Here is a 144,179-nt window from a genome sequence, read left to right as displayed (position 1 = left end):
GTTACAATCATTTAAAGAAGAAAAAATGGCTTTGTTTTTGGCCATGTGATAAGAAGCTCCAGAATCAATGAGCCACTCATGAGAATGAGAAGAAGAAGATACATTTAGTTCATAGCCGAACCGAGATGCTTGACAACCACATGCAGAAAGTGCCATTCCTGAAGATGAAGTTGAAGTTGAAGATTGCTCCAAATGGATGTTATGCTTCTTCATTGCTGCTTCCAAGGTTTCCATCTTCTTAAAGCATTTGGATTCTAAGTGGCCATCTCGATTACAAAAGTTGCAATGTCTACCAGTCTTCTTCCCTTTGTTTTTATTTGTCTTATCATTTTGTTGAAATGATTTTTCATTTTGAGGCTGAAATTGCTTAGGACCCTTGTTTGGTTTAGGACCATTCTTTTTAGGATACAACTTCTTAGGATTCTTTGGATTTGGTTGCTGCTAGGCAGCTAATGCTTTCTTAGAAGAGTTTCCAAGATGAAGAAGACCAAGGTGTAAGAGTTTTTCTTGTTCTCTTATTAAAGAATCACAAAAGGAATCAAAGGAAGGGGACTTGTAGGTTTGTCCTTGAGAAATGAAGGCTTCTCTTGTAGAATGGAAGGTGGAAACAAACACAGAACAGGCTGGTCCCAACTTAGTAAGAATGGAGTAGATAAGGCTATTATCTTCTTTCTTAACCTTAACACCTTCCAAGAGAAGTCTAAGGGTCTTGAACTTGGACAAAAAATCTTCAATGCAAGAAAAATTATTGGGGTCCAATGTAAGCAATTCATTTTCAATTTGATGGGCTTTAAGTTCATTTTTAATTCCAAAGACTTTAGTAATTTGTTGCAGTGCTTCATCAGGAGTATCAAGTTCTGCAATATGGAATCTAAGATCTGGAGAAATAGACATCCCTATCAACCCACGTGCTTGGTCTTGCCTATTTTCCCATTTAGCTGCCTTATCTTCATCTTTCGGTTTGGTCTCTTGGCCTGTGGCTATTCTGTAAAGACCTTTACTTCTAAGTAAATCCACAATGTAGGACCACCATCGGAAGTAGTTAGTGCTATCAAGAATGACTTGGCATGGAATTTCCATTTTTAACAGAAACTGATGCTGTAGATGCTGAAACTAAATGTACCAATGAAAAGATCTCGAAAAATTAGGCCGTTTCAAAAAAAACGGTTCTGAAAACGGCTTCCGGATGAAGAAGTTATGGCTTTTTGAAAAAAATTGACGAAGTCGCCGACGAAGTGTGGGAATGTGCGAAAATGAAAAAATCCGCCCCCACAAAATGGAGACTTGAACCCAAGACCTCTACTCTCATAAATTAGCTTTGCACCAAGTGAGCTATACAAAAAGTTTGAGAGAGAGAGAGAGAGAGAGGGGGTTGATGCTTTGGGTTGCGTGCTTGCTTTGAGAAAGCTCTTTTTCCCTACAAAACAAAAAACAAAAAACCCAACACGGACATACAAAAAAAAACGAACCTTGTAGCTCGAAGTTAGCTTTAGCCGGAAACTAAATATTTTCAAAAACGAACCTTGCGGCTCGAAGTTAGCTTTAGCCGGAAACTAAATATTTTCCTCAATGTTTCTGATTTTCCGAGATCACACTAAGGCGCAGCGGAAAAGAGCATACGCATGAGAAAAATCCTTCCTTTCTGTTTCTGATTTGCCCAGATTGCACAGAGTCGCAGGGCAAAGAGCATACGCAGAAATGAAAGGTATAGATCCGGTAATAAAAAAAGCTAAATAAATCAAAACCGAAATAAACAGAGAGAAAATAACTGTAAACTGCAAATAAACACTGTATACCTCCAGATCTTAAAAATGACACAGCTAGGGCTACCGGAAACCTTTTCGCGTGAAACAAAAGGGGTTCCTCACTGGAACAGATGCTCCCAACACAACAGAGCAGTCCTCTCGGCCCGAAAGCAGTCAGAAACAGGAGATCTAGGAAACGACAGTCGGATGCAGTTCTACTGGCTTCAGATTTGGATCACCAACGGACGCGGCCCTCAACCTGGCTCTGATACCATGTAGGAATATACAGGGTAAGTTCCTCAGACAGAACACCAAAGGACACCGCTCACAAACAGATCACAGATCAATACACCAGTATTTTGACGTGGTTAAAACCCTCAAAGAGGGAAACAGTCCACGGCCTGAGCCAACGCGGCCACTTCAGGCAATTTATTAATAAAAGAATGAAAATTTACATATGCTTCTCTCATAGACGGATTACCCTACAAATGACCCTCCATGCTCTTTAAATAGAAATCATGGACCAATCAGGTGTTAAGCCACGGATCAAGTGTCGGTAATACCGAGGAGAAAATGAACCGTCGGATCACTACATATCGTGACCGTCGGATTGTAAGTTACAAAATTTACAAGGTAAAGAAACACAATTTACCTAACTCTATACTAGACCAAGTTGTACTTAACTATTTCCTATGTGTCGGAATATCCTAACATAAAAAGATAGAAAAAAATAGATCAAAACCTTAGAATTCAGCCTCTTCGAGGGGGCAACCTCCTTTACATTACACAAATGAATGATTCTTTTATGATTCAAATGACAAAACCTCCTTTCTATATATAGGAGTCTAAGGAGTCAGAATATAACCAGCCGACCTAACAATAATAATATAAAGGCACAAAAATAACAATAGAGGGATTCTATGGGGCACAGTAATAACAATATGGGGACAATAGGGGCACAATACTATTAATAAGGGATACAACTACAATAGTAGTGGGGTAATCACTAGTATTGTAGGGACCTAACATGGAAGGAGCACTATAGGGGGATGTTTTAGTTTGGGATTCCCCACGGTCTCATGGATGAGAAGAAAGCAAGATTCAATTTCTTTGAGCAGCGCTGAGGCTAAATATATTGCAGCCCGTGGAGTAAGCAGAGAAGTTGTTTGGTTGAGGAAGCTACTATCTGACTTGTTTGAAGGATCAATGGACCTTACAGCCATACATTGTGACAACACCGAGTGTATAAGATTTTTTGAAGACCAAATATCAGGGAAAGACAAAGAATATAAACAACAAGTATAACTACATCCAAAAGCTAGTACATGATGGTGTGTTGCAGCTACATTATATCTCCACTGATGAGCAAGTAGTTGACATATTGGAAAAATCTCTTCTTATTAATAAGCTTGTGTACTTAAGAGACAAGCTTAGTCTGATTGATATATCCTCCCTAGTTGAGAGGGAGAGATAGAGACATCATTTTTGTCTTCACTTAGGAAGACATAATGAAGGATTGGGTAAACATATGGCATCTGATACTCTTTGAGGATGAGGTGGGGCATCCAAGATAAGAGTAGTCGAGGATCGTTATTCATTGAGGACTAACTATCCAACATAATAATAGTCCAGGAAGGACATACTTTGTGAACACCCGAGTGGGGTATATGCCTTGAGAAGCAATGATGATGGTGTTTATAAATCATTAGTCTCGCCAACATTGTGCTATGTTATTATGGAGAGATAGAGTTGTTAGTCAAGGCCTTGATATGTGACAATGTTGTTTGTTATGATGCCAAACATATGGGTTACCAATATGACTCTTCTTATGAGATCTCTTCAGATTGATAATGTCCATGTACCATTTATGAATACCTCCCTAGTTAAGAGGGAGTGTTGAAAAATGTGTAACTAGGTAAATAAATATCAAATGTACTTTTCATTCTTGTATATTGTAAAATGAAAGATACATTTTTATTTTTATTTTTGAAGCATGGGTTTCATGCTCAAGGTATTTTATTTTAGAGGTCAAGCACCCATTGAGTGCTTCTAGGGTTTATCCTAGGTCAAAAAGTCAAAAGAGTCATTGTCATATGTTGAAGACCCCTTCGGGCACATTGTAACTTGTAAAACGTATTATCCTTGTATTTTCATGTGTCAAGAAACCCTCCAAGACCAAGTCGGCCTACCAACAAAGAAGTTAGCCTAATTTGAGGAACTTCGTCCATCTTGGAAGCCTGTATATAGGAGGGAACTCGACCTCTTAGACATACAATTCATTCTCTCGTCAAGTGAGTGAAGAAGAAGATTAAAGAAGCTAGTGAAGCAAGAATGAGGACGAAGATCAAGTGTTTGGGCTATTTTTTGTCCCTCTCCTCACACGTGCGAAGGAAGGAAGCTAGGGTTTCTGCTGATGGGTTAGGTTTTTCCAACTGTAGGATCGAACTTGGAAGAAATGTACAAAGAAGATCAAAGGAGGGCTCATTAGGTCATCCTCAAGTCCTAAAAGAGAAAGAAAGTCAAGCGAAGGGCTAAAGAAGTCTTAGAAGGCCGAAATAAGCTCACATGTGTGGAAGCAACTGTTGTTGGGAGGCCTGAAATTTTTAGACCTGCAGTAGAGGTCGAAATTCTATTGCTGGGGGTCGAAGTTGTGTTGTTGGAAGAGATTTGACTGGGTTTGGACTTGAACAAAGGAAGCACATCATCAAGAGAGGTCAGACTTGGTATTGGAAGGGTATTGGTCTTGGTCTAGAGGTCTTGGAACTCATCAATTGAAGAATCTATAAGAAGAGAAGATATATGTGGGTTTTCCTCTCAAGTGGAGAGGTTTTGGCCCTGACTTGCAGCCTATATCATGTGTACTATTGTTCTTCTTGTTCTTGGTAGTTGTTGGATGATAAACAAACATAATAATAAGAGAAGAAATCAATAAGTAAGAAAAAGTAAAAAGATATCACAAGCAGTTGTCATAGAAAGAAAAATCATCCTAACTACTTCCCTATAAATTTCTCAACACAGGGGGATTGGATGGTTGCCACACAAGTCGACTTGTCTAAGGAGGGCCGACTTGGTCTTGTGTTGACTTTTTGACTCAAATTAAAATTATTTTTATTTTCTTTACAAAAGGTCCAATTGACACTTGACTCAAATACATTTCTTTTGACCCATAATAATTTTTTTTTTACTCAATTGACTCTATAAGCATGAATAACATGCTTTTTACTAAAAATAAAAATAATAATAATGAATATAATAACCATGATAAAAATTATATCTTATTACATTATGAAGACTGGCACTAGTTAAATTTTTCAACAAAACGAAGGATAATTATTAATAAAACTTGAAATGTACATAATATTCTATTAAAAAAGGAGTTGTGTAAAGTGTAGACTATGAGCATAAACAAACGAAGTTGATTATTCTAGTAATTGAGTATGTGAGGCACTTAGTTTTGTTACACGAATTATTTAAAAAGCAATAAACACAACCCTTAAATGTGACATATGTAGGTTCTAACCCTGTACATAAATGACCTACAAACGAATTCTTAAAACATAAAATAAACAATGGCAAGAACATAAAACATATATACACAGATTTTCCCCTGGATCCCAAAACTTAGACTAGTAGATTGATTTTTCATTATTTTCTTTTCAATGTTACAATACATATATATATATATATATATATATATATATATATGTCGAAGCATTCATAAACCCCAATCCATTAACCCTGGATTAGAACATAACTGTAGTTCCCTTGACCGAATCTACAAAACACCATGGGAAAAAAACCATCATGCCCAAAACCATTGCAAAACCCATTAACAAAACCATGGGTAGGTTCGCTCACCATCTTTGAGTCTGGCCCCCATCCTTAGGTTCGCTCACCATCTTTGAGTCTGGCCCCCATCCTTAGGTCCGCCCAACTGTTATTGGGTCCACATAATAAAAATAATTCTCGGGGCGTTGCCTCAAACCCCGTGCAGGGGGGCCATCGCCCCCCTACAAACTCCCAAACAAGGGAGTTTGATGCCCCCCCACTGGCCCAACACAACGTACATTGTCTGCTTCTAATCGTGGAAAGAATATAACGCATACCCAACAACATAAACATAATGAGAACAATTTAATAAAAAATGATTAACTAACCAACGTGAAACACAAGATCGTGTAGCAATGAATAAGACTTTGACATTGTTGGGGGGGATCATCAATATACTTTAGTATTGGTCATAATAATTCAACACAACATGCAAAATTCTATCCTATCCATTATTTACCTAATGCACAAGTTCAAGACTCATTTTCTGATTTGAAATAACTAGGGTCAATCACAAGTAATCGTCTTTCTTACCAATGAAGCTTCTTTCAATGCTCATTCATTATTCAATCAACTTGATGGTGAGAATATACCTCAAATTGCCAATATTGGTTTATTGCAAGGTACCCTTGATCATAATGGATGATCCTAGTAGCTTACTCATTCATTCAAATGGATCACTTTCATCTTCGTCAGATGGTTGTGACCTTGAACCTACACCTAAAAGTTGACATGTATTAGAATCGCTTCATCCTAGATAAGTGTGCACACACACACACACAATGAAAACCATTTAAAAGAAAGGATCGTGGCTAAGCTAGAAAGTTAGAATGCATTCAAGAAATTTAGGAAGAGGCTTATACAAAATGACAAAAACAAGTGGGTTCTTCATTATTCACATGAAATCCCAAGACAAGTTTTGGTCCCCTACTCTTGCTTATCAAATTACAAGTTAATTTATTGGTGTATGGTCCAATTGAAGTCCTTGTCCATCATCAAAGAGATGTTAGTTGCATAAATACATCTCCATCGTGTCTTAGTAAAAGGAAAACTTATGTTAGGATGGCTCTAATGGTCCAATGGTTTTGAGTAAAATGAGCATCTTGAAGAGATAATGATGCCCTTAACTTTTTCACTTCTTAAAATGGTAAATCTCTACTTGAAGGCATTTAAAATTACTCACCATCATTAGTTGTTGGGGATTTGACTCCACTGAACCTTGAAGATAATACACAATAGAGAACAAGCACAATCTTTTCATCTAAGGAGAATGAAGGACAACATAAGCATACCAAGTGTGTCCTACCTTCCACTTTAAGCTCCACAACACTAGTTGAAGATATTGTGAAATACAATTCACAAGGAGGGAGATTAACCCTTTGAGTGTGATGTGTATTGTTGGGTGACAAGGGAAAATTTACTAGAGAGGCACAAGTGATGGGAAACAGGGGAGGTGAGGATCTTGCTGGGTATCTCTTCCCATACACACCTTGTTTTGATATTTCAATACTATTGCTATTAAAGGATTTATCAAGCTTGTGAGCTAAAGAAGGTTTCCATGTTAAAGAGGCAATCAAGAATCCACATGCTTTAAGGAGGAGTTTCCCCTCTATAGTGAAAGTTCCTTGATTTGCTTGGTGATTGAACCATTTATTAAATCCATTGAATATGTATCAAAAAATAACACTAACAAAGGAAAAACATGACACATGAGGTATAAAAGAAAGAATCAAGGAGTAAATAAATAAATATATATATATATATATATAACCTAAAAGAGTAGGAGATATGTATTAATCTGGGCCCGTACGCTGCCAAAAACTTGGAGATTTACAAAATAGTGCATAAACACCTGAGGGCCTCAAAATTTACATTATGTTCTACCCAACCCATAATTTTCTTTCCCAAAATTACAAAATTCTCCCTTACTACTTGTCTATGGCTATAAATCCTGCAGAACTAGTTCAACAAATATTTACATATGTAATTTGATAATAAAATAAACAGGAAAAAAGAAAGATGGGTGGTACTGGTTACTCCATTGGCGCGAGGCTGTTAAGATATATTCCAGTGTTTTCTTCTTCCGACCTCGGGCTTTTCTCAACCAACTTGAGTTGCAAGTGCTCAATTTGCAGACACGGAGTGTCAACTTCGTCTTCCAATTGACGAATACTCTCATTTTTCTCTAGATGTTGCTCCTACATTTCTAGAGTCTCCTTTTGTTGTTGATGGATGCACCTCTATATTATTTCCAGCCCTTCCTTAATTTCCACATGTTATTTGTCATAGAGACCGCAAGTTTGGTGGAGCCTCCCACAATTAATCACATTGTGCCTAGGCATTCTGCTCGACCAAGGTCAACGTCGACCCCATGAACTAGACACTAAGCTCTCCTCCTCTGAAATGCTCACCACGTCCATAATGATAGCGGGGGGAGACCAAGACAACTGCCCATAGAGAGAAAGAGAACAACATACCCGAATTTGAACCCACTACACTTCTGAAAGACAACACTTTCAAACTCTAATACACCACCGACCGTGAGTTTCAAATTAGCAAACTCTTTCTTGCCTATATCGTCGGTGATTCCACCCTCTGCAACAATCAGATCCTTCATGTGATTACCCTCTAAAACCACCGTGCAAATTACACTGACTCTGCCACTAGCCAAACTATCTAGAATTCCTTGACCCGACCACTGGGCCCTTAAGATGGAAACCCCCAAGAGAGAAGCAAACCAGTTCTTATGACAAGAGATTTTACCATTAATGCTCGTTATATAGAGGATGATGGACCAAATTTTGATGCAGAGCTGATGCGAGGTACTCATTTTGCTGAAATCCCAATGCTCTTCCATAATTCCTCTGCTCAACAAAACAACCACCAACTTGTCCCACACCAGCTTCCCTCGCATGAACTAACCAACCCAGATTAGAAGGATTAATTTCTCCTCACACTCCCCATTATTTCATATGGTTTCACCTTGGTTTCGTCGGTTGTCGCGACTGGTACGAGGAGCAAATGCCAGGGTTCTCATACCGAGACTTCTCCAATATCCAAGTGTAGTATGAGTCCAATGACAACAGCCAGGCTGCATCATATGCCCAACGACAGGGGTGCCATGAGTCGAGAGGATGGGCCAAGAGAAATGAATGGCGATGGGACAAGGACGAGGAGAGAAGGGATGAGGGGGATGGGGAGGTGGTAGTCAAGGTGTCCAGGGCATAGGGTGAAGGGAGAAAAGGAGGATGAGGTGGAAGGGAGGGAGATTGAGGGGGAGGGGAAGGGAGGGAGATTGAGGGGGAGGGGAAGGGAGGAGAGGCAGAAGGGAAGAAGGGGGGAGCAGGGGGGAAATGAGACAAGCTAGGGGAGGAGGGGCAATAAAATTTGGAACAATCCCTCCTATTATAAATATTGATCCTTCCATAACCACACACAGGTATCAATAGATTGAGATTCATAACAACTATTAGGGAATGATGACCGATCCCACAATGCCATTCACCTTGTTGCTTTCCTCATTCATCCTACAGGCCAAATTGGCTTGCTTTTCAGCTTCCTTATTATTACCTCTTAAAATATGGAAAAACTTAACTTGATTAAAGAGAGGGACCATTCCTTGGGTTCTCTTGATGATCTGGTTCAGTTTGATTCTTTGAGCGACTGAGTTGTAGTTCATATGTTTTTAATCAACATGGAATCCCCTAGAATTTTCATAGCCTTGATGCCCTTTTTTTGGGTCAGAGAGAGCCCGAGGAACAACCCATAAGCCTCAACTTGATTATTTGTCGAGAAAATAAACATATTGACATGACATGTATTTTTATATCCTATTCATCACAATTGCGTGGTAGCTGCTCTCGACATTTCCTAAACTTGTTGCTTTCGTTTTGATGTTTTTGGGAGCTTGGGAACAAGAACGAAATGTCCCCAAATGGATGATAATCATTTTGGGAGCTTCAACTTCAAGGAAATGGGAGCTTAGGAACAAGTTTTTGGTACTAGAAGCTTTAAATTTAAATGCTATTTTGGTGTTAATAATTACTATTTTCCAATATTCTTAAATTAAAATATGTGTGTGTACACACACATTATTATTACAAACGTATACTTTATTAAAAATATATTTATTCAAAATCTTGCTATAACATAAAGATTAAGCACCACATCAATGATTTTTTATTCTTGAGGTATTGCTCACAATCAACAAAGAAACCATTACAAAAAAGCTCATAATCATGTCACTTATGAAAATCAAACCTAAGTGGCGAGTGTAATAATCATTCCTCCCAACCAACCAAGATAAATCCAATTGACAACTTAAAATTGATACTTAATAATATTGAAAATAAAACTAAATATATTAATATATTAGAATCTAGTGTACTATAATATAAATACTATATAGTAATTCTAGCACATAATAGGAGCATAATTGTCTTCTTGGGTTGACTTCCATTTTGTTTCGAAATAATTTTTAAATTGTATGATAATTTAGATACATTATAATCTTTTATATATAGATGTAACTCTTTACTATTATTATTGGGCACTTGTATCCATGTACTTGTATCCATGTCTCCAACATTCCTTAATGGCGAAACTCATGGGTATGTTGCATTTGATTGATATAATTAAAAATTTGAAGTGAGAAATAATAATGACAAATTACACCAATCATTCATCCAAACCAATAAAGGTAAATCTAATTGACAAGTTGAAATTCATATTTATTAATAATGAAAACACAGTGGAGTATATTAATGCAATAAAATTTAATTTACTATAATATAAATACTATGTAGCAATTTATGTAGGAATACAACTCTTGAATTAACTTCCAATTTGTTTTGAAATTTGAAATTGTATAATTATTTTAATACATTGAAATCTAAAATATTAAGTATATTATTTTAATATACAATATTGCCATTCCAATTTGATGTTTCTTGAAAAATGGGCAAAAACTTATAAGTGTTATGAAGATTGGTATGCATGCTTTGTCATTTGGATTAACTTCTAATTTTTTTTAAAAGAATTTTTAAGATGTAATATAATTGGGATATATTGTAATTTAAAATATTCTTTTAACCTATAATATTGCTATTTTAATTTTAGGTTTTTGGTAAATTTGGATAAAATTTTTAATTATATGAGACACTATTATCCATTCTATGGTTCCAGAAATGGCTAAACCCATGAGTAGTAAAGCTTTTAATTATATGAGACACTACTATCCATTCTATGGTTCTAGAAATGGCCAAACCCACTAGTAAAACTTTTAATTATATGGGACACTACTATCCATTTTATGGTTTCAGAAATGGCCAAACCCATGAGTATGTTCAATTTGATTGGCAAAACTTGTATAACAAAAAGTTTGAAGCAAGAAACAAAAATGATAAATTATAGTAATTATTCCTCCGACCAACCAAGATAAATCCAATTGAGAACACATAACATGAGTAGAGTCATCTTTGAATTGACCTCCAATTTGTTTTGATTTATTTTTTCTAAAATGTATGATTATTTGGATACATTGTAATCTAATATATATATATATATATATAATATTGCAATTCCAATTTTATTTTTCTTGTAAATTTGGGTGAAACTTTTAACCGTTCCATACATTAGTATTCATGTTTCCAACATTCCCTCCCTTTAAAAATGGGCGAACCCATGAGTATGTTTGATTTGATTGGTCAACACTTATATAACGAGAAGTTTGAAATGAGAAACAATAATGACAAATCATAGAAATCATTCCTCCTAACCTACCAAGATAAATGAAATTCACAACCTAAAATTAATATATATTAATATTGAAAATAAAATCGAGTATACTAACACAAGGTTTAATATACTATAATATAAATATCATATAATAATTATAATATTTATTTATACTTTTCTAAATTTTAATTATTTTTTTATAATATATATATATATATATATAGATTTATGGTCAACTTATATTATGATTTTTCTCTAGTTCTTTTTCTAATGATGGGCTGAGATACATACCTTGAAATGTTGAGGAAAAATAAACCCACATAGGATCTACATTTACAAAATAAATTCATTTAACTGAGAGAAAAATCAAATTGACAAAACCTAAATTTGATGAGTATTTACCCGTACATTACTTATTTAAACCTCAAATACTAACCATTTTAAAATTTGCATGTCACTAATGACTATTACCTAAATTTTTAAACCATCATTTGATGGGTGACTTTCTTTATATATATATATATATATATATAGATACCCCAAAGAAAAATCGTAATTTTCGTTATATGAAATATTGAAAATTACATGCTGAAGATGCTTGATAGCATATCAAAAATTGATTGTTGTTATCCAACAATCATTTGTTAAAAATTAAGCTATCCAGAAAACTATCAAAGAAAGTCCAAATCTACCTGATATACATACAAAAAGAGTGCCTCGTTTGTGCTAGAAAACTATCATAAGTTCGTTCTATCAAAAATACATCAGTTGTATAAATATGTAAATATATGCAACAAAATTATCCCGTAACGACAATATTTGCAATGATGTCAATGAAGGATCGGTGATAATATTGATAAAAGTATGTCCCATTTTGTTCTGTTATCAACCAAGTACCACGGTCCTAGAGCACGTCCTCTTTGGATAACTAGTTGAAAAGTGTATTCTTTTCCCTATAAATGTCTTAACAATAAATATGATCAAAAATGTGCTTTTACTATCCATTCTATGGTTCCATAAATGGCCAATGATGAGCCTCATCATTGGGTAATTATATGGGACTTAATTCACCTCCTAGCTTAGTCAAACCAACTATTCTCACAACTTATTGCATACTTTTGATCATATTTTGTTTATGAGATGAGTTAGAGTTGGATATTTTGCTTTGTGGTCTAATGTGCATTTAATGCAGGAATAAAGGATAAAAGCAAGGAAAAATGCAGGAATAAAGGATAAAAACAAGGAACTATGGCAAAGACCTTGGTAAAAACTCAAATGGGACAAGGGAGAGGAATTATAGGAGGTAAATCCTCCTCATTTACTACCCCTCCATTCGAATATTCCTCCATCAGCTCAGAGTGCAAACAACGAAATCATGAGGACTAGAAGGCAGCCGAGCAAGTGAAAGTGACAGAAACCAGTTTATCTTGAGTTGGGAGCCGAGCCTCCCTAATTTGAAGGAAGTCGTTGGAGACTTCAGATGTATAAGTAGAGAGGCTTAGGACCTCAGTAGGATTCATATTTTTATTGTAAAACTCTACTTTATTTCTGAGCTGCAAGACTTGTGACAGTTTGTTATGTAATCCATGGTTTTGATAATAAGAATGAGTTTCGTTTTGAGCCAGCACTGAGTTAACTCAGAGGGCTGAAGCTCTTGGGTTAGGGCCCAACCCGAGCAACCAAAGCTCCTCTTTATTGTACATGTATGCTAGCATAGATTCCTGGTTTTATGTTCATTTGCTTAAGTAGCTGCATTTCCATTACAACAGTATAGAGTAGATGATTCATGGTTTAATTGTTCATTTGCTTAAGTAGTTGCATTTTCATTACAACAGTATAGCATAGATTTATGGTTTAACTATTCATTTGCTTAAGTAGCTGCATTCCCATTACAGTAGTGTAGAGTAGATCAGTTGTGCTTTAGTTTACTTCCATTTGTGCCTTCTTTCAATTAGTAGGGTAGCTAGGAGAAAAAGATCACCATAAGGTTGTCCACAGGTGTCTCGGCCTCACCTCCTCCCTTTGAGACCATGACTTGACGAAGATACCCTTCAACAACAGCAAAAACACAGGTTTCTAATTCTCGCATGACCTTTGGAGTTCCTTGTTTGATGTAGTTACTTGTTTCATTTCACTGTCGTCTTTTTCCATCACTCTCAGTCCACCCTCACCCTCACCGGTTTCTGTTGTTTTCATTGAAATCTCCTTCAGCACTTTCTTCATGCATAATTTCCTTACCATCCGATCCACAACAAACCTGACCAATCACCGTCCGATTCATTAGTTTATCCAACGGCTATCGTGTCACCTCAATACTTTATGCGCTCCAATCTCCACCATCGATCTGTCTACCCTGATCTGACAGCTATTGCACAATCTCGCACAGATTCGCGCATGACCGTTATCTGCCCGAGAGCACGCGAGAAAAATGGTTTTTTCGTGCTACCTGTCACTCACTTAGGCTAATCGCGTGAAATTTAGAAATACATCTTACCGCTTTGAGGGCGTGCGAGAAACTACTTACCGCCTACGAAACTCGCTCCATCATTCCGCACATTTTTATCTCTGCCACTCATCATTCGATTAATCATGTTCGTCCATCTATTAACGTAAGTCTTCGTGATAAGATCTTCGTCGTTCATCTTGTTCGATAACCCTGTTCGTTCATCTATTCACTAAACCACCCGCGATAAGATCTCCACCGTTCATTCTGTTCGTTAACCCTGTTCGTTCATCTATTCACTAAACCGCCCGCGATAATATCTCTGCCACTCATCCTGTTTGTTAATCATGTTCACCCATCTATCTACGTAATCTCCTACGATAAGATCTTCGTCGCTCATCTTTCATTACGTCCTCCTTTCACTGATTTCGTCCTCCGACTGCTCTTCCGCTTGACTCCTTCCCGAACTTTGTTCTGCGTATTAGTTAAACACTACCACTAGATTAGTTTAGTTTCCTTGCTTACACATTCTTAGGGTTGATGCTCTTTACTTCTGCAACTTAGATAGCAACATTAGATTAGTGTTGATTTAGCAATTCTGCTTAGCATAGTTGTTTAAATGGTTAATTAGGTTATGGTGTAAGTTAGCATTACATGTTGTTTTCTTCACTACTGTTGTAGAGTAGCTCTCTCTTAGAATATATTTGCTCTTCTTCCAACAAAGAATCAAGCTTCTTCTGACCTTATAGAAGTTTGGCTTAGAACCCCTGGGGTCTCTTGCCAGATGAATAGTGACAACAGGCAGGACCTTCAATTTTACTTGTGCATATGGCACTGTCACCTCCAAGTTTGTACGAACCCTGGGTTGATAAGTAAAGCTGGTAGCCCTGGGAGTTGCAGCATTCTTGTGGAATACCTAGGCTCATCACTTTTTGGCGTCGTTGTCGAGGAGGTGTCAAAGTAGAATGTGATTACTGCTTTCTTCTATTTCTAGTCTCCAACTTTCTTTTCTTCTACTTCTTATCCTCAATTTTCTTCCATTAGTTTATTTCTGCAAAAGTAATCTAGTAGCTTCCTTTCTTTCATTTGCCATTCTCTGCTTTCCTTTTCATTCGACAAGTATAATTTCAATTCAGCAAGTAGTGTTTTTTTTTTTTTTTGTTGGTGTTAGTAGTTTTCATTCAAATCAACAATTTCATTTCTGCAAAGTACTTTCCTGCTAAAAAAATCTTCCAAAAACCAACCCAAAAACATTTCCTTTCATGCCTCATAGGAATAGGGACAATTTAGGGAAATTCTTGCCAAATACCCCCACTGCATCCAATAGTCAACCTTCTCTCTTCTTCGGTGACTGTGAACTAGAAGAACCTTTAGGTGAGCAACCTTACATATTTGAAGAACCTACAGGGGAAGAAGAAGAGGAAGAACCCATTCCTACTGAACCAATGGCTAAAAACCGAAATGACAGAGGAAATGGGGAGAGAATTGAGGTTTCCTTCCCCATAAGGGAGACCAATGGGGACACTAAGATGAAGAATATAAGCCCCGTTGTTCTACCTCATTTACGTGGCCTGACCACAGAGGACCCTGACACTTTCCTATTTGAGTTTATTGTTATATGCCGAACCTATGACTACACAGATGATGAGCAAAAGTTAAAATTGTTTCCATCTACCCTCAAGGATGCAGCATTGTGTTGATTCATGGGTTTACCTGGAGATAGCATCACAACTTGGGCTCAGATGTAGCAGGCTTTCAACAACAAACGTAGGGACTACTGTAGGTCAAAGGATACTAAAGAAGAGATTTTCATGATGACCATAAGCCAGGATGAATCCTTAGAAGACTACGAAGAAAGATTCCAACTCAGTTACAAAAGGGCCAGGTGTGCACTTGACCTTGAGTCACTAAAGTTGGTCCTGCTTAGAGGAGTAAGGGAAGATCTTTTGGATACCTTACATATGTTAACAAGAGTAGATATCTACCAATTACCCTATGAGGACATCAAGACTATCTTTAGAAACCATTACATGGCAGCCAAGAAAAAGGGTAGGGGTAATCAACCTATGGCCAGTACATCATCCTCCAACTCATCCATCAAGGGTGAAATTGGAAATATGCTGGAAGATTTCAAAAGTGATATGCTACAAACCCTTGCCTTGCAATTGGACACCATGAACATCAAAAGGAAGCAAGAGGAAGTAGAGATAGCCTTGGCCATCTTTTGTCCTAGATGCACCAGGAGGCATCCTAGGAACGAATGTCCATTGAACTGCATTGAGATTTGCTCAGTCTGTGAAGAAAACCACTCCACAAACAAGTGCCCTTCTTTACCTGGACTCAAAGTTGTATATCAAGGAGCTGAAGGGGTCACTGAGCAGCTTTGCTACATCAACCAAAGGAGACCTCTTGGGCCTAGACCATACCAGCAGGGTATGCAAGGGTCATCCCATGCATATTACAACCCCAACCAAACCACAACTATACCTTCTTGGGGACCCCCTACTCATCCTTCCTGGTCTACACCCCCTCCTTGGTCCTATGCATCTCAGTATCATTCCCAGCCAGCCAGCCAGTCATTTCAACCTTATGTTCAACCACAACATTAGTGGAATACCCCACTCTAGGGGTGGAGGCCCCAATTCAACAATGTTCCATCCCTATTGCCTCCACCACCTACCCAACCACAACTCCTGCACTCTGCTCCACCCAAGCAACCCCAGATGCCTGCCCAGCCAAATCCGAACCCGAACAATAGGCAGGCTCAACAAGTATACAGTGGAGAGACATCATACCCAGCTTATGTTGTAGAAATCTAGGAGATCAACCTAAGATCTGGGAGAATTCTCCCTAAGAGACAACCTCCCTCTCCACATAGGGAGGTTGAGGAAGAAAGAGAGGAAAGCAACCTTAAAGTAAATCCACCCTTTCCTGAGAGATTAGCCCAACCACTCCAGCCTACCCCAAAAGAAATTGAACTTCTGGGAGAATTGAAAAATCTATGTGTAAAGATCCCCCTTCTCCAGGCAATCAAAGATGTTCCCATTTACAATAAGTTGATTAAGGAGAAGTGCTTCAAGCATCTAGGAAGAAGAAAAAGGGATGCCCCTACCATTAATGTCATTGGGCAGCTATTTGACTTAATGTTGGGGCAAGTAATATGTCCAAAATATTTGGACCCTGGAAGCCCTGTAGTAAATGTGCACATCAATGGCACCATATTCCGACACACTCTGATTGATCTTGGGGCTGCCATTAATGTGATGACCAAGGACACCATGCTCAAGCTCAACCTCCAAGGGTCATTGAGGAAGACCACAATAGTTCTGCAACTTGCAGACCGTTCCACAGTCACCCCTGAGGGAATTTTGGAGGATGTGATGGTCTCCATTGACTCTTGGGAGTACCCTGCAGATTTTCTAGTTCTCCGGCCTAAGGCTAAGCTTACTGGTTACCCTCTCATCCTTGGGAGGCCATGGTTGGCCACAGCTGATTCTTACTTTAGCTGCAGAGTTGGGAATATGACCATCAAGAATGGGCATATATCCAAACAATTAGTCCTATACCCTACTGCTCAACCTTCCCTAGAGCATGATTTACCTCTATGGTTGGAGGAGGAGGAAGAAGATGAGGTTTATTCTACCCAACATTATGCTTTGGAAGCATCCATAGGAGGAGGATAGCAAGATGAGGATGACTTAATATGACGCCTGCTCCAAAGTCCAACTCCTAGTTCATTACCATTAGAAGAAGAAGTAAGGGAAACCCTGAACAATCATCCAATTGACTTATGCTTGGCCAATTCCAACCCACTCTGTGTCAAAACCATATAATTTGGCCCAAATAAAACTTTGAAAATTATTCCATCTCTTTTTGCTCTTGAAGAGGAAAAGCTATGCAACATGTTGAGAGAAAACCTAGAAGCCTTCGCTTGGAGTTACAAGGAAATGAAGGGGGTACACCCCTCAGTGTGTACTCACCACATATACATCAAAAAAGGTTGCAAGCTAGTCAGGAAACCACAAAGGAGGATGAATCCAACTCTTAAAGATGTAGTCAAAGAAGAGATGCAAAATCTGCTAGATGCAGAAATAATTTACCCTATCTCAGACATTGAGTGGGTCTCTCCTTTAGTGTAAGTTCCCAAGAAAAATGGTAAGTGGAGGATTTGTGTCAATTATAGGGAGTTGAACAAAGCCACGAAGAAGGGTCATTTTCCCCTACCCTTCATTGATCAAGTGCTAGATGGCCTTGCAGGGAAGAAGTTTTTTTCATTCCTAGATGGATTCAGTGGGTACAACCAAATCCAAAACTGCCTAAAAGACTAGGATAAGACCACATTCACCTGTCCTTGGGGTACTTTTGCCTATAAGGTCCTTCCTTTTGGCCTATGCAATGCTCCTGCCACCTTCCAGAGAGCAGTATTGAGTATTTTTGTTGAATTATGATTCGGTGGAAATTTATATGGATGATTTTACACCTTATGGCTGTGATTTTCAAGAAGCCCTAACTAATCTAGGCAAAGTATTGCACAAATGCATTGAAATGAATCTGTCTCTTAGTCCAGAAAAAATGTGAATTCTTAATGACTGAAGGGATTGTGCTAGGTCATTCAATATCTCAGCAAAGACTGCAGGTGGACCCAAACAAAATAGCAATCATCCAAAGGGTCCCACCTCCACAAAAGCAGAGAGATGTCAAGAGTTTCTTAGGGTTAGCTGGATACTACCGAAGGTTCATAAAGGACTTCAACAAGTTGGCCTCTCCTTTGGTTGGGTTGTTGGCCAAAGATTCTGAGTTTATATGGTCAAAGAGTTTTCAAGAGGCCTTAGACATTCTAAAGGGTAAGTTAACCACTACACCAATTCTTTGAGGCCCAAACTGGGCCCTCCCTTTTCATATTCATGCTAATGCCTCACACAAAGCCATAGGAGCAGCCTTAGGTTAGGAAGAGGAGAAATTGCCCTATGCCATCTATTTTACCAGTAAGAACCTGTCAAAGGCTGAGCTAAATTATACTGTGACTGAAAAGGAACTCCTCATTGTTGTGCATTCATTAAACAAAATTTAGGCATTACATTATAGGTTATCAAAAAAAATTTCATACTGACCATGCTGCAATCAAATATTTAATGAACAAACCAGATGTGAATGCTAGAATTATAAGATGGTTGCTTTTATTACAACAGTTTGATCTAACTATTGTTGATAAGCTTGGTAAGGGAAATGTTATTGCAAACTTTCTATCTAGGATGAATCTACCTGCAAGTGAAGAAGGAATGGTGGATGACTAGTTACCAGACAAGCATTTGTTTTCTATTTCAATTCTCTCCCCATGGTTTGTTGATATAGCAAACTATTTGGTATCAGCACAGTTCCCACCAAACTTGCCCTCCAAAGAAAAGAGCAAGATAGTTAGGAAAAGTGCCCCCTTCACCTAGATTGGGGGCAATCTGTTCAAACTTGGCCCAGATCAAATCTTGAGAAGGTGTGTAAGGGAAGAGGAATTCTTTGACATCCTTCTGACCTGTCATGATGGGCCTTGTGGAGGTCACTTTGCAGCAAAGAGGACAACATTCAAAGTGTTGCATGCAGGCTATTATTGGCTTACTCTTCATCAAGATGTGAAAAAAGTACATTAGTTAGTGTGATCGGTGCCAGAGGATGGGAAAGCCTACTCCAAGAGATGAAATTCCCCTACAACCTCAAGTGACTTTTGAGCCATTTGACAAGTGGGGCATGGACTTCATTGGGCCTATCAACCCTCCTTCAAAGCAAAAGCAATACATTATTTTTTGCACTGATTATTTGACTAAGTGGGCTGAAACCAAGGTGATCAAGGCAACAACAGAAGAGAATGTGGCTAAGTTCCTAAGGGAGAATGTATTCTACAAATTTGGGTACCCTAGAGAGCTGGTCACAGACCAAGGCAGCCAGTTTACCTCCAACATGATTGAAGAACTACTCAGCCATCACAAAATCAATCATAGGACCTCCACTCCTTATCATCCAAAAGCTAATGGGCAAGGTGACCAACAGGGCAATAGAGAGCATCTTAACCAAGGTAGTGAGCAGCAGTAGGAAGGGTTAGGCAGAGAGACTAGTTGAGGCCACCTGGGTCTATAATACAACATGGAAGACCACCACTGGATTTACACCCTATGAGCTGGTCTATGGGAAAAAGGCTTTGTTATTCATTGAGTTTGAATATAACACATTGAGGATGGCAGCGCAACTAGATTTGGATCTCAGTGATGCACAAAAAGAAAGATTGTTCCATTTGAATTGCTTGGATGAATTCAGAATGCAGGCCCTCCTACATACATAGATAGTTCAACTTTAGAGGAAGATCTAGCATGAAAAACATATTAAGGAGAAGCAATTTCAAGAGGGAGATTGGGCATTGTTATATGATTCTAGGCATAAAGACTTAAAGGGCAAGCTAAGGACAAGATGGCTCGGATCTTATGTGGTGGAAAGATGCCATGATAATGGTTCAGTGCAAATCAGAACTATAGATGAAGAAGCCATTCCATCGCTTGTTAATGGACACCGATTGAAAATGTACAAGAGGCCTTTATCAAAACAAGAGTTCATTGACAATATCAATAAGACAGTGATGATGGTGGAGCAAGTTCCAGCTCCTCCCTCATCAGGTCACTGAAGAAAAAAAAAAAGAAGGGAAAAAGTTCATCAAAACAAGAGTTCATTGACAATATCAATAAGACAGTGATGATGGTGGAGCAAGTTCCAGCTCCTCCCTCATCAGGTCACTGGAAAAAAAACACACAAACAAACAAACAAACAAAAAAGGGAAAAAAGTTCATTAAAAAAAACAACAACAACCAGCTCCTCCCTCATCAGGTCACTGGAAAAAAAAAAAAAAAGGGGAAAAAAGTTCATTAAAAAAAACAACAACAACCACCTCGTGAGGCAGCCCAAGGATGAGAAAAAATGAACAAAGAATAAGAATATCCCTAGGTGAAAACCTTCCTCGAGGTGCCCAAGCAAAACATCTAGGGTGAAAACCTCTCTGAGGCAGCCTAGGTGTTTTTCAAAAAGAAGAAAAAAAGAGAAAAAAAACATAATTGTTATTTGCAGGTGGGTGAGAAAGACAATCAAGGAGCAAAGAGAAGATCCAAAGGGAACCCTGCCTCACATATATTCATCTCCTCCACTCCTTACCATGCATCCCTCCATCAATTCCATTGTTTTTTACTTCATTGCTTCAATTTAAGGTGAAGATTGTGTTTTCTACAGGATCCCCTGTATTCCTATAGGATCCCCTGAATGGTAGATTGGTTAGGTCCCCAAAATTCATTCTAGACATGATCTAACCCCTCACCTCATCCATTACCATCATCCTTGCATCCACACACACTCCTACTCCCTTTGTCCATTCATTGCAACATCCTCACAGCCCCAGCCAACAATAGGACATCAGTTATAGGACATCCTGTGGCAGCCTATCCCACAGAATATCAATCATCAGCTACAGGTCTTCACTAGGATGATCCAGGAGCTCCACATCAGCAGCATCAGATCTTCAGTCTCAGACACCTGCAAAAGCCAATAAACCATCAGCAGACAACAAAGGAGGAAGAAGAATGACCATTAGCAACACCTCTGATCTTCGACAATTGCAGTGTGGCATCGAGACCACAGATAATTATCCCGCTCACTCAGTCATATGCATCATTTGATCAAAAGTTGTAAAGGGTACAAGGTAGTTGGTTTATAAGTGAAAAGGTGGCAAAAAGGAAATTCTTTAATAAGTCAAAAGAGAATGCAAGAGTCTGAAAACAGTGACGTAAGGTGGGGCCCTGACCCATATTAAAGTTCGAGCAGTAGCACAAGATTTAAGTAAACTTGGGTTTGAGAGGCAGATAAAGTGCTATGTGGGGAAGCAACAAGCACGAGTTATAACTCAGGCTCAACCCCTGTAGTTGACCATGACGTCACAGTGTTTGACCGAGATCTACGACCTGAGATTGTTGCGGGGGTTCAAGCCTGATGACCATCTTGTACACTCCCTACCACCGCAGCGGGCCACCACCATCACTCCACTCCATCTCATCTCCTCCACATCATCCACCACCCTCATTCATTACCATCCACCTCATTCACCATACCCTGTCACCTCATCTGTCGTTCCATAGATACAGTGTTGTTATGGCAACCATTTGAGAATGCTTGAAGAATTAAGACTTGGGGTAGAAACACCAGTTCACCAAAGACTCAACATACCCTATTTCTTGATGCAATCACTCATAGACTCCAACAACAAAGTAAAGGAAGGGAATTCCCAACAGTTGGCTCACCATGGGTTGATCAGGATCCTCATTAAGGATGCCCTCCAAACCCTCAGGATCCCTATAACATGGTCAGTCTTCAGAAACTTACCAGCAAAGGATGACATCAAAACCCTCACCTATGATGTTAGTCCTTCTGTCAGTGAGGAGGAGGCAAAACAAGAAAAAGAAGATACAAAGCTAGATGGGGATGAGATGGATGAAGAAGAAACTAATACAGAGGAACATGATGAAAGAGAACACAAGGAGGATGATGTTGAAACAGAGGAGGAAACGAAGGAAGAAACTGATGGAGATGAGAAAGAACAACAAAAGGAAGAAGATAAGAAAAACAGAGAGGAAGAAGGCATTGACACAAAAGGGGAAGAACAAAAGGAGGAGTCACCTAGGGTGTCTCCAGAGGTCCCTGAGGGGGAGGCAACAACTGCCATCACTGCTCTCAGCACACCAGTCAAGAAAAAAGGGAAAAGAAGGAGGCAAACCCCTCTATATTTCAGAACAAGAAAGAGCACAAGAATCAAACAAGGGAAGCCAAAAAAAAAAAAAAACCTATTGAGATTGAAGATTCCCCTACACCAAGGGACAAAGAAGCAATAATGAGAGATCAACTTGAGAGAGAAAATGCATGGTTAAGAGGACAGTTGCAGGAAAAGGAAAACCAACTAGCATATATGGCCAACCTCTCCTTGGAGGCCATCCAGTGTAGGATGCCAACTAAACCCTATGCTCTTTACCTCAGAGAACAATGGCTACAATTTCAGATTAAAACAATAACACAAAGGGGCATCATGCCATTTCAGGACTGCAAGCAGTTTATCGATCTTTGTGATCAAAGTGCACTAGAGGATAGGGCCAAAATGGTTGATTTTTACTTGCACAACATGGCCCTCACGGACATTAATATTTGGGATCCTAATGCAAAGCTAGGAGATCTACAATTAATGGCTTTGGCATCATCGATGAACCATGAGAAGTCAAGGGCTACAGAGATGAACAATTAATGGCTTTGGCATCATCGATGAACCATGAGAAGTCAAGGGCTACAGAGATGAACAATTAAAGCTAGGAGATCTACAATTAATGGCTTTGGCATCATCGATGAACCATGAGAAGTCAAGGGCTACAGAGATGAAAAGAATATTGGCTAGATAGCAAAATGAACCTCTTTTCATCAGAGCTGAACAACCAAATCCCGTGGCCCTAATCAGCACCCATAATCTAATTGCAAATGATCCTCAGCTGGCACCGAGATATTTTGCTGCCCAAGAGCAAGCAATTTCACATTTTGAGGATATGTTTAGGCTGCCAAGAGATGATAATATACATGCCTGCTAAAGGAGATGGAACACACTGCCACACAGCTTGAAGATCAACGAATATCACTCCCCTCAAAGGTTGAGAGAGGCACTCAACAGGACACCTATGTATAAGCAATCAATGGAAAGGTTGAAGGTCAATTGGATAGGCCTAAAACTCAGTCCACCACTACTCTTATGGATGCTAGAAGGGAGAAAAGAAGAAGAGGAAAAGAGGCAGTGGGAAGAAGTAGAAAGGAAAGCAGGCTTCTATGAACAAGAAGAAGAGACCACAATAGAAGCATGGGATGTCAGAGAGCCTACCAGAGCCATGAAGGACATGGACATTGACTAAGTTGCTCAAAGGATGAGCAACACTTTTAGTGGGGGGTGATGATGAGCCTCATCATTGGGTGATTATATGGGCCTTAATTCACCTAGCTTAGTCAAACCAACTATTCTCACAACTTATTACATACTTTTGATCATATTTTGTTTATGAGATGAGTTAGAGTTGGATATTTTGCTTTGTGGTATAATGTGCATTTAATTCAGGAATAAAAGATAAAAGCAAGGAAAAATGCAGGGATAAGGGATAAAAACAAGGAACCGTGGCAAAGACCTTGTTAAAAACTCGAATGGGACAAGGGAGAGGAATTATAGGAGGTAAATCCTCCTCATTTACTACCCCTCCATTCGCATATTCCTCCATCAGCTTGAAGTGCAAACAACCAAATCATGAGGACTAGAAGGCAGCCAAGCAAGTGAAAGTGACAGAAACCAGTTTATCTTGAGTTGGGAGCCGAGCCTCCCTAATTTGAAGGAAGTCGTTGGAGACTTCAGATGTATAAGTAGAGAGGCTTAGGACCTCAAAAGGATTCAGATTTGTATTGTAAAACTCTACTTTATTTCTGACCTGCAAGACCTATGACAATTTGTTATGTAATCCATGGTTTTGATAATAAGAATGAGTTTTGTTTTGAGCCAGCACTGAGTTAACTCAGAGGGCTGAAGCTCTTGGGTTAGGGCCCAACCCAAGCAGCCAAAGCTCCTCTTTATTGTACATGTATGCTAGCATAGATTCTTGGTTTTCTGTTCATTTGCTTAAGTAGTTGCATTTCCATTACAACAGTATAGAGTAGACGATTCATGGTTTGATTGTTCATTTACTTAAGTAGTTGCATTTTCATTACAACAATATAATCAGACAGCACACAACTGTTCACATAAACACAAAACTCTAAACACTTGCCTTCATTCGATGATGAATAGGTATTTATACATGATAGAGAAATTTCTGGAGTTTGATGGGGCGGTGGCTTCCCCAGGAAGCTTGCCCGTTTGTCAATGAATTCTAGAAACTGCACCTAAAACATCTGCTGAATTCTAGATTAATCTACCGGCTGTAATAATGGTGGGTAGTTGGAATTAATTCCTTCCAACACTCCCCCTTAATTCCAACCATATAACAAATATATAAGACACTATAAACATACTCTTAATTGACATGCCTGCTGGTCTAAGTCTTAGCTAGGCTTACAATATAATCTTGATTTTCTACAACACATAACTTACTTCTACAAAACTCAAATTTTGCCTTCCCAAGAGGCTTAGTGAATATGTCAGCTGCATTCTCATTTGTATTACAATACATTAGAGAAATTTCTTTTGATTGGACCTTTTCTCTTACAAAATGATATTGTGTGTCTATATGCTTTGACCTTGCATGACATACAGGATTGTTCCCCAGTTTAATGGTGCTTTGATTATCACATTTGATTACTGTAGGTTTTTGTTGACCTTCACCAACATCTTCAAGTATTCTTCTATGCCATATAGCTTCACAGGTGCTACTACATAATGCTTTATATTCTGCTTCAGTTGATGACAAGGAAACTGTTGCCTGTTTCTTGCTGCTCCATGATATAGCTCCTGATCCTATGTTGAAGACGTATCCAGTGGTGGATTTCCTTTCATTTGTTTTTCCAGCCCAGTCAGAATCAGAATGACCTGTCAATTCAACATTACAAGCATTAGTATATTCAATACCAAAATTGATAGTTCCCTTTAAGTATCAAAAGACCCTTTTTGCAGCTATCCAATGGCTTTCATGAGGCTTAGCCATGAATTGACTAAGTATGCTTACAACATAAGCAATGTCTGGTTTGGTGGTAGTGAGATAATTTAGACTTCCCACTAATTGTCGATATAATGTTCCATTCGCCTCTTTTGTTCCATCATCACTTCTTAATTTGATATTTTGTTCCAATGGAGTACTCACTGTTTTACATTCATTCATATGAAATCTCTTTAGTACTTCATTTGTTTATTTGCTTTGTGTGATTATGGTTCTTCCTCCATTTGTGCATACTTCAAGACCTAGATAATAGTGCATCTCACCAAGATCCTTCATCTCAAATTCATGTGATAACTTCATTTTTATATCTGTAATTAATTTATCAGCACTCCCTGTTATTATTAGATCATCAACATATATAGAAAGTAATACTATATCCCCATTTATGTCTATCTTGACATACAAACTAGGATCATTTTTACTCCTTTTAAATCCTTGCTGGAAGAAGAATTTGTCAATTTTCTCATACCAATATCTAGGGGCATGTTTTAGTCCGTATAAGGACTTTTTTAACTTGCATACAAGATGTTCTTGACCCTTCTTTACAAATCCTTCTTGTTGAACAAGATAAATTTCTTCCTTTAAGTCACCATTTAGAAAAGCTGACTTTACATCTAATTGATGTAACTTCCAATCATATTTAGTTGCCAATGCTATCATTATTCTGATTGTATTCATTTTTGCAACCGGAGCAAAGGTATCTTCATAATCTATACCTTCTTTTTGTGAATAACCTTTTGCAACCAATCTTGCCTTATACTTGTCTATGCTACCATCTGCATTAAATTTTGTCTTTTACAACCATTTTGATCCTATGGGGACTTTATTTTCAGGTAATTCTGTTAATTCCCAAGTTTCATTTTTCATTATAGGGTCATACTCTTCTTTTGTAGCTTCCATCCATTCTTTATGATTTTTGGCTTGTTCATAATTTAAGGGCTCAAAAACAGTCATTACTTGAGACATTAAAGCATAATCTTTATACTTGATGGGGGCTTGAATCTGTTGTGTTGACCTTCTTAGAGGTTCATTACTTTGTGGAGTACCTTCTCCTTTTCTTCTCTGTGGAGTGCCTTCATTACTTCTTTGTGGACTTTGATTCCTTGATGTGTCTTTTGGAATGTCCATGTGTTCTAGTTCTTGAGTTGATTCCATAATTTCTTCTTCTTCCTTAAAGCTTTCATAAGAAGACTGCCATGTATTATGTTCATCTTCTTTTATTTGTTTATCTACATGCTCATGAAATATAACATCTCTACTTGCAAAGACCTTGTGAGTACTTGGATCATACATTTTATATGCTTTTTGATCAGTGCAATATCCAATAAAAATACATTTGATGGCTTTGGCATCTAACTTTCTCCTATACTCTTTAGGAATATGAGCAAAGGCCTTGCATCCAAATATCCTTAAATGACTAACTTTAGGTTTAAAACCATAAAATGCTTCAAATGGTGTTTTGTGCTCAAGATACTTAGTAGGGCTTCTATTTTTAAGATATACAGTTGTATTAATGGCTTCAGCCCAAAAACTATTAGAAAGTCCTTTACTTTTTATCATACTTCAAGCACATTCAACTAATGTTCTATTCTTTCTCTCAGCTACTCCATTTTGTTGAGGTGTATGTGGCACTATAAATTGTTGCATAATTCCATTTTGTTTGCAATATTTGATAAAAGCTCCTGAAGTGTATTCACCACCTTTATCTAATCGAAGAATTTTAATGTTCTTTCCTGTTTGCTTTTCAACCATATTTTTGAATTCTTTAAAGTATTCAAACATGTCACTTTTGTTTCTTATAAAGTATACCCAGGTGTATCTAGTGCTATCATCAATAAATATAAGGAAGTAATATGCTCCACCAAGTGACTTAGTTTGCATTGGACCACATACATCAGTATGCACTAGTTCAAGTATTTCACGTTTTCTTCTATTTTCATGCACATGAAATTCTTCCCTATGTTGTTTTCCTAGTGCACAACCTTCACATTCAAAGTGTTCACCCTTTATAATTGGAAGACCTTCTACCATCAATTTCCTTTGTAGTAATATTAGGTCATTATGATTTAAGTGCCCATACCTTTGATGCCAAAGTTCTATAGTTGACATGCCTGTTGATGCCAAAGCTTGATGCCCATTCTTCATTACATCCAACTTGTATAAGCCTCCAACTCTCATTCCTTTTGCAACAACCTTGTAGTTGTCCTGCACATCCTTTACCAAACAATGTGATTTCATGAATTCAACTTTTAAATGTTGATCTGTGATAGTAGAGATGAAATTAAGTTCTTCTTTAATCCAGGAAATACACCACATTTTGAATTTGTTTTTCTTGTCCATAAGGCATCATAACACTTATATTACCATATCCTTTAATTTCATGTGATCTATTATCTCCTAACTAGATGTGTCCACCATTACTAATCTCATGATAAGTATCAAACCAATCTATTTTACATGACATATGGATTGATGCACCAGAATCTATAAACCAAGCATTATCATCATCAATTTCTGCTGATAAAGCAGCATTGGACACAAACAATTTGAGATTGCTAACATCTTGACTAATTGCTTCATCTCTATCAACATAATTTCCTGAATGCCTTCTTTGTTTAAATTGATCAGACCTCCTTTTCATGCAATTCTTAGCAAAATGACCAGGTTTTCCACAGTAATAACACATATCATCTCTACTTGATTTGGCATTTGTCCTTGGTAAAGGGGTACCTTGAAATGATTTTACCTGTGGCTTTTTGCCTTTATTTTTCTCCCACTGTTTACCTTTGAAGGACTTCTTCCCTTTGGCCATCAATGCTAAATCTGAATTAGGAGAATTCTGTTTAATGCTTCTTCTTCGCTCTTCTTCCTACATAAGTATACCTGCCAACTCATCAAAAGTAGGAGCCTTCTCTCTAGCTGAAAGACCAGTTATAAACATTTGATATTCATCAATCATTCCGCTTAATGTCACAGTAACCAAGTCTGTATTAGATACTGATTCACCAATGTCACCTAGTTTATCCTTTAGATCTTTAATTCTGGAAATGAAATCACTAACACTTTTATTTTCTTCCATCTTAATTGAAAGAAGCTTACTTTTTAAATACAATATTCGATTTGTAGTCTTCGTCTCATACAAATTTTTGAGAGTGTCCCATGTCTCCTTGGATGTTTTGCACTCTCTAATGTGTGGAATAATGTTGTCTTTAACCGTCATCCGCAAAAGCACCTTTGCTTTGCTTTCCCTTCACTCCTAATCTTGAATTGCAGCATCTGTGGCTTGAGGGGACACTGGCTTAACTTCAGCTCCAGACACAATTGCCCATGTATTATTGCCTTCCATCAAAGTCTGCAACTTAAACTTCCAATTTGCATAATTTTCACCATCTAACTTGTTAGATTCAGAGAAATAAGATTCTGCCAATATATTAGCCATTGTTAATAAGCTTATAAATCCTTTTCCACCAAGATACAATTTTTTCACAATTTCAATAATTAATTTCCTTACTCAATAATAACAACCTTCTTTCCTTTTTTTTTAGACGGTAAATAAAATTTTCAGCAGTAATTCAAACATTAAGGAGACCATTCTTATGCTTCCAGGCTCATTACATCATTGCGAAAAATATCTGGCCTAATTACATCTTTGCATCAAAGTGAAATAATCATAATGCATATGATCTTTATATCAAAGCAGATCCCCATAAAAGTAGCAATTCTACTGAACAAACCTTTACGAAAAGATAAATCAATTTCGCTCAGGCTGCTAACCTCACCTAAAAGATCCAGATCACCACAACTTGTGCAGTAGAAAGAATATTTCCTACATATTAATCCTTTCTCAATCAAGGCTCAAGGATTGTTGCTAAAAAGTACGTTCACTTGCTCCAGGTCAATTAAGCAGACTCTACTAGGATGAAGAGTGGCTTCCCACCTAACTTCTCCTGGCCCTTCAACTCTGGCAATTCAATAACACATGCACATTCTACAACTTCAGCACCAACACGCTCCAATAATCTCATGGCTGTAGATAAGGTGCCCCCAGTAGCAATTAGATCAGACAACCAAGCAGAAAATCATAATTCAGATCCACACAACCTATAATGCAAACATCAAAGCATAAGCTATCTAGAGACACCGTCAGTCCTCCTCCGTAGCACACAACTCTTCTCCTGGTGCGCAACGCCTATCTGGTCATTGCTCTACCCTTACTGCACCATAAATTTCCCAGTAGTGAAAAATAAAACACTCGGCTGCAAACACAAAACAGCTAGCAAGCACAAAACAAAATGGATTTCCCAACAGCCAGTAAACAAAACGGACCAATTTTACGGCCAACAAGCACAAAACAACCTTACCAATATAACAAACACTTCAGGAAGTCTAACTATAGTTCCACAGCCTCAGCTCCTGCGCACAACTCTCCTGTGCTCTGATACCAAATCAGAGAGCACACAGCTGACCACATAAACACAGAACTCTGAACACTTGCCTTCATTCGATGATGAATAGGTATTTATACATGATAGAGAAATTTCTGGAGTTTGATGGGGCGGTGGCTTCTTCAGGAAGCTTTCCCATTTTTCAATGAATTCTAGAAACTGCACCTAAAACATCTGCTGAATTCTAGATTAATCTAGCGGCTATAATAATGGTGGGTAATTGGAATTAATTCCTTCCAACAAATATAGCATAGATTTATGGTTTAATTGTTCATTTGCTTAAGTAGCTGCATTCCCATTATAGTAGTGTAGAGTAGATCGGTTGTGCTTTAGTTTACTTCCATTTGTGCCTTCTTTCAATTAGCAGGGTAGCTAGGAGAAAAAGATCACCATAAGGTTGTCCACAGGTGTCTCAGCCTCACCTCCTCCCTCTGGGACCATGACTTGAGGAAGAGACCCTTCAGCAACCCCAAAAACACAGGTTTCTAGTTCTCGCATGAGCTTTGGAGTTTGTTGTTTGATGTAGTTACTTGTTTCATTTCACTGTCGTCTTTTTCCATCACTCTCGGTCCACCCTCACCCTCACCGATTTCTATTGTTTTCATTGAAATCTCCTTCAACACTTTCTTCATGCATAATTTCCTTACCGTCTGATCCACAACAAACCTAACCAATCACCATTCGATTCATTAGTTTATCCAACGACCATCGCGTGTGAAGTCTTCCACCTACTTTATGCGCTCCAATCTCCACCGTCGATCTATCTCTTGATCCAATGGCTATCGCGTCACCTCAATACTTTATGCGCTCCAATCTCCATCGTTGATTTGTCTAGCCTGATTCGATGGCTATATCGCAATCTCACACAAATTCTTGCATGATCGTTATCCGCCCGAGAGCACGTGAGAAAAGTGGTTTTCTCGTGCTACGTGTCACTCACTTAGGCTAATCGCGTGAAATTTAGAAATACAACTTACAGCTTTGAGGGCACGCGAGAAACTGCTTACCGCCTACAAAACCCGCTCCATCATTCCGCACGTTTTTATCTCCGCTGCTCATCTTCCGATTAATCCTGTCCATCCATCTATTAACTTAAGTCTCCGCGATAAGATCTCCACCGTTCATCCTGTTCGGTAACCCTGTTCGTTCATCTATTCACTAAACCGCCCATGATAAGATCTTCGCCATTCATCCTGTTCGTTCATCTATTCACTAAACCACTCGCGATAAGATCTCCGCCACTCATCCTGTTCGTTAATCCTGTTCACCCATCTATCTACGTAATCTCTTGCGATAAGATCTCCGCCACTCATCTTTCATTACGTCCTCCTTTCACTGATTTCGTCCTCCGACTGCTCTTCCACTTGACTCCTTCCCAAACTTTGTTCTATGTATTAGTTAAACACTACCACCAGATTAGTTTAGTTTCCTTGCTTACACATTCTTAGGGTTGATGCTCTTTACTTCTGCAACTTAGATAACAACATTAGGTTAGTGTTGATTTAGCAATTATGCTTAGCATCATTATTTAAATGGTTAATTAGGTTATGTTGTGAGTTAGCATTACATGTTGTTTTCTTCATTACTGTTGTAGAGTAGCTCTCTCTTAGAATAGATTTGCTCTTATTCCATCACAGAATCAAGCTTCTTCTGACCCTATAGAAGTCTGGCTTGGAACCCTTGGGATCTCGTGCCAGATGAACAGTGACAACAGGCAGGACCTTCAGTTTTACCTGTGCATACATCACTGTCACCTCCAAGTTTGTACGAACCCTGGGTTAATAAGTAAAGTTGGTAGCCCTGGGAGTTGCAACATTCTTGTGCAATGCCTTGGCTCATAAGCCAAACCCATGAGTAGTAAAACTTTTAACTATATGTGACACTACTATCCATTCTATGGTTTCAAAAATGGACAAACCCATGAGTATGTTCAATTTGATCGACCAAAACTTGTATAACAAAAAGTTTGAAGCAAAAAACAATAATGATAAATTATAGTAATAATTCCTCCGACCAACCAAGATAAATGCAATTGAGAACACATAACATGGGTAGAGTCATCTTTGAATTGACCTCCAATTTGTTTTTATTTATTTTTTCTAAAATGTATGATTATTTGGATACATTGTAATCTAATATATATATATTTTTAATATACAATATTGCGATTCCAATTTTATTTTTCTTGTAAATTTGGGTGAAACTTTTAACCGTTCCATACATTAGTATTCATGTTTACGTCATTCCCTTCCTTTAAAAATGAGCGAACCCATGAGTATGTTTGATTTGATTGGTCAACACTTATATAACGAAAAGTTTGAAATGAGAAACAATAATGACAAATTCCTCCTAACCTACCAAAATAAATGAAATTCACAACTTAAAATTAATATATATTAATATTGAAAATAAAATTGAGTATACTAACACAAATTTTAATATACTACAATATAAATATCATATAATAATTATAATATTTATTTATATTTTTCTGAATTTTAATTATTTTTTTATAATATATATATATATTTTAAGGTCAACTTATATTATGATTTTTCCATAGTTCTTTTTCTAATGATGGGCTAAGATACATACCCAGAAATGTTGAGAAAAAATAAACCCACATAGGATCAACATGTACAAAATAAATTTTCATTTAACTTAGAGAAAAATAAAATTTGATGAGTATTTACCCGTACATTGCTTATTTAAGCCTCAAATACTGATCATTTTAAAATTTGCACGTCACTAATGACTATTACCTAAATTTTTAAACCATCATTTGATGGGTAACTTAATATATATATATATATATATATATATATCCCAAGGAAAAATCGTAATTTTCATTATATGAAATATTGAAAATTACATGCTGAAGATGCTTGATAGCATATCAAAAATTGATTGTTGTTATCCAACAATCATCTGTTGAAAATTAAGTTGTCAAGAAAACTATCACAGAAAGCCCAAATTTGCCTGATATACATACAAAAAGAGTGCCTCGTTTGTGCTAGAAAACTATCATAAGTGTGTTCTATCATAAATACATTAGTTGTATAAATATGTAAATATATGCAACAAAATTATCCCATAACAACAATATTTGCAACAATGTCAATAAAGGGTCAGTTATAATATTGATAAAAGTCTGTCCCATTTTGTTCCGTTATCAACCAAGTACCATGGTCCTGGAGCGCATCCTCTTTGGATAACTGATCGAAAAGTGTATTCTTTTCCTTGTAAATGTGTTAACAATAAATATGATAAAAAATGTGCTTTTACTATAATAATTTCCTCAAGTAGATTTTCTAAGTTTGTGCGTGTGACACATTGAATTCTGATTGAACCAATCAATAATTACTTTTGAATCCCCAAATATTTGCAGCGATCGACACCCTTTTTCCAAAGCAAAAAGGATAAGTAACTTTAGGCTTATGTGTGTGTGTCTAATCTAATCTATAAACAAAATGACATTTTCCATTGAAATTTGGTTATACAATATCCAACAAGATTGTGATTTTTTGTTGTTTAAAACGCATTTTTGAATGCATAAATAGATTCAGTGCTCTAAGAAACTCCTGGAGCATTCAAATTCTATAGATTAAACAACTTGAACTAAAGTTTTAAAAAATTGTTGATGGAGTTAGGTTAAAATTAAAAAAAGCCCCGGAAAAGGTCATTTCATCTGTTAGTTGGACTACGCGCACACGTATGTGTGTCTATATATATAAACAATTTCAAGTAAAGTGATAGAAAATAAAACAAGCCAATGATTTGGTTGGTTGAGACTTATTTAAACTCAAGTTTTTTAAAATCTATGCTGAATTTTGGTTAAAATTAATTAAAAAAGCCCTCAAAAGAAAAGAAGCTAGTGATTTGGTTGGTTGAGACTCCAAGATAAGTACTGCACTATGCAAAACCCATAATGGTATAACTTCAAGGTAAGCGTAGATTCATCCACAATGGATTTTTAGACTTATTAGAAAAAGCTCGTCTTTGTCTTCAGTCACACCATGCGATCATACATTGTACACACTTAAGCATAAAGCATGAACACTGAACCCTGAAGCTTAAAGGCTGGGGTCACAAGACATGTCCACACCCATGGACCATTGGTATTTTATATAAAACACTAACATACATTTTTTGTTTATGTAGGTGAAAAAGTTGTTTTTTGTTTGATTTTGAGAGTTTTATGTAGTTTCTTTAGTGTTGGCACATTCATGATAGGTCTCATTTTTATAAAATGAGTCTATTTATTAGTTTTGATTAGAAAGCAAATATATTTTGTGATTGGATATAGAATCTCAAATGTATGGTTACCAAGGCTAATGTATTCACACTTGAATCTAAACACAACTCGGTTTGTGCTTCTTAGGTATTACCCTGTCTACCAGAAAGCTCTATTCCTATTCTTTACAAGAAGATTATGAATTTCTTCAAAATCCATGACTGCATAAATGGTTTTTTTTTGAATCAATTTGTATTACCTTTGAACACCATATTACATCAATCTTCCCCTAAGCACACTACACAATATTACATTTTCCTTCTTTCTTGGATTTAGGTTCCAAGATTGTACATAGGTTTTTCTATCTTGCCTTTCTTCTTTCGGACGTATATCCGTCCCAAGGGATTATCAAGAATATATGGGGATGAGACAACAACTTCCTTTCATTGAGATGCTTCAATTGCCGAGTGCTTCAACATATTTGTTGGCTACTTTTCACTATCTGATTGGTGGGTGCATTTGTGTCCACTCTTTGAAGCTACTAGCCTAGATCCATCTTAACTCCAGATCTACCAAGTTCCAAGAGAGATAAAATTTCTTAAGATGCAAACCTCTTTTAAAATGAAAAGAAATTTAATCACTTTAAAATAGATCTAGACTAGTTTAAAATATATACATCTATAATATTACATGGTTAAAACTAATTTTACACTGAAGCCAAAAAATAAAAAAATTGCTGATATAAAATACAAAAAAATTAATATTAAAAGTGATTTTTACATTAAAAAAATTATAAATATTTAAATTTTATATAAAAATAAAAATATAAAATATCATGTTAATGACGCTTTAAAAAAAACAAATCATAAAATCTTGACGGTTAAACTGCCCTCAAATTTATACCTGTCCATGAGTATGTTCGATTTGATCGGCCAAAACTTGTGTAACAAGAAGTTTGAAGTGAAAAACAAGCGCGACAAAATCTATATGTCTAATATTGTATTTGTTAAAAAACGACCAAAGGTTTTCCAAACTTCGACTATGGTTGAGAATTTTGAGAATTTATAAGTGTGAACTGTAAAACAAAACCCTACCGTATAGTTGTCTGCCATTTGACAGAGAAAAAGAGCCTTTGAAGAGGAATTTATAAAGAGTTTCGTGTGACAAGAGTTGGATTTCTCAAACGCAAGGCAGTGTTTTCTCGAGGCTTCGCCGAGGAGGAGCAGAAGGGAAATCCTGAGCTGCCAGTTTTTGGTGACTTTCCAGGCCAGCATTCAAAATGAGGTGACTATGGCCCCTTTCATTTGTTTTTTTTCCCGCTTAAACCACTTTTTTATTTCTATATGGTCTTTTCTGCGCTCTTTTGATGTTCTGCGTGGGTTTCGCCCCTTTCTTGGAATAACAGACACAAGAACAGTCGCTTTGTGTCCCTTTAGGTTTTCTTACGTTTCGAGAAACGACAAATTTCTTTGCGAACAAGAACCCAGCAATTCTAAAAATACAATCTTATTTTGGGGTTTTAGGGTTTATTATATATTTATGTAGTGCATTTTGATTAAGTACATTGCATCAGTAAAGTTTGAGGTTGACTTTGGTACAGACACAGAAAAAAATATGAATGCCACAGAATCACTATGTAGTGTTGTATTGTTAAAAATCAGCTTCTAAACCGATTTTTAATAGTAAATGGTTTGACACCGAAGAAGTGCCTTTTGAATATCTAACATTAGCCATCATATTTCTGGGTTTTAAGCTGCTGCGACAGTTATTTGATTCCCCGACGTTTCCAGCAAATTCATTATCCATCGTCAGGGAAAGGCCAAATTAATCAAATCTGACTTTGTAACGGTTTTGGCCATTTTTTTTTTATGTAATCAACATAACCTTGACTGATTTAGGTGATGTAATCCCAGTTTATACTGAACTGTAAATTTTTAATACACAAACAACTATCTTCCTTCAAAAAATTCCCATTCTATTATCTTCTGTGCTCTTTTATATTTTCTGAGTGAACAAATATGCTACACCCCTGGTCCTATCTGTTCAAATGAAAGGGTATCTAGCTTACAAGCAGGTCCTCTCTACTGTAGTCACCATGACCATGACTCATATTTATGTCACATAATTCTTCTATATCCAAGTTTGTTAAATTTATACTTTATGAACCTGGTATTTCCTTTAAACTGCTCAGATGCTCTTGTTATATTTTTGCAAGTTTCTGTCAGTGACTAAACGTTCTGAATTTCTTGTCAATCATTTTGTATTAATGGAAATGTCAGCTATTCCAAGGTAGTTTCCTAATTATGTTGATATTCTCAGTTGATAGCTAAGCTGTATATGATAACTCTTTCGAATATTCTTAGAATTACTAAAAGTCAATGAGCATCATAGAGTTAAATTTAAGCTTTCATGAACCTTGTATTTGCTTTAAACTGCTCAGATGCTCTTGTTATATTTTTGCAAGTTTCTAACTTTCTGTCAGTGACCAAATATTCTGAATTTCTGGTCAATCATTTTGTATTAATGGAAATGTCAGTTATTCCAAGCTAGTTTCCTAATTGTGTTGATACATTCAGTTGATAGCTAAGCTGTGTAGTTAAACTCTTAGGAACATTCTTAGAGTTACTAAAAGTCAATAAGCATCATAGACCACACTGTGTTGTGGTAACACTGACAACTAGCCATAAAAATAACATATTTTTTAATTGCTGACAGATGTCTCAGACAAGTGGCAGACACATTGAGCAAAATATCATAGTTCATGGTTTGAAAAGCCCAGTAACACGTGACTGAAAATGCAGTGATAGAATCTGTATGTCCGAATTTGAGGAATCCTATCTTTTCCTTCTACATTAGTAGGCCTTAAAGAGAGAACTTGAATTTTTTCATATCGTTTATCTTCTTAGTATGCAATCTACTGAGCAGTACAGAAGGACAGAGCCATGTAGAATAGGGTAATGCCTTCATTATGTAATTTGTTAGTGTCAGTATTTGTATCCTGCCATAAGTGATCAAAAATCCTCTTTTCATATCATATTAGGGTCCCACTCAGAAATTTTTGTCATTCCACTAGGTCATCATTCAAAAATTTACTCACCGATGGTAGCCATAGTCAAAAAACATCACTCTCCCTTAAATTTCATTATTTGCTGGCACATTGTCATACCTTGCTGAATGTACATCAGTCATGAGGTCAAAGTCATCATATCAGTCATGACACCATCAATTCTGGTCAGTCAAGGTTACCATTAGGTCCTAGGGTTTTCAAGGTCCAATAAAACACCATTTCCATTGCATAATGTCAGCAAGTCTCATAGTGATCAAATAACATCTCTTCACTATCTGAGGATGATTTGTAAACAAAAAATCTTGTTTCAGCATGTAATTTTGATTTTAAATGTAATATTTTTTTATTTTTCACTATGTAATTTTATGTCTTTCAAATGTAATAAGCACATGATTTCCAAGCTGCTAATTCAGAGTTCCAAAATGCCAAAGGACCAAAAAGTCAAAGGTCAAAGTGTTCTCAATGTATATCAAGTGATCAATTTGTCAAAGAAAAAGTCAAGTGTAAAGGTATAGTTTCCAAGAGTAAGGTGAATGACAAAAGGAAGAAAGTGGGTCCCAAGGCCCAAATCATCAATTTCATGAAGTATAAAGGCCACCAAGACATCAAAAACAAATTCATTTTCACTCTCAAAGGTCGAGCTCACACTCCCTTGGTTCAAAAAGTCGATTTTGTAGGTTTAAAGGCAAAAAATTTCTTGGCGCTGCGCTTAGGAGGGAGGTGCTGCGCTTAGGAGGGAGGCGCTGCGCTTAGAGTAGTGGTCGCTGCATTTTTTAACACAGGTGCTATGCTTCTGGGCAAGGCGTTGCGCTTTTGCCTAATGAGCCCCTAGAGCACCAAAACGCCTCCAAATTCTCTCAAAACTTCAACAAAGTCTTGTTTCCTCTTCTACCAAGTAAGTCACACAAATTTTCCACCTCTTTGCACTCCTAAACAACATTTTTTTTTTTAGTGTTTTGGTTCCTAAGCAAAATTGGCACTTGGGCAAGTGATAAAACCCTAAATCCATCCCTATCCCAAATTTGCTGCCCATAGACCCTACAACACCTTCCTACATCACTATTAAACCCATCCCTACCCCTACACTATCATTTCCTAGTCCCTAAACCCTTTTCCCATAAAACCCTAAGACCTAGGTTTCCAAAATTCCTAGGCAACCTCTACCATAAACCTGTAATTTAATTATCATTCCCAACTCCCTTGACATTTTCACCTCCTATCACCTCCCACAGCTCCATAATCCCTCCCCTCATCTCCTCAAATTTTTATAGCCCTATCCCTATTCCCTAGACCTATTTCCACTTCCCATTCCCACCTACCTTATCCCTAGGGTTTCTTAACCAAACACTATGGAGGAAGACAAAGACTATGTGGAAGAGGAGGATACACAAGAAGAGGAGGATAGATAAGTAGAAGAAGACCAAATGCCAAGAAAGAGGCCCAGGACTAGAGCACTGAAAAGAGCTCTAGAACTAGAAAGGCAAAAAGAGGCTGAACTTGGCAATGAGCTCACTTTAAATGAGCATCTTGAGAAGCTCTTGAAGAAGTCAAAGAGGGACAATGACTTACAAAGAAAGATAGCCAAACATTACTTCAAGAAAAATCAAATTGCAAGGTCCAAGCTCCAAAAGGTCAAAACAAGACTTGAAACCCTAGCCAAGCAAAAGAAGGAAGACAAGCTTGAAATCCTTGCTGAGGCATCACTCATTGCCTAACATACCTCATCAGCCTTCCACAGATCAAATTTTGAAAACTTTGGAGTTTTCTGCATTTTTGGTAGTTTTGCACCAGTCACATTGCCAAAAGTTCAACGCCCTAAGCACTGCGCTTTTCCTAGAGACCTCCAAATGCAAAATGACCACCACCATTGGATTTAGAAGGCCAAATATAGTTAGGAAAACCACTTTGCTAAGCTTTTTTGGGTCAATTGGGCAGTCAAAGGGTCAAAAAACACCCAAAAAATCATGTTTCTGCCTTGTTTTGGAGGCTGGTGTTGTGCTTTTGACTAGTCTTGGGAGAATCAACTTTTGGAGGGTCAAAACTTGACCATTTTGGAAACTAAAGGTAGATCTGGAAACTAGATAGGACATGCTTTCCAATGAGCTATCTTGGGCTCAATTTGGACACCGGGAACCCCCTCAAAAGTGGAGCTGAAGTTGGCACTGTGCTTAGGATAGTGGTGCTGTGCTTTTGACACAAATTTTCCGAGTTTCATCATTTTGTAATTTTTCTCAGTTTTGACAGTTTCACCTTGACAAATCATGTTTTTACCAATGTAATTGATGGATGTAAATGTAATAATGATGTTTTAAAGTTACCTAGGGTAAATACATTAGGTGAAAACTCTTTTTGTGATGTAATGAATCAGTTTCCAAAAAGTGAGGGATGAGTCAATTTGACCTCCCTACACTCTAGGTTTTAGTTCAGATTTTGGTGGAACAACTCCTTAGCTCATGGATTCGACCCCTGAGGATGGGAGAAGTTGTTTGATGGCTATATCTATCATTTCTTGACTCATTTCACAGGTTGGATGTTGTTGTATTGATCAGAGACACTAGTGTAATTAGTATTTGGCAGAAATTTAATGAATGAGTTGTAGCTATTTTGATGGAATACCTGTGGTATGGCATTTTGACATAGTTTCTTCTTATGTTGCATATGTTTGAATGTTTTGTACTCTCATGTTTCATTTCACTTCTATGATATGTTGATTTTCAAGTTGATGAGCAGAATACATCTTACATGCTCTGTTTTGGGGAAATCTTCATAATTTGTCCATTTTCTTCAGTTTAGAAAGAATACATGCTTGTCTTGCTCTTTCTAGCACCTCACCAGTCTGATCCATCTCACTCAAAAACCTTAAAGTGTTTGAGTGTCTACCTACCTTGCTCCATCAAATGTCTGCAATCATACCCTTATTTGCCCTGACCTAGTCTCTTTGACCTAATCCTCATCTAGCAACCCAATTTCAAACAATCAAACCCTTTTGCACATCATAGCTAGCCTAAAACCCTAATTCATCCAGCCCTCTTGGCTGTGATTTTGTGGAGAGAGCCCTCTTCGACTTGGTTGGGCTAGATACCAAGTCAACAAGTTGGTCTGTGGTTACCTTAGCTGGACTCATCCTCAGCCTTGGAGATCCGGAGGAGTGATAACATAATTCACATAAATACTTTTTTTATATGCCTTCATGAATTGATAGTCACCGAAGAAATGTAAATATTTCTATTATCTAACCATGATAAAGTAGCTCAAAGAAACATTGTTAAATATCCCATTGAAACTATTTGCATATCCAAAATAAATAAGCCAATTCAAGTTTAGTTGAAGTATTTTAATTTTCAGAACTTTATTTTAAACGATTGCCAATATGATATGGAGTTATTTCAAATTTGAACAAGGAAAATATTAGATGAGCACATTTGACATCTCGTGCCTCCAAGAGAAAATAAAAAGTATTTTGGTTAGATATTTAATGACCTTGACTGTTATTCTATCAATTTAATTTCACCCTTTCTAATCACGATGGCTCAACACCCACCATGACAAGTATATTCCTATAGTGCTCAAAAGGATGAGGCAATGGATTGTCTCTATTCCCTACTTGTTGGAGGGAAGAATATTTGGTATTGATGTAGGTGAATTTGTATCTCAACAATGATGTGAGTGTCGATGTTGTTAGTCTATCTTTAAATGGGATTGGTACAGATGCAACAAAAATAATCTTATGTTTTATAATTACTGTGGTCTATTATGGAAACACTTATTCCATTGGAGAGATCCTCTTATTCAATTTTTGACAAAATTAAGAGATACTTCCTAAACACATGATGGATGATTCATGTTGTTTGTTACATTGATTTGTACAAACATAACTACTACTAGGTGATATTGTAAGGTTTTTAAGCTTTGAAGCTTATAGTATTTATAGGGCATTTTAAAATACTTTCGATAAAGATCTAGGAGGTCCTTATTGATGGAGAAGATACAAAGATCAAATATTTTTTTAATGCCAGTTAGATGACCACTCGTGTAATTATAATGTGGGGGTGCAAAATCAACTCCCAGACGAATGATAAATAATTGATAGAGTTTTCAATCACTGTGAAAGAGCCAATGTAAAGGTCGATGATATCCTTTGAGGAGTTATTGAGGTTGAGGGGATAGGTTGCATAGGGAAACATAAGATTGAGGGAGCCCTAATTTATTGTCGCAATCCTTGGGTTAGTTGGGCGATTGAGTGGGGCTTGGCTGTAGAGCCATATAGAATTCCTTCATTTGTGTGTTTGGTGGTGCATGATATGTCGCTTGGAATGACAACACCTCTCATGCCTTAAAGATGTTGATTGACCACGTTGAAGGGGTTGAGAAAAGACTTGAGGCCTCACCAATCTAGGATTTGAAGTACTTCAAGCCTTTGGTTGTAATTTGTTGTGTTGCTTGGACAAGACAACTTGGAAATATGAAGTGATCCTCTATGCAATGGAAAATAAAGTAAAAAATATCAGATGGAAATCACTTGATTCATTAACCTCAATGAGGCTTAAGATAGTAATAGTAACATGTCCATATGGGACTTGTAAGTCCTTTAATACAAAACTTGGGTATTCCAAAGTGTTCAAAATAATAGCAAAATATTAACTACTCTAATCAAGGGTGAGTTTGAGATGCCTTGAGTTAACCAAACTAGTTGCCCGTAGCCCTTCATGGTTATCACATGTAATAATTCCCTTCCTCTAAGATGCTTTGCCTAGAAATCATAGGTGAGCAAGTTTTTTTTTTGATAAAAGTGCTTGGCTCCCATGCGTATCCTTCACTTGAAGTTTCCTTTGTTAGAAAAACATCCTGTATTGCACATTACATAAAAGATATAGACCACTTGTATGGTGGAGAAATCCTTCAGGGAATAAAAGTCCACTCTAAACAATGTCACTTTCATGATATGATTGTATGATTTTCATTATAGGTTTTTAATGTGGATCAAGAACCCCTTAAATAGTGATTAACAATAGGCCAATTTTTGTATCAAGTACGGTTCACTAAGTCACTTTCTAGCCACCATATTAATGAGGGATTACTAATGCCACTCTCTAACCCCCACATTAATGATAGATCATTAGGACAAGTAATGCTACTAGGTCAATACTTACCAACATATTCCCATTCGAGGTCATGGGGAGTAGGGGAGCGAAGCACCAATTTCTGAAAGATTTCGAGAGGAGAGAGTGCTAGGAACATCGTTATATAATGTATATTTTGATGCATATATATCAATGTTCCCCCAAGTTTTTGGGATGTGGGAGCGGGGAAATTCACATTGAGGATGTTCAGAGGCACCTTCCAAATACTAGGGAAATTTATGGGGGATGGGGGGACATTGTGGTCCTTGGCATAGGGAGCTTCATCTATAATTTCATTTAAAAATTCCCAACAATCACAATTCATCCCATGTAAATTCATCATTGTGTAATGTAAATATTAAATTCAAATTTTTAAATGATACAAACACGATTCATTAATTCATCCCACAACCAGTGTTATTAGACTCGGACCAAACTAATCTGGACCAGTCGGTCTGGCTGATTGGAGGGCAAAACCGGTTCAGATCGGCCTCCTAAACCGTTTTTGGCCAGTTTGGTACCGGACCGGCTGATTTGGTAAAACCACGTACAACACAGCACATGGGGCCTGTTTTGCTTTTTATCTTTTTATTTTTCTTTTAGCTGGGTATTGGCCCACAATAGGTGCATGATATTGAAGCCTATGGCTCCTACTGTTGCTATGCAATTCTTGGTAATGTTAAATTCTTTAAATAAAAGTGACATTATCTTGTATCTATCATTTTCATCCGTTTACTTAGATTTTTAACATTACCATTAATCGACTCATGATGTTTGAGAGTGGTTCTGAACTCATTGGATTTCATATGGATAAAGTATAATTTTAGATCCCACTCAAAATCCAGTAGACTAAACAGTTTTTTTAGGATTTTGAGATTGGGGAGATTGCAATGTTTCCATTGGATTTTGTTATGTATGAGGGTATTGAACTAACATTTAATCAAGAGCACCAATCCCTCTATGTACCTTGATGTTAGTGGCATTGATTGTTGAACTCCTCTATCATGATCCTACTAAAAATGTACCCATTACTCAAACAAAATCTTGAATTGACATGCTAAGCATTTTTTTTAACCTTATTTTAATTTTTAGAGGGTGATATTGATGACGAAGATCCCAATATAGGCAAAGATTTTGATGATATGTAGGTATTTGTTGTAGCATGATTTTTTTTGGATGCTAGAGGCCATCTAGGGCCTGTTTTTTGATGTATTTTCGGTTCAGAGATGGATTGCACTCGGTGTTATTTTGGTTATGTGCACCCTTGCATGCTCTATAAATTACAAAATCTGCTTATTTGTGTGTATATGGTTTGGATTCATATGGATGCACACGAATATATATTTTTTTCTTTAAAATTTGAATATTTTAGGTGTTTTTGGTTCACTGGTTTTTTTTACCGGTTCTTGTCTGATTCTGATTGGTTCCTGGTTCGGGGGGTCTACCGGTCTGGTTGTGATGACAATTCCCACAACTCGACTAAATATTTTGGGGTGTATTTTGTGGAGTTTCACAAAAAGTGGGTAGGAGGCATTTCACTAGATGCTCCTCATCCCATGGGCATTAGAAGCGAGGGCAGCACACCCCTGACTTTGTGGGATGCATCCAACACACCCCTGACTTTGTGGGATGCATCCCCATGTAATGTTGATATATATTCAAAAAAATCATGTAGAATGGCAAATTAATTGCAGGAATATGAAAACATAGATTTTTATAGTAGATTAATGATAATTTTTAAAGCACCAACAATTTAGAACAAAAATAACATCAACCATCTAGCAGTTAGAACTTATAGCATTGTCATCAAATGATCAAGCATAATATCAACCTTCAAGTTTAAACATATAACATTTGTCATCATCAAACTGTAACAGATAATATCAACCATGTTACAAAACAAGGCAACATGACCAAAGAGTTTAATATGCAGTTTATAGTTCAAACTTCAACTATCATGAAATGTTTAGAAAACAGATCATAATAAAGGCAAATGATTCTAAGATCTACAATCTAGATTCTAAACTGAAAAAGACAATTAATTCTGCTATCTACTAAGCTTTCTTAAGCTTTTTTCCATGAGCAATTTATAATTTCTTCTCCCATGGTCTAGTAGCAATAAAATTCATTCCAGAATTGCCGGGAATTGTTTGAGGATTGCAAATAGACAATTGTTCTGGGAGTGCACCCCCTTTGAAACAAGCTTTGGGAGTGTGAACATGAGTTGGGGGTGGGAAGCTTCCCTGCAGCTAGGTTCCCAACAGCTTCATCTTTATCAACAGCAATTGCAAAACGATCAGATGATGGGCAGAGCCAAATGACTAATTGGGACACCTAGTGCAGTCTTGTATCATTACATGATTTTTTATGTTCCTAGATGTATGTGTTGTTAGAAATGTTCAACGAAAAATGAATAATTAATTTCCAAGAAAGAATAAGTGTAATTGTTCACGCTATATTAAGGTTTTCTTTTTGCCCAGCAGGTCTCATTTGTTGTTTTTCAGGAAAAAATTGGATTACTTTGAATTTTCACCAAGAATTTCAGCTTTATTTGATTTTAGTATCTTGACTACTTTGAGAAGGGTGTTAACATTGAGAAGAGTTGCTTTTAGTTGGTTATGTGTGCTTTAAAGGATTTTACTGATCTTGTACCTAGACGTGACTTTGAAATTTCTTTCTCACTGTGTTAAAAAAACTGGTTACAAAAGAACAAATCAAAGGTTTTTTAATATTCTTTTGGAAAAAAATGCTTTTTCATGGGCTAAACTCGTAAGAGGTTTGTTGTAGTTCACTTTAAAATGCTTTCTCAGTTTCTCTGGTTATATAGTACGTACTAGCTGTATTTAAAGTGTTTTTTATGGATATGAGTTCATTCAATTTCTAATAAAAAATGCTGTTTCTGTTTTGCAGTAAGCCTATGGACGAGGACTTGGTGGGTTTTATTAAACCTTTCTCCCTTGAAGAGTTTTATTTTTTATTTTTTTTAAACAAATATATTACAAGTGTTGGCCTTCTGAACTTTTTGATGAGTTTTACGACTTTGACTGACTTTGGATTTCTTCATGAATTGTTTTAACAGATATAAGAAAGAATCTATAAGTATATAAGTTTTACATCTTCTGAGTTATTTGCACTCGTTACACCTTTTTAAGCATGTTTTTCTATGAATTTGTAAGAATCATCTTACTGTATCACTTGGAGATGGAAACAATGCATTGGAACAATATAATGTATTAGAATTGTGCTGGTTGCAAAGATTCAGCTTTGTGTTCTAATAGTCTATGATATTTCTTAACTTTTAAATACGACACGGATTTTATAACTTTACCTGTTATGCCAAGTTTTGGGGACACCAGGGGTTGGGCAGTGTACAGTGTACAAGTTTTGCCTAGGTGTTTATGGCATTACTGTTTGAGTTATTTGGGTTGCACTCAGGATCACATTATTCTGCCTTTTCAAATTCAATCATGCTTCTTATAGCAATCATAACATTTATTTGACTGCATTACTTTCAGCTAGTAACAAATGCATTGCAATTTGTTCATGTGTAGAATCATGCTAATGGTGAAGTATTTACTTGAAGCAGATGACTGGAGAGACAACCTCAATCTCTAGGGGATGTCACCTCATCTAACTCACAAAAAACTGTAAACACAGATTTGTACTTAACAAATTTATAAAAAAATAGAAGATATGATGAAGTAATTACCACTAAACACATTGCAGCATCCAATTAGAGAATTGTTGAACTTGAAAACCAAAATGGAAATATAGTGAAATGATGATTTATAATCATCATGTATTAACTCTACATGATAATTTGTACAACTATTGTGACACAAACATCCACTATTACATGGATATTACTGCAGATATGGGGATTGTAGTTTAAATACTCCATGAATTGTATAATTTCCTCTTTTATGCCAAGTTTTAGGGATTGAGACTGGGGGGACAGGGAACAAGCTTGCACTAGTGTTTATGATTATGGGCCATTTTGCATCACTCAAAGAAAATATCCATTTTAGTTTTCCAGTTTGTCGATTTCCAATCATAGTTCCTAGCATTTAACAGAAGGCAAACAGGCTACATTGTAGAGACCTAGGCATAAATATAGCAGGTTGTCATTGATGATGTGGACTTAATTCACATGCTCAACTATGATTAGCTAGTGATGATGTGGACCAAATTGACATTGCCAACTATGATCAACAAGTGATGATTGTTTCCCAGTTGAGATGTTTAACTTCAATCAATGGATTTCCAGGAGGCCCATGGCTTATAAAAGGTGTACACCATATACAAATTCATTTGTGAACACCTTTAAGTAGGTGAAAAAATGGGCAGATTGGGATAGCTCAAGTGGGGAGTGTAATCCAAACAGACGAGGAGGGGATCACTAAAGGATCTTAAATAGAGAGATGGATCTCTTGATAAAGGAGGAGGTAGGAGAAAAGATCTTAGGTTCAAGTATAATCAGAAGTTTAGAGAGTTTTTGGGGATTGTGGGGATTGAGATCAACATTAGAACAAGAGTAGAAGTTGAAAGGATTCGAAGCATGAAGCTTGCGAGAGTGGATTGGATGAGGAATAATCGGTGTACCAGTGAGTGACATATAGTATTTTGTGATGTAACAAACAAGGTAACTTTATCTTGGTTTCGACCTTTCTTTATTTTCAATAATAAAGAGTTGTGTTATGTTATACTTGATTTTTTTGCTACCATGGTTTATTGTTGTGCATTTTGAGATAGGGAGAGCCAATTTTGAGAACTTGCTTGAGGAGAACTCAAAAGGGCTTTGTTGGATGGAGTTGTTAGAGGAAGTTATAACTCGAGTAGGGAATTGGGTAGGATTTTGTTGAAGATGTGCAAAAGACAATTGAGCAAGGAGATTTTTAAGAAGGCAATATGGCACAAAAAGGAAGCCTGCAAGTTAGAGGAGGTAGAAGCAATGCTTTTTTTTTTTTGACATAAACGGTTATGTTGTATATATATTCATCCTGGCTTGAAAGCCGTAAATCTGGTTACATTGAAGACTTCTATGTCTTGATACATCTCTCTGGTAACAATGAGAGTGCTGTTGAATCTTGAAGTTTTTCCTTTTGATAGGGATTCTAGTTTATCAATTTCAGAGATATTCCCCAACTTGAAGATACAAACAAATTTATTTAGAAGCAGACAGAAAAACATGGCAAAAGCTAGCTTATGGAATGGGTTCCCATGTTTCTTCTTCGTCTTTTATCTTGACCCCGACAGAAAGGAGGACTGCTTTGTTGGCTTCCTTGTCCGCCTGTTTGTTGTGTGTTCTCAGTACATGGAAATAATTCAGCTTCTGGAAAGCTTTTCCCAGGCCTTTGATTCTAGAAACCAGTCTAGCTAGATTAAGATCCAGCGCTGGAGAGTTGGAGATCATTGCATTTATGAGGACCTGCGAGTCGCCTATCACAATAGCTTCCCTTATGTTTAGCTCTTTGAGTATCTTTAGGCCTTGGAAGAGGGCCAATGCCTCAGCTTGTATGCTGGAAGCTTGGCCAAGTCCCCAGGAGAAGGAATGAATTTTTTCCCCCAGAGGATTTACAACAACACCTCCTGCTCCTGCTATGCCCGGATTACCCTTTGCTGCTCCATCAAAGAAGAGTGAGTGTCTTGAGTGCGATTTAAGCCAGTCATGGAATTCAGATTCAGGTCTCCTTATTTGCCAATCTTTAAGGACGGGGGCAGTTCTGACTGCTGGTTGAAATTGCAGGCCTAAGGATGAGCCCCAGTCAATGTCTTGATGGCTGAGATTGGAGTCATTGTTTATATCTGTCAAGCAATCCTTTATGAGGCATTTGATTTTGATTTCTAAAACCTTCTGATTCAAGCTGGCATTTCTGAAGATTCTTTTGTTCCTTTCAAGCCATATTTGCCAACAAATGATCTTTGGAAGAATGGCCCATGCAGTTTTGATAACTTGATTTTTGGGTGGCTGTCCAGGGTACCTGTTTGTCCAATTTGAGAAGAGGTCTACCATAGATCTAGGCAGAGGGAAGTTGGGATCAAAATTGCTGGTGAAGGAGGCCTAGATCTGTATGGAAAATTTGCACTCAAGCATTAAGTGTAATGTTGTTTCTACGTTTTCTGTGCACAACGGGCATCTGGAGGGGCCATGAAATCCTTTCCTCTGCAGAGTGTCATAAGTTAGAATTCTTCCATGGCAGAGAGTCCAAGCGAAGAAGTTGATCTCGGGCCAAGAAGGGACGTGCCAGACTCCCTGCCAAGGTGCTGGGTCAAGGGGGACGTGTGGCTTCTTGATCAGCTTGGAGTAGCCTTTAGAAACAACGTATCCGCCTTCCTTCAGCCCCCATCCTTTTGTGTCTTTTTTCTTCATATGCGTGGGAGCCAGGCCGTGTAGAAGATCCAGCAGAGCGATCCATTCATTTATCAACTGATCCGGAATTTCAATTCTTTTCCAGCCTGCCCATATGAAGTCGCTCCATTGGGAAATGTCCCACAACGAGTTCAATCCTTCTCTGTTCATCCAGCAGCGCAAATCGTTTAGGGAGGCTCTGTCTGTAACTGGATCCTTGTTCATAATTCTATCAGTCCATATGTTGATTTTTTTCCCATTTCCTGGGATCCAAAAGGAGTGCTCTTTAATCAAGGAAGCCGCTTTAGCATACAATTTAAGGAAGGACGAATTTGGAAGCTGAATCACGTTTTCTAAGCAGCAAGTGCGTGGGCCTCTGAAATACTTTTTCCAGAGAGCCAGTTGGGCCCAACCTGGCTTGGGCGCGATGATTCGCCAGATCACCTTGGCTGCCATAGCCACATTTTGCTGACTGAGATTCTTGAAGTTTAGCCCACCCTCTCGCAGAGGCTTGGAAATGGTTTCCCAGCTGATGAGGGGAATTTTTTTTCCATTCTGTTTTCCTCCCTTCCAGAAGAATCTGCGCATGAATTCTTCCATCTTTTTTAATATGGATGCCGGAGCGAGAAGCCCTGTGAATTGAAACAGTGGAAGACTGAAGAGCACAGATTTTATTAAGACCGCTTTGCCAGCAGCGTTGAGCCAGGTAAAGCCCCAGGCTTGAATTTTGGATTTGAATTTCTCAAGCTAGGGAAGCCAATCTTTGGTTGAGTGTTTCTTATGGAAAACATGAAGGCCCAAATATTTAAATGAAGTCCATGAAGAGGAGGCTGCGAAGCCCAAGCATCTTGAGATGGCGGATAGAGTTCTGGGCGTAGTGTTCCAAGTGAAAATATGACATTTATTCTTAATTACCATGCTCCCTGAGGCCTCACTGAATTTGTCCAGCACATCTTTAAATTTGGAGGCAGAGGAGAGAGAGGCAGTGTCTAATAGGAGGGTATCATCCGCAAATAAGGCGTGGTTTAAGTTCTTAACCCTTCTAGCTATACACAGCCTATTAATTTCTTGGTCTTGCATCTTTTTATCTAGCAGGAAGCTGAGTACTGAGGCTTGGATGACGAAAAGCAGGGGGGAGAGGGGACACCCCTGCCTAAGTCCTCTCGAGGCTTTGAAAAATTCAGTGGCTCTTCCATTAACCAGTGGGGCAATCCATGGCTCTGAGATGCATGCCCGGATCCATTTTATGAAGTTTGCTCCAAAACCAAATTTGCACATGACTTTTAACAGAAAACTATGATTTACTCGATCAAAGGCATTTGCTAAATCGAGTTTGATCACCATACCTTGTTCCTTTCGGAGAAGACTTGAATGTATTGCCTCTTGAACGAGCGTGTAGTTGTCCACGATCTGCCTACCCTGGATGAAGCCTCCTTGATTTTCCGGGATTATTCTGGGCAGAATGGGCTTCAGTCTATTAGCAATGACTTTGGTGATTAATTTGTACCCTGTGTTGCATAATGAAATCGGACGGAATCTGCTGAAGTTATTGGCGCCTTTTTCCTTTGGAATGAGGGCTAAGAAGGCGGAATTTGTGCTGCCTCCTATTTTCTGAGTATTTTGTGACTTTTGTATCATTTTGAGAAGGTCCTTTTCGATAATCGGCCAGCAGATTTGGAGAAACCGGGCAGAGAAGCCATCTGGCCCCGGGGCCTTATCCGGGTCCATATCAAAGAGAGCCTTTTTAACTTCCTCTTTAGTAATTTTGGCCTCTAGAATCTCGTTCATGCGAGGAGAGATAACCTGAGGGATGATGTCAAGCAGCTCTTGATGATGAAATGGCCCCTGATCATCACTGTACAAGTTTTGGAAATGAGAGAAGGCTGCTTTCTTAATGTCTGCGAATTCCTTGTGCGTGTCATTATCTTCCTTGATCTCAGAAATGGTGTTGAAGCATTTCCTGGCCTGGGCCTGCTTATGAAAGAATCCCGTGTTCCTGTCCCCTGCTTTAAGCCACAGGTTTCGTGACTTTAATCTCCAATATTCTTCTTCAGCTAAGCAGGCCTTATGGTATCTCTGTTGCAGCTGAGTTTCTTGATCTATCATATCCTCTGTAACAATAGCACTCTCCATATGGGTTTGATGAGAGACAAGAGAGTCTTTGATGGCTTTCCTTTCCGTTGAGGGATTGGACAAGGTTTTGGCCCAGCTTTTCAGAGCTCTTTTTACCCTTCTGAGCTTTTCCTCCCAGATGAAAAAGGGCGAGCCTTTGACAGGCTGGCTCCAACAATCTTTGACTGTTTGCATGAAGAGAGGCTCCTTAACCCAAAGGGGACTAAACCGGAAGGGAATAGGTCCCAGATCTAGATGGGCAAGGAGCTCTAATTTTATAGGCTTATGGTCCGAAACGCGGCTAGCGAGGATATGCATTCTGGGTTCTAATCCAAGTAACAGGAAAGAGCTTTGAATGAAAAATCTATCAAGCCTAGCAACAATATGACCAGGACCTACTCTTTTATTAGACCAAGAAAACTTACCGGATGAGGGCTTGATGTCCAGTAAGTCCCAGTCTTGCAAAAGATCCTCCGCCCATTCTCTTGCCGGGTCTCGGACTGCACTTCCTCCCCTTTTTTCAGTCGAATGAAGAGTGAGGTTGAGATCTCCAGCAATGATTGTGTTTTCCAGGTTTGTCAAGTCTGCCTGTCGTCTTATAGTGTCCCAGCAATCCTTTTTCTCCCGGATGTTGACTGGAGAATAAACATTAAAAAGACTGAAGGTTTCCTTTGTGTCCAGATTCTGCAGTTTTAGCAACAACCAGTGAGTGTTGCTCGCTTCAAAGATGACTGCATATTTATTGGAGTTCCATAGTGTACCAATCCCTCCCGAGGCACCCCTGGCAGAGATTGCTCTTGCTTCACTTTTGAACCATAGATTTTTGCTTGCTTGCAGGAAGGTTTTGTCTTCCAGCTTGGTCTCCTGGACTAGAAGTATGTCTGGGGTTTCTGTTCTTATTAAGCTTCTTATTGCTTCTTCCTTAACTTTACTCCCCATACCTCTGCAATTCCAGGAGATGACCTTCATTATTTATGTTTCTGATGGGCTCCCTTGGAGCCTTAGGGCTGATTTTTCAGCATCTTGGGCTTTGAGGCTAGCAATTTTTCCAGAGTTGGCTGGCTGCCCTGAAGCTTGTCTTTGTAGGTCTGCTGCTCTCTTTTTTCTTTGTCTGTTTTACGGCCTCTTGTAGATCTTCTTACCGAAGTTTGGGACTCTCCTATTTCTCCTTCTTCTTCTGACTCTTCAGTTTCCTGCTCATCTTCCTCATCCTCTAAGGCCATGCCTTTGGGGTTTTCAGCTTCTTTGGGGGAAGCTGATGGAGTACCTTTATTTGGAGAGACTGATTTTTGGGTTTCTTCCTCCAGAATGTCTTCTTCCGGCTAACTTAGAGGAACGAATTTATTTTCTTGCATCTTTTTGGGAGGGGGACGCTGGACATTAACCTGGGGATTGCCTTTGCCAGAGTATCCACCCTGCTTCTGCCCCTTGTGATTGGCTCTTGCTCGCTTGACCTGGTTCCAACCCTCTTCGTTCCCTTTCTCTGGCTCTGCATTTGTCGGACAGTTTCTGGCAAAATGCCCATAAACGTGACATTTCCTGCATTTGAATGGCAGCTGTTCATAATCCAGGATCTGCACATGAGACCAGTTGCCGACTTTGATTTTGATTGCTTCTGGTAGACCCACCTCTAGATCTACCTCTACACAGATCCTGGCGCAGTCGTACGGATCCTTGTTGCTTGCCCAATCTATGAATTTTCCGAGGGAATTGCCAATGTGCTTCAAGGAATCCCAGTTCTAGCAATGGACTGGCAAATTTGGGAGACGAACCCATACTGGAACAGCTTTGGGAACATCAACCGCCGGATCGAAGTCTGGGGTCCATTTGTTCAGATAGAGACCCTGAGGGCCCATTTCGGAAGATCAGGTCTTTGTCCTCTTTGGAGGTGAATTCAAAGAGAAAATACCCTCGCCCTAGGAAGTATGAGGTTACACTTTGATTAATCAAGGGCGCCTAGTTCCTGTTAACCCATTGCTCAGTGGTTTTCGGCGAGGGCCAAAGTCCCGTGAATTGGCCAATGAGCCCACGTTCCGCCAGGGACAGTGCTACTTGAATGGGGGTCTCCGGAGGCAAAGAGATCTCAGGAATTTCAGCGAGTTTCATTACGAATTTTGTTGCATCACTTCTTTTCTTCGAAGGTAAGCCAGCCAGGAGTTGATTGAAAGCATCCAAGGACGGATCAGGGGGCGGGTCCGTATGATGGCCCAGTGACTCCATGGGATCTGGTTAGATGCCGGCCGCCCTAGGGGCAGCCCCGCAGCAAAGACCAAACCCTAGCCAGAGAGTTGTTGGCTGTCTCGAATCTGGAACTGATCTTCTGCAGACAGGCCCGCAGTGGAGAGGAGCCGCAAAGCGCGGGCAGGGCCGCAGGCTTCAGAGCCCGCAGGATGCGGATCGCGTGGAAGGAGCCGAGGCTCTCAGGTTGCAGAGCTCTGAATCACCTTTTCTGAGTAGCGTAATTCCTTCTGAGGTAGAAGCAATGTTACATTTATAGTTATCGACAATTTATTGTTGGGGTTACAAAATTTTAATTATTGGCAATATTGGGGAAATTTCGAAAATCATTGTGAAACTTGAGAAAATAATCAATTTTTTTTCAAATTTTTAAACTTCTAAAGCAACATCAACATCAAACAAACACATTGTCAGATAAATATGAAGATAAAACTACTATATAAAATGTATAAGATGTCAAGTGGTACATCAAACATCGACCTTGAAATATGATATCTGTGTTGACTCTCTTGAGTCACAAGTGTTAAAATTGGCAACTAGGGCCAAACTCCATGTGGATCACCTTATTTGTGACTACTGATATTTTTCTTAGATTCCTTTCATCGAGAGGTGTAGGATTGATCTAAAGATCATCCGATTCCGATAAGTATTTATGGAGATATGAATTTATTTTGATTATGGAAAAATTGTCAAAGTCGGCCAGCAACTTATGTAGGCCCAGAAGCCCAACAGTCACGTCTGTTCAACCTCAACGTTTTGCATATAAATACAAGGAGCATTCTTCTCATTTGGACACTTGATCATCACACACATCTCTCTCTCTCTCTCCGGCGCAAAAAGAGTCTCTCTCTCTTTCTCACATGTGTGACTGAAAGGAAGATGTCCTAGGGCAAAAAGGATGCAGAAACAGAATAACAAGTCATCTTTGACCAGTGTTGACCTTCCAAGAAGTGTGGATTGGGTGTGGTTGCCTCTCCTAGGCAGGCCGCAATTTTTGGCACAAAAATCGAGGTGATCTGACCTCAGGTTTGACCGGTATTGACTGCCCTAGTTTAGGGCTGCAGTCAACTTCAGAAATCTGCACTTTGACTGAATTTTTGGGGCTGTTCTAGGGCTGCTTCTTCAGGCTGTTCAAGGGCAAGTTGACTGGAAATTGACCAAGCATATTGGAGGTCAATTTCCACTCATTTGACTAAGTTTGACTTTGCTGATCTAGGGTTTGCTGCTGCTGATATAAAATTTCAGAAATCAGATTTTGTACTATTTCTCTCTGCTGAACTATTGAAGATAAAAGAAGATTTGATCAAAGGGTTTCCCCATATTGGGGTTTGTCCCTGGCTAGCCACCACATCTTGTGTCTCTTGTCTTGGCTTGTTTTCTGTTGATCGTTTAATGTTCTATCTGCACTTTACTTTATGCACATGTGATTGCTAATCTGTGGATAATATTAAAGAAAATAAGTAAATTGCTCTAAGCATAGAACATACCATAATTTAACAAGGAGTCTTAATAAGATAAAAGAAAATCTCATCAAAACAAAATGGTGTATCTCATGAGATTATCATCATGAGACATCTAGATGCTACAATCCTATAAGGCTTATCATGATGCACTAAAATATCAAGTTTCAACAATTCCCTCTACCCCTTTTACGAGCAAAGGTCATCAGTGTCATTCTTCCTCTAGAAGCAGTAGGTGGACGTGCTGAGCCTGAGCTTGAAGTGGAAGGTGAAACTCTTGGGGAAAATGTGGAAGATGAAGTGGGATGTCTTTCGCCTCTTCCCCTAATTGGCAGTCTCTGTGGAGGTGGTCGTGGTAGCATTGGTTGTGGCACATTTTCAATATTCCCCCCATGCTCCAAATCTGTCTCTACAAGTGGAGCATCCTCCTCCTCATCCTCGTGCTCCAACCACTTAGGTGTCGCCTCCATGATAGGCTTCTTGGTCTCCACCCTCCACGGACTTGTGGTGTCAAGTGCCTCTAATAAAATGGCATTTGTATTAGGGACTTTCTTTATCTACCTGGGCCATAACATGAGATTGTAGTAGAGATATACCATGTCATTGAAGTGGTGGACATCTAACCTGCATGAGGGGCATTTTGTGATTAATCACTAGAGGAATCCAAAATTCAAATGATGTCCGACGGGCATTTACCATAAATTAAATTAATGAACTTAAAATAAATAAATTTAAATTTGCAAATTTCTAACCTGTTGTGCTTCTTGGAGTGTGTATTTTCAAAGACACTCCAATTGCGCTCACACACCGAAGAGATGCAAGTTTGAGTCAACACTTGAATGGCAAATTTTTGCAACTCTAGAACTCTTCTACCATAGTTTGCCCACCAAATAACTACAACAAATAAATGGAAAGGATTCAAATTTCCAAGGAAAGACAATGACTTATATTTCAATTTTCCATTAACAATTGTTGAGTTCAATAATATTATGATATGTGCAACACTAGAAGCAAAACTTGTTGCGATGAGGATGAGATTAGAAAGGAGGTACAAAAATTATTTGTAGGCTTGTAAGCCTTGGAGGGGTCTCGATGGAGAGGAAAGTGAAAGAAGATGGCTTGCGAGAGTGAGGATGTATAGGAAAGGGGCACATCAACTTGCCTTAGTTGAGAAGAAGTTGACTAGATGACAATAGGTTATTAAGGGAGAAGGAATGGTAGGAGTTGAAGAAATGATTATTTGGATGAAAATAAATTAGCAAAGGGTATCCCCATGTTGACGAGGAGCATAAGGAATACACATGAAGAGAAAATATATGAAATGTAAGATGGTGTGAGTAGCAACATGAAAATAATGTTAGCTATATAGTGTTCCTTGTTAATTTATCCACGACACTTAAGAATTAGGTTCATGTCTAAGATCACGATCCAAAACAAACTCAAATGCCACAACACAAGTACTTTTCTCAACAGAAAACATACAACAGTGAATCAAATCAACGCACAAGACAATTTTTAACTCAAAACGTGTTATATTACAAATCTTAATACAACAAATGTAGGGCTCCCGTACCAGGGATCATGGCCCTTACAATCAACCTTGATACAAGAATGACTAGGGCTTGGTATCAACAACTATGATCACTAATCTTTCCAGAACAATGTATACTTGACTTACTTGTTGAAGGTGCACACTATAGTCCTTTTAGTCCACGTACCTTGTAAACATCTGCCAGGTACTTTGCCTCCTCTTCTGTTGCACACAAGTCTTCTGCAACCTCAGAAATTCTTGTATCTTCAACTATCAATACACCTCTATGAATCACTCTTGGCTGCTCCAAGATGACTGAGCATAGGCTACCTTCACACAATCTCTTTTACTGCTCCAAAAGGTCACTGTCATAAGGTCTTCAATATGTCTACCCTCTAGCTGTCCTTTGCTCTTCAAAGACACCAACACATAGGGTCTTTACTGTTGCCCTCTTATTGTTTCTTCGTTGCTCAAAGAAGACAATACTTAGGGTTCCACAAAAGTGCCCTCATACAATGACAAGTCAGTGCCTTTTTCACTCTCTTTAGGGCATCCAAAATTGCTCTCTTAATTGTCACAAGCCTGCGCCTTGTTGACAGTACTAGGGCATCACAAAATTGTTGTTCAAACACACTTATGAACAGACCCTAAACAATACTTCCATCTCTTCCAATCATCAACACAAAGAAATATGTCAACGTACCTTAAATTGATGCTATCTTCATCCTTTTAAGTTCACGGTTTTGTGGCAAAGGGCCTGAGATTTTTGACTCTCTTTAGGGCTCTTGTCGTTGCCTCAGAGGTTCCCTCAACTCGACCTTGAAGGTTCCCAAATCCTGTGTTCATCTCATCTTTGGGTTGTCCAATCTTTTGTGCATAGACTAGAGGGATTCAACCCTAATTCCAACACCATACAATATATCTAGTTCACAAAATTAGGGTTTTGGCCCTGCCTTATGCCCATAATTAAACTTCAGCCTGTCACAGAGATGAAGCACCATTCACATGCTCAGAAACTCAGAAATGAACTTGGCCAACAACTCCCTTCACATCCTAGACTAGATCACAAGAAAAGATACAAAAGACTAGATCAGAAGAAAAGATACAAAACCTGTCCTCTCCAACTCGGTTATGCTCCTTAAGACTGTGGCTACCTCAGATTTGTTCTTTCTCTTGATTGAATTGCACTTGGATGGATGAGAAAGAGCTTAACTTTGCCTCCCTTTTATAGTGTTTATTGGCCACCAAGGTTCACACCACATGTGTCAAGCCGACCTAAACAATTTGTTTAAACACCATAAAAACATAAGACAAAAATTTCTTTCATTCAACCAACGCCACACCATTGATGCCTTCTATGCCCCTTAGTCCTTCAAGGCTTCAAGGGTGCCCCACATGGTCTTAATGATCAAACTATCAATTTCTCCACTTGGTTTCGTGCCCACAACTTTGGGTACAAAACCCATTGCTTAGGTACACTACCACAAAGCTCATTGTGGGTCAACTTCTCCCAAACCTAGTACCCTAGGGTGTGGGAGTATCTCCCAGGCTACACAAATCAACAGTCCCTCTTAGCGAGGGAGGTACTTCCACCACTTGGAAGCATCTCGTTATCATCATTAGTGACACTAGCCTAATCTTTGGCGTTCACCACTGTAACATACCTTAAAGAATGAACCACGCTCGTCTCGATAGTGTCTTTACCACCAAAAGCTTCTTGTTGCTTCTTCCTTTCCTGATAGGCCTTCATGCCATCCCACAATTCCTTCTTGCCAGCTGTAGAAGTCCCCTTACTCCCCACTGACCATGCGCTCTTCTTGGGTTGCGGATTCTCACTTTGAACCTGCATACTCCCACCCGAACTCGACTCCCTTTGAGTCTCTGGAACCTACTTCTGCGCATGATCTATATGTTTGCCCATTAGTCGATATAAACCATGCTCCCAAACTCCAATGACAACTCCAATAGAGTTAGAGCCTTTGGGCTTGAGTTTAGCTTTTCCATTCTGGAAAATCATCTCAAACCCTTCGCCTCGATTATTGAGATAGACAACTTGTTGTAGTTGAGCTCTGTTACCCACAATACATCTTGAACTTTCAACAACTAACATGACTCCATCTTGGATGACATAACACCAGATCCTTTGATTGCCTTTTGACTCTTGTCACCAACCACCATGTGCAACTTCGAGTCCCATTCAGTTAGAGTCTCAAACACTTTACGCAAACTTGTCATATGCTTCGACACTCCACTATCCACGTACCATGCAGTCTCATCAATGGCACCCTTGGCGAAATGAGAAACTAGAGAAAAATCCTTGTCCTCCAACCTTCTCGAGAGGTCATCCAGCTCAGAGGATGTAGTGGCACCAACTATCTCCTTGCCCTTCTTCTTCTCATTGTCTCCCTTCTTCTTTCACAGACACTTGCTTGAATAATGACCATATTTGCCACAAGTATAACACTTCAGGTTACTCAAGTCCTTTGCCTTGCTCTTCATTTCCCCTTCAAGAGCCGCACTATCATCATAAATCTTCTTCTTCTAATGAAGGTTCTTGTCTCGCAATTCTTCTTGAACGAAGTCATCACACAACTTGTTCCAATTTGACAACTTTTCATGAGCCACAATCCCTTTGATGAAGGGTTTCCATTCCTCAGTAAACCCTTTCAAAGTAGTCCTCAGCTCAAAACCTGAAACAATTTTGCCCGATGGCAGCAAGCTCATCTCGAACTTGAGAAAGTCTTGTCAGATACAAAGCCACACCTTCACCATCTGACATCTTGGTTCTCTTCAACTTATCTCTTGGTACCAACAATTAGTTTTCGTTCTTATTCTGGAACAGATCCTAAAGAGCTTTCCACATCTCATGGGCAATGTTCTTCTCAGACATAAGAGGTATCAAGTGATCTTTGACACCAACTAGGATGATCAACTTTGCCTTCGTATCCAACTCCTCATACACTTCCAATTCCTTAGAGTCAGTTGGATTCTTGATCTCCTTGCCAACAAATTGTCAAACCTTGTTCACTATCAAGACTAACTTTATCCTTTCCTTCCAAGGACTATAGTTGGACGACCCATCCAACTTGTCGTCATATGGTAGACCAACCAACAACTTTGCCATTGGTATTAGTGCTTCAATGACAATGGAACTGACTCCCTCTTGAGCTGTACTCTATGCACACTTTGATCCACTGATCCTTCAAAGTAGCTTTGATACCATGTTGATTTTACCATGGCACTTAAGAATCGTGTTTATGCCTAAGATCACGATCACAAACACACTCAAATGCCACAATACAAGTACTTTGCACAACAGAAAACATATAATAGTGAATCAACTTTGTGCACAAGCACTTTTTAACCCAAAACTTGTTATATTACAAATATTAATACAACAAACGTATGGCTCCCATACCAGGGATCATGACCCTTACAATCAACCCTGATACAAGAATGACTAGGGCTTGGTATCAACAACTATGATCACCAATCTTTCCTTCAACAAAGTACACGTTCGACAAAACTACCCTCACACAGTGACAAGTCAGCTCCTTTGTCACTTTCCTGAGGGTATCCTAAACTGCTCTCTTAACTGCCATAAGCCCACTCCTTGTTGACAGTACTTGGGCATCACAAAACTGTTGTTCAAACACTCTTTTGAACAAACCCTAAACAATACTTCCATCCCTTGCAATCATCAACACAAAGAAACAAGTCAACATACCTTAAATTGATGCTATCTTCATTCTTTTAAGGTCACGGTTTTGTGGCAAAGGACTTGAGATTTTTGACCCTCTTTAAGGCTCTTGCGATTGCCTTAGAGGTGCCCTAAACTTGGCCTCAAATGCTCCCAAAACTTGCGTTCGTCTCATCATTGGGCTATCCAACCTTTTGCACATAGATTAGAGGGATTCAACCTTCATTCCAACACCATACAATATATCCCGTGCACAGAAATGAGGGTTTTGGCCTGCGTTATGCCCATAATCAAACTTTGGCGTGTCACAGAGATGAAACACCATTCACATCCTCAAAACCTCGAAAATGAACTCGGCCAACAACTCTCGTCATGTCCTAGACTAAATCACAAGAAAAGATACAAAACTCTTCTCTCCAACTCGGTTAGACTCCTCAAGGCTACAAGTACCTTAGACTTGTTCTTTCTCTTGATTGAATTACCCTTGGATGGATGAGAATGAGCTTAACTTTGCCTTCCTTTTATAGTGTTCTTGATGGGTTTTATTGGCCACCAAGGGTCACACCACATGTGTCAAGTTGACCTAAACAATTTGTTTAAAGTTTTAAACACAATAAAAACATAAGACAATTTTTTTTTTTCATTCAACCAATGCCAGCCACATCATTGAAGCCTTTGGTGCCCTTAGTCCTTCAAGATACCCTACATGCTCTCAATGATCAAACCATCAATTTCACCACTTGGTTTCGTGCGCACAACTTGGGGTACAAAATCCATTGCTTGGGTACACTGCCCACAAAGCCCATTGTGGGTCAACTTCTCCCATTCCTAGTTCTCTAAGGTGTGGGAGTACCTACCAAGCTGCATAAATCAACATTCCTAGATTGTTGCATTGTAAGTCAAGTGCGAGCATGGGTTGCATGCATGCTAGAAGAAATGGGGGAGGAACTCACAATGTAAAATATACAAGTGGATTTGCAGAAGATGTTGTATATGGGAGATTTTGATTCCTTGAATATGTTTTGGGTTGGTTGGTTGAATTTGATTAGGAGGACCAAAAGAAAGAAGTTGAGTATGTCCTTGAACAAGATGAGATGAAGACTGTTTGTAGTTTTGTGCAGATTTGAAGGTTTATGAACATTATGAAGGTTGCAATGTTTGAGGATGATAGCTAAGGAGTTTGTGTCTATACAATGTGTTCGAGAAGTAAGGACGTGACATGAGGGTACTCTAGCTTGAGGCAGTACTGGGTAGTTAGTGATGATTGTTTAGTGATAAGTATGCTTAGAGGTGTTGTTGTAAATGTCTTTGAAAACATAGAAGAATTGTTCCAACTGAAGAAAGGATATTATGCCACAGAGTAGGGAAGATGTGGAACACGATCAATGGGTGAGTGTGTAGAGTGGATACAATGAAGAGATTCTATTAGTAGAGATGACAACAAAGAGGTTGCAACATCAAAGAGTGCTATATTACTAGTGTATCAAGTGTTGATGATGGTGCAAGTAGGCATGAAGGAATAATAATAATAATAATGAGGAATTTGTAGCATGGTACATGGGACTAAGATATTGTAATGTCCTTCTAACTAAATTGGACACAATTGTATACACGTATTGATAACAAGATAAATAAAAAGAAAATGAAGAACACTTGCACACCCAAGTTTTCTAAAAGATGTAGGAAGACATCTCCATGAATGGTATGTTTGATTGATAATAGGTTTGGATTATTGAAATAAGGGGACACTCCTTGTAATACAAATTTCATAATAATATTTGTTCACTAATATAGTGGTTAGTCATTAATGCATGTAACTAACACATCTTTAGTAACTTAGTGATAAAGTCATTAACATGAGTAATCCACAATTATGATCTAAGTGATGGATAATTATTAAGCTTGTAAACAAAATAACTTATGTACATGTTATGTTGTGTATATGTATAGAACGTATTGGCGCCCTTTGATAAAACTTTGTCCCAAAGCTACCTTAAATCCTATTATTAATTATATATAAATCACTCATATAATGAAAATGGGTTTCACAATACAAAATGACCTTTGTTAACATCTAGAGCCATGTATGGCCTAAGAACGCAAGGACTAACAAATACAATATGTACATTATGTCCACTTTGGTGGGGTCGAGATGTCTCGACTCTTTCTAAGTCATAAGCTATTGGTATATTTTACATGTGGGCTGTTGGATATACTCTTGGTGTTGTAGTGGTAGTCAAAGGGTTTGATCCCTGGACTTGTCTAGAATACTCTAACGAGCTACCAATTCACCATGGTTTAAAAAGAAAAAAGAAATAACAACAAAATAAATAACGAGGCTTGGGGATAAATGTACACCTAGGGTTGGAGTGCACTACAATTCTTAAAATATGGAGGAAAGCATCTTTGTGAAAAGAATACCCTTGAAAGTAATATGTTTGATTGATAATAGTTTGGATTATTGCAAGTACTGGGGAGACCCCTTTTAATATAACTCTAATAATAACACCTCTCCATTAATATATTGGTGAGTCATTAATGCATGTGAATCATTGTAGTTTTTCTCTATCTTGAATGTGAGCTTATGATGCATTTCTCATCCTCCTCTTTGCTCACATTCTTGCTTGGGTCTTCCTCTTGTTGACCTAATCACATCTTTGTCTATGAAGTCAGCTATGCACTTGCATGCTTTGGTCATCCTCCCTTACTTTATGTTGCTAGTCCATTCTCCTCTATTGCTTGCATCGCTATCCCATTCTCCCTTCTCTCCTTTGCCATGTCCCCTTCATTCCCTTGCCCCTTGTATGATGCCTCCCCCACAACCCTACTTTAGCCTCCTCATTCATCCTTCGACCCTCCCTCTTCTAACATCTCTCCTCGCTCCTTACACTCATGCTCCTTTCGTTTTTCTCTCTCTTGACCATAACCCCTCTAGCTACCATCTTCTCCCGTCTTTCCTTACCTGCCTCAGCCCCCAGCGCAATTTGAATTTGCACCTATTTACATGGGCATTGCCTTGATCTAGCTCGCTTTTAAGGCAATTTATCCAAGCAAGTGATAAGCAGTACTTGAGGGGTCTGATCATAAAGGACAACATCCAACCAATCTAATGGGGTTTGAAAGGCCCTAACAACTTGAAATTGATGGTCAACAACTACTAGTTTTGATAGGGATTGAAGGACAACAACTCATAAATGTAGGGCAACATCAACTTCAATTAATAATGATAGACAATAAAAATGCAAGGTATTTTCTAGTAGAATGATCATATCAGTGCAATGTTTTAGCCATTAAAGTGGACCAATTACATGGTGAAGTTCATAGTCTCACGAACCAAGTTCTGAAAGGGGAGACCTAAAATCTTATTCTCAAACAATTGGTTCAAGATGCCAAAACATAAGAAACCCTCCAACCATTAAGTGATTTGTTGTGTGGAGATTTTTGACCTCAAAAATAGGCAAGACGAGATTCACCCTTAACAATAAAGTTTTAAACATGAAATCAAGATCCAACTCAATCTTGGACATAGGTTGTTTGAAGGAGTATTGAAATCCCTCCAATTACAATGATTGAGGAGATAGTGCAGACTAGGCTTATTGGGGATTGCACAAGGAGGCGTTGAGAGTTGAATTTGAAGGTGACACAACTCCCCTCATCTCCTACACCACACATTGACTTGATGTAAATATGAATATCTTTTCTTCGAGAGATTTTGGAGCTCCCCAACATCAATTCAGATAGAACATGGATGGCTCAAGCCTTACTCTTTTTATACGATTGAAGTTGTCGAGTGATTGCTTACATTACCCTCACGTAAGTGACAACTATTTTCCCTCCCCCATAGGATATTTTTGGAAGATCTCACACAATCCCATGTCATGGAGCTCAAACACTTTATGGAGTAGGTGGCATGTGTGAGAAATCTTTGAATTGTAGCTTTTGGATTCGAATTTATTCTCCTAACTGATTAGCAATTTATTATTTTTTTGATTAATATCGAATAAATCACATTGCAATTATTCACACAAAATAAATTCGCTGTGGAAAATTAAACTGGAACTGAAAAATTTACGCACACAATCAACACAATTATTTTGGACTAATGTCTTTAGAAGACCCCCGAAGGGAAAACCAATGTAGTAGATGAGGGTTTATTTTATAATGCAATAGTAAAAATCTGAGTATAATAATTTGAATGCATCACTGGCAATCCTTCGGTAAATAATCTAGCAAAATTATTTGGAGAAATTTTTACCCTTCTGCAAATTAACTAGCCTTCTTCTGACGTGCTCACACTGCTGGCCTTCACAGGTTTGGACAACCCCTGAAATTGACTCCAACTGGGTCATCTAGCCTCCCTTTGCCTCTGGAATTGACTCGCTTTGCCTTCCGGGTGGTCTCCCGACCTTAAACAACTAAATCAACCTCTTCCTGGCACTTGCACTGGGGTTTCTAGCTCGCTCGCACTGCCTGGACGACTTTTTTGCAGAGTAATTCAACCTCCCTTCTCCTGCCTCTCCGACACTGGAAACTGTTGGGATTCTCCTCCTGAATTTGCTCAACTGCTCCCTCAATCACTGATGCTCCTCCATTGGCTCAAATTCTTCTCTCATTGAATCACTATGCTTTGGGAAATTCACCCTGCCTTGATGGTTGCTCCCTAACTTGTGTCTCTCCTCATCCCATCGATCTGCTCTTATATTCTCTCATTGGACATTCAACAACCATGATTAGATCCTCATCAACAACTAAGATCATCTCAGACTCTATTCATTTGAGTCTCTAGAGCATTCTTGATCATCCTCAATCAATTCCCATTAATTAATCCATTTTCCTAAGTTAGATTTAGGCATTTTTTAATTATTAACCAGTTAATTTAATTGAGGCGTTTCACGATCTTATCTCGCGAAACCGTTTCTAGGTTTTGGAGATCTCATGTTCCTTATCCTCTTAGACACAAATTGAGACTAGAACACATGTTCGATGCTACAAAAACTAACACTCCCTCTTAGTGAGAAAGGTGTTTTTTCCACCAATACTACTCTTCTGCACCTGCATAGTCTTGTGCTACTGAGATCTGACCAACCTCCTCCACTTCCCAAGCTGACCAATCTTCTTGTCACTGGAAATTACTGTGAAGAGAATATTGTCCATCATGCTACTGCACAAACTCTGATATACTCATACTATTGCTGCTACTGCTTTGTTATTATCTTTGTATTGCTACTGCAGATATTGCAATAATGAGTTTGATCTCCCCAGATCTTGAAGTACTAGTTTCCATAGGGTTGCTCCCTCTGAAACTAGACTTCTTCTGAGCCTCGATTTCCCTATGGGATATCTCTCTACTCTGTCCTGGCAACTCACACTGCCCTGCACTGGAAACTGGATTGGCTGGGAATCTTTTGGTTGGAAGTACGCTTGCGTACTGCAACTGGGCAATTCACATTGTTCGTGTCACTGCAACAAGTTCTGCAATTTTCTTTCGATCACCTGACTACAACTAGCTTTGCTACTATAAGTCTGACTACACCCTGCTGACACTGTTACTGCAACTAGCTCTGCAACTGCCTATCGAGCATCTGACTGCAACTAGTTCTGCTAACACTAAATCCTGCTACTAAATACTATGGGTCCCTATAGCAAAGGTGATGATCCTGTTGCAATTGATCAACATGATCTCTTAGCTACATCTAGATCTTGCCTAGCTTGACACGCCCATGTATCAAGCTCCTCATCCACCCGGAGATTTGTCTGCTGTCAGAGCAAACTCCTCCAATTTGGCAGTTAGTTCATCAATATCTGCTGAAGCTATTGTCTGCTCGTGTTGCTTCTTGTCCTTCTTCCTTTGAGGACACTGGGTGACTTAGTGGCCATACTGACCACACCCGAAGAACTTGATCTTCGACAAATCTTTCTTCTTTCTCTCACCTCCTCCCGAGCCTTGACCTTGACTGGGACCCTTCTTCACCTTTTCCTTCGCTGCAAGGGCTCGTTTTCCTCATCCTCCTCCTTTCGTCCCTTGTTGTTGCTGTTGGTATAACCATTCACAAGGTTGAGTCTCATCTCTTCTTGAGTGAAATCGCTCAACAAACGATCCCATCTAGGTAGCATATCTCGCCCAGAAATAACTTTGACAAAAGTATGCCACTGCTTGGTGAAACTGTTGAGAGTTGTCCGGACTAGCTTGCTATCTCATGGTTTCTCCCCAACTGCTACAAGTTCATCTATGACATTTTGTATCTTGGTGAGGTTAGGTGTAATGCCTTCTCCTTTTTGCATTATGGTCGTCCTCAGCTTCTTTGATTTCTGATGGATTATCCTTTCAACTTGACTATGACATCCCACATTTCCTTTGTTGTGTTTAATGTAGCAACATGCAAAACGATATGATCTCGAACCTCTTCTAGGATCATCCTCTTAGCCTTGACCATTTCTTTCTTGTATGTTTCTTGTGGTTGAGCATCTGTAGGTATGGCAACTTTATTTTCTGCATACTCCTTTAGGCCATATTCATCTAACGGGAACAACATTCTAGCATTCTTTACGCCAAAGTTAGAGGCTTTGTCAAGCCTGTCTTGATCCCTGAGACCCACTGTGGCCATCTTTGCGAAACTCAAGAAATCTGGAGACTAAAACTTCTCCCTGCTTGACCTTCCTTCTGCTACTCACACCCTTCTTTGGATTGCACAGTTTTGCTTCACTTGCCTCTGGAATTCCTTCTCAGGTACTCGCACTTCTTGCAACTCTTGTATTGGGAAACTTGCACTCGCTGCACTGGCAAGTTTGCTATGGCCTCCTGCAACTAGAAATCATAGATCTTCTTGTGAAAACCTCTTCTCTGTTTGCTTTTCTCTTCTTGCCCTACGCAGATATGCAATTGTTGCAAATCTTCACTCCCAGATCTGATAGATTTGCTCTACTAAATCACTGATCTGTTCACCGAAATTACTTCCCGATAACATCATTGCTCGTGGCCACAGATTTGGAGCAAAATCGAACTTTTCCTTCACTTGGATCTGGAAATCGATTTTATGCTCCTTTGCAAATCGAACCCTTGGCTTGGCCTTCAAAGATCTGGAGAAAGTGCTTCAGATTTGACTGGAACTGCACAATCGCACTCCTTCTTGCCTTTGAGTTTCAAATTTGATCAAACATGCTCTGATACCATGTGAAAAATCCTTGAACTGCAACTACTGGAATTTATTCTTCTAACTAATTAGCAGTTTATTAATTTTTCTGATTAATATCGAAAAAAACACTAATTCTTCACAACAAAATAAATACGATCCATAAAATTAAACTGGAACTGAGAAATTTACGCACATAATCAACACAGTTATTGTGGACTAATGTCCCCGGGAAAACCCCGAAGGGAAAACCGGTGCAACAGATGAGGGTTTATTTTATTATATAGTAGTAAAGAAGTGAGTACAATAATTTGGATGCCTCATTGACAATCCTCCAGCAAATAATCTAGCAAACTTAGTTGGAGAAATTTTCTCCCTTCTGCAAATCAACTTGCCTTCTTCTGGCTTGCTCACATTTCTGGCCTTTGCAGGTCTGGATGGCCCCTGAAACTGCCTCCAACTGGGTTGTCTAGCCTCCCTATGCCTTTGGAATTGGCTCTCTCTACCTTCCAGGTGGTCTCTCGACCTTCAACCACTGAATCAACCTCCTCCTGACACTCGCACTGGTGTTTCTGGCTTAGTCGCACTGCCTGGATGGCTTTTCTGTAGAATAATTCGCTTGCCTCTTCGGCATTGAAAAATTGTTTGGAATCTCCTCCGAAATTTGCTCTACTGCTCCCTCAATCCCTGATGCTCCTCCACTAGCTCAAATTCTTCTCCCATTCAATCGCTATGCCCTAGGAATTTCACATTGCCTGGATAGTTTCTTCCTGACTTGTGTCTCTCCTCATCCCATCGATATGCTCTTACAATCTCTTGTTGGAGCTTCAACAACCATGATTAGATCCTCATCAATGGCTAAGGTCATCTTAGACTCGATCCATATGAGTCTCTAGAGCATTCTCAATCATCCTCAATTAATTTCCATTAATTAATCAATTTTCCTAAGTTAGACTTTGACATTTTTTAATTATTCATCAATTAATTTAATTGAGGCGTTTCACAAGCTTATCTTGCGAAACTTTTTTTGGGTTTTGGAGATCTCGTGTTCCTTAGCCTCTTAGACACAAATTGGGACTAGAACACTTGTCTGATGCTACAAAAACTAACAACATGAACATGATAAGGGAGAATAGGATTTGGGTATTAGACTATGGAATAGGGGGGTAGGACTTGGGTATTAGACTATGGAATAAGGGGGATAGGACTTGGGTATTAGACTATGGATCACATTCTCAACCTCAAGCCATTATTGAGGAGGTGAGGCACCACCTTTCAAATGTTTTTTGTTTCTTTGTAGACTTTCATCAAGCTTTTCGCTCAGCTTCAAAAGAGGCCTTGTTCTGGAAGCCTTAGGGACATTGGTATCTTAAAGACTCATTACTTCTATTATGCATCCCTACAAGGTTGTCTTCGACGACCTTCACACAATGTGTGAATTGTTGAATATCATTAGTTGTACTATTGGGGTGAAGTAGGGGTGCCCTTTCTTGCCCACCTTATTTGGGATCTATAGATATAAGTTGGAATCTTTCTTCCCTGAGCAAATCAAACATCAAACGAAGTGATGTGTCTTCTCCACCATGCCTTGATCTCATTGCTTTTTTTTTTGCCAATGACGTGGTTCTTCTAACCTCTGCCCTTGAGGGTTTGTAGAGACAATTGATGTTAAATCCTGATAAATCCAAGGTAATGATCTTCAATTGCTTGAAGAATACCGCCTTTGATTTTCATATGATTTTAGAGGAGAGGAGGTTGAGATTATTACAATCTACACATTTAGGAGTTCAATTTTGGGACCCGTATTGGGCAAAGGTAGGATCTCCAACCTTGGGTTAATAATGGATAGGGATCCCTCACAACTCTAGAAAGACAATGTTATAGACACTGCTCTATTTTGAAATTGGAGTTGATGGACTCCATAATCAAACACACAATTTTTGTATGGCTTAGTGGTGTGTGGGCCTAACTTACTTGAATTAGATTAGGTCGAGACTAAGAGACTTTAGATCCTTTTGCTTGACAACATTATTAGAGGCAAGAGGGCAGCACCCCAACCGATCATTTAGTTAGAGTTTGCAACAGACTAGTGCTAAAAGAGTTAAGGCATTGTCTTTGGAGATTTCCCAACTCGGCTATAGACAGGGATTGGTATCCACACCTTTTTTATTTTTCTTTATAGGCCATTATCATGCCTACCCTCCTCCAACTGGGAGAGATGATTGTTGGTTCTAAGAGGTATCACATTCCTACAACTTGCTAACATATTAATAGAGTGGCTTCCCATTTATAGATACTATTTAGATGTTTATGGCCACCTCTTGCCTATTTTAGTAGGAGATAAAAGAGATTATCAAGGAGCATATATATAGGCATTATATACAAGTCACTTGGATTGCCCCTCTAGGTGTTTGAAGCCCAAGACAACCTTTAAACTAGAGAACTTCTCAAGGCTTTGGTACAAACTTCTTGTTTACCGCCCTTACATGCTACATTGGATGCATGGACTTGGGACTGGGTGGAAGCTAAGCATCTACTTTTTTGGGAGGATAGACTTTGTTGGCTTTGATACATATAAGAGACCAATATAGAGTATCACTTTATAGATGCTTTGTTTGTTGAAATGGTTTCCTAGCTCCTCTTCCACCTTAGTGTGGTATTCGGACCATAGATCCCTGGCTCTATATATGGGGGAGGCCTTTAGGCTTATATCTCACATCCTTTGTCTGACCTCTTGATCAAACATGACCTAGATGATTAGATCTTCCTTGCTAGTGCTCAAAGTTGATAGGGACACCAAGAGAGAGGGAAAGAACATTATAATTTTAGACCTTAGAAATATAAGACTTTGAGGTGTGGTTTGACCCTCAACTTTAGCGAGACCCTTATGGATTTGTTTTCTTAGATCTCGAGATAGTGTATGCCAATCTTATAGACAATTAACCTCTTTTCGGTTTTAGCAGTAGATTACTTCCTCCATATAGAGGGCCATTCCTTGAGCCAAATCCAACTCTTAGGATGAAATATCAATCTAGAGTTTCTTCTTTTTAGTCTCACATGGTAGGAGAGCTGCGCACTTGACATTGGATATTCTAGAGGACAATCACCCCTCTTTCATATGAGATGCTCTTGTAGCCATGGGACATTTACTCTAGAGCGATGTATCACTTTTGTTGTATGCTAGTAGAGCCTAGATTTTTATAGGTTAGATTTGTTTCGCTTCTGCTTTCTAGAGGAGTGATCTACACTTGTATTGAGCAGTGCTAATGACCTATTTTTTCCATTTGGTCATTTGTTGGAAAATTATAAACTTACCTTATCTCTCCATGAATACGAGTATCTGACAACTCTCATTGAACTTAGTAATGGAGAATTAATGATTTTGTTAACACTGAATTTTCCCATGCTTCAAGTGTTAAGTTTTAGTTGGTTCTTGAATACCTTGGCTAGATTGATACATTGTTCAAAATTATTATTCCATCAAGATCCTTATTCTAGAATTGTTGTGCATCAATTTTGCAATCAAATATGGATATGACTTTTGCCCAAGGGACAATAGGTGTAGTGCCATAGCTAGATTTAATTTTAGCAAGGTTCCCAATGCATATTATTGACATGCAATGTTTGGGAGCATGAGGATGGTTACAAGGTAGTTTTAGAGTCTTGAGTTGCTATTTTAGAAATTGGCCATTTTTAGTAGCATATTATAGTTTTGGGCACCTAGTAAAGGGTTTTCCAAATGGCCATTTTCATATTTTCAAGATTCACTATCTTTGAAATTTCATTTTATTCTTTTTTGAAAACTTTATCTTGTTTGAAAATTTGATCATACTTAGATACACATTGGAGGGTATACAGAGTTGCTCCATTAGTAGGTTTTGCTAGATTTATTTTTAGCAAGGTTCCCCATGCATATGATTGACATGCAGTGTTTGGGAGCATGAGGATGGTTACACGGCAATTTTAGAGTCTTGAGTTGCTATTTTAGAAACTGGCCATTTTTAGTAGCATATTATAGTTTTGGGCACCTAGTACAGGGTTCTCCAAATGGCCATTTTCATATTTTCAAAATTCACAATCTTTAAAGTTTTCTTTTCTTCTTTTTTGAAAACTTTATCTTGTTTGAAAATTTGGTCATAGATGTAGATACCCATTGGAGAGTATACAGAGTGGCTCCATTTGTTGATGATGTAGAAATTTCTGTTTTCCCACCCCGGTTTTCAGTTTCTCCTTATTTCTCCCATGTAGTTAAATGCCCATTCCCATAACCATACATTTAACAGACTGAAAAAAATAAATATTGCTGAAAACACAAATTCTGGAAATTTTTCAGAATGCTGGAAATTGCAGAATTAAAAATCAGCAATCAAAAACAGCCATTAAAACACATTAAAACACTGATATTTTTGGTCAACTTGACCCTGGAAAAACCCCCTACAACTCTTGGGGAAAACCAGTTTGAGAGCTCTTCTTTATTTCTGAAAATTGCCTTTTTACAGTGAGAATTATTCAGCAAAAAATCAGCAAACAAATTTACAACTTATCTCCTTTCCCGTGCCTCACAGCGATCTGGAAATTACAGCAAACAGGACAGCAATAAATGTTGTACGGCCTCCGTTTTGTGTGCAGAAAAATCAGCAAACTGCTCCTCGATTTTTGTGCAAAAATCTGCCTTTCACTATGTGCTGAATCAGCTGTACAAATCTGCTCAACTGCTGCCTTGGAATGTGTGCCAAGCTGCTGTCTCCTTCTCCTCCCTACTCAGAAATCTCTCTTGCTCTCTTGCTCTCCTTCTCCCAATTTGCTCATGAAAGAATGAATGACCTTTTCCTCCTTTTCCTCCTTTAATATAACTCCAAGTGACTTTTGGGTGATCTCTAAATCCAATGGCTGAAATAGATTTAGATCAATGGCTGAGATTAAATGTTCATTTAAATCACACTTTCTATTTTTTAATTCACCCCACTTTAATAAAGACCCACTTAGTCATTTATTTCCAATGTCACTTTTCCTTTCTAATTTTTCATTTACTTTATAAAAGTTACTTTAAAATTAGATTTAGTAACTTTATCAATTAAAGTCACTTTTAAATTAGATTTAACTTTATAAAATTATAAAGTCACTTTAGGAGAAAAATTAAATTCTTTTGGACACTTTTCCCTAGGCCAAAGATCAAAGCCTAAGGGAACCACCTGTCCTCTGGTACCAAATTTCAACACTCCCTCTTACCGAGGAAGGTATTCCTCACCACACCCATCTTGTCTCTGAAGTAGACATGCTTGCCCCGTGGTAAGGCTTTGGTAAGAATATCTGCAACCTGCTCATCAGTGGAAATATACTCAAGCTTCACAGCTCCCTTCTGAACATAGTCTCTGATGAAATGATATCTGATCCCGATATGCTTTGACCTGTCATGAAATATTGGATTCTCCGTGAGTTTAATGCAACTCTGATTATCACAGTAAATCACTGAAGGTCTCAACGGCTGACCAAATATGCCAAACAACATCTTGCGAAGCCAGATGGCCTCACAACTAGCTAGACTGGCTGCCATATACTCTGCTTCCGCTGAACTCAGTGCTACTGACTGCTGCTTCCGGCTGAATCATGACACTACTGCTGAACCCAACCCAAAACAACACCCTGAAGTGCTCTTCCTATCAGAAGCACAACCTGCCCAATCAGAATCAGTGTATCCTGCCAATCTCACTCCATCTCCCTGCCTGTAGTCCAGACCATAATCCACTGTCCCCTGCAAGTACCGCAAAATGTGTTTTGCAGCCACCCAGTGAACCTTCCTAGGCTCACACATAAACTGACTCATCGTGTTGACTGCAAAACAGATATCTGGTCTAGTGTTGACCAAATACATCAAGGAACCAATCAGCTGCCTGTACAATGTGGGATCCACCAACTCGGAATCCGAAGCATGAAGCTTCTTCCAGTTGGTGATCATCGGTGTCGACATGGGTCTACAATCCTCCATGTGGAATCTGCTAAGGATGTCCACAATATACTTCCCCTGCCCCAGGAAGAAATGCCCCTCCTCCTGCCACACCTCCAAACCCAAAAAGTAATGCATCAAACCGATGTCCTTCATCTCAAACTCCGCCGCAAGATCTCTCTTGCAGTGCTCTATGAGTCTCTCTGCACCTGTAATGATCAAGTCATCCACATACAGCACCAGAATGAGAGGCTCCTCACCAATCACAATAAAGTAAAGGTTCGGATTTGCCTCACTCTTTGTGAAACCCATCCCCTGCAAGTATGCATCTATCCTGGAGTACCAAGCTCTGGGAGCTTGCTTCAGGCCATAAAGGGCCTTCTTCAATCTGCACACATGGGACTCCTTCCCATGCACCTCGAAGCCCTGTGGCTGCTCAATGTACACCTCCTCCTGTATGAAGCCATTGAGAAATGCGGTCTTCACATCCATCTGGTGGATCTTCCAACCCATCTTTGCTGCTATCGATATAATGGAGCGGATCGAAGTATATCGAGCCACGGGAGCGAAGGTCTCCTCATAATTAACTCCCTCTACCTGGGAGAACCCTCTAGCCACAAACCTCGCTTTGAATTTCTCAATGCTGCCATCTGCAGCATGCTTTACCTTGTAAAGCCATCTGGAAGTAACCACGGATTTGCCTTCAGGCCTCGGCACCACCTCCCAAACATCATTCTTCATGATAGAAGAATACTCCTCCTGCATGGCCTCTCTCCAGACCTGCTGGCTAGCTGCCTCCTCATAGCTAGAAGGCTCAGAGTCAAGGATGCTGGTAACCATCGCCATATAGCTACAAAACCTCTCAGGTGGTCTACTCTCTCTGACCGGCCTCTTCGGCTCAGCAACAGATGTGGCATCTCTCAAGGTGTCCTGAAGCCACTTGGGCTTCCTCTTCCCTGAGCGCACTTCTCCCACTGGAGAATGAAACTCCTCCTCCTCATCATCATCAGTAGCCTGAACTCCTGACTGTCTGTCTGCTGTCCTCCTGCCTGCACCTGAACCTGTAGAAGCTGAGGTACCGTGTGAACTGTCCATCAGTGGACTCCCTAGTGAACTGCTCTGTGAACTGCTCTGCATGCTGCCCTGAGCACCACCCCTCTGGCTCGATGAGGCACTGCTCACTGACGGACCTGACATCCTCATAGATGTACCTCCTGATCCTTCTGATCCCTGCCCACTGGATCCCTGCGACTGACTCAACTGCTGTTGAGGGTCTGGCTGATCCAGATACTCTAACTCTCGTGACCTCCTAAAGGCCCTGTCCTCCTCGAACTTCACATCCCGTCTGACAACAACTCTCCTCTGTGCAGGGATGTAAATCCGAAAGGCCTTTGAGGTCTCACTGTAGCCCACAAAGATACCCTTCTCTGCGGTGGGCTCTAGTTTGGTCCTCTTCTCCTTGGGTATATAGGAGTATGTAATGCATCCAAAGATATGAAGATGACCAATATCAGGCTTCTTCCCAGAGAAAGCTTCCTCCGGAGTCATGTGCCCCAAGGCACGATGCGGACTCCTGTTCTGCAAGTAAACAGCTGTGTTGCAGGCCTCTGCCCACAAGAACAATGGCAACCCTTGATCATGTAACATGGCTTTGGCAGCCCCTATGATGGATCTGTTCTTCCTCTCTGCAACCCCGTTCTGCTGGGGGTTGTAAGGAACAGTGAACTCCCTCCTAATGCCTGCCTCCGCACAATAGTCAACAAACTCTCCAAGGGTGTACTCTCCTCCATTGTCCGACCTCAAGGACTTGATCTTTCGACCTGTCTGAGTCTCCACAAGAGCTCTGAACTCCTGAAACCGCTTGAAGACCTCACTCTTGGTCTTCCAAAAAATAAATCCAGGTCCTCCTGGAGTGATCATCAATGAATAAAACATAGTACTCATATCCACTCAAGGAAACATGAGACATCCGACCGCTCACATCGGAATGAATCAAATCAAGTATCCCCGTTGCTCTGTTGTCACTGCTGGGAAAAGGGGATTTGGCAAACTTGCCCATCGCACAACCTCTGCAAGTATCAAAGTGATCAGTACTGAAATCTGACACACCTGTAGTGATCTCCCGCAATGTCCTCAAGGCTCCATGATACATATGTCCCATCCTACGGTGCCAAATCTCACACAGCTCAGAACTGCTAGCTCTGCTGTCGGTACTACTGCTCAATGCCAAAAGGGGTTGGAATGCAAACTTGTACACCTTTGCATGGCGTACACCTATCACTCTAGCTGAATCAGCTGGAGTGCCCCTGGGATACATCAACACCTGTCCTCCCCTGAACAGTACCTCATATCCTCTGTCCTCCAAAGCTGAGACGGATATGAGGTTCTTCCTCATCCCTGGCACATAAAGAACCTCTGACACCTTCAAGGGAGGTTTGGACTCCCTCTGAAATGTCACTGTCCCCACCCCCACTGCTCTAACAACTCTGTCATCACCGAGTACTACCTCAATATCAGTACCACTCTCTGAAAGCTCTGAGAAGTACTCACGGACTCCTGTCATGTGACGTGAAGCCCCACTGTCCACATACCAGATACCTGTAGATGCTCCGCTAATTGAGGGAAAATCATGCTCCCTCTGAACCTGTGTGGCAGGTGATTCTGCACTAGAGGACTCACATGTAGTGAACGCAAACTCTCGGTCAAAACGACCAGCAAAGTCCTCAATTTCTGCTGAAGCTGCCACGTCCTGGTTCTTCCCCTTCTTCTTCTTCTTCTCCGGACACACAACTGCATAGTGTCCCATCTTTTGACAATTCCAACACTTCACCTTGGAATAGTCCTTCTGTGTGTTCTCCTGTTTACCTTTACCTTTGCCTTTGCCCCCACCACTGCTTGTGGAAGCCTGCTTCTTCCCTTTGCCTTTCTTGCCTCCTGCCACCAGTGCTACATCCTCATCCTGCTCAACTGGCTTGGCTGCCCCAAGCTGACCTTTCCTGATCTCTGTCTGAATGCAATCATCCCAAAACCTCTCCCATGTGGGAAGGGTCTCACGTGCACAAACCCCATCAGCAAAGTTCAACCATGAACGGGGGAGGCCATTCACTGCAATCCGCACCAACTCAGTGGGTGGAATGGCCTCTCCAATCGCTGCCAACTCATCTCTCACATTGGTAATCTTTGTGAGATATCCAGCTGCACTATCATTACCCATCTTAATGTTCTTCAGCTTCTCCTTCAGGACCATCTTCCGGTTCTCATTGGTACTCTGGTAGAGATTGGACAATGCTGTCCACATCTCATGGGCATTGCTCTTTCCTCTCACATGAGGAATGCAATGGTCTTTGATTCCGTCTAGAATCAGCCTCTTACCCTTATTGTTCTTCTTTTTATACTCAGCCAACTGAGTAACATCAGTGGGCACAACAACAGGGTTCTGTGCGGTATGCACCATGATATCCCAGACTTCTGCCTCCTCAAAGATACTCTGCATTCTCTCCTTCCAAACGCTGTAATTTATATGCCCATCCAGCCTATCCTCCACCCTCAATCCCAATGACATCCTGCTGTCCTAAAACTGAAAAATAGCACTGCTGTAGTAAAGATAAAACTGCTGTTTATGAAAAAATCAGCTTGCTGGAATTTTCTGAGTGAAAAATCAGCAACTGTAATTTTTCCTTTTGCTGTCCCAAACTGCCCTTCAGCACTCAAGCTCTGATACCATGTAGAAATTTCTGTTTTCCCACCCCGGTTTTCAGTTTCTCCTTATTTCTCCCATGTAGTTAAATGCCCATTCCCATAACCATACATTTAACAGACTGAAAAAAATAAATATTGCTGAAAACACAAATTCTGGAAATTTTTCAGAATGCTGGAAATTGCAGAATTAAAAATCAGCAATCAAAAACAGCCATTAAAACACATTAAAACACTGATATTTTTGGTCAACTTGACCCTGGAAAAACCCCCTACAACTCTTGGGGAAAACCAGTTTGAGAGCTCTTTTTTATTTCTGAAAATTGCCTTTTTACAGTGAGAATTATTCAGCAAAAAATCAGCAAACAAATTTACAACTTATCTCCTTTCCCGTGCCTCACAGCAATCTGGAAATTACAGCAAACAGGACAACAATAAATGTTGTACGGCCTCCGTTTTGTGTGCAGAAAAATCAGCAAACTGCTCCTCGATTTTTGTGCAAAAATCTGCCTTTCACTATGTGCTGAATCAGCTGTACAAATCTGCTCAACTGCTGCCTTGGAATGTGTGCCAAGCTGCTGTCTCCTTCTCCTCCCTGCTCAGAAATCTCTCTTGCTCTCTTGCTCTCCTTCTCCCAATCTGCTCATGAAAGAATGAATGACCTTTTCTTCATTTTCCTCCTTTAATATAACTCCAAGTGACTTTTGGGTGATCTCTAAATCCAATGGCTGAAATAGATTTAGATCAATGGCTGAGATTAAATGCTCATTTAAATCTCACTTTCTATTTTTTAATTCACCCCACTTTAATAAAGACCCACTTAGTCATTTATTTCCAAAGTCACTTTTCCTTTCTAATTTTTCATTTACTTTATAAAAGTTACTTTAAAATTAGACTTAGTAACTTTATCACTTAAAGTCACTTTTAAATTAGATTTAACTTTATAAAATTATAAAGTCACTTTAGGAGAAAAATTAAATTCTTTTGGACACTTTTCCCTAGGCCAAAGATCAAAGCCTAAGGGAACCACCTGTCCTCCGGTACCAAATTTCAACAGATGATTGGAGAATGTGGTTTTTGGCTTTTTTGGGGAAGGTCATACCTTTTCTGGTTATCCATTACGGTAGACATGAGTGATAGTTTTCGGTTAGATGAGAGGACAATGGAGTTTTTGCTATCTTGTTTTTTTCTCGAAGTACAAACCTCCCTAGGTTTGTTTTCTAGTGGTGAAGATGGGTTTTAGTTTTCAAAGGTTTTCCAGAAGCGCCAAAATCATGGCTAAATTAAACTTCATGCTTGTTCTAGAGAGATCAGTGATCTCGATTATGTTTTGTAGGATGTTTAATCATGTTGAATTGACTTAAGGAAGTGCACCGTAGTTGATGGCTTGTTGCAGGATGATTTTTCCTAGTGGATGGTATGCCTTGATGAACTGCCATGTGCATTCCTTGGAGTGGTTCTGTTGCTTTCTCGCTTGACACTTGTCCTTTGCTCGGCTTATGGATAAATGTGCCCCGATGACATCATGCACAAGCTTTCCTTGAGGGGAATCTTTTCCTTGTTGACTCCTCTTTTTTCAAAAAGTAAAAGCATCCCATTTAAGAAAGTTGACTTGGCGTTTCTCCAAAAGTAAAAGCCTTCCACATGGAGAAAGCTGTCCTATTGTCTTTTTCTTCAAAAGCAAAAGCCTTATATATTGAGAAAAGGTAGCTTTGCTCGGCGATTACCTTTTTCTATCTTGGACATGCTTTCCCATTTGTCTTTTCCTCCACAAGTTGGGTGAATGGCATAAGAGAGCTTCGTAGCCTCTTGTGTTTGTTTTCCCCTCCCTTTCCATGCATGCAGGTATTCCAGAGAGCTTTTAGTGCTTTCATAGGTTAGTATTAGTAGGAGAAGAGTGCCCTACCACTGGCCTTCATTGTGCATGAGAAGGGTGCTTCTTGGGATTTTCTTCTTGTTTTCCTCATTATATTCTGAGATGCTTTCTATGTGCACTCCCATACCCATTCTATAAGAGATGGAGAGATGATTGTAGTTTTGTCAATGGATATTCACGAGTCATCATTCTTACTTCCTTTTTCCATTCTTTCAAGTGATTGTAAGAGAGCATACTGGTTGGTGAGAATTGGAGGTCCTTTCATCCTTGTCCATGAGATCTAATCCCTGGACTTGGTGAAAGAGAGTGCTTAGAAGTTAGAAGTGACCCGGGTCCCTGGAGTATTTTGAACTTGAAACCAATCACCCCAGAGGTCGTATACACATCTTTGGAGTAATGGTATTAAGTTTTGGCAGCTAAATATCTGTTTTTACGGTGTTAAATTGCTGTTATTCAGAATTTTCGGAGTTTCCTGACCTTGTGTATCACTCTCACTTTACTAGTTTTTCTCTTCATTTAACTGCATAGCCCAATGGATTCAAGGATACCAGTCATATAAATTAAATATCTGAGTTTTCCTGATCTATTGTGAGTTTTTGTCAGTGGACCAGCAAGTTGCAACAATATTTCACTGATCTGTGGCATTTAAATGCAGATTTGCACAGAAGCCAAGGCAGAATTATGTATTTAAAATTTAAATGGAAATCCTGTTATGTACTTGCTGTTTGGAACTTATTCTAACCAGATTTGGAGTCTGATTCTTGTTAAAAGTGAGTTTTATATGGAGATCTGAAGTTGCTTTTGTTTAGTACAAGTCAAATTCAATATGCAGATCACCTAGGGATTACTCCTCTGAGGCTAGCAACACTAGTACAGAGGGAATGTATGAAGGTGACTGTGTGCCTTCCTAATTACCTTTTAATTGGATGTTTCAAATGTTAACAGATCTTACAAAAGAATAGCTCTTGCCAAATATGTTATGCATAGGTACACAACAGATACTCCCAAAACTACATTATTGCAGCAGTGATGAAGTCAACGAGTAAGAGGAAAGATTCAGGATGGGATGTGCAAAACAATAGGTGGTATATACTATATAGTCTGGAGCATAAAGAAAAATAAGAGAGAATAAGAAGTCCAAGAAGTGGTTATCAATTTATAAGCAATTAGCAACGAGGATGCTCATGTGTCATGTCTTTTATTACCCAGCGAGTTTAATGCAAGAGCATCCCTGGTTTATGTGACCATACTGCATCACCCAACAAATATTTCTATCTCAGTTTTCTGGTTTGTTAAATTCCAATAATAGTTCCTGGTATTCAACAAAGGGCAACGGTACCACAACACAGAGACTCATACATACATTTAAGAGGCTGTTGATGATGATGCAGTTCCAATTGAAATTCAACTATTGCTAGTGACGATGTGGACTCGATTGACATGTTCAATTTTCATTACTGGATTTCTAGGAGGTCTAGGAGGTCTAGGGCCTCCTATAAAAGGGGCATACGAATTGGTTCATGTACAACTTTGAGTAGCTCAAAAGTGGGCAGCTTGGGATAGCTCAAGGGATGAGGGTGATCCAAGGAGATTAGATTCGGGTCACAAAGGGATTTCAAATAGAGTTTTATATCTCTCAAGAAAGGAGATCAGAGTAGATCTCAGGTTTAGGCGTGGCCAAGAGTGATGGAGCTCTTGGGGCTTGTCGTTTCGATTATGGAGGTCAAGATCAACAATGGAAGGAAGTCTGTGGAGTCTGTGGAGTAGATCCAATGAAGTTGATTTTGTGTGCCGATAAAATGGCATCTCTGAGGTTGTGGTGTAACCAAATGATTTTAAGCGTAAACAGATCTTATGATCAAAATAGCTCATCTTCAAAATATGTTCTGTATAGGTACATGATAGATGCTCCCAACATTAGTGAAAAATTTGAGTAAGAGAAAAGATTCTGGATGGGATGTGCGGGACAATAAATGGTATAGATTTTGGAGCATAAAGAAAGAAAAGAGAGAATAACAACCCCAACAAGCTTTTGTTGATTTATAAGCAATTAGCAACCTTGTTGTTGGATACCTAATCCCAAAATAGCCCATCTTCAAAATATGTTCTATATAGGTACACGATAGATGCACCTAACATTAGTGAAAAATTTGAGTAAGAGAAAAGATTTTGGATGGGATGTGCAGGACAATAAATGGTATAGATTTTGGAGCATAAAGAAAGAAAAGAGAGAATAACAACAACAAGCTTTTGTTGATTTATAAGCAATTAGCAACCTTGTTGTTGGATACCTAATCCATTAGGGTTGGTGTGGAGGAATTCCAACAATCGTAGATGTCCAAGAGATCTCCTGAGAGATGAAAACCAAGGGTCAGTGACATGAATTTATATGCACATCATGTGGAGAGAATTTATCTCACGTTGATCTTAATCTATGTTGCCAGGAAACCTGGGTTTAGGGTCGGGCACGGGGACGTCACTTTTTGAAATAGGGTGTGTGGGTTCGTCGGGGGTATATTATAATACACACACACACACACATATATATATATTTTGTAAGTTATCATATATATGAATTTGTATATTTTCCAACTTTAAACAAGAAAAATAAAAGATGTTGATTTGGGGTAGCATCGGATGTGCTCTAGCCATGAAAATTGGCGGAGAGGCTAAAGCACATGAGATCTCCAAGACCTAGAAATGGTTTGGGCGGATTCTAACTTGTTTGGGAGATATTAAAATAATTAATATTTTTAATGGAGTTCCTAAGTTTAAACTTAGGAAAAATAAAATATTAATGGGTATAAATATAAAACTGGGTTAGAATGGTCCCAAAATCATGGATCAAGCCAAATCTAATCTTAGCTGTTGATTAGAGATTTAATCTCGACTGTTTATGGACCAACGAGAAAAGTATAAGAAGAGGCTTGAGGGTCAGTTGGAAGATACACTGAGGGAGACCAATCAGTTCGATTTCTAAAGCGGGGTTAGTTGGGAAATTCGAACTAGTGGTTTGGAGATCAGCAGGAGGCAGCAAGTACGGAACAGAGAGTCGAGATCATCACCAGAAGACTAGCGCAGAGGCAGGAAGGTAGGAGAGGCAGACGTAGAGCCTTTTAGGCAGACGCAGAGGCAGTAGCAGACTGCACAGTCACTAGAGGGCTTGCGTGGGCGACGCAGAGAGGCCCAGGACTGACAAAGAGAAGCAGGGGTTGACGCAGAGTGTCTGGGAGCTATGCAAAGGTCAGCCAGGTTGACATTGGGACTGGGAGAAGTGTTGGAGATTTTTTTTGTTTTTGTTTTTATCTTTGTTGGGTAAGCCGGTTTGGCACCTTGTTGTATTGAAGAATTCCTGAATAATAAATTCCTACCTTGCTGCATCAATTTTCCCACATTGGGTTTTTCTGGGGACTGTTGTCCAAAATATCTGTGTCGATGTGTTGATTCTTGTGCATGTGTTTGTTTTTGTATTATGGTGTGATATCTGCAACATAATTTATTTTAATGTTTATTGAAGGAATTTCATAAATAACTTATTGGAAAATAAGTAGGCAAAGTAAATCAGATGTTGCAGTGATAGAATTTGGACATGGTATCAAAGGGAGTAATCAGAGATAGGAAGGGAAAATCAATTATGGGTCGAGACCATGATGCGGAGGCATCCATGTCGGGAGACTCAAACAGATTTTCAGAAAATTGCACAAGAGAAAGTGATTTCGATTTCTCTATGTTGGCTTCTAGGCTAGAAGAAGAAGTGGCTTGTATGTCTAGTTCAAAATCATCAGAGGTATGGTATATAGACAGTGGAGCCTCTTGGCATATGACGGGAATCGGGGAATGTTTCTCAAATTATTGAGAGGAGAAGATGAACTTTCAGATCACCATGGGGAACAAGGCAAAGTGTACTCCAGTAGGGAGAGGTACCATAGTTTTTCAAACAGAATCGGGAGAACGGTTCCGTGCTATCAATGTACTGCATGTACTAGGATTGGGGATGAACTTACTTTCCGTGTCACAACTTCAAGGCAAGGGTTATGACTGTCTTCTTCATCAAGGAGAAAGTATATGTCAAACACCCAAGTTGGAAAAAGAAAGTGCGGATCGGGATCAAAAGTAACAGGCTGTATAGATTACAACTAGAATCACCAATGACACAAAAGAATGGGACATTTGCACCATGGGGCTCTGAGAATTCTCAGGAGCACTGTAACAGGAGTTCCGGATCTTGTACGGAATGAGATGATGTATGCTGAGGATGTGCTCTAGGAAAGTATGCCAAGGCAACATTTCCTAGAAGTAAAAACAGGGCCAAGAGTGTACTAGGATTGTTATACTCAGACATTTGCGGTATGTCCACTAAAGCTCTTCGTGGTGCTGAGTAATTCCTTACCTTTATTGATGACCACTCAAGGAAAACTTGGATTTATTTTCTAAAAACCAAGGCGAGGTTTTTTGTCGATTCAAAGAGCTCAAGGCTCTGGTGGAGCATTTGACTGGGAAGAAAATAAAAGTTTTGCGCTCAGATAATGGTGGAGATTATATTGATAAGGACTTCACTGATTATTGCGCTAAGAAGGGCATCAACAGAGAGTGGACAACTCCTTACAATCCGGAGCATAATGGAGTAGCAAAAAGGAAGAACAAGATTATTGTAGAAGCAGATAGGGCCATGATGTATGTTCAGGATATGCCAAAATTCTTGTGGACAAAAGCATGCAACACAACAGTCTATGTTCAAAACATGACTCCTCATCGAGCATTGGGCAAGATTACTCCAGAGAAAGTTTTCACAAGGAAGACGCTTGAAGTCAGTGATTTGAGGATATTTGGGAGTTTAGCATATTGCCGCGTACCTGAGGAAAAGAGGAAAAAGCTGGATCAAACTATGGAAAAGGGATATCTAGTGGGATATAGCGAGAATGCTAAGGCATACAAAATCTATCTTCCAGGGAGCAGGAATGTAGTGATTCGACGAGATGTAAAGTTCATGGAGGACAGGGCTTTCAGAAAATCTCGTGAGATGCCTTTCGAGGAGTAGTCAAAAGAGGAGCCACTGGTTAAACCTCTTCAACCAACGGAAGTAAAGAATTCTTCCTCGGGTCAGGAAGATTCACAGGATGAGGAGGAGCTAACAGAAGCACATGTTGTCAGAGGAAGAACTAGCAGAGAACTTTGTTAGATTCTGCGAGATGCAGAGGACTTCATCGGTGCGCCAAGAAACAATAAGAGGGAGCAAAAACAACCAGATAGATATCAGGCATTAGTAGCTCAGGATGGGGAGCCTGCCAATTTCTAGGAGGCAGCTTAACATTAGGTTTGGCTAGATGCGATGGTAGAGGAGTACAACTCCATAATGGTGAACGATGTTTGGGAGGTAGTGCCAAGGCCTCAAGATAGATCAATGGTAGGTTTGAGATGGATCTACGAGACCAAATACGCTACAGACGACAACCTTGAGAATATAAGGCCAGGTTTGTAGCTAAGGGGTATGCTCAGATGGAAGGAATTGACTACGAGGAGACCTTCGCCCCGGTAGCTAGGTATACATCTATTAGAATCGTGATATCTCTTGTAGCACAGATGGGGTGGGAGATTCATCATATGGATGTCAAAACGACTTTTCTGAACAGGGTAATAGAAGAAGAGGTATACATTGAACAACCAGAGGGCTTTGAGACACATGAGAAGAAGTCTCATGTATGCAAGTTGAATAAAGCCTTGTATGGGCTGAAACAGGCACCTAGAGCATAGTATGGTAGAATTGATGGCTACTTGTAGAAGATGGGATTTGTCAACAGTGATGCGGATTGAAATCTCTACTATCTAGTTGTAGAGAATGAGCTGCTAATCTTAGTATTGTATGTGGATGATCTCTTTTTGACAGGAGCATCCAGGCTCATTGGGAACTGTAAGAAGAATCTAGCCACATAATTCGATATGAAGGATTTGGGACAAATGCATTATTTCCTAGGGTTGGAAGTTTGGCAGCAAAAGGGAGAGATCTTCCTTGGGCAAAGGAGATATGCTACAAAAATCCCGAAAAGATTTAGGATGGAGAACTATAGACCCATGGCTACTCCAATGATCACCAACTGGAAGAAGATTGATGCATCAAAAGACAAGGATGTTGATCCCACCTTATACAGACAACTCATAGGGTCCCTGATGTATCTGGTCAATACCAGGCTAGATATTTGCTACGCTGTCAACACCCTCATTTCGTTCATGGTGGAACCGAAGAGGGTGCACCAGGCTGCAGCGAAACATGTTCTCAGGTATTTACAGGGAACAGTCGACTATGGACTCTAGTACACTAGGTGTAAGGATATTAGATTGAGTGGATTTACTGATGCAAATTGGGTAGAAAGTTTAGTGGATCAGAAAAGTACCTTTGGGTACTGTAACACTGTTTCAACATTGGATCAGGAATGGCTTCCTGGTGCAGTAGGAAACCAAAGTCCGTGGCTATGAGTTCATCTGAGGCATGATATATAGCGGCAAGCACAACTTTGTGTGAGGCCATATGGCTTAGAAAATTGCTTTTGAACCTATTCAGAAGAAAAATGGAGGCGACCAGGATCATGTGCGATAATCAGAGTAGCATCAAGCTCTCTGAGAATCCAGTGTTTCATGATCGGTCAAAGCATATTGATATCTGGTGTCACTTTGTCAGAGACTGTGTCCAACAAGGAGTTGTACAGTTGAGCTACACTCCTACAGGAGAACAGGTGGCAAACATCCTCACCAAGGCCCTTGGAAGGACAAAGTTTGATTATTTCAGGGAAGAGATGGGGATGATAAAGAGCCCATTTCAGTGGCAGAAATGGAGGTGATAGCAACACAGATGGAGAGGGAGTTGCATTGCAGATGCGGTGTTGGGAGAAAGGACCAGTAGTAGCACATATGCAGTGTTGGGAGAAAGGACCAGTAGCAACACAGATGCAGTGTTGGGAGAAAGGACCAATAGCAGCACAGATGCAATGTTGGGAGAAAGGACCAGTAGCAGCACAAATGCAGTGTTGGGAGAAAGGACCAGTAGCAACACAGATGCAGTGTTGGGAGAAAGGACCAGTAGCAGCACAGATGCAATGTTGGGAGAAATGACCAGTAGCAGCACAAATGCAGTGTTGGGAGAAAGGACCAATAGTAGCATAGATGCAGAGGGAGTTGCCGTACAAACGCAGCAATGGCAGTGGCAGAGCCATGGGCAACAATACAGAATGTATCAGTGCAGAGGATGTTGGGTAGAGAGGCTTAGCATTAGCATAGGGACCAATGCTGGATGATCAGGGTGATACTCAGTGAGGAGTATTACTAGAGCACAGTCCTTGCTAAGAGGGAGTGTTGATTTGGGGTAGCATGTGTTTGTTTCTGTATTATGGTGTGACATCTGTAGCAGAATTTATTTTAATATTTATTGAAGGAATTTCATAAATAACTTATTTGAAAATAAGTAGGCAAAGTAAATTAGATGTTGCAGTGATAGAATTTTCACGAAAGATTTATGATATAAACCTTAAAGATTTAAACATGCACATTGAACATTGAACATTCACATTGAAATTTCAAAATTTCTAGTTTGATATTAAGTGCAAACTGGAGTTTACATATTAATAAGAATCATGATATATGTCCATTGTCATACTACATTCAAAATTTGCCTTAAGGAATCTCCAAACATGAACTAGGAAATTTCAAAATAGTGAACAATGGCTTCCTCAAGCCATGTCATCAACATCTTAGATCTTCAGTCAACATGCTCTCCAGCGACATAGCTACAATAGTAATGACATTCGACCTACACAATGAATCTACAGTGGCTATCTCTAGGTCGAAACTGGTGAAAGAGAAGTAAAAACGCTGAGATTGAAAGGAATTACAACAAAATTAGTAAAAAGAATTGACCGTAACGTTCTCGATTTTGGGGTTCCATGCACCTATTGTCGGGGTTTGACGCACCCAATTAGACAAAAGAACCCAAATTTTGGTTGCGAATAACCCGATGTTTACTCGGAGAACTCAGTTCTTTTGGGTGTGTTTTAGAAGAACCCGTATGCGAACCCGGTACTTGGGGACGAGAACTCGAGACAGGTTTGAGAACCCCACCCCTGGGTTTGTGAACTCGTGCAACATAGATCTTAATTCTGCAATCTTTATTTTAGTGGGTGTTTAACATGGTATTTGAGCGCAGGTGTTAGATTTAGGCATTTTCTACCATGTTTGTAACTCTTCTGCCTATCAAAATAGTCACTTTGCCAAAATTTGCGTATGTCTATTTTCATTGCTTAGTGTGTGCACAATCATAAGGTTGTCAATGTGTTAGGTCGAAACCCTGCATGTGCTCCCAAGAACAATAGAAATGCCTCTGCTACCCTGAGCTCAATTTTTGATAGTGTAGGCATGTTGGCAACATTCCCTCACCTAAGGTCTCTGAGATCCATTACATGTGTCTTTGAGCTAGCCTCTCGAAATGTGTGCCAACAACCCCAAGTGATGCTATTAGAGTGGCATAACGAAAGCTTGGTTTGGCCTCACATTTTTTCGATGTTTGAATTATAGTTGCAAAACTCAGATGAAGATGGATGGATAGATGGAGGGTCTTATTATTTGAGAATGTCTCAACACTATTAGAGTCTGTAGAGTCCACATTTTATATATCATTTGGTTTGACTAAAGCGGCTCCCTCTCAACCCTTACCTGCGCGTTGTCTTTTATTCATTGACAGAGTCCCTCACCTTTGCAAAGTTCCTCTTGCACGCTATCATTGTTTGACAACACTCTCCTTGAAATCTCCTGCCATAATTGGTAATTGTTTATGGTTGCAACAATGATTATGCTTTTGCTAAAGAGACAAGAAATCACTCAGGGTTTACTCTGTAGCCTCCTTTCGCATTGCTATCTCCGGTGTCTTTGACTTTGGTTCAAACAAATCACTGTAGAAACGTGACGCCTCATGTATTCGGAGCAATAAGCCTAATATTTCATTTTGACTATTGGTATTCCATCTGAATGTGTAGATCGTTGGCATATTTATAGGATTTATTTTGTCTCATAAGCTGGACGTTTTGGTATGGATACTTCCTCCCATATTACACTAAAGCGAAAGGGTTTGATTCTTCTGACACCCATAGTATTCTGCTTGAAAGAGGAGGTCATCATCCTCTAAGAGCCTCAAGGGAGAATTGGAACATGTGATTAGAGCACAAAGCTTAGGTTTCCACCACAACTCAAATTTCATACCTCAAACCCAGAGCATTTAGTTTGTTTTGTAATAGTGGTATATCCTCCAATGTTTAGATTTGTGCCGTAATGTGGAAATTGTTCTCTGTTTTGAAGCCAACCACAACTAGAGAATATGAAGACGAAGTGGAATCTCAGGATCCAAAGCAAAGGAAATTTTTGACATGTGATGGACCTTTACATTCCTACAAAGAGTTTGGAAATTCTTCATCTCTATCATTTTCATCAAGTAACCATCCTCTTTGCAAGATTGCTGGTGAACGACCCTTGGGGCGCGCATAGAATTTTGCTGTTGAAATAGAGAGGTAGAAATCTGTGATCTTGACTTGGCACATGTAGTTGAGCAGAAAATTCAAAGATTCGATCATGTATTAGAGTGGTGCAACAAAACATTTGAAATGGCCACATTCAGTGCTTTGAACCGTCGAAATTTTGGTAAAGCTTCGATTTCCACTTGATAAATTGGTGGTATGCTTGCAAGTTTTTAAAGGAATGGAGAAAGCCAAAACTAGTTTTGGCTTTTCCTTGTCCTCAAACGTCTACTCACTAGCAAATAGAGAATTTGCACACATTTCAACTTTTGCATGCAGCTTCAAAGTTCAGGTGCATTTTTGCTTATCTGAATATTGACAAAGTAGTCTTCGTGTGAAAATTTAGGATAAATTGAGGTTTAAACCACCATTTTTTTTACAATGTTTCATGTGTTTGGCGTGAAACCGAGACGAGGTCGAGGAGATGATTGCATGAATGCAGAAGAATATTTTTGCTCGTTTGTTTGTTTAGTAGAGTAACCTAGGTAGAGATGCGTTTAGTATCAAGTGAAGTTTTTAAGCACTGGACCTTCTTCTGCACTTGTTGAAGACTTTATCGAGCCAAATCTTGGAACTTTTGGCCTATTATTTGAAAATCTTTCGTGACACGGAAAACGCTGATCGATGAAGCCAATATGGATGAATTTTATTTAAGCTTGTTGGTTTTCATTAGCGATTTGGCTTGATTTGGCTCAAATTGGTAGGAGTTTTACATGGTATTTTAAATGTTTTCTTTAAAAGGGAAGGTTGGGCAATTGGGCTAAGTTGATCCGTTGTTTGAATGATTTAACTTAAATCTTTTGAGTATTGCAGAAGAAATTTTAACTTTCCGCCAAAGTTCTGGGCTGATTTGGCTTCCTTTGCTGGAGAAGCTAGTTTGAAGGCCATATCGATGGAAGATGAAGTTTTTTGTAATTTCTTTGGGCGTGAAGAGGCTAGTTTGAAGGCCATATGGTTGAAAGATAAAGTTTTTTGTAATTTCTTTGGGCGTGAAGAGGCTGATTCATTGGAGTTTCCACTGATATGTATTACAGAGACTGTATACTGTTTTGTTGGCTAGCGTTACGATGGTTAGCAGCTAACATTTTTATGTAAGCAGAAGGATTCTGGACGATGTTGGGTTCTCTCTACTCAATGTTGAAGGATTTGGTAATATTTTGAAAAAAATGAGGATATCTGTGGCTTGTCTCGCGTTTTCCTTTTTCGCGGTTTCATTTTCTATCTTTGAGACTAAGTCTTTTGGTCACTATACTTGCACTTATTGTATATGGAAGATAGTTCATAGTCTTTTTTGATCCTTGGAATCTTCTCTTCTTAATGTGTGAGTATCTTTTCCTCATTATCTTATTATTTGTTGACCTTGAAGAATTCCTAGACTTGATGGATTATTAGAGTTATTGAGCACTCTAATCTTGTCACTGTTGATAACATAATGAAAATCAGCAAGGACTTTCTCTGAATTTCGATCCTATTTGCAAAATGCACAAGACAAGTGTTGGCCCCTACTTGTGTCACCTTATCCTGCTACCTTTCATAATATCCTACTCTGTTTTGCTCTTTTTGACACCTCAAAACCATTCTATACTTGTTAAACTGTTCCAGTTCATAAATGGAGGTAAGAATCACAATTAGGTTTGTTTTTACATGTCTTTGGTTAGTTCAGATAGATGCTAGGCGAATTCATATTCTCTTGACTCAATTTTACTGACATATTGCTAGGATTCCTAAATATGAGGATGGAGGCTTGATGGCATTGACAGGTCACTGGTGATTCAACATCTAGCTCGAGGTGCACTAGGTAGCTATTCGGTACTTGATTCTGTACTCCATTCGGTACCATATTCCAGAATTGGCACCAATCAAACTGATGTACATTCCAAGGCAACTTCTCATGTTTGTTGATAGCAGTAACAATGCCTCCAGCCTAAGGGTAGTACCAATATCAGATTTCCGTGGATATGATAGAATGAATGAGTGATCTCGTGAGAATTTGGCTTATCTTATTTAAGATTCGATCATATTTTGATTATCTTTCTTGATTATTTAGTTAAATCTATCTTTAGGTCGTGATCTTTTTAATTTAGTACTAATTTGAGCATAGAACAATTAACTTGATTTGAACAGTAATATTTTGCAACTCTAAGATTATGAATCCCGGATTGACATTTTAAAAGTATAGGGAATTAAAAAAGCATATAAAAATCCTAACATTTTTGGTGCCGTTGCCAGGCAACTGCAAACGATACAGGTAATACTTTCCTTTGGTAGATTTATGTGTGTGACAAGGATTTTGTAGGGCAATTTGAGGGTGGAGAAAGTAGGGTAAGATGTGAGTCTTCCCACACATCCACTATGGTGGGGTTGCTCCAAAGTCTGATTGTCCCTAATCAATTTATGTAGTTTTTTCTTATGCGTAGGAGTAGAGGTAGACGTAGAGATAGTAAGGGAATATTTATTCAGAGTGAGTAATTGCCTTCAGATTTGTTTGGTTCTATAAAGACCGCCCGATTAACCCTGCTGGTCGTTATGCAGACAACATGGAGAAAGGAGAGAGTTCTGCTGCAGTAGTGGCCTCAAATAAGGAAACACCATACATAGAGGAGACAATATAGTTTGAAGGTACACTACAACAAGAACAATGCACTTTGGACGCTGTTGTAGAAATAGAATCAGTAGTGGTTTCACAAGTAGAATTTGTAGTGGGAGCACCTTGGAGAGATTTAGGGCTTGGGCATATAAAACCTAGCTCAGTCAAATCTTCTTCCAGTTGGAATACTACACCAAAACCTACTACTTTTGGACCTCTTGCGAGAATGGGTGATAGAGGAGGAGGTGAGGAGAATAGAAACAATGACAAGAACAATGACAAAATTAATACCCTACTTAATGGTAATGGACCTAGGGGAGGACCTGAAGAAAATGAGGAAGAAACAAAGACTACATTTGGATTTCCAATCTTGGACATTACCAGAAATATCACTATGAAAAATATACCTCTGGCATCTCTTCCACTTTTCCATGGTATGTCTTCTGAAGATCCTGATTCTTTTCTGTTTGAGTTTGATATTCTTTGTAGAAGTTATAATTATCATGACGATGCACATAAGCTCAAAGACTCAACCCTTAGGTGGTTTATGAGCTTGGGAGAACACACTATCTATTCATGGGATGACATGAAATCTGTCTTTCTTAAGAAATATCAAGATTATTGCAAAAGCAGAGATATTAATGACATTTTTAGAATGCAACAAATGGAACATAGAGTCTAGAGGAATATCTTGAAAGATTGCTTTATGAGTACTACAAATCTCGAATAATTAATTTGGATGAAAGAGCCTTTAGGATTGTTTTCTTAAAAAGGCTAAAGGAAGATTGCATTGAACCTCTTAAGCTCTGGCGATATCTATAAGAAACCCTTTGCTGAAATAGTTGGGTTGTGTAGAACTTATTCCAGAAGCCAAGCTAAGGTAGGAAAAGGATTTGTGACAGCCCAAGAGACAATCTAGAAACCCTAAACTTGTACAAGGTGGCGTTACTTGAATTGAATTGGGATATCTTTTGGAAAACTTTAAGACAAACATCCTGAACACTATTAATGATCAGTTGGATACTCTTAAAATTAAGAGGAAACAAGAAGAGGAGAGGGCTTCTTTAGCCATTTTCTGTCCTAAATGTAGAACGAAACATGTTGAGAGAGACTCTCCTATGAATGTAATAGAAGTCTGTGGAATTTGCACTCATGATCACCCCACTGAACAATGCCCTTCTTTACCTGGACTGCAGGCTATTTATAAAGGAGGGGCTGAAACAAGTGAGCTCCCTCAAACTTCTAGAAGACCACCACGGAGGACACCAAACAATGATTCTTATCAGGACCCTAATATGCAGTCTTCCTCAATATCAACCATGGAATCCTCAGACATCTTATTCTCCATGGTAAGCTCAACTACCTTAGAATTCACCATGGAATCAAGGATGGAAGGGAAACCCTTACATGAATGTCTTTTAGTCCCAAATTCCAGTACCTTCATATCCCCATTACCAATGACAATATCCACCCTATGCACCATTTACACATAATGTGCCTTAGTACCAGCAAGGGTATAGCCCACCCTATCCCACACAACAACAATCTGCATTACCATTACCACCTCCATTACAACAACCACTACCACTACCTCAAAATGCCAATCCATCTTCACAACAAATGCAACAATCATTTAACTCAAATCTTCCTAGGCCAACACAGTTGCCTGCACAACCTATATCTAATCCTAGTAACAGACCTCCTCAGCGTGTGCAAAACATAGAACTGCAACGTTTTCCCACTTATGTGATCACTTCTTTTCCTTTGAATGAAATTCAACTTAGGTCTAGGAAAACGATTAACAAGAATAAATCTGTAGTGGTCATACAAGAGGATTCCCACATAGAGTCTGAAAACAAACCTAATGAACAAATGGAAATTGAAAAGAATGATGTTGTAAGAGAACCTCAGGAGCCTCTTTTTCCTGAAATATTGCTTGTAAAGAAGATTGAGTCACCTATAGAATATCACTTGGAATCTGAATTAAGGAATGTTTGTATAAAGATCCCTTTATTACAAGCCATTAAAGATATACCTATTTACACTAAGACCATTAGGGATCTTTGTATTAAGAAACCAAGAAGAAAGAAAAACAATAACTATTAAAGTAATTAGCCAAATGTCGGAAATGATATCTAGATTGCCACCAAAATATGATGACCTATGGAACCCAGTGGTAACTATAGGAATCAATGGGACTTTTCTGCCTAACACCTTAGTAGATCTGGGAGCAACCATTAATGCAATGATTGTTGATACCATTACATTGGTACAACTAAATGAGGTAAGACCTACACCTATTGTGTTGGAATTAGTAGACTAGTCTATTATTAAATCCATTGGAGTCCTAGAAGATGTGGTGGTAACAATAGCCTCTTGGGAATACCTGATTGATTTTATAGTAGTCTCTTCAAAAACTACTAAACCAGGGCACCCAATATTCTTAGGCCGACCTTGGCCTAAGACTGTTGATGCTGTCATTGGTTGCAGGACTGGAGAAATGACCATCTGTAATGGATCTCAAATCCAAAAATTGACAAATTTCCCACTTGCTTAGTTAGTAGGTGAAGTTCCTCTTTGGTTAGAAAGCTCTTATGGAGAGGAGGAATGTATGCTTCCTTTGCTAACCTTAGAACAATCAAAAGGATTTCAAGAGCAATCAGAAGAACATATCTTGCAACAATTTTTATCTGATATACGATGTATTGAATACCTTATTTATTTTAGCAGTTATAATCATGTTTTTATTAGTGAGTTTAAGGAAACTTGTTATCTTGATATGTTTGCATCATTTACTATCCCAACCATAGAAGAAAACAGAGAAGCAGGTGTACAGTGCTAGAAAAACATTGTATATAGGTACAGACTTAAGTACAAAATATAAATAGCAGGTAGTGGAAATGATCCAAAAACAGTCCGGGGCATTTACTTGGGACTTTTTGGATATGAAAGGGATTCACCCCGACACTTGTATACATTATATTTACACCAATGAAGAAATTAGACTTGTAAGGTAGTCACAAAGACGAATGAACCCAACCCTTAAAGAAATTGTCAAAGTTGAACTCCAAAAACTTTTGAGCTCAAATTTCATGTATTCTATTTTTGTCAGTAAATAGATATCTCCCTTAGTGGTTGTTCCCAAGAAAAACGGGAAATGGAGAATTTGCGTTGACTATAGGGAATTAAATAAGGCCACTTTGAGAGATTATTTTCCTTTGCCTTTTATTGACCAAGTACTAGACATTTTGTCTGGGAAAAAATATTTCTCTTTCTTAGATGGGTACAACGGTTATAATCAGATTCAAATAGCCCCTGAAGACCAAGAGAAAACAACCTTTACTTGTCCTTGGGTCCTTGGGGCACCTATGCCTACAAAGTCCTTCACTTCGACCTGTGTAACACACTAACCACCTTTCAAAGGGTTGTTTAGCCATTTTTGCTGACCTTATACATGATTGTGTGGAAGTTTATGTGGATGACTTCACAGTGTATGACAATGATTTCAGGAGGCTTTGGGGAATTTAGAAAAGTTTTTGATTTGTTGCCAGGAAACTAATCTAGCCCTTAGCCATGAAAAATGCAAGATGATGCAAACCGAGAGAATTGTCCTTGGTCATCTTGTTTTACAAACAAGGATAGAAGTTACCTTGCAAAAGTTGAGATAATTTTGCAAATTCTAGTCCCAACATCACAAAAAGAGGTAAGAAGTTTTTTAGGGCATGCAGGATATTATAGGAGATTTATCGAAAATTTTACCAAACTTGCTGCTCGCTAAAGACTTTGATTTTTCGTGGAATATTGATTGTCAAAATGCTTTTCATGTATTAAAAGACAGGCTGTCAGCTACTCTAGTATTGAGAGGGCCTAATTGATCCCTGCCTTTTCATATTTGCATCAATGCATCAAATATAACCCTTGGAGTTGTGTTAGGGCAAAGGGAGAATCACATTCCTTATGTTATTTGTTTTGTTAGCAAAAATATCTCACATGCAGAACTGAATTACACCATCATTGAAAAGGAATTGTTAGCAGTAGTTCATGCTATCAACAAATTCAAGCATTATATTACTGCTTATGAAACTTTTGTTCATACTGACCATTTAGCTATTAGATTTATTATGAATAAACCTATTACAAATTGTAGAATCACGAGATGGTTACTTCTGCTTTAGGGATTTAATATTGTTGTGATTGACAGGCCTGGACGAGACAATTTAGTTGTAGACTTTTTGTCCATGATGAACATTTCACAGGACACTACCCTACTTTCGAATGATTTTCCTTATGAGAATGTATTCACCATTTCTACTTATACTCCCTGGTTTGCTGATGTGGCTAATTATTTGGTGACAGGCAAGTTGCCACAAAATTTAACTACCAGGGAGAAACATAAGATTATTCAGCTGAGTGCCAATTATTCATGGATAAAAGGGGACCTATACCGCATTGGACTAGATCTAATCATGAGGAGATGTGTGCTGGAGGAAAAGATGTATGATGTCTTGAAAGCTTGTCACAGTGAACCTTTTGGTGGGCATTTTGCGAACAAAAGGACAACTTACAAAGTGCTGCATGTGGGCTATTATCGACCCACTTTTTTTAAATATGCCAAGAAGTTTGTTTCGAGCTGTGATGCTTGCCAAAGAATGGGAAAACCTATTTCAAGCGATGAGATGCCTTTTCAAACCTAGGTATCACAAGAACCCTTTGAAAAATGGCCATTAGATTTTGTAGGGCCTATCTCTCCTATGTCCAGAAAGAAGATGTATATCCTAGTCTGTATTGATTATGTGACAAAGTGGGTGGAAGCTAAAGCTTTATATTTTGCCACTGAGAAGTCTGTTGTAGATTTCCTCTTTGAAGATATATTTACTCGTTTTGGAGTACCTAGAGAGATTGTCACCGATCAGGGGACACAATTTACTTCTAAATTAGTAAAAGCCATTATTGAACAGTACCAAATTAAGCACCGAAAATCTACACCATACCATCCTCAAACGAACAGAGAATTATAATCTACCATTAAAGTCTTGGAGTCTATTTTGTTGTAGATTTCCTCTTTGAAGATATATTTACTCATTTTGGAGTACCTAGAGAGAGTGTCACTGATCAGAGGACACAATTTACTTCTAAATTAGTAAAAGCCATTATTGAACAATACCAAATTAAGCACCGAAAATCTACACCATACCATCCTCAAGAGAACAGAGAATTAGAATCTACCAATAAAGTCTTGGAGTCTATTCTTACTAAAACAATTCAACTGCACCATGGAGATTGGGTTGATAGGTTACCAAAAGCACTATGGGCTTACCAAATAACATGGAGAAATGTGACAGGGTACACTCCCTATGAGTTGGTATATCGGAAGTAGGTACTATTGCCCATTGAATTTCAGGTAAAAACATTTCGAACTGCTGCTCAACTTGGGATGGATTTAGATGAAGCTCATAACGGAGAGTGCTTCAGTTGAATGAGCTTGATGGAATCAAACATGATGCTCTCCAAAAGACTATGTTGGTGTAGGATCAAAGGGCCAGATGGCATGACAAGTATATTAAAAAGAAAGTCTTTCAACCAAGAGACTGGGCATTATTGTATGACAACAAGTTTAAACACTTCAAGGGAAAGTTTTCAACTAGATGGCTGGGACCCTATGAAGTGGAGGAAGTTTTTGACAATGGATCAATCAAAATTAGGACCATTGATGATGATCAGACTTCACTTGTGGTGAACAGACACATGTTGAAAGTCTACCACTACCCACTTTCCAAACAAGAATTCTTGCAAAGTGTACCGTAAAACCCAAGAATGGCGTTGATTGATAAAGGGAATCCAACTCTTGCTAGTTCTTCAAATTGATCTTTTTTTATTATTATTTCAATGTATATGTATATATGTACATAATATAAATAACAGTGAGTTGATTTTTGTATTCCTCGACAACTCACATAGAATGAAGAGGAAATTTGTAAAGTGTAGGTTTATTCCTTTATCCGGACTTCATGGATTACTTACGGAAAATGACATTTTGTAGTCTGCTTTGAACATCTTCAGACTCTCTAAAAAATTGAATGTTCTGAGCACCAACTGATCCAGGCTCGTTAATATTAATGGGACAGTGGTAGTTAGGGATCTGCTAAGTACAAATTTTTTCTTTTCCGAGTGTTATCATAACAAGTAAATAAATAAAATAAATGTAAATATTAAATAATTAAATAGTGATTATGTTAAATAGTCATTAAGTTAAGTGAAAAGGCATGTCTAAAAGACATGCCCAATCACGAAAGGACACTTGCTTATGTATATATATGTGGGTCCTCATTGTAACATTGATCACTTATACATTTTTATATATAATAAATTATTATTACAAAATACAAGCCAAGGTTGTGGGGGAGCGTCCCCCCCCCCCGGCCCTCTCGCTCTCGCTCCCAATTTGCCCTCCGAGCGCGAGCGCGCTTCCGAAAACCCTCTCGAGGAGGGAGTGTTTTCCGGAGCGCGCTCCCTAAACAAAAAAATGCTCCCTGCCTTTTCGGGAGCATTTAGCCTTTTTTGCAATTTTTTTTGCAGTATGTTCCAAATGCAATTTTTTTCCAAATAAACAAATAAGTTTTTAGTGGAGCAGCTTAGTGATCAACCCTATGGCCCTAGTATTGATATGCGATTCATGGTAATGTTAAATTCCTAAAGTAAAAGTGACATTTTCATTTTCATCCTTTTACTTAAATTTTTAACATTACCATGAAACGACTCAGGATGTTTGAGAGTGGTTCCGACCTCATTGGATTTCATATGGAGAAAGTAGAGTTTTAGATTTCATTCAAAATCCAGCAAACTTTTCAGTTTTTCAGGATTTCAAGATTGGGGGATTGCAATGTTTCCATTGAATTTTGTCATGTATTACGGTATGGAACTCGTATTTAATCAAGAACACCAATCCCTCTATGTACCTTGATGTTAGTGACATTGGTTGTCGAACTCCTCTATCATGACCCTTCTAAAAATGTACGCATCACTCAAACAAAATCTTGACTTGGCATGCTATGCTTTTTCTATCTTATGTTAATACTTAGAGGGTGATATTAATGACAAAGATCCCTATACAGATCTAGAGGTAATAACAAAGATCCCTATACAGATCTAGAGGTAATAACAAAGATCCTGATTTTCCAACAAGACTAAAAAATTAGACATTTCTCGTGGTGGCAAGAGGCCCAAGCATAAGCAATAGATAATAGATTTACTTGTCTTTTCTAGTTTCTAGTAGTTTTTATAACTATTGACTCTTTCATATTTATTATGATATTTTTTTAAACAATATGTGACAATTGAAGTTTGAAGTTTGAAGTTGGCAATTATAACTCATTAGTAATGAATTATGAATATGATGCTTCATGAAAGTTGAAAGTTGTTTCATTTCATTTCATGTTAGATATTATTTGTTGTAATGGTTACACTTAGCTTACAAGTACAACTTTAGTGATCATTGATGAGAAATGTTATATATTGAATTTAGAAAGCTTGAAACTTTAAGATTGATGAATCATGAGACTCAATATGTTGTATGTTACTAACTTGTGGACGTGGTTGATGAAGATTATAACTTCTAGATGATTGTTGTTATATGGTTCAATCTATGTTTTTAATGTTTTTTTATATCTAATTCATCATTCTACATGTTTTTGTTGAAATATATGCATCAAAATATAAAAAAAAAATATACATTATATAAAAAATGCTCCGGGATTTGCTCCCAAACTGGGAGCTTATGAAAATGTTGCTCCCATTCCCGTTTTCGCTCCCGCTCCCAAGTAACCTTGCTACAAGCTATCAGTTTTGAGTCTTGACGCTTCAGTGGTATCAAAGCCATGACGCACAATATAATCATGCGTGTCTTTTAACGTTGTTCACCGCACAATATGCCATCACGTTCACGTCTTGAATCCATGGAGAATTTTAGTAAAATTCAAGAAGCATTTCAGCGTTTAGAAAAATCATATGCAGAAGTTAAAGCATGTCAAAAGGAAATCGATAATAAGGAAAATGATCTAGATGATGATTCCAATGAAGCTTATACAGATCAAGATGAGGATTCAGATAAAGATGATCTTGATGTGAATGAGGATGATCTAGATCAAGATAATGATTCTGATGAAGCTAATCTTGATATGGATGAGAGTGTTGCAAAAGATTCTCGAGCCAAAATTTCAGAAGGTAAGGTCGAAGATGCTGCAGCTATGGCAAAAGTCAAGATGGAAGAACAAGGCACTGAAGATGATACTCCCATTGAGGACACAGTCTCAAAAAGCGATGGTCTACCCTTGGAGGAAGAGAATGACTTCTTAGATATATTTAGAAGTGAAATTACGGAAGATAATTCAGAAGAAGATGATGCTGGTAATGCTTTGCAAGGCCAAAATAAGACACTGCAGTTAAAGATTGATGAGCACAAGAAATCCTAAATTTTTGAAATTTTTAAAAGAACATGAAAAGGAACTTCTTCAATTCAATCATGAATATAACACTGACTCTGAAGAAGACAAAGAGAATCTCAAGGAAGGTGTTCTGAAGCTTGGTCAACCTCTTGCAAACTTAATTCCTTCCAAAGTGCCTCTTGGGGAGGCCTTTAATGATTGTATTCCTCCTGGAAGAAGATATTCTTTCAAGCAAGTGTTGCACCAACAACGGGTTTTGATGAGAGAACTGGGTTTGATAATTGATCTGACAAATACTTCACGCTACTATCATTCTTCAGATTGGTCAAACAGGGGCATCAAACATTTCAAGATTGCACGCAAAGGACGAGATGCAGTTCCAGACAATGAATCTGTAAATAATTTTGTGTACGAAGCATTGCGTTTCTTCCATAATCATAAACAAAGTGGGCAGAACAAGTATATTTTGGTTCATTGTACCCATGGCCATAACCGCACTGGGTTTATGATTGTTAATTATCTTGTTCGCATACAAAGCATGACTGTTAAAGAGGCTCTGCAGCGCTTTGCTGCTGCAAGACCTCCAGGGATTTATAAACAGGATTATATTGATGCATTGTTTAGGTTTTATCATGAGAGAAAACCAGAAACAATGCTTTGCCCTTCCACACCAGAATGGAAAAGATCAGTTAGTGTTGATCTTAATGGCAATGCAATGGAGGATGAAGATGATGATGGTGACATTATGGCTGCTTTGCAGGAAGTTGAGGAAGAAAATGAATTGATGACAAATGATGATATCCTAGGTGATGCAATTCCTTCAGCTCAGCAAACAGATATGCAGAAGAATTGTTGTATGGCGCTTGGAGTAGAGTCCCATGGAAGTTCGCATTTCCCAAGTCTCTCAGCCGAAGCCATCAATGCACATTTCGATCTGTGTAAAGAAGATGAGTTGGGGATTAGAGTGCAGGCAATTCATGGACTTCCTTTTCTGTGCAAGGACACACTAGAGCATGTCCCCAAGATTGTTGATGTGCTTGGACAGCTCCTTTTAGCAGAGGAAAACCTGGAGAGAGATGTTGTGCAGAAAGCGCTGATGTGCTTTTTAAGGCTGGACAATAAAGCATCCTTAACAACTCTTTTCAGGCACATTGAGAGTTCTGATGAGAACATTCGTGAGAGAGTACTGAATATTGTCAAAGACAAGGTGTTTCCCTTTAAAGCAGGGTTATTGAAACCACAAGAGGAAATGGAAATGCATGTAACTGATCTGCATGTAACTGATCTGATTAAGAAGAGTTTGCAAGATGTCACTGGTGTAGAATCAAGATGTTTATGGAGTTTCTGAAGACTCTGAGCATCTTTGGTGAAAAAGATCCAGCAGAATGTGCACAAGAGCTTATAGAAATTGTTGAGGGGCAAGCAGATTTGGATGCACATTTCAATGAATTAGATAATGATCATATAGACAGAGTGCTATCTTGTCTATATATGGTTCTTCCGTTTTACATGAGGGGAGCATTAAACATCAAGCTCCTTATTTATCTTAACAAGCACATACTTGTTTTTGACAAGCTTCCTGAGGAAAAAAAGTTGGACCTGCCTTTAGAGCTGCTCAAATGTGTAGAGGTATTTGAAGAGTTTTATTCAACACTGAAAATCTGAAACTTACATGGATATATCCTTTGGGCATGTGTGATATTGTAGGTGGGGTTGAAGCGAACACGCCAACAGAAATGATAGTTACAACTAATCAAGCAGTCGTGTTGCTGTTGTTTAATAACTCTGCAAAATTGAGTTATTCAGACATCAAAAGTCAATTGAATTTGCCAGATGCAGATCTAGTTGCAGTCTTAAATTCACTTCCATGTGGAAAGTATAAAATTCTTCTCAAACAGCCCAACAATAGAACATTTACTATAGCTGAAAACTTTGAATTCAACCACAAATTTAGATCCAGAGAATATGTATTCAACCGCGAATTTAGATGCAGAGAATATGTGCCTGCTCGACTTACCATACCCACAATATACAATGCTATCGTACAAGCAACATGACCACACGCTGATTCGACATATCGTTGAAATTCAGAACCATAGTATATATCCGATGGCATAGCAAGGGGAATAAATTAACATCGGTGGATAGTTTAAACCATAGTTAAAATTTATATAATATCTATATTAAAAAAACTTTTATTTAATTATATATATATATATATATATCTTATTATTATTATTATTAAAAAACTATTATTTAAATTAAAAAAACAAACTATTATATATATAATTTAATTAATTAAAATAAAAAAATTATATTGAAAAAAATTAGAGTTATTTAAAAAAAATTAGAGTTCAAAATATATATATATATATTAAAAAATAATAATAATTAGAGTTATTTAAAATAAATAAAAATTTTGAGTTCAAAAAAAATAAATGAGTTATTAAAAAAAATTTGATAGTCCTGGATTCAAGACATTGTTACCAAGCAAATTATACAGGCATAGGTGGCAATGGCATCGAGTTACATATGCCGAGATGACAAATGCAAACTGAAGGAAACATGCCGATAATAAGCTTTGTGGACAAAGCTTTTGAAGGAAGAGGCTATGTTATGAATAAAGTTCATAACAAACAAATAAATAAAATAAATGTAAATATTAAATAATTAAATATTGATTATGTTAAATAGTCATTAAGTTAAGTGAAAAGGCATGTCTAAAAGACATGCCCAGTCACGAGAGGACACCTGCTTAGGTATATATATGCGGGTCCTCATTGTAACATTGATCACTTATACATTTTTATATATAATAAATTATTATTACAAATACCTCTTTTGTATTTTTACATTCAAGCCTACAAGCTATTAGTTTTGATGCTTCACTAGGACTGCCATAATACTTATGGAAAGGAAGCCCCCCTAGAGTCTACTTTGAGTTCTTCAGACTCTCTAAAATTGAACACTTAGAGCATAAGCTAACTCAGGCCTGTTAAAATTTATGGGTTGGTAGTAGATAGGGATCTGCTAAGTATAGAGTTATTCTTTTCCGGGCTTAGTAGAATAATGATGGGAAATAAGTCCCCTGGAGTCTTCTTTCTTGCATTTCAAACTCTCAACAATTGAAACGCCACTAGGCAATAACCTTTCTAGGCCTTGTCAAAATCCATGGGATGGTGGTACCAATATTGATTTGAAGCAACAACAATCATATTTCAGTTGCATTTCCTCTTAAAAGCTGATTTTCTAGTCCGGTTCCAAGCTAATACCAAATGACTCTTAGTTGTTATTTTAACACAGTCTCAGTGGTTAAGTATTTTCTTCATTGCTGTTGGGTAATTTTAGAAATTCTATACTTAATTCAGTACTTACTATAGTTTACAAGTTTAAGTACTGAATAAGTTTGGTACCTAAGATTGTGAAAATCAAGGCCAAAACTTTATCAATATCTTCTAGCTCCAGTTTGACAACAAAACTTGGTGGTGGTATTTTAGAATTCCATGACCAAAGCAACAATGTAACTACATCAGATTCAACAATGGTAAAAGCATTCTCTTAATGATCAAGGTGTCCTACCACTCATTATTTTTGAACCTCTAGCCATCATTATACAGTCAATCAAAGGTATGAACAAGTTTTCATTTATTTGGACTAATGCAAAGAGTGTGAATAATAGAATCTGATTAGTGATCTTGCCTCCACCCATTTGAATTATGTGTTATCATGATTTCGTATGTTCTTCCCTCGTGACATTAAAATTCGTTATTGTCAGTACTCTAGATTGTCTTATTCGATAATGCATTATACTCATTACCCTCTCATCATGATACATATGCTTCGGTACTTTCACCATCATTATAATTGATCCAGTGTGTGTCATAATTTGAAAACATGGCCGCACTTTCTAATTAATTCCACAACCTATTTGAAACCCTGGAATGAAGAGTTGTTTGTCTCTGATTATACAACTTTGTGGATTAGCTTGTGATTTTCCGATTTTCCCGTTGGCTTTGACACTGTTTTATCGCCGACATGGGGGCCAACAGACATGAACCCACCTTCGCTCAATTCCGTGTCAGCCCAGAATATGTAGCTTGTAAAACCAGGTTTGAGGAGAAGGGGTGGATCGATTTTGTTAAGAAATTTCAAGGGTACAATGATAGAGTCGCTATGGCATTTGCACTGAGTTTTGATGGGAAGACGACGAAGGTTGGGAATTTGAAGATAAAAATTACAGAGGAATTGATAAGCAAAGTGACAGGGTTACCTTTGTCTAGTGAAAATTATTTTAAAGGCGGCCTACTTGTCCGGGAAGAATGCCCAAAATTTCTCAAACCGGCATACAAATCAATCAATTAGTCCAAGGGTGTCCTTAGGAGCTGCATTGAAGAAGAATGGTGGCCGCTCATCACTGTGCTACAAAGGTTCATAACATGTGAAGGAAGGTATGCAGCGGTGTTCCTCTATCACATCAAACTCCATTCTATAGATGGGCACGAGGTTAGTTTCCCTTTCTTCCTTCATCAAAGTTTGCATAAGGTTGCTAGAAGTGTCCAATGAACCTCCAAGAAGGCTGAGACCAGTTTGTGCCATTATAGTCTCACTAAAATGCTTATTGTCCATGAGCTGGAATGATGGAAAGAAACGTGGGTAGATTTCCTAACTAAAATTTTTCTTGGGGAGGAAAACCAAGTAAAAGGTAGGGATCGAATAATCAGTTCGCATTCCAAGAAATTAGACAAAGAAACTGAAGCCTCTCCTGTTCACTCTCTAAGCAGGATAAAGGCCTCTGTGAAAACACCAGGATCATTGGAAGTTGAGGGAAGTACGACGAACACCCCAGACAAACCAGGTTGACAAACCCTATATGTGAAGAAAGAACCTCTAGAATCAAAGGGGAAGAAACATATTTTTTTTTTCTTTCATTTATAAACAAGATATAGAACATGTGGTGAAGGATACAATATCTGACTAACCCTAGCAAAGTGAACAGAAGAAACCATTGATGGAAGTTGTAGAGCTAGTCGCCTCGACAATCAAGGCACGACCCAATGAAAAAGCCAAAACTGTTCTTAAGAAGGGGTGAAGGAAGTTATTCGAGGAGAAAAAGGAAGCAAAGCTGATATCGACTCCACCTCCGCAATTGGAAGAGCTTCTGAACATATTAGAGATTTTGACTAGGTCGGTGACACACCCGAAGCATGACTCGTCAACAACACCCTCCTCAGGGAGCTCAAACCCTTGAGCCGGTGACTGTTTTATCCTCTCCAGAGATAGAAACAAAGAGTCCCTCTTGAGCACTTGTGCGAACAAAGAAGCTAAACAAAGCCTTACCCAAGGAGGAGGGACTAGTTGACAATTTTGACGATTTTCAAAGTGATTTTCCACATAATGACTTATCTGAACAGGGGCCAGCTACAGAAAAACGAGTGGCTGAGACAATGGTCAGCCAGACCCATGAGAAATCAACCCACAAGGGAAGTAGTTCATAGAAGCATAACCTACCTCTTGAGGATGTCTCTGCTCATGTTGAAAAGGACTTACAGTATCAAGTTGGTAAACTACAAAAGAAGAATTTGAAGCTTAAAGAGAAGTATCATAACTATAAAACTCTGTATTGTCATGTTAGAAAAGAAAATGAAATGTATAGGACTCAAAACTTGGCTTTGGTGTCAAAGAATGATAAGTTGACCTTGAAGAACAAACGACTCCTTAGCTGGAAGGTGAGGTAGTTGAGGCCTACTAAAGGATACATTGTTTATGAACGGGCTCGGAGGTTTCGACAACAAACAACAAAGAAAAATCATGATTTAGAGATTCTGGTTAGTGCGGAGGGAATGAATAAAAGGACGACCCCAATTTTGATGTCTGATTGGTTTTGGAAGAAGACAGCTGCATGAGGTCATGCATCCTCTTTGGCATGGGGGAATGTTGGGCCCTACTTTTGTCACCTTTTGACACCTTATCCTGCTACCTTTCATAATATCCTACTCCATTTCGCTCTTTTTAACACCTCAAAACCATCCTATACTTGTTAAACTGTTCTAGTTCATAAATGGAGGTAAGAATCACAATTGGGTCTGTTTTTACATGTCTTTGGTTAGTTCAGATAGATGCTCAACGAATTCATATTCTCTTGACTCAATTTGACTGACATATTGCTAGGATTCCTAAATATGAGGATGGAGACTTGATGGCATTGACGGGTCACTGATGATTCAACATCTAGCTCGAGGTGCACTAGGCAACTATTTGGTATCTGATTATGTACTCCATTCGATACCATATTCCAGAATTGGCACCAGTCAAACTGATGGACATTCCAAGGCAGATTCTCATGTTCATTGATAGCAGTAACAACACCTCTAGCGTAAAGATAGTACCACGATCAGATTTTTGTGGATATGATAGAATGAATGAGTCATCCTCGAGAATCTGGCTTATCTTAATTAAACTTAGATCATATTTGCATTATCTTTCTTGATTATTTAGTTAAATCTATCTTTAGGTCGTGATCTCTGTAAGAGGATCAAGCACCAGTGTTAGAAAGCTAGCGAGCAGAAGCAAGGGAGAACTATGACTGGGAACATTGTATGATTTTGTTTTAATTCAGTTTGGAACTGTTGTACTATGTATTACTGCAGATTATTAATATAGCAATATTGGCCTTTATTCCTATAAATCTATGCGTTTTTAATCTGCGAGCTTATTGTAATAATCTAACTTGTCTAAGGTCGTGGCAAGGGACCACCATCGACCTCAGCCAAGTCCTGTAGTTAGTTTTAGTTAGATAGAGAGTTATGTGTGTGGATTGGTGTACAGTAACTGCACTTTGAATGTTTATTTCGTTGTGTTTCTTAGACAAATATTCTGTACTTAGAAGTGTGATTACACAACATTTAAATCTTTTATAGATCTATATGTTCTGTCTCTTAAACTTCTAGTTGATGATTGATTATCAAAAGAGTAGATTTCTATTTAAGACTACTTGAGCTTATGAAATTGTTTCTCATAGAAGATTGCTTGAGTTTGTAGGCTTTTTCTTTATCAAACATTGCAAAGTTGGAATGGATATGTTCTAGTCTGAATTGAATTTCTGAAGGTCGAGCTTTTAAACAACTTTAAGACTGAAACGAAACCCTTGATTCAAAGTGAAATATCTTACTATCTGTGAATCAAAAATTTCCAACAAAGGACGTTGAGACCAAAGTTTGATGCCTGAAAGTTTCCATAGGATTTTGTTTTGACTGTAGATAATTTTTTTTATTCTCAGATTAGTCCCAAAATGATTTGTGAGATCATAGAATTGTGTGAATGAGTATTTTGAGCTTGAATCAGATAGTGTCTTCTTAAGCACTGTTAAAATTAATTTTCGATTTATAGTCACAGGATACATAAGGATTTTGTTTGACCTTGGGGTTAGTCTCTCTCAGATATTGAGTAGAACAAATTAATTGAAATCAACTTGTGAAGTTAGGTTATGATGTTATTAAGTTTATTCAAACATGAATTAGTTTGTGTGGTTGTCTAGGATAAATTGGTGATTCTAGTTGTGTGTTATCAGGAAGACATAATAGGCTTCTTTACTTCAGTAAATTAAAATTTTATTAAAGTAATGGAATAATTTTGAATTAGGAACAGAGATTGGAATAAACATTCGATACTTAATTTAATACTAATTTGAGCATAGAACAATGAACTTGGATCTAAACCGTAATATTTTGCAACTCTAAGATTAGGAATTCCCGGTTGACATTTTAAAAGTATAGGGAATTAAAAAAAGCATATAAAAACCCTAACAACAAGATTGAGTTTTTGCAGCTCGAATCTCAGCTACAATAAGACGAGTTACAACAAAAGTGTCATCATTATACACTGGTTTTTGTTCAGAACAATTCTCCGTCTGAGTTTGAGACAGACTCCCATCGGTAGCCAGAATTGATCAAATTTATGAGGTTGAGGTTGATTCCCATCAAGTGCCCATTTCAGGAGCAGATTTGCATTAAGATGGGGAGGTTTAGGTTGCACTTCCCAAGCCCATCATCATACCTTGGGAAGAACTTATTAACAACAAGAACATAACTAGTCTTGGGTATGACAAGGATGTTTCCTTTCACATATCTAGTTTCAGAGTGCTGGGTTTCTTCCGGACAATTCTTCACCTACTACACATTCTTCTCCAATTCCACAACCGCAGATTCACAGCTGCCAACATTGTGATTGAGTTGGCCATGTGAAAGATCAGTGTTTTGATCTTCACCTTTGTGAGCATTGTGGCAAACACACTCATCATTCAAACATGTGTTCCATACATAAGTCTCCCGCAAGATCAGAGATTCACCTTGGATGGATTGCTTCTTGGCAATGGTCTTCAATAGCCAAGCAAATATATTGGTCACACCACAGAGTTCATTATCGAGTATTGACACGTCTTGCAATGGAGATATCTTCGTCTTCTTGGATTGTATTTGACAAGGGGGGAATTGATTATTAGCTACCAACTTTGAAGAAATATTAAGTGAGCTTGAGCCACAAATTGAACAAGAGCTAGTTGCCAGAGCCTAGAACTCGAGTTAGCCATAGCCAGATTCAAAGTTGTAGCCAGGGACAAAGTCATGCTCCATGAGCATGTTTTTGGTTGGTGGCCTGCCTTAAAACACCATCGGCAAAAGACTTCGGTTTCTGCTACATCCGTTTGTGGTCATCTCCAAACCATCATCAGGGATCACTTCCACTTCGCAGAAGACTTCAACTTCTAGCTAGATTTGAAACTGTTCCATGAACCGTTTTGAGCTTTAGTACCCGAGTTGGTGGTCAGTCCTAAACAACCACTGGTAGAAACTTCGGGTTCTTCTACCTCATTTGGTCCGTAGTCCTCCTTAAACCACCATTTCAGAGAGCATATTCAGCCATTGGCTGCCATGCATTTTTGTATTTCAGTGCTCTTCTTTGAGTCATACACCCCTTCGGATTAAGGGGGAATGTTGGACACCTAATCCGAGGGTTGGTGTGGAGGAATTCCAAGAGACCTCTTGGAAGATGAAAACCAAGGGTCAGTGACTTGTGTATATGAATAGAATGTATCTCACGTTGATCTTAATTCTGCAGTCTTTATTTTAGTGAGTGTAACACTTGTGAGTAGGATGCTCATGTCATTTTGTACTAGGGGAGTTTAATACAGGAGCATCCCTGGTTTTTGTGCCCATCCAGTATCACCCAAAATATTTTCTATTTCAGTTTTCTACTTCGTTGAATTCTAGTGATAGTTCCTAGTGTTTAACAAAGGGCAAAGAGACTGCAACATAGAGACTCAAACATACATCTAGGAGGCTGTTAATGATGTTGTGGATCCAGTTTAGATTCAAGTATGGCCCACTAGTGATGATATGGACTCAATTGACATGTTCAACTTTGATTACTGGATTTCAAGGACGTCCGGCGCCTATAAAGGGAGCACTCAGCATACAAATTCATTTCTTGACAGCTTTTAGTAGCTCGACAGCGGGTAGCTTGATATAGCTCAAGGGAGGAGGCTGATCTAAGCAGATGAGAAAGGAACCATGCTGGATTTGAAATAGAGATACATATCTCTTGAGAAAGGAGATTGGAGTAGATCTCAGGTTTAAGCATAGCCAAGAATTTCAGAGTGCTCTTGAGGTTTGTGGGTTGGGTTGTGGAGGTCAAGATTAACATGGTAAGAAGAGGAAAAGTTAAACGAGAGTAGATCTGATGGAGTTGAGCACGTGTAGCAGTGAATGGCATTCCTGAGGTTGTGATATAGTGAGCGGCGTAGCTTTATTTTGTTTTTTTTTGACCATGGGAAATATTTTTATATTTCATATGAGGGATATGGATGTTTTGGTCCTCGAGGGACTGCTCAGACTCAACAACAAGGATCAAAGCCATTACAACAAAGCTCATCATGTCACTTGTAGAATTGAACCTGGGTGGGGAGGATAGCAATCATTCCTCCCAACCACCCGAGACAAACCCAATTGACAGCTCTATTTTGGTTTCTGGCTTTGTTTAATTTAAATAATAATCAAGTATGTTACGTTGTTCTTCCTTGAGATTTTTGTTGCTTCCCATGGCATATTGCTGTGCACTATTCTGAGATAGGCCACCCTGTAACTGTATCAGTTTATAGCATTAATGTTGAGATTTTTGGGTTGCATTTTGCAGCTTACGGTGTTTTCAAATTTCAGTCATGCTTCTTGTCATAATCATGAAAATTGTTTTACTGCATGACTTTCTGATGGTAATAAATACCAGTGTTGTGAAAACGCGCCGGTATTTTTTTGCCGATTTTTACTGAAAAAATCGAGATAATAACGAAAAAATTGCGATAAAAATGTAAAAATCGCCGGGGGTCGCGACAACATAGTTTTATAACGTTTTTTTGGGTTTTTTCATGCAATTTTTTTTGAAAGAAACAAATAATTTTTGAGTGGGGCAGCTTAATGATCAAGTCTAGGCCCTAGTATGCATATGCTATTCATGGTAATGTTAAATTCTTAAAGTAAAAGGATGAAAATGAAGATTAAGGAGAATGTCACTTAAATTTAACATTACCATGAAATGACTTAGGATGTTTGAGAGTGGTTCCAGCCTCATTGGATTTCATATGGAAAAGGTAGAATTTTAGATTTCATTTAAAATCCAGCAGACTTATCAGTTTTTCAGGATTTCAGGATTGGGAGATTGTAATGTTTCCAGGCGACACCACCTGCCTGGGCTACCCCTGCCACCAGTAGAGGACGTGGTCTACCTCCAATAGCTCCTATTTCTAGTTCTTCAGCTTCTAGAGCACATCAGAGTCCACTGCCATCTCCACTAGCACAGGCACCAGCGTCTTACATCTAGAGGGAAAGGGAAAGCTGTGGCATTTTCTTGCAAGAGGGGGCAAGAGGGGCAGAGGAAATCAATAGGATTAGACTTTCATTTTATTGTATATGACATTATGACATGATGAGATACATTATCATATTTTTTGTTGATATTTTGACATTGAGTTGGGACTCAGGAGACTATTCAGGACATGATTCAATGTTATGTGTGTTTTTAGCGCTAGAAATGATATTAAACATTTTATATATTAGTTTTTTATCATATTTATGTGTCAATGTATTTATTTTATGTTGTAGATGGTTTAGATATTAAAAAAATTGAAAAAAATGAAAAAAATGAATATTTTTGTACCAAACGATTTTTTCCGATTTGTTCCCCGCGCCGTTTTAATCCCGATCGCGATTTTCACAACATTGATAAATACATTTCAATTCTTACTAGAATTAGAATTGTTCTAGTGTCAAAGTATCAGTTTAGATGACTAGAGAGATAACCTAAATATCGAGGGGATGCCACCCTGTTCAACTCACATAAACAACCAGAAATAATAAAACAAATTCATAAAGACATAATAAAGTACTTATGACTACACTTGGGAGCATTAAATTAGAGAATTGTTGAACTTGAAAACCAAAATGGAAAGACAGTGAAACATTTATTCATAATCTTGATCATTACAGTGGTACATTATAATTTGTACAACTATCATCATACAAAATACGACTATTGTTTTCCACGTATTATTTCAGATATGGGGACCTTATTCTGCACCTCTTATTTTTGAGTGGAATTTTTTTTGCATGCTATTAAGCTTGTTTCTGTTGCATTGAAGCTGTAATTCAGAATCTCTCAGCTGAATTTTGTTCATAATGCTTAAAATGTTTGTTATATTATTTTTCATGATCCGTAAGGTCCATGAATAAACTAGAAACCATATGAGATTTTAAAATATTTGTAATCGAGTTGAATGGTTATGCTTGTTTTGATGTGTCTTCAGCCGGAGAAGTCAGAGGAGGAGGAATTCAATACTGGTCCTCTTTCTGTTCTCATGATGAGTGTGAAAAACAATACACAGGTAGAGTGGTTTGGTTTTCTTATGAAAATACTTCAAATAGTTCAAATTTTTTTTCTTTTTTGGTAGTTGGAATGTTCCTTACCACTGTTGTACTTTTCACATACGTAAATTATATTCTATTTGCACTGCAGGTTCTGATCAATTGCAGAAACAACAAAAAGCTTCTTGGGCGAGTTAGAGCATTTGATAGGCACTGCAACATGGTTTTGGAGAATGTCAAAGAAATGTGGACAGAGGTGACATGGGATTTTATCTCCTTGAATTTGTGGATACTTCATTCGGCATATTTGAAGATTCTCTTTCTGGCTATTGAGATGCATTTGTATGCCTGTTTGACAGTAAAGTTAACAACTTCTGCATGGACTGAACGATGCCTGCTTTGATTGCTAATCTCTAGCTCTGTGATGCTTCTTACAGGTTCCAAAGACAGGTAAAGGCAAGAAGAAAGCTCAGCCTGTCAACAAGGATAGGTTCATCAGCAAAATGTTTCTTCGTGGAGACTCTGTCATTATTGTTCTTAGAAATCCAAAGTGATTAACAAATGGGAGGCTGCTTTAAAATTCATAGGTATATAGGATCCATTTTGGTATGTTGTATGTTACACGGGAGACGTAGATTTTTAAAGTATGTAATGCTTTCCAAGGTGTTTGCCCTTGGAGAGCAAATCTTGGTAATTTACAAGTTTAATGGTATGTTGCTGGCTGTTAATCAAGATAGTGTTGCTTTTAGGAACCCCTAATTAGTGTATCGGCTTCTAAACTTAAGGTGAGTTCTAAATTTTCTTTAACTATTCATTATGTATCAACATTTTCTTCATGGATTAAGAATACTTTCATGCTCGTAGTTTAATTTATTTTGTACAAGAAATATCTCATGTGATGATGACATCTGGAAGAGCCTTATCTTTGGTTTTTTTCATTTATTTTCACCGGTTAGTCATTAGTAATCATGATAACGGTTTGGACATTACTTGTTAATCAATTATTATATTTCATCAAAGCCATATGAGTTGTGGGTAGGGGAATTTGAAGGTCAAGAAAGAGGCCTGAAATGGAAATGAGAGAGGTTGTTAACATTATATTATAAATGGAAAGCATCTAACACTTGGCTCTTTACCATAGCATCATACTATATAAAAATTCTCATTTACAACATCCTCCACACAGTTTCATCTGAGAATTTCTCTCAATTCTCATTTAATAAGGCACCTTAGTTAAGACATGCGAATGTTATGGTTAGTAAATCTTAGCAATTTCAATTTTTTATGGTATATGGATGGTCACCTGATAGTCATCAGGAATTGCAAAAACTGTTTGGACACTACCCATTAATCTAATGTTATATTTCCTTAGAACCTTGTGACTTTCAGGCTGGGAATTTCAAGGTCGAGGAAGGTCCCAGAAAAGGAAATCGTTATGCTAAAAATGGAAAGCACCACACAATCAACTTCTAACAAAAACATCATACCAGGAAAGTTCCTATGGAATGAGGCTGCTCGTTTTATGCAGTTAGCCATAGTGGAGACATGCCAGTGTTATAGTTAGTAGATTTAGTTAATGGCCAACATGGCGCTTTTTAATTCTAGTTTAAAATGACCTTGCAAATGATGATAAGATCATTATGAGTGTGTATATATCGAAATATAATTCGAGGATTCCTAATTTATTTGCAACTGTAAACTATTAAAATATTTGCGATGGTCTCAATAGGCAAGAGTTGAATCTAGATTATCACGAAGAAACACAGGTTAGCAAAGCAGCCTACTGTCAGTGCAACTTTTATACTGACCTGCTCCTAGAGTGCTCTGAACTGCGATACTAGAAGTATGAATATGTGCTTATGAGTGTTTGTAAGAAGAATTGATCTGGTGTGTTGTCTGGGACATTCCGGAGCTCTCCTTTAGGTAAGTAATGTTAGGAAAACCAGAAAATTAGGTCGGATTGCTGTTGGAAAGATTGGATCAATGAGTGAAGTTCTTTCTCAAGGGGGTTGGTTCCCATAAAAGAACTAACCACAACCAGCTTTGGAGGGTCTGTGTGAACTGTGTCTAGAGTAGAGTGAAGTAGAAAAGGCAATGAGAAGCTGGCTTTTCAGTTGAGATATGAAAGGATAAATGGAATTTATTTTGTGTGAAGGGGGTGTTTTATTGCTGCCTTTACTATGATAGGGAGATTCAAGGATCAATGAGTGAAGTTCCTTCTCAGGGGGGTTGGTTCCCATAAAAGAACTAACCACAACCAGCTTTTGAGGGTCTTTGTGAACCGTGTCTAGAGTAGAGTGAAGTAGAAAGGGCAATGAGAAGCTGGATTTTCAGTTGGGATATGAAAGGATAAATGGAATTTGTTTTGTGTGAAGGGGGTGTTTTATTGCCCCTTTTATTATGATATGGAGATTCAAGGACCTTGTTTTTAAATCGGGCATGTTTACATATGAAGTATTGGACTTTGTTACCATCCAAATTAGCAGGGATGTCAAGGTCCTTGCAACTTGTTAAGATGGTACACACAGAACAAGTGCCCACTGAGGCATGGATCTCCAGTCATTAATCCTTCCTCTTAAATGGCTATGGGAGAGTTCCCTATATGAGATAACTTCACCCAATAAATATTGACTAGTGCTTTGTATGGGGTCTGAGGCATGGATCTCTACTCATTAAGCCTTTCTCTTAAATGGCTATGGGAGAGTTCCCTATATGAGGTAACTTCACCCAATAAATATTGACTAGTGCTTTGTATGGGGTCTTGGTTGAAGAAAGGAGTTAAATATTTAATGCTCTACTGATCTGAAGATGTAAAGTATGCAGAAAATAAAAACAGACCAACACAATATGATTCACTCAAAGAAAGAAGATAAACAGCATATAAATAGCCCAAATTAGTGAGATTTTAATATATTTGTCGAATCTATAAATATTTTTTGACTTTGAATTTTGGTAAGGGGGTTTCTAGGTAAATTTGCTTCTTGTCTCGTGATTGCAAATTTGAAAATCTACAGAAAAACACAAAACAGTATAAAAAAACCCTTGTAAGACCAATCAACAGTGCTTAAACACTCTAGGTTGATAATCTGGGGGTTAGACTTTTCCACAGCTTCCAGGTTGCAACAAAAGTGAATTTCCAACTAGTTGAAAATATTGCTAAAGTCCTTTTAGTAAAAACACAGAAACACACAGAAACAGGCAAACAAATAGGGCTTGTTAAAATATGTTAATTTTAGTTCAAATTTAATAATATTAACTTAGAAAACAGATATGAGAATTAATTACACGGGTTTTATGACTTAAACTTACTTGGACAAGCCCTTGTACCTTTAATTTCTGCAAAATCTGAATGTGTATGGCTGTATCTTTTTGCAGATCTGGAAAATTCAGTTCAATATACCTGTGAAGAATGTGTGGTTGAAGTTCAAAATAAAGGTATTTTAAACCCTTGGGCTAGATCTAATTGTAGGCTCAAAACCCCAAAAGTTACTAGCTAAGATTATGATAGAGCTTTGAAAATACTAGCTAATAAATATTTAATTAAAACAGAAAATTAAAAGATTTTGGATTTTCTAAATAGGAAGTGGTTGTTGAATTGACTACAATTTTACAATTTTACCTTTTAGAAGCTGAGTTGTGAATCGCATTTCCCATCCAGTTGGTCATGCACTTTGAATAACGAGTCATGCACTTTGCATAACGAGGCGGGTTTGGAATTGAGAAGCTCGTCTCACCTCCTCCTATGTCTAATATTTTCCACAATGTTCCATATTTAATTAGGAGCAGCCTTTAGTGAGACACCTTTGATCTTTGGGTCAATTATGTGGCAAAATAGATCTTCACCCAGTGCAAGTTAAGTACCTAGAAGGGTTGTACCAACCTTTGATTCCAACTCCCAACTCGCAACAAGAAACTGGAGAAGACTAATACCTTGTCTATTCTCTCCACATGGCTATGTAGATCTTCAATGGATTGTATAACCATTCCCCCTTTCTTTATAAATAATCGATCTTGGGACATATGGGTTATGAGCGCATTTCGTTATCGGAAGCATTATCTTTCACTTAAAAAAAAAAAAACCTGGGCAATGCATATATCAGAAATACACGGGAACAAGCGAAATACAAAGGAAAACCCCGCCAGAACACAAAACCGGAACTCAAACATTACAAACCCGCGTTCATAAAATTGTCGGGTCCGTCTCTCGGTCACTGCCGTCCCTTTGCGCTCTCCATTCTCTGATCGACAATACCTCCGATCTCCAATCACCGATCAACGTTCTATCGGCCTATCGGAGTATCGGCCATCACAATATCGTCATTCCATTAACCGTTGGCGCTTGACCTTTGCGATATGCGATTAGTGACTAAATCACAATCGTCGATCCTACAGTTGATCCGACGGTTGACGCTAAATCGCATATCGGCCTATCCACTATCTGCCAGTCCTTCACCTCGGCCTAATGCGATAAGCGATCAAATCTCCACTGTGGATCCTCTTCCCGATCCAACGGTCCATGCTTAATCGCATGATCGCAATCGCATTATGTCTAGGTCCGGTTCCGATAACTTCCAAAGGCTTTCACCGATGCGCTATTGAGATCTCTGTTCCGACGATTGGATCCGGTCCGTTGATCTATGAGATCTAACGGCCCCTGTGCATTGATCCTTGCTATTGATGGACTCTGTGTTAAAAACACGATAACTCCATATATATAATAATCACTCGATATCTTTGGATCGCCATCAATCCATTCAGTGATCGATGGTTGATCAAAACCGCAACACTAACACATTCAGATTATCTATGAACACACAGGCACACGATTTCAACACTTAAACACATTTTTATATTATACACGATATGAATAGAGATCTAAGGCATTTCAACCTTAGGAACAAGCTCCCTTCTGATTATATTTTATCTATCTCTGTCTTAAAATCTCTGTATCACTCTCTCTCCCTCTCTTGAACACGCAGGTTCATCATATATATAAGGAATATTGGATCGGATCACTGAAAGGATCCGATCAGATCTCTCCATGATTTCCTCAACAACCCCTAAATCTCTCAACTATATGCATACATGGAAAATTACATTTAATTAAGTCCATCAAACTGGCTCTATTAAAACAAAATCTGTCCCTTGTTTGCTCTGATGGTCCATGTCCTCCTCTTTTCTGCTTTGGATTCCTCTTTTGATTAAGGGGGGGGGTTAGATGCTCTTGCATCACCAATCCTGAGGTAATCCTTACTAATTGTGTATTATCATCTCAAAACCCTTTACAACACAAAAAATAAATAAAGTAGAGAAAAACAACCCACACAATGTTATACAAAGTGTTTGCAAAATAAAAGTTATATATGGCATGTAGTGATCTCATAATTCAACAACTTGAAAGATATTATAGACTAGACTTTTATAATTTTCTTTGAAATGACTAAATGTTGATAATAATAATAAACAAACAAACAATTCTATTGAATATTTATATGGAGTCCATCATTTTACAATCAATTATTATATTTTCTACTATCAATTTTTTATACACTTTTATATATTTAACTTTAACATTAATTTCTTTATAGTCGAGACATTTTGAATATTTTGTGTGTGAATAAACTTTGCTTATCTAATTTTATACTAGAGCGAGTATGATTCTAGGCTTTGGCGACACTCTTATCAGAACCACTCTAATCCATCTTTTGGCTACACATTTATAAGAGTTTATTTGAATTACTAAGTCTTTGATTACCATTGGCTTTTAGCCATTTTTAAATTTATAATTTCTATTGAAGAAAAGATCATTTTGGTTGTAAAATATTCAAGGCACATATTAAGTTCTGTTACAGTTCATTGAAAAACAATACAAAATTTGGATGGTAGCATGTGAGAAAAAAGAGTGAAAGTGCAAGCAATGAAGCGCTGTAGCTTCCACAATTCAACATGCTATAAATAAGTGATATGTCCAATAGCTAAAGTAATTATTGCACAAAAAATTCTTATACTAGCAAATAGGGTTAGTGAGATCTACTAGTTTGAAATTCACTATACACAATTATTGCACTCTGTCATATTTGGATGGTAGCATGTGAGAAAAAAGAGTGAAAGTGAAAACAATGAAGTGCTATAGCTTCCACAATTCAACATGCTATAAATAAGTGATATGTCCAATAGCTAAAGTAATTATTGCACAAAAAATTCTTACACTAGCAAATAGGGTTAATGAGATCTACTAGTTTGAAATTCACTATACACACTATTGCACTCTGTCAACAAAATTCTACTCTGTGCCATCGTAGTGCCATCCACCCACTGTATCCAAACTGTACTCAGTCACACTGTAATGGTACTTATCCCGATCCATACAATTGTCGATTTGTTTTGTTATACAACCACGAAACCATGTCACAATTCACACGAAATTATGCCCTATAACCATGGCAATGCCTATCCATTATATAGACTTGCCTTAAATGCGAGTTGTTAGGTTCAATCCCTCATGCTAATGGTTTCACCAAAGGTTTGTCAAAGTTCCATATGCAATGCTCTTGGAACCTTGATGTACCTAACCATTGCATCGCACTGTTGTTGCTGCTTGCTATCGATCTTGTATTGTTGTGATGAAGATGTACCATATGCGATTGATTTAATACTTTAGTTTGTATGCCACCAAATACATCAAAAGTCATTACTAGTGCATTTAAAAATGGTTATTGTTAGTGGCTAAAAATTCATTTGGAGAAGTTAAATAATATAATCATTAAAAGACAATATTCAAAGGGAAAAATAAATAAAAGGGAAATTGTATATTGAAAACATTATTTATATAAAAAGCTTATTCAAAAGTTCAATTAAAAAGGAGACCCTAAGCTCAACTTATTTGAAATTTAATAGAAGAAAAGTAAAGAAATCATATAAAATGAGATACTTCTTATTGAAAAAAGACAGGGTATATAACCATAATATTAAAGATTTTTTTAGGAAGTGGAAGCAAGAAGAATAAAGGTGAAAATTTCAATGCGAAGAAACTTTTAAAGTATTAAGGGAAAAAAGGGAGAAGGTATTATAAAAATAATATCTCAATTATAATTATCACGCTTAAATGAAATATCATGGGTGTTAATAGAAAACAAAATAGAAAGGAATGAAATCTATAATTGAGTATAAAGGAAGATTTCTTAAATTTTCAAAAAACTATGTTCAATACTACTTAGAATCAAAGGGACTCATGTGAGGAAATATATTAATGTTTTTATTGTTTTCACCAAAAAATTAATAATTATGTTATCCTTGAATTCACTAATGAGTTAGCGATTCCCAATTCAAATATAATTGGAAAGCTAAATTTATGGAATACAAAACAATATGACATAATAGATTTACAACTAAACATTGGGGATTTTACATTTATATCTTAATTCAATATTAGAATTTTATGGAGTGATGATGGTCACTGATCCATAAACTACCGTGGATATTCCACTGGACAATTTATCACAACAAATCTGATAAAATTATACTTAAAAATCTAAAATCTACATTATTACAATTATATTTCTTGTTAGATTTATAGATATGTAGATCACTGTTAATAACTAAGCATGAAAAGTAAAATTACGCAGAAAATAGAGAACAATGAAATAAAAGCTTACACACATTTGACACAAGATTTGACTTGGGAAACCCTTCTGGGAGATAAACCTAGTTGGAAGGTGACGCTGCTCTGCTCTCTTTCTTTGAATAGAAAATGTTTGCGAGAATAAAAAAGTATGGCTTGTGGCCTATGCGGTACTACAATGCACAATTCCTCTCTGTGTGCTCTATCTCCTATCTGTCCAGGCTATTTTCGCTAAGCTATGGAACAAATGCATTCAAAAGAATGGAACCCCTTTTCCTCTTAGTGGCCCAGTTATAACAACTCGATAACTTACTAGTGGTTAGGTTTAACTACCCCAACTCTTAACCAGAGTTACAATATAGATTCTTTTAGAGTCTTTTTCATCATAATCATGTGGCTAGCCCCTTTTCCATGAATTATGGGGGCTGACATGGCATCCTCTTGAATTATGGTGGTGAAAACAGGAAGGTCAACTTCTGAGTGACATAAATTTCACATACAAACTCGGATTGACACAATTCTTGCGCAGTTGAAAATGTCTCTGGTAGAATAAGAAATAAGGTGCTATGCTAAATCGACAAAGTTTTACCTCCAAAATAAGTCATTTGATGACTCAAAACGCTTCCGGAAGGATTTAGACCCCAATTTACTAAATTGGGATCCATCAGTAAAAATGGTCCCGTGAGCTGATTCCTCCACTTTTTCCACTCTAAAAGCATCAAGATGGATTAAAAAAAATATAATGATCCAATCTAGATAACACCTCCCCTTTTTGTGAGGCTTTTTGTCCCTAAAAGCTTATGATGAGGTGAGGAAAATTTTCCTCCACCTTCTCTAGGGTGTACCATTTAGCTTTGCTTGGAAGTTGCCTTTTCAACCAAATCTACCAAAGGTCATGTTACCCCTATCTTGTAGTTTTAGACCTCTTTTGAAAAACTATATCTTTTATCAATTCCGCTTTAGCATCTGGTGCCAAATCCTCCACAGAAGGTTGGATCTGTTCTTCTTCCTAATCTAGCATGGAAGGCTCACAAAGTTTCATATTCTCTACATTCACAACTGAGTAGATGCACATATATAGTTGTAAATTGAATCGATAAGCATTATCAACCACCTTTTCTAGTATCTCGAAGGGACCATATCGCAAATCCTTGCTTTTCTTACTAGGCCCTTGTAGCGTCTCCTTGTTCAACTACAACCAAACTTTCTCCCACCTTGAATAATTTCTCTGTTCTATGTTGATTATGCCTGGTCTTATATTTCTCCTATGACTTCTGCAGTGTCTCTTGTACTTGTATATGGATATGCCATATCTTCTCTATAAAATTTTCAGCCCTCAAAGCATCTCCTATAAGATCTTCCCTCACTCCTTGCTGCCCATATGCAATGTCCAAAGGCGAAGGCGACAAATATCCAAAACAAGTTTCAAATGGGGACTTTCATGTAGAAGTGTGGACCGCTCTATTGTAAGGATGCTGTATATATACCATATTTTCATCTTAGGTCTTCATTTGCTTATGGTTGTATCCCGTCAGAGGATGCACCAAAGTCTTGTTGAATACTTCTGTTTACCCATATGTCCGTGGATGGAATGTTGTAGACCTTTTCAACTTTGTGTCTATATTTTCCCACATTTTAGTCCATAATGCATTGAGAAATATTGTGTCCTTGTCTGAAATGATGCTCCTTGGTATCTCTGCAAAGTGCACCCAGAGTTGTCCAAAGAATAAGTTCGCTGCTTCTTGCCCACTTATGGTCTTTTTACAAGGCATCAAAACACACATCTTGCTGAACCTATCAACTACCACAAACAAGCAGTCATGTCCCTTCTTGGTTGTTGGTAATCCTCCCACAAAGTCCATGGAAATGATCTCCCAAGGATGAGTGGGTACATGTAAGGGATGATATAGACCCTATTTCTTGTTGTTAGGCTTGCTTGTACAAAAACTAATGCATCCTTTTATGAACCTAGCTATATGTTCTTGCATCTTGGGCCAATACACACACCTTTGCAAGTTGGCCATGATTTTCCCTACACCAAAGTGCTATGCAACCTTGGAGGTGTGAGCCTCTCTAATCAGTTGCAATTACTCACCTTTAGGAACACATAAGTTATCCAGCTTGTAGAGTAACCCATATTGGATATGGTAGTCAAAGGTGTTGTCACCATCGTGCACATGACTTTGACTCTACAACTGCTGAAACAACTCCTTGAAGTCATCATCATCTGAATATGCCTCTTTGTATGCATTATGGGTGAATGGCTCCATGTGCATAAGAGTCCCCAAAGCTGTGATCTTTGATGTGGGTGGCCTTGAGAGAATGTCAACCAACTTCTTGTGTTTCCCTTCTTGTACTTGATCACCAAATGAAACCACTGTAGAAACCCCATCCACTTGTAATGCCTGGTCTACTGTAGCTTACTCTAGGCCTACATGCACTGTAGCAGCCGATGATCTATGTGGATAACTGTCTCCTTTCCCATCCGATAGTGCTTCCACTTCTTCACAAATTGCACCAGGGCAAAAATCTCCTTGTTGTAGGTAGGGTATTTAAGAACCACCCCATGAAATACTTTAGAATGGTAGCATACATGCCTTCCTCCTTGCATCAAGACCACTCCCATGGCATACCCACTCACATCTGTATCCACTTTAAAGGGCCATTGCAAGTTTGGTAATTCCAAAACAAGTTCTTGAATGATCTTCTTCTTTAACTCCTTAAAGGCCCTTTGTTGGCCCTTTCCCCACTTGAAACTATTGCCACCTGTTGTTATAGCGTGGAGTGGCACTGGTACCGTTGAAAACAAGCCTATGAACTTTCCTCAAGTATTGCACTTCCTCAATGAAACTCTTGACCTCAAAAACATTAGTAGGAACTGACTATTTCATGATGGCCTCCATATTAGTAGGATCTATCTTCAACTCTCCTCCACCTAGTATCACATACCCTAGATACACCAAAGGCTGCTATGCAAAATCACACCTTTTGATATTTGCTATCAGCTGGTGATTCTTTAATGTCTCCAAAACCAACATCAAATGTGAGATGTGCTCGTTCCAGGTAGCACTGTATACCGATATATTATCCAAATAGGCAATAAGAAATAAATCTACGAAAGGGAACAATACACCATTCATTAATCTCATAAATGTAGTTGGTGCATTGCATAAGCCAAATATCATGACTAACCATTCATATAAACCTTGCCTGGTTTTGAATGAAGTCTTCTAGGTATCTTATTCTTTGATTCGAACTTGGTGATATCGGAACTTTAATTCTAGTTTGGTGAAATGTTTCGCCTATTGCAATTGAATCAACATATCATCTATCTTGGGAAAGGGGTACCTGTTCTTGAGTGTGATTATGTTCAACCCCTTGTAATTTATACACATTCGCCAAGTCCCATCCTTCTTTGACATAATGATGATGAGAGACCCACATGGTGACGCACTCGGTGAAATGACATCCTGTCCCAGTAACTGCTACCACTGTTTCTTCATCTCACTTGCTTCTATAAGAGACTGCCTATATGACCCAATGTTTGGCAATGGGGGGAGTCCGACAATAGTTGGATCTCATGTTCCACTTCCCTATTAGGTGGTAACCCTTTAGGCCCTCAGAACACATCCTTATATGTTTGTAATAACTCTTCTAGTTGCTGTTTCTATTTCTTAGTACACCCATCCATGGATGCCTTGCTTCTTACTGATTCTTCTAGAGACTAATTTTCTCTTAAAAATAGTAAAACATACTTCTGTCTGGAATTGATCAATTTATTGGCTTGGTTGGCACTTACGAACATAATTTTTGTCTTGCCTTTGTGCACGTTGATGGTGAACGATCCTTGACGAGCCAATATTATTCGGCTCTCCGCATGAATTTGCATCTCACATGTACATGTAGGGACTCCCAATCACGACTAAACATACATCAAAGGGAACAACATTTAGTTGTACTTCATCAATAAAATTAACACTAATAACAAATCTAATTTTGCACTGTTTTGTTACCTTCAAATCTACATCCTTATTTACCTATCCTAGTGGATACGGGCTTGGATGATCACGAACTTCCAACCCCGAATTCTTGGCAAGATCTGCTGTAATGAGATTCTCTTGCGATCCTGAGTCAAAAAGAGCATCAATCTTTCTCTTCTTGACTTGTATCTTTATATGGGAGAGTTTGGTCATTTCTCTTCTTAATGCTGAAGGCTACTCAGGTTTGCCTCCTTCTGCATTGATGTATATACGATCTTATCATCCATGTATGAGTTGCTTTTAAATTGGTTGCTCGAATCAGTGGCCATGAGATTATTCTTCTTATTGTCTCTCTTTTTTTTTTTTTTTCGGGTTAAGCTTTGGATGCAACTTCGAGCACATCTCCTTTGTATGGTCATCAAATTTGCAGCGATTGCTTGGATATTCACACTGATGTGCTATGGCTGCTGTCTTTTTATCTTTCCCCCTTTTTGCTTCTTCTTCCCCTTAGAAGCACCCTGTTGCTCCTTCTGTTTCGATCCATTTGATTGCGATTTCTTCAGGCCTATGTTTGTTAGGTATTGTTCCTGTACATAAGCTTCATCCACTGATATGGGCTTGAAAAACATCACTTTCTCTCATATATGGCGGTGTATACCTTCAAGCCTATGTTTGTCAGGTATTGTTCCTGTACACAAGCTTCATCTGCTGATTTGGGCTTGAAAAACATCACTTGCTCCCATATATGGTGGTGTAGACCTCCTAGATACTTGAGGAGTATATCTGGTTTTTTTGGGGAGATACCCAACATTATGGGCATATTTCTTAACTCTGTGGTGTACTCCTGAACACTTTGCCCTAGTTTTTTCCTGAAGTAGTGCCACTTGATTTGTTGATCCTCTACATACCCAATAAGGTAAAAATGTGACTATATGAGCGTTTTAAATTCCTCCGACTTAGTTACCGGAGGCTCTCTCTCCAACCTTGGGGTCTTCATGTGTCTTTCCCACCAAGTCAAGGCATGACCCTGTATTTTTAGCTGTACAATTGAAATCTTCTATTCCTCCTTGATTTGATGAACACTGATATACACTTCGAGTTGCAACTAGTGATTTAGCTTCAGACTGTCTATTTCGCCTTGGTATGACCAAATATCGACCTTTGCTTCCCTTTTGAACTGAGACTATGACTAATTCACGACACTCAAATTGGGTTGATCTTTTTCAGGGTCTTTCTTCAGTGGGTTCTCCATTTCTTCCCGATATCCCCTTTGATCTTTCCTCTACGTTACAACTCCCATTTTCTCCGAATATCCCAAGCTTATTAATCAGGGCCACCATGAGGAGATTCACATTGCGATTTACATGCGATACTTGTTGTTCTAATGAAAACCTAATCTTTATAGGATCATGAGGGTTATTCACAGATTCATCGACCATGATTAGGGTTTTATGAATTTTGGCCAACGGATCTAGATCCCTACAAATATCCACAATAAACCTAAAGAAACCTTCTCTTATCTCCATGTAATACATAAACTTCCATGGATATTCCACTGGACAGTTTATGACTACAAATCTAATATAATTATACCTAAAAATCCAACGTCTACACTATTACAGTTTTATTTCTCGTTAGATTTATAGATATGTAGATCACTGTTAATAGTGTATGCATTCATATTAAAATTATGTAGAAAATAGAGAACAATGAAATAAAATTTCACGCACACATTTGACACAAGATTTGACCTGGGAAGCCCTTTCAGGAGAAAAACCCAGCTGGAAAGTGAGGCTACTCCGCTCTCTTTCTTTGAATAGAAAATGTATGGAAGTACAAAGAAGTATGGCTTGTGGCCTGTGGACTACTACAATGCACAAATCCTCTGTGTGTGCTCTATCTCATATCCCTCTCAGCTATTTCTGCTCAACTATTGAACAGTTGAACTTGAAAGAATGGAACCCCTTTTCCTCTTAGTGGCTCGGTTATAACATGGCTCGATAGCCTACTAGTGGTTAGGTTTGATTACCTAAACTCTTAACCATAATTACAATATATAATCTTCTATAGTCTTCTTCATTATAATCATGTGGATATCCCATTTTTAATGAATTATGGGGGCTTATGTGGCATCCTCTCGAATTATAGTGGTGAAAACAGGAAGATCAACTTCTGAGTAAATTTTACATACGGACTCTGATTGATGCAATTCTTGCGCCGTTGGAAAGGTATATGTATGTAGAATAGGAAAAACAAGGCTTGACACCAAAATAACAAAGTTTTACCCCCAAAAAATTTCACTTGATGCCTCAAAATTCTCTTGGAAGGTTTAAAACCCCAATTTACCAAATTGGGCCATGCTGGTAAAATGGTCCTGTGAGTTGGCTCCTCCACTTTTTCCACTATGAAAACATCGGTATGGATGAAAAACAATATAATGATCCAATCTGGATCAATGACATTATTTTTGGTTCACCCTAGATGGAAACACTAGGGTCCTTCATCTTAAATACAAAGAAGATGTTTTTGACATTTTCCTAAAAGGAGAAAAATTAACGGTAGTTTTGTAGCATCCATTGTCATTTTAATTTTATTTTAAGTTTTATTGCAAAAATGAAAAAAAAATCAAATATTATATTCTAACGGGAAATAAAAGAGAATGCGGAAATTTGAAAGAAATGATTTATTTTATGCTATTGATGGCTTGCGAACGTGAGAGACCCAGGAAAAGATCTGAGCCATCCGCTTGATAGGGAACAGATCTAATGGTAATCACGTGGATAAAAAGAACAAAGTTTAATTCAAAATCGGACGCGAGAAATTATAAAACGGAGTTAAAACCTCAGTTAATCGGGGCCGTCCGCTTGAAGGATACAGATCCAACGTAATCACGTGGTTAACAAGGACGAGGTTTAATTTAGAAAATGGACGCGATGGTTTATAGAATGTGGTTTAATCTGTTGAAGTCTGGATCAATCACAACCACTCATCAAGAAGGGACGAGATCCGATGGATATCGCATCAAAAAGTGCACGGGTTTTATTATAAATTTCAGACTCGAGAAGTCTTTGAACTGCAGTTTTGTTTCCTATCGGGTCCGTGGGGAAGGTAAAGGTTTGTGGAAAAGGCGGACACGATAAGATTATGAATCAGAGTTTTGTTTCCTTTTAGTTCCGTGGTAGCTGAAGGTTTTCCATATTCCACGTAAATCAACCAATTCTGTTGTTTTAGCAGAATAACTAAAATTAGAGGCAGATGACCGAAACTTCAAAGGAACGATGATTGGTCAGGTTTCTTTGTGTTTCCACCAATCAGAACACTTCCAATATATACGTGGGCCCATAACCACAAGTCCACACACGAAGTTTTGTAAAGATGCAGTTTGCTGTGTTAAAATAGTCTAGCTATTATCAGAACATCTACAGAGAAACTTCATCAGCAGTTAAGCCATAGATTTGAACAACGAGCAACCATCACCTTCTAATTTTTGTTACTTTTTGTTATTTTGTTTTCTTGAGAAGAATGAGGTGTCTTTTACCCTCCAATGTAATATTTTGTAATGACTTTTACCTTAGATATTTAGGAGATAGTTAAGCAGTTTGACAGTTTTGGTGATTACCAACTGTCCCATGATGTATAAAAAGAGGGAAAATTATAGAAAATGGGTTCAAATTTTGAAGAACCTGGAGACTAGGCTATTGGATTCTTGATAAAACTGATGATTAATGAAAGAATCAGGAGTTTTCCACACATTGTTGGGTATGATTTGTGATTTCTCTGTTATGCGTTATCATGTATCTTCCTTTAGACTTGAAGTATGGTAATGAATCTGCAGGTCTTTGTTTACTTGTGTGAATGAAGTTAAAATTCCTTAAAAGAGCGCTCCTATACTTAAAGTTCCTACTTCTACATTTCTTCTAAGTTACAGATAATAGTTTCTATGTAAAACAACATATTGTCTTTAACTTCCCAAAGTGTTACAGATAATAGTTTCTGTGAAAAACAACATATTGTCTCTAACTTCTCAAAGCATTCTTCACTCAACATTTTTATTCAGCAATCAAATGGCATTCTAAGACTTTCATATCACCTAAGTATTAAGGGTTAAAAGTCAGGTTCTTTAGGTCCTTCACTTGAGGATACATCATACAAATAAGTGACATGAATAATAAACATTAATGTCTTAAGCACAATTTCTACACAACCAAGAAATTGGTTTCTTAAGGGACAACATTAATTGGCGCCGTTGCCAGGGAGAGAAGTCAAGAACACTTTTCCCTGGGTTTTTAATATTTTCCTCTAGTTGTTCAACGAGGAGGAAATATTTGGCTATATTGAACAAAAAGCAATAACTCTGGCTTCAAAGAGGCCTCATACGAGGTCATATACCTCACATCAAAAGGTTTAAGTCCTTTCAGACCCTGAGAGACTGGTTTCCAAGAGGGTTGGAAGCCAAAAACTCGAGTTATACCAAGTCCTACACTGTTTGCACTTGGCAACAGTTCGACACATCTTTCATCCAAACATTCACCTTTATTTGACCAAGAGATACCTTTTACATCCACTTCATTTCAAGAACCAAACTATCAAGAACGATTGTTAGAGTATGTTTCTTTTTCAGTATCTGCTATAGTTATTCAACCTGAACCTATAACTACATTGCCACCTTTTCATACTCCATTTACTCCTCAGACAGGTTCTACACCTGTTGGTACTCAAAGTTCAGTAAGTTCAGGAGCAAACATGGCAGCACCTGCATTCTTGTTGAATAGGTATGCACCTATTCAATTGCCACAACAGTTGAATCAAATGCCTCAAGAATACTTGAATATTCTTCCTCGTTTCTCAGGGGAGGATGAACAAACAACAGAGAAGCATATAGCAGTGTTTTGTAATTTTGTAGAAAATCTCAATGTTGAACACTTGGATGTTGTTTTAATACTTTTTGTGCAATCCTTGGATGGAGAAGCAAGGAAGTGGTTTAAAGGGATTCCTAATAACTCTATTCCTACATGGGAAGAGATGGAGCGCCTGTTCACCCAGAGATGGGGAGAGAAAAGAGACCATGGGTATTCACTCACAGATTTTAATGCTATTAAGAAGAAATCTGATGAAAGTGTTGTTGAGTTCATCAGAAGGTTCAATAAACTGTACAATAGTCTTCCAGTGGAGATTAAGCCCCCTCTTGCTGGTGCAAAAATAACTTTTGCAGGGGCATTTGAATCAAATTTTGGGTTCACATTGAGGGAGAGAAGATCCACAACCCTTGATCAAATCCAAACTGATGCCTTAGAAATAGAAGCAAATCTGGTGGCTGCAGGTAAAGCACCAGAGACACAGCCTATCCAAGATAAGGGAAAGGCTAAAGTGGAATCCTCTCAAAGTCAAACATTAGAGGATATGAATAATGTAATTAAAAATTTGTCTAATAAATTGATTAAATTATAATTGGAGAGTAAGAATTCTTAGAGGCAAGCACCACAGAATAGAAACTTTAATCCTCAATATAGAAGACAACCTCTGCAAATTTTGCAGAAGGAGAGAAAAGACCAAGATCAGGTTCAAGCACCACTTTACTTAGAGGCAGATCCTGATGAAGTACCAGAACATTCTAGGGACCATGATGATCATATTTCCACATTGTATGCAGTAGATGAAGATGAACTAGGTGTTAAGGGAGAAGAATATACTGAAAAAAATGCCATTTATGATGAAAATGACATTGATGAATATTGGAAGCAATTTATTGATTTTATGCAGGCAGAATTACATAGGAAAATATATAGAATTCAAGAAAATGAAGGTGAGTAGCAAGTTTTAGCTCCCCTACAAAAGGCGACTCCACAAGAACCACAACCTGCAAAACAATTAAACAAAGGAAAGAAACAACAAAATACAAATAACAAGACTCAAATACTTCAAGGTGAGTCTTCTCAAGATAAAAGTGACAAAATTCCTTTAGAAAGAATTATTTCCATTCCACATGAGATTTTAGTGATGAAGAAAAGTGAAGATGAAAATGAAAAGAATACTAAACAAGTTCATGTGTTTAGTCTTACTAAAGAGTTAGAAAAAAATCAGAATTCAGGTGCCCCTCACAGAGTTGGTCAAAACACTAGTTTATGAAAGAGAGTTTGCTGAGTTGATCAATCTATCTCAGAATGTGAATATAAATGATACGGTATATTTGCAAGAAGATAAATCAGTAGTGGTTTTTGGTCCACATGTGGAGGAGGTAGATTCTTCAACACCTCCTTTCTACATTTCTTTATTGATTCATGATTTCCTCTTGCATAATCGTACGTTTGATTCAGGAGCTTCACATAACCTTATGCCACTATCAGTGATGAAACAACTAAACCTACAAGTTACTAAACCCTATAGAGACCTATATTCTTTTGATTCAAATAAAGTCAAGTGTCTGGGGGTCATTAAAGATATGGTGGTGTCACTAGCCCAGATCCCGGCTAGAAGCTTGGTAATGGATGTAGTGGTAGTAGATATCCTTGCTAGGTTTGGAATGTTACTATCTAGGTCATGGGGGGCTAAATTGGGTGGCGTTTTGAAACTGGATTTTACTTATGCTATCATACCAATTTTTGGTGGAGAAGAAAGAAGACTATACAGAGAAACAAGATTTGTAAAAAAAATCACAAAGAACAAAGCAAGTAATTCACCTGTATATAGCCAAGAGAAAGATGACTTTTCTTGCTTCATGCTGCATGACAATGCAGAGTTGGCTGAAGATAACCAGAGGCAGCTTACTTCAACCAGTGTAAATACAGAGCTGCAAACAGAAGGGGTGTGGAAGTGCTTCTTTGATGGAGCCTATTCTAAAGAAGGAACAAGTGTTGGTTTCCTTTTAATTACACCTGGAGGTAATATGATCCCATTTTCTTTTAAATTGGAGTTTGAAGCGACTAATAATGTGGCAGAATATGAATCCTTGATCATTGCTCTGCAAACAACAAAACAAATGGGAGTCCAGTCAATTTCTATTTTTGGAGATTTAGAGCTGATTATAAAGAAAATAAAGAACCATTGTCAAACAAAACACCCTAGGCTTAGGGCATATAGAAATGAAGTGTGGGATTTGGTTGAGAACTTATTTGAGGCTTTCAACATACAGTTCATTCCAAGAGATGGAAACAGATTAGCAGATTCTTTGGCTGTGGCTGCCAGTACTTTTAGGCCTCCTATAAATCCAAAGCTAAGATATGAGGTGGAAATGAGGCACAGGCCTTCTGTTCCAGATAATATAAAACACTGGTAGATTTTTAAGGATGATCAATAGATTAAGGAATTCTTGACTATGATTAAAGATTTTCAGGGCACAAAGATTGATCAAGATGAAGATGAAGCAACATAAGGTGCAAAAGTAAGTGGTTTTAAAAATTCCATAGTTAATAAAAAAATTATTCAATTGAAAGATAACATTCTGCCAAGGGGGCTTGTTCCTCTTGAAAGACTTTTTAACTCCAATGATGTAGATGTTAGTTCAGAGAAAATTTCACAGGATGAGCAGATTCAAGATCACAATATTGGAACCCAGAAGGAGCCTAGGTTAGTCAAATTATTTAATGGAGTTCCACTTAATTATAAGGAGAGATATATTAAGCTTTTCAGGGACTATATTGATGTTTTTGCTTGGTTCTATGAGGATCTCAAAACATATGATATAAGTATTACTCAACATAAGATTCCCTTGAAAGAGGGGATTAAACCATTTAAGCAGAAACTTAGGCAGATAAATCCTCTACTTTTATCATTGATTGAGAAAGAAGTTAAAAAGCTGCTTGATGCAAAGATAATAGTTCCACTTAGGTACTCTGACTGGGTGGCCAATTAGTGCCTGTAAGGAAGAAAAATGGAGAAATAAGGCTATGTGTGGACTTTAGAAATCTAAATAGGGCTTCCTTAAAAGATAACTATCCATTACCTAAAATGGATTATGTGCTATAGAAGGTAACAGGATCATTCAAAATGTTAATGCTGGATGGATTCTCTGGGTATAACCAGGTGGTTGTTGATAAAGAAGATCGGAAAAACACTGCATTCACAATTCCTTGGGGAACCTTTATGTATGCTCAAATGCCTTTTGGGTTGATGAATGCAGGTGCAACATTTCAGAGGGCTATGGACATTGCATTTGTGGGAGATAAGTTTGTAGTGATATATTTGGATGACATCACTGTTTTCTCTAAGTCCGATGAGGAGCATCTAGACCATCTTAAAAAGACTTTTGAGAAATGTAGAAAATTTGGGCTTTCTTTGAATCATAATAAGTCTATATTTTCTCTAGAAGAAGGCAAACTGCCGGGGCACATTGTTTCTAGAGATGGAGTGAAGATAGATCTAGCAAGGGTGCAAGCTGTGTAGAAAATACCCTTGCCCAGGAGTAAGAAAGACATTCAAAATTTTCTGGGAAAAATAAGTTTTCTAAGGAGGTTTGTGTCCAATTATGCTGAGATTGTAAAAGAAATTACAAATATGTTGAAGAAGGAAAAAGAAGTGCATTGGATCAAGGAAGCCAGGGAGTCATTCTACAGGATTAAAGAAGCATTACAAGTAGCTCCAATTTTAATTAGCCATGATTATCAAAAGCCTTTTCAAATTTTTCCATTTGCATCACCTAATTCAATAGCTGTTGTTTTGTTATAGAAAAATGATGAAGAAAAGGAGCAGCCAGTTGCTTTCCTTAGTAAGATTCTCAGAGATGCTGAACTAAATTACAATATTCTTGAAAAACAGGTATATGCTTTGGTAAAAGCCCTAAAGGCATTCAGAACATATGTGCTGCAGTCACAGATTATTGCTTATGTGCCAAATGCTACAATAAAGGATGTCTTAGTCCAGAGTGCTGTGGAAGGCAAAAGAGGAAAATTGATAACCAAGATCCAAGAGTATGACTTGGACATAAAGCCCACAAAGCTGGTGAAAGGGAAGGGATTGGCAAAGATGTTGACAGAGTCAAATTTTCAGGCATTGGGAATCAACTTGCTAACACCTGCAAATGAGGAAATAATTGAAGAAAGTGAAGAAAAATCAAATCCAGGTATGAAGATCAGATATAAATTTTTATGTTTAGAATGGTACAAACACATAGTCCATTATTTATGTTTTCTCTCTTGTCCTCAATCTTTGGATATAACAAAATATAAAACACTAAAAATCAAAGCACAACCATATGTGATTGTTGAGGGTAGATTGTATTAGAAGGATCCCGTGGGAATTCTATTGTTATGTTTAATAGAGGATGAATTTATAGAGACCATTAAAGTTTATCATGAGAAGTTATGTGATGGACATTATAGTTGGAAAGCTACTGCACATAAAATCCTCCACGCAGGGTTTTATTGGCCCGCCCTATTTGGTGATATATACAAGTTTGTCAGAGGTTGTCAGAAGTGTCAGCTTTTTGCTGAGAAGAAAAGGTTTGCTCCCTTTCCTTTGATCCCAGTCTTCATAGAAGAACCATTCAGACAATGGGGACTAGATTTTGTTGGAGAAATTAACCCACCTTCAAGTGGAAAACACAAGTGGGTTCTCACAACTACTGATTATTTCACCAAGTGGGTAGAAGCTATACCTATTAAAAGGGAAATTGACTAGGTGGTGATGAAGTTCTTAGAGGAAAATATTTTCAGCAGATTTGGATGCCCTGTCAAAATCATAACAGACAATGCTCAAGTGTTTAGTTCAAGTAAGTTTGTTTCTTTTTGTCAGAAGTATAATGTTATTTTATCTCATTCAATAGCTTATCATCCACAGGGAAATGGATTGGCTGAATCCACTAACAAAACATTGATGAAGATCCTTAAGAAAACTATTGCAGAGAATTAGAAAGACTGGGATTCAAAGTTAAAGTTTTCCTTATGGGTTGTTCGAGTGACTACAAGAAGGTCTACAGAGAAATCACCTTTTGAGTTAGTGTTTGGAACTCAAGCTCTATTCCCAAGTCAGCTTGTGAAGCTTGTAATTCCAATGATTTAGGAGGCAAAAGAAGAGCCCAATGCTATGATAAGAAGAATGCATAAGGTAGTGGAGTTGAGTTAAAGTAGGGATAAGGTAAGAGATAATTTGATTATGTATCAATCAAAGATGAAGGGTATTTTGACATAAAGGCCAAAGAAACTGATTTTAAGGTTGGAGACCTGGTATTAAGGTGGGATACTAGAAGAGAAGATAAGGGAAAACATGGGAAGTTTGATCCTCTTTGGTATGGTCCATTCAAAATTATAGAAGCAAGGGCAAATAATACATTCTTCTTGGAGAATCTTGATGGTGAAACTTTACAACTGCCTGTCAATGGGTAGTACTTCAAACATTATTTCCAGTTCTGAAGCATAAGCATCCTGTCATTGTAGATACCAGAGTGAATTCATTGTACGAATTCCATAGAATTTAAATTGGCTAAGCAATATGTGACTCCATGCCTGAGGTGAAGGCATTGATCTGCAGTTCTTAGTGATTCCGTGGAAAAGGAACTATCCCTAGGTGGAGCCAGATGTTGTAGCATCCATTGTCATTTTAATTTTATTTTCAGTTTTATCACAAAAATGAAAAAAAAGTCAAATATTATATTCTAACAGGAAATAAAAGAGAATGCGGAAATTTGAAAGAAATGATTTATTTTATGTTATTGATGGCTTGCGAACGTGAGAAACCCAGGAAAATATCTAAGCCATCCGCTTGACAGGCAACAGATCCGATGGTAATCACATGGATAACAAGAATGAAGTTTAATTCAAAATCGGATGCGAGAAATTATAAAACGGAGTTAAAACCTCAGTTAATCGGGGCCGTCCGCTTGAAGGATATAGATCCGACGGTAATCGTGTGGTTAACAAGGACGAGGTTTAATTCAGAAAATGGACGCGATGGTTTATAGAATGTGGTTTAATCCGTTGAAGTCTGGATCAATCACAACCGCTCATCAAGAAGGGACGAGATCCGACGGATATTGCGTCAAAAAGTGCACGAGTTTTATTATAAATTTTGGACCCGAGAAGTCTTTGAACTGCAGTTTTGTTTCCTATCGGGTTCATGGGGAAGGTAAAGGTTTGTGGAAAAGGTAGACACGATAAGATTATGAACCAGAGTTTTGTTTCCTTTCGGTTCCGTGGTAGCTGAAGGTTTGCCATATTCCACATAAATCAACCAATTCCGTTGTTTTAGTAGAATAACTAAAATTAGAGGCGGATGACCGAAACTTCAAAGGAACAGTGATTGGTCGGGTTTCTTTGTGTTTTCGCCAATCAGAACACTTCCGATATATACATGGGCCCATAACCACAAGTCCACACATAGAGTTTTGTAAAGATGCAGTTTGCTGTGTTAAAACAGTCTAGCTATTATCAAAACATCTACAGAGAAACTTCATCAACAGTCAAGCCACATATTCGAACAACGAGCAGCCATCACCTTCTAATTTCTGTTACTTCTTGTTATTTTGTTTTCTTGAGAAGAATGAGGTGTCTTTTACCCTCCAATGTAATATTCTGTAATGACTTTTACCTTAGATAGTTAGGAGATAGTTAAGAAGTTTGACAGTTTTGGTGATTACCAACTGTCTCATGATGTATAAAAAGAGGGAAAATTATAGAAAAAGGGTTCGAATTTTGAAGAACCTGGAGACTAGGCTATTGGATTCTTGATAAAACTGATGATTAATGAAAGAATCATGAGTTTTCCACACATTGTTGGGTACGATTTGTGATTTCTCTGTTATGTCTCATCATGTATCTTCCTTTCTTTAAGTATGGTAATGAAGCTGCAGGTCTTTGTTTACTTGTGTGAATGAAGTTAAAATTCCTTAAAAGAGCACTCGGTAAGCTTGCTTGAGTTGACTTTGGTCTATGGAGAAACTCAAATTGGTCCTTAGAAGTTTGCTTTGTTCCTTGGAATTAAAATTCGGTGGAAGAATATAGGAGTTGAATTTTACAACGACTATGTTTTGTCTCACAAGATGGTCCAATGATCCATTTGACCTCCAACTTTCCCTTGTGTTGACCTCAACAACTTGTAGATAGTATGATATGGCTTAATTGACTAGATCTTCAACAACTTTGCTTGTTTCAATTCAATTCCTTGGCTACTCGCTCCTTTTGGACCATATTCCATGTGCCACCATCTTCATTAGCTAGACCAACTCTTGTGTTGCCACATATTCACTCAGATGTGCCAAATCATCATGCGATAATGAGGATTTCTAATGCCCTGGAGAATCTGGAGAATTTTCCACCTAGGTTGTGTCCGACTAATTTTGTAGACCACTTTTGACATATTGCATGTCAAATTTTGTCGAAATTTTCCCCTATTATGCCACCTAGAAGTCTGACATAATTGGACCACCTTTGATAGCAATTTTATTAATAATTCCTTCACATATTAGAAAAATTTCAATGTGGAATGTTACCTAGATTTTTTTTAGTATATTGAGACTCAATTGACCTTTTTCATTTCAAATCACATGCATTAGGAAATATGTATTACCTCATGAAGCATAACATGTTGAAAAATTGAGAGGCTGCCATGTTGAGAACTGTCTGATAAAGATACTATGGCTAAAGAATGCATACAGACTTAGTGACACAACCATGTGGGAATGGCATAGGTGCACATGGGACAGGGGTTGAACTCAGTCTACAACATGTGATCATCCATACAAAATGATCGTTCCTCTAAACCATGAGTCCCAACAAGATCCATCTAAAGTCCCTTATTCCTATACAAGATAAAAGGATTAGGGAGGACTTAGCCAAAAAGGACATACTGTGACTGACCAAACTAGGCCCAGGATACCATGATACATGGCCTCTTCATTGGTTACATAGATTTTGACTTGCATTCTTTGGGATTAAAATGGTGAGTCCAAAAATTAAAGTGTACATATGTACCAGAACTAAAATGGAGGGTAACAATTGGATCCAACTGTGGGACACATGCTCCACTCATGAGGATGTGAAAACCCCTAAATCTTCTACTTGCAACCTGAAACATTGTCACAAAAATGGATGTAAAATATTAGGAGGGAGTAAGATATGGAGTCTTATCCCTTATTAGACATGGAAATAAATCAAAATGAAATAAAATATAGCTAATACGAAAATTGCATAAAAATGTGATGAAAATAACGTAGGACAAAATACATAACTATTCTAGTAAGCACAAATAACATCGCATCAATGAAATGATATCACATAAGAAAAGAATTGAAACTAAGGTTCAAGCATGCCCTTGATAAAATTTAGATACTTCTCATGTAGAATAATTTTAGGGCTTACCCATTTATGGGTAAACACAACTTTTCATTATTTAGATGGCAAATGTAGAAAGAATTTTCACCCGCAACTTCAACAATTTAGTAAGGACCTAACCAAAAACTTTCAAACTTACAGTGCTTACCTAGTTTTTCTCCTTCCTTGTTCCATAGTAGTACCAAGTCTCGAATTTGGAAGTCTCTCATGAGGGCTTTCCTATCGAATTTCCTCTTGGTTTCTTCATGGCTCTTGAAAAGGTGGTCAAAGGCCTTCCTCGTCTTCTTATCCATTTTATTAGATGAGAAATCCTCTTCTACATGGATTTTGCATTAATTGAAGAATGTTGCAAAATTTGGCATACTAGGAGTTTCAAATTAATAGGAAATACTACTTTCATCACATGTACCAGCTCAAACGGGATATTTATGGTTCAATATTTCTTCATCTTCTTGTCTACCCATAGAGCATATTTTAACTGACTATCCCATCTCTTCTTATTTTTGTTGATCACCTTCTTAATGTTATTCATCAAATTCTTATTACTAGACTTTGCTAATCCATTACCTTGGGGATATTAATTAGAAGAATGTGACAAGATGATGGCATAATCAAATAAAAATGTTGATAACCTTGAAGAAGTAAATACTTTTGCATTATCCATCATGATTTTGGAATGAAATTTGAATCTTGTGATAATCTTACCTTCAAGGAAATTAATGACTACCTCATTGGCCGCCTTCTTGTTAAGTATGACTTCCACCCACCTGGTGAAGTAATTGTTAGTTGTCAAAATCAAATTATTGCTTTTACTAGAGTTATATTTAAATTCATTATAAAATTTAGGCCCCATTTTTGGAATGTTACTTCCACTAAAATTGGTAGCATAGGTAAAGTGGCCAACTTTTGTTTACCCGTGAAGAATTGGCATGCCTAACATTCTCTGATAGACCTATGAACACCATTGAATATAAATGGTCAAAATAACCACCCCTAAGGATTTCATGTGTGGTTTTTTTTGGTGCTTGATGACTCCCACACAATCCTTGATGGAACTCTTTGATCAAGTTTTGGGATTCCTCTGGACTTACACACCTTATTAATAATCCATCAGGATTTCTCGATCCCAATCCTTGATCTATTTAACAATATCTTGAGGCCTTCAACATCAAGGATCTCCTATTGTTCATGGGAAAGTGTCTCATATTACTCAAATGTTTGAAATAGTAGATTATATCTTTATACCAATAACTCTTTTCTAACTCTTTGGTTACCACACTTATTAGGGCACACCCCTCTGTGTTAAGCTCAAGGGCTTCCTCATTTCCTTTTTCCATGAGTTTGGTCAGTCCTTGACCCTTTATGATCTTCATGGGTTTTATTTCCAAATCGTACTCCAAATTATTAGCAAGCATGTTAGCTTGTGTTCTTGGGAAATCTTGTTGCGATAGAATCTATTTAACTACAAGATAAGTAACAAATGCCACTATTCTATAATAACCCAAGTAAGTTCTGAAGTGCTTTGTTATGTCCTTATAATACTAGTGTAGCCCCCATATTGTTATTGTTGTGTCCCATGTAGCTCCCATATTGTTGTTGTTGTGCCCCGTAGAAGCCAACTATTGTTATTGTTGTGCCCTTACATTAGTAATTTTATGTAGGCCCTAATTATATTGTGACCCTTTAAATTCCTATGTATACAAAGGAGGTCATATCATTTGTATCCTCCAAGAATTGTTCATTTATGTAATGTAAAATGAGGTTTCCCCCTTGAGAGGCTTATTTTCAAGTCGTTGATCTATCTTTTCTTCTCTTTTGTGATCTAGTTACATAACATTTGGTATCATAGCTTTGGATCATAGGGTTTCATTGCTTCAAACAGGTCATCTTGGAATTCTCGCTATATATTTTTTCTACGAGGCTTCAGAAGCTGAAATTTTGACCATGTGGATCTAAAATATTGCATAATATCATGTGAAAATCCTTGAACTCGGTTCGCTATATTCTTGGATATATTATTCAAGGAAGTTAGGGTTTTTGTATGCTCCAAATTTTTGTTTCAAACAAGTGTCTCGGGGAAAATCGTCATAACTTTCATTTCAGGCATCCAAATTTAATTTCGTAAAAAGTGGTTGAAATTGAATATAATGTAGTTTCTTGGGTATCATTTTCATGGCTGAAAGCTGAAACAGTGACACATGGAATTCCATACAAGTTTACTTTACTAAATCATTCCATAAGTAGGCCATCTTGGGATATCTGGCCTAACTTTACCTTGAAGAATACAATCTCAGTCTAACTGGTGTTGTTGGAAATAAGACACAGAGGGATACCACATGACAAAATTTTAGACCTTGGGAGCCCTAAATTACAAAGATACAACAATATCAAGATCAAGCTCAAGAAAAAAAGGTGTGTATTTTAATTTTTTTTTGCATAACTTTTATTTGAAAAATTAGTCTGAAGTGATCAAATGGAATAATAAAGCATAGATATTATTATTTGGTTCCAATACGCCTCACAACAAGAAAATGGATACTCATAGTAAGCAACCAAAAATCTATACTATGATGCATGAAGAAGAAGAAGAAATGCAACACGATATATCAAAATTACGAGACCAAGTGCAACAAAATTTTCTCTTGCAAAGAGTAACCAAAAATGAATTGGAAGCGATGATGAATGTCAAGATGGATGATTTAGACGTAAAAATAAAAAGGGACATGCAAGGTTTGAAGGATGGTTTAAAAGAATATTTGGGAGTTTTTAAAGTAGACATGGATGCGATGAATGTCACGTTGGAAGGATTGAAAAAGTTGTTGCAAGAAAGGCTTCCCCATGAAAATCATGATGAGGAAAAAATAAATATTAATTATTATTTTAGAGTCTTCAACATTGGTTTTAAGAACAACTACATCCAAAGATCGTTATGAGGAAGTTTGATGGAAAGGTACGGTAACATGGATACTATAGAAGGGGTAATTGTTTGTTCTACATGATGTGCAACACACGCAAAAGGTAAAGACTACATCTTTATATTTAGAACCGAATCAGTTTGTGTTATCGATGGCTTTGTTCTCATAAATCACTTGTAACTTGGTCAATTTTTACAAATGAATTGATATCACATTATGATGATACAAAGAACAACACCTTTATCCAATTGATAAATCTCAAACAAAAGAGTTCAATGGTGGAGCATATTGAGGACTTCTTTTATATTGAAGGTAACTCATATTTTTGAGGAGCATATGATTAATATCTTCATAAAGACTTTAAAGGATAATATATAACATGAGGTTTTCCTTTGGGAACCTAAGTAATTGGAGAATGCGTTTCGGATGGCAAGAAAAGTTGAAAGAAAATTTATGTCAACAAGGAGGTCTACCGCTCACAACTATAAAGATGGAAGTGTTTCCGCTCCTAGCCTTACACAACCTACAATGTTGACACCACACCAACCAGAGGAGAAAAAAGAAAAATGGATTTGTTAGAGTTGTGATAACAAATACACTAAAGGTCATAAGTGTGTTGAGAAGAAATTATTTTACATAGATTGTGAAGAGGAGGAAAAAAAGGAACAAGAAACATCAGAAGAAGAAGATATACACCAGGACCCAACACCAAGGGATGAAAATGAAGACATGAATTCGATCATATCTTGTAATGGTGTGAATTATCACTCCTAAAAATCTCAATATAGAAGGATATGTCAAGAAGAAAAAAGTAATAGTATTGATTGATTCAGGTATTGCCCATAATTTAATTCATTGTAAGATAGCTAAGGATTTGAATTGCTTTGTATACCCAACACCAGAGTGTCAAGTGATGGTTGAAAATTGAGGAACTATAAATTTCTCAGGGAAATGCCATAATATCAATCTAAACATGGGGGAATATGTATTGAGTAGTCCAATGATTTCCATTCCAATGGGTGGTGCTAATGTTGTATTATGAGTTGAATGGTTGCAATCTTTGGGGATGATAGATTTTAATTTTCAAGAACATTTTTTGAATTTTTTTTGCAGAGGAAGGGAAATTTAATTAAGGGGTCTCACTATGAAGCCTGGTAAGATAATCAGATCTAATGGCATGACCAAGCTTTTGAATAAGCAACAACGTGGTGTAATTTCACAATTATTCTCACTAAATGTTAAAAAATCTAAGTCTCCCATTTCCCCAGATATCCAAAGAGTCCTTGACATCATTCCAAGGTATTTGAGACTCCCAGGGGTATACCACCTATTAGTGATTATGATCATGCTATTCACTTGATTCTAGGAAGTGTTCATCCAAACATCATACCTTAAAGATATCCCTATGCCCAAAAGAGTGAAATTGAACATATGGTTGAAGAAATGCTAGAGAATGGTATAATTCAACATAGCCGAAGTTCTTTCTCTGCTCTAGTAGCATTGGTACACAAGAAGGATGGATCATGCATATGTGTTCAGATTATAGGGAGCTCAAAAAGCTTATTAAAGATAAATTTCCCATTCCTGTCATTGATGAATTGTTGGATGAATTACATGGATCAATTTACTTCACCAAGCTCGATCTTCATTCAGGATATCATCAAATTAGAAAGAAGACTGAAGACATTCCAAAAAAAACCTTCATAACTCATGAAGGTCATTATGAATTTTTGGTCATGCCTTTTGTAATAACTAATGCACCTTGCACATTTTAAGGTTTGATAAATTCCATTTTCAAACCATTCCTTAGAAAATTGGTGTTAGTATTTTATAATGATATAATAATCTACAACAAGTATTGGAACGATCACGTTCAACATGTTGACATGGTGCTCAAACTATTGGAGGAGAAATAATTTTATGTAAAAACCTCCGAATGTTTCTTTGGGGTATAGGAGGTGGAATATTTGGGTCATATTGTATCTCATGAAGTTGTTAAAGTAGACCCTAACAAAATTAAGGCCATCAAGGAATGGAAAATCCCCACAAATTTAAGGCATCTTCAAGGATTTCTTGGGTTGATAGGGTATTATCGCAAATTTGTTAAGAATTATGGGAAAATAAAAACACCTCCGATGAAATTACAAAAAAAGATGCAATTTCTTGGACTCTAGAAGAAACTAAGGCCTTTGAACATCTTGAAGAGGAATATGCTGAGCTCTGGTCTTAGCTACACCAAACTTCACAAAAACCTTTATTGTGGAATGTGACGCCTCAAGAAATGGAATTGGTCGAATAAAGGGAAATAATTTACACAAACCCATTTATGAGGAAATGTTGGCAATTCTACATGCCCTAAAGCAATGGCGCCCTTACCTAATTGGAAGACACTTCAAGGTAAAAACATATCATGATAGTACTAAATACTTATTGGAACAAATATTATCTTCATAAGAGCAACAAAAATGGGTCACAAAGATGTTGGGTTATGACTTTGAAATCATCTATAAGAAAGGGAAGAAAAATGTTGTTGCAGATGCACTCTCAAGAAAGGATTAGGATGTAGAGCCATTGCTTTGTGCCATTTCTATTATCCAACATGATTGGATAAATGAAGCAAGTGATGAATAGAAGAATGACGAAGAGGTGTGGACACTCATTCAAAAGTTGTAGCAATATCCCAGTGCATCTGATAATTTTATCTAGAAAAATGATTCACTATGGTACAAGGATCACTTATATCTATGTAAGAATTCCAAAATCAGATAAAATTTCTTTTGGAATTGCACACCTCTCCTATAGGATGGCACTAAGGATTCTTAAAAACTTACCACAGGGTCAAGAAGGATTTATTTTGGGATGAACTTAAATTTGATGTTCAAAATTTTGTGGCCAAATGTTTGGTTTTCCAACAAAATAAAGTCGAGACAATTAAAACTCTAGGTATTTTACAACCATTAACCATTCCAATTCAGCAGTGGGAGGATGTATCAATGGATTTGATCACAAGTCCACCCAAGTCCGAAGGAAAGAGTGTCATCATGGTGGTAGTTGATAGACTTACCAAGTATGCACACTTTTATGCTCTAGCTCATCCATTCAAAGCCAACATAGTCACTACTAAATTTGTGGAAATAGTTCAAAAGTTACATGGAAATCCAAAGATTATTGTAAGTGATATAGATCCCATTTTCACTGGAAATTTCTTGGTAGAATTATTTTCTTCTCTTGGTACTCAATTGGCTCATAGCTCTTCTTATCATCCTCAATCTGATGGCCAACTGAGATAGTGAACAAATGTTTGGAAGCATATCTTCATTGCTTTGTATATGATAAACAAACACAATGGATCAAGTGGTTACTTTTGGCAGAATGGTGGTTTAACACTTCCACACCACAACAAAAATGGCCCCATTTATAGCACTTCATGGATATCATCCATAATCCATCACATCATCTAGACTAAGAGACAATTCTAAGGTTAAATCAGCGAAAGATAACAACGAGCATCAACAACAAGTTTTCTAACTCTTAAAGGATAATATGATTCTAGCACAAAATCAAATGAAGCAACAAGTAGATCAACATCACAACAAAATAGGTTTTGACGTGGGAAATTGGGTATTTGTATAGTTACAACCATACAAACAAATTCCTCTCAAGCAAGCTAAGAAGGATACTAAGTTATCACCCAAGTACTATGGCCCTTATAATATATTGCAAAAGATTGGGACTATGGCATACAAATTGGAGGTACCTGCATCTTCACGAATACACCCAATTCATCATGTTTCATGTTTTAAGAAGGTTATAGGTGACAAGCTTCTAGTTCAAACTATATTACCAGAACTTGATGAGGAAGGAAAAGTCATATTAGATCCTAAAGCAATCATGGAAACAAGAATCCAATAGCTACGAAATCAATCAATTTCAAAATATCTCATTAAGTGGAAGAACTTACCCGCTGAAGATTCCACAGGGGAGGATGAGTATTTTATACAAAGGCATCTAAAACTACTCAAGCATTGAGGACAACACTTTTTTGAAGGAGAGAGGTATGTTAGGTCCCTATAATACTAGTGTAGGCCCCATATTGTTATTATTGTGTCCCATTTAGCCCACATATTGTTATTGTTGTGCCCCATAGAACCCCACTATTGTTATTTTTGTGCCCTTACATTATTATTGTTATGTAGGCATTAATTATATTGCGACCCTTTAGACTCCTATATATATAAATGAGTTCTTCTCATTTGTATAATTCAAGAATTTTCATTTATATAATCTAAAATGAGGTTTCCCCCTCGAAGAGGCTTATTTTCAAGTCATTGATCTATCTTTTCTTCTGTTTTGTGATCTGGTTACATAACATGCTTTAACATTTTTGAGCAAAGCATACACTTAATTTTACATGATTGCATAGTTCAACTTGACATCTCTGAGCATTTTTCTTCTAAATGCTACGGGATGTTTGTAACCTTGTTTATTATTTTGAAGTAATATTCCAATTATGGTATCGTTGGGGGCAAGGGATAGTATGATAAATTCCTTCGTAAAATTTGGAATCAGGAAAATTGGCGCATACATGATAGCTTCTTTAGCTTTGGAATGTTAGATGACTTGCTTCATCCCATTTACCAGTGACATATTTCTTTAACAAACTATTAAGAGGTTTAATGATTTCAGTGATGTTCAAAATGAACCTCCTAATGAAGTTAATTTTGCCATAAAATGATTGGAATTCCTTAATGTTCCTTGGTTGTTGGATTTGTTGGATACCCAAATCCTTTCAGGGTCTACTCTCACTCCTCCTTTAGACACTATATGCCTTAGTAGCTTCCCTTTGATGATCTCGAACAATGTTTCCTTGGGATTTAAATATATACCATATCTCCTACATTTCTCATAAACCTACCTTAGGTGGCGGATGTGATCTTTGTGATTTTTAGAGAATACTGTAAGGTCATCCTGGTAAACCTCTACGATTTCATTTTTAATGTCTCATAAATCATAATCCATTTCCCTTTGAAATGTAGTACCTGTATTCTGTAATTTGAATGGAATTCTAATATATTTAAATTATCCACCCAATGGTGTAGTGAATGCTATTTTTGACCTATTTTATTCCTTTAATAGAACTTGGTTGTATCGTGAAAACCTTTCCATGAAAAACATCATCTTGTATATTCAATCCTTTGTAACAACATTTTCATGTTGGGGAAGGGATACTTGTTCATTATTGATGCTGAATTAATGTTGCTGAAGTCTACACACAATTTGATCTGACCTATCTTCTTTCTGACCACAATTGGCTTGGAAAACCATGTATTGTATCTTGCTGGGGCAATGATTCCTACATCAAGCAAGTTCCCAAGTTCTTGTTTCACCAAAGGTGTTATCTTTGGGTTGATTTATCTTAAGTTTGATCTAAATGGTTTGGGATATTTGGTCAAAGGAATGTTGTGTTGGATTACATTTCCTTTGTATTCCTTGAGGTCATAAAATGACCAAGAAAAGACAT

At 38.0% G+C, this 144,179-nt stretch overlaps 1 protein-coding gene and 1 pseudogene across 1 annotated transcript; both read left to right on the top strand.

The window, feature by feature from the left end:
* Positions 1–35,188: 35,188 nt before the first annotated feature.
* On the top strand, positions 35,189–111,756 carry LOC149189863 (uncharacterized). The gene is made up of 5 exons (XM_089413304.1): positions 35,189–35,459; positions 45,273–45,294; positions 110,826–110,903; positions 111,035–111,139; positions 111,321–111,756. Exons 1-5 carry the CDS (start codon positions 35,455–35,457, stop codon positions 111,435–111,437), a joined length of 327 nt encoding a protein of 108 aa, XP_089269430.1. The 5' UTR covers positions 35,189–35,454; the 3' UTR covers positions 111,438–111,756.
* LOC149189864 (uncharacterized) lies at positions 90,763–100,642 on the top strand (annotated as a pseudogene).
* Positions 111,757–144,179: the final 32,423 nt, after the last annotated feature.

Source organism: Pinus tabuliformis, chromosome 3_1 (genome assembly GCF_031772625.1).
Source record: "Pinus tabuliformis cultivar Carrire ecotype Pingquan chromosome 3_1, CPIR1, whole genome shotgun sequence".
NCBI classification, from domain to species: domain Eukaryota; kingdom Viridiplantae; phylum Streptophyta; class Pinopsida; order Pinales; family Pinaceae; genus Pinus; species Pinus tabuliformis.
Note: the sequence above shows the minus strand (reverse complement) of the source record. Positions and strands in the feature narration are given on the sequence as shown.

Excerpts from the sequence above, each read along its gene's own strand:
- LOC149189863 (XM_089413304.1), top strand. Across the intron at positions 110,904-111,034 it reads GTGTGAAAAACAATACACAG|GTTCTGATCAATTGCAGAAA; the intron begins GTAGAGTGGTTT and ends TTTGCACTGCAG. Across the intron at positions 111,140-111,320 it reads TCAAAGAAATGTGGACAGAG|GTTCCAAAGACAGGTAAAGG; the intron begins GTGACATGGGAT and ends TGCTTCTTACAG.